Source organism: Dermacentor variabilis, chromosome 6 (genome assembly GCF_050947875.1).
Source record: "Dermacentor variabilis isolate Ectoservices chromosome 6, ASM5094787v1, whole genome shotgun sequence".
NCBI classification, from domain to species: Eukaryota; Metazoa; Arthropoda; class Arachnida; order Ixodida; family Ixodidae; genus Dermacentor; species Dermacentor variabilis.
Genome location: NC_134573.1, coordinates 50,883,229 through 51,027,407, shown reverse-complemented (window position 1 = coordinate 51,027,407; position 144,179 = coordinate 50,883,229).

Genomic DNA, 144,179 nt, shown 5'->3' with positions numbered 1-144,179 from the left:
CTGGGCATGTTTGTCGAATTCAACGGCGGAAACGGAACTGCTGTCCGCAAGATTATCGCAAAGACGGACAACGCTTTCCGCCTAGTTCGCAGAATCGTAAACCGGCATTGAGGCATAAAGGAAAGCAATCTTCTCAGGCTGATCAATGCCTTCGTACTCTGCCACCTCACGTACACGATTTCTATGCACAACAGGCTCAGAGCGGAGCGAGACAAGCTCAACGTTCTTATCCGCAAAATAGTCAAGAGGGCTCTCGGGCTACCCATCGGGACCCATACCGAGGATCTCTTGAAGCTGGGGGAACATAACACCGCCGAGGAGATTGCCGAAGCCCAAGAACGCACGCAACTCAGTCGCCTGACCCCCCCAGCGGCAGGTAAACGCATCCTCGAAGAGCTGGGTTACCACCCTGCGGAATTCTCGATGGTCAGTACCCCGATCCCTAGGTGCATTCGAGACAAGTTCGTAATGGCCCCTGTGCCCCGAAACGTCCATCCTATCCACAACGAGGGCAGACGCAAGGCCAGAGCAGCAGCCATCCTCAAACAGATCAAGCAACACGACATTAGCGCAAGCTTCGTCGACGCTGCGGAGTACAGTGATGGGAAGACCTTTGCCGTCGTTGTGGTCGACTCAAGCGGAAACATTTCCAATAGCGCCTCGATTCGCACTTCAGACGCCGGAGTCGCCGAGCAAGTCGCCATCGCCCTCGCCCACAGTCGTGGGTCCGAAATCTATAGTGATTCCAAAACGGCAGTTAGGGCTTTTCAAAAGGGTTGCATCTCCAAGGAAGCTCTTCGTCTTCTTAGCGGCTGGAGTCCACATGCTCTCACAAACCATTCAATTCACTGGTTTCCCGCTCACGTAGGATCGGTCGAGGGTGCTCCCCCGAACCTCAATGAGTCTGCCCACGAGGCTGCGCGTGACCTCACCGACCGCGCTTCCTCTATAAGGAGCACTTGACTCCCCTCCCCTCTACGGTCACAGGGAAGCTCCCGCTACTCACTCACAACATGTCAAGAAGGGTCTTTCCACCCCCTCACCCCAAGTTGAATATGGCGCAAGCCGTTTCGCTTAGGCTCCTACAGACCAGCACCTATCCGTGTCTGTCCGCTCTCCACGAGGCTTACCCCGACGTGTATCGCGACGACGCCTGCCCGTCCTGCGGCCAGACCTCCACTCTACCTCACATGCTCTGGGGAGTGCGGGTCGACATACCCCAAGTTCATCAAAGAGGAGTGAGACTCGCTTTTGCGCAGCCCCGCTCTAGAAAAGCAAATCCTGGCCGTCCGGCGTGCCCGCGACCGGGCCGCTGGGCTAGACCTGCCGGTCCCGACGTGGGACTAGCCGGGTGCGCGACGAGTTCGCGTCCTCGCCGGACCTACAATAAAGTTTATTCACTCAACGAGTATGTGACACTGGGTATGTGCTGCTTTTAGCATATTTGCCGCCAAAATGAGCGAAAGGGTATGGGGTATTCGGCATGTGCGGCATACCAGTGTACCACTCTGACGTTAACGTGAATCACTGGATGGGCGCCATTCTAATGCAAATCTCTTTGAAAGCAAATTGGGTCACTAGCTGTGCACCACAGGCCACTCTTGAATGACCAGCAATTTTTTCCGATCCCATCTCACGATGATTGTCGACGGTAACTCAATCAATACATAGACACAATGTAATTCAACTGTTAAAACCAGTTATGTATGAAGCTTGTACTGCAGCGGGACTCCTTTTACACGCTTCCCTAAAAACATTTGGCACTATGTAGAGCCGCTACAATGGAACCTGCTCGTGACCTCCGAAATCCATGGTGCACCGGTCATTGCGAATACCGAGAAACGCCTCATGAGACGACCTCTCTCGAGTTTCTTTTTTTTTTTGAAACGCTGCGCGATCTATTGGCACTGCCGATAAGTCAGCAGCCTGCCTCCGCTCGCGCTGGAAGACCGCACTGATCAGCTCGAACCTGGCAGCACAACTCTGGGCCGTCCAGCGAGCCGAGGAAGCCGCTTCGAGACAAGGTATCGCAACCGCGTCCGCGGCGGGTGCCCATACCCACTAAAAGGACGCCGGACTCAAATCTTGTTGATTTGAAAATAAGGTTTACGCTCTCTCTCCTTCTGCTACGAGGTTTATTGACGGTTAACGGGTTAGCGGGTCCCGCGCAGAGAGCAGCCGAGGAGTTTCAGCTAAACAACAGCGCCAGCAAAACCAGTGACACCAACCATTTAGTATTTGTCTTCCTTACTTCAGGAGCCATGCGGCCGCAGTATCGTTTGTGCTATCTTCGTCAATACAATGGCCCCACGAGAGAAGAGTAGCCATCCTGGCGACTCACGGTGGCGGCACGATAACAGGATCACAATAGGGTTTACGCCTGCTGATGTGCCTTGTCTCACGACCAGGACGCCCCGGGTCGTTAGATGGATTCTGAAGTTCGACTACATAGTTTACAGCAGATGTACAGGCGATGGGACGCCATAATGTCCATGGTATTGTGCCAGCACCTTAGACGAAAGACAGGGAACGTGAGGCGGAATCCGTAACCAAACAAGGCAGCCGACACAGAAAGAGGTAGTGCTCAGGTCCTTGTCACGCCGATTCCGCTGTTGAGCTTGACCCTACGAGGTGAAGGTGTGGGCAAGTTGGCGGCATTCTTCGGCATAGTGAGCTACTTCTGATATGGGCCTAAATTCGTAGGCGTCGGGTTGGCATCGCGATACTGTAGCTAGCATACACAAGGGTTCTCGCCCATACAACAAAAAGAACGCCGAAAAAACTGTGGTCTCTTAAGTCGCGGTATCGTAAGCGCATGTCACAAAGGGGAGAACCAATGTTCTAGGTGGAGTAATCCTACGCGACCTATGTAGTGAGCAATGTCGCCAAGAGTGCGACTGAAGCGCTCAGTTAGTCCACTGGTCTGTGGATGGTATGTTGTAGACAGTATGCGGTAGATGTGTGGTGGGTGACGTGGCACGCGGCAAACATTTCGGAAAGAAAGACACGCCCTGTGTCACTGAGGACTTCTCTAGGAGTGCCACGTCAAAGCACGAAATTGCGCAGGATAAAGAAAGCAACCTCGCATGCTGTAGCTGCAGGAAGGGCGGCAGTCTCAGCCCATATAGTTAGATGGTCAACACCAACGATTATGCATCGGTTTCCAAACGTAGTGCGCGGGAGTGGGCCGTAAAGGTCGATGCCAACGCGATTGAAAACCCCCGCAGGGCAAGGTAAGGGCTGAACAGCGCCGGACGAGCATGGCGGAAGAACCTGGCGTTGTTGGTAGGCACGGCAAGTGCGGATATACTTCAGGACAAAGCTGGGCATACCGTGCCAGTAGAAGCGTTGGCGCAGTATTGCGTAAGTTTTCAGCACGCCTGCGTGAGGACTCTGTGAGCCGGCATGAAAAACAGCCCATATATCGGAGCGCATGTGACGTGGTATTACGAGAAGCCACTTGCAACTCTCCGGCATATAGTTGCGGCGATAGAGCAGGCTGTCACGCACTGTAAAGTGAGAGGCATGGCGGCAGAGCGTGCGGGCGGGTACGATTGTGGTATAATCCGTCGCAAGGTCGAATAGAGTAACAATCTGCGGGTCCTTTCGTTGCTCCGAAGGCATGGAATCAACTTTGACCGCTGACATAGCGGTGTACTTTGCCGAGAGAGGCGCTATATCACTGGTTAGAGAACAGCGAGAAAGGGCATCCATGGCGGACAGCTTGCGGCCAGATCTTTACACCACATTGATATCATACTCTTGCAGCCGCAAGGCCCAGCGACCGGGGCAGTCCGAGTGGTCTTTCAAATTTGGAAACCAGCAAAGAGCGTGGTGTCAGTCACGACGTAGAAAGTCCATAGAGGTAGGGTCGGAACTTCCGAAGAGCCCAGAGCTTTCAGTACTTTAGCTTGTATGGCCTCGATTCCTATGGCTTTTTCCCCCATAAGTTTACCTAAGCGCTCGTCACCTCTTCTTCTGTTATGATCTAAAAACTAAACCTGTTTTTATTCATTTTGAAATGAGTGTTGGGCCGTGCGCTGCTAAATCGTTGCGTAACATTTGCATGAATAGTAGCAAAGTAATTGCTAAAATTATTAGTAAGTGTACCTATATTGTCCTGTGGATTTTTTTCTTATAGCCGAGGCCCGTGAATTCTATAAAAATGTGCCGTGTTTATTTTGTGTCGCAACGACTAATAATACCAGTATAATATGCCTTTTTGAATTTACGCACAATCCCAACGGGCTGATTTCTGAAATATTTAAATTGGGCTTTATAATATATATTTGTTTTGTTCAACTTCAGCTTATTCCAGTAGTAATCTTTTTTCTTGAGCAGTGCCAGCATAGCCCGCGCTTTCCAAGGACACATAGCACGGTCATATTTGTGTCCTGCGCACGTACAAGACGACTGCCTAATTGCATTGGTGATGCTACAAATAATGTTTTCAGATTTTACTTGGACATTGTCATTACGCAGTACTTCCAACAACGTGCGCTGCATTAGGGCACGTACTTGGGAATAATTAACGCGTGTGCGATTTCTCGGGCTCAGCTTTTGAGAAGGATGTAAGCACTGTCGTGGCGACGAAAGAAAAGTCGTGCAGGGATCAGCAATGGCGAAATTGTGAACACCAACTTCCAAATTTGTATCGAGACGCAGGCATAGACATCGACATAGGCAAGTGCCCCTCTTGCCTCTCCACTTTCAAAAGTGGGGGGGGAGCAAAGTATGTCATTAGCCTCCCCCCTCCTTATGAAAGCGGGTAACTTCAGCTGCACGCTGGGAAGTCCAACAAAACTAACAGCCGAAGCTAAATTTCCTTTCTTAATAAAGTGACCGCATAAGTAATGCTTTTCTTTACTGTGCATCCCCTGCTTCAACATCCAGGATTGTCCTTTGTGCCTTCTAGGGACTCCCTGTAGTGGACGACGTGTGGGATTGACCATACACACTGTAGTTACGCAGAGCGCCTGACGCTGGGCAGTTATCGCCCTAACAAATGTCAGTTCGCGCAACTTGCGCCATGTCCAGTTTTCTGATACCGCCGTTTCCGTATTGGAAAACACGCGACTCCTCGGTCCAGTGCCACCGCACCGCATAAAAGATTTCTGCCATCGCCACTGCCTGCTGCTCGTGCGTCGACCTACCAGACTTTGAAGATACGGCCTGGCCCACGTGTCGACCGACTGACGTCGGTGTCCTGGTAGGGCAAGCAACTGCGCCTGCGCTGCGACTCCTCGGTCCAGCGCCACCGCACCGCATAAAAGGCACTGCTTCGCTCTGGCCCTCCGGGATATGCGGTCACGCACGACATCGTCTTAACATTTCACTGCTGTGTTCTAGGTATGTAGTAGCACTTAACACCCCTCACCCCTTATTTTTTTCTTCTTTAACAAGTACCGTGGCTGCTTATCCCCTTATTGCTGTTTTTGCCCAACATTCCTGTACCTCTTTGAGTGATGGGAATCGACATAGTTACCTACAGGGTCCGTATGGGTGCCTTCAGTACCTGTCACCGGAATAAGATTGATTTAACTGAGCGCTCACAGGCCGTAGTCAGCTTAGTCTGTGTCGTCTGCCCGAAGCCCTCGCTTGCCCTGTCAATTTGCTTAGCGCTGCTGTTGCTCTGTGCTGGGGACATTGAAGCCAACCCTGGCCCCAAAGTAGATGATGTATATGCGCTACTCAAAGAATTCATGGATACTAACAAAAAGAATTTTGACACCACTGCAACTATTCTGAAAGAAATCCAGCGAGATGCTGCCGATATTAGGTCCCATGTCTGCGCAGTTGAAAAAAATCTACCTATTGTACCCGAAATCGGCACTGGTGTTAAAGCTGTTAATGACTCGCGTGAAGAAGTAAAAATGACTTTGTCACGTACGAATGGCGACTTAGAACATGTTGTAGATGACCTGAATAATCGTTCACGAAGAAACAATCTAATTATCAAAGGTTTAACTGAAGTTGCGAAGGAAGACTATGACGCTAGCGAGAAGTTAGTAAGAGATTTCTGTTCCACTCACCTAAATATAACCTTGCACACTGAAGACATTGAACGCGCGCATCGAATCGGGCAGCCTCGACCTGATGTTACGCGTCCGTTAATTATCAATTTCCTAAACTTCAAGACGAAAGACACACTTCTTCGCAATGCGCATAAACTCAGAGATGTTGAACCTAAGATCTGGCTTGAGGAAGATTTTTCCCCAAAAATACAGTTTGCATGGAAAATGCTGCGTGACTTTGCTAAACAAAATAAAGGGAAGGATGACCGCTACACGATACGGTGCAACAAACTGAAGCTTAAAGGGCACATCTACTGCTATGATGCGGTTTCTGCCCGTGTAATTCAGGCAGACACACCACAACCACGGGCCTCAGAATGACAAACTGTACGAATCGAGCCTGTCAGTAGAAAGGCACATAACTTATCTATTCTTCTGGCTAACTTTCGCAGCATTATAAATAAGGTTGATTCTTTACTTTCAAGAGTTCACACGTGCTCTGCAGATATTATACTATGCACAGAAACTTGGCTCCGGCGTGACATACGCCATAGCGAGTTGTCACTTCCTGACTACTTTTCAATATTTCGTAAAGATAGAACTTTGTCTAGAGGAGGTGGTGTCTTGATAGCAATAAGGACTGCGTATCAACCTTCTCCTGTAGTTATTGATACCCCTCTTGAGATGATCTTTGTAAAAACCCGATTTGAAGGTCGCACATGCATCATCGGCGTATGTTATCGGCCTCCTGATAACAAACCCGATTTCGTTGACCACATGACCAGTGTGCTTGAATTCATTTATAATAAATATCCACAGTGTATTTTGTTGCTTGGCAGCGACTTTAACTACTCTGCTATTAACTGGTCAATGCCATCATCGACATTAACATCCGCCCGGCACAAGGTGTCTCGCTTCCTTCAAACATTACACTTGTTTCATTTAACTCAGTTGGTAAAGGAGCCGACACGAGGCGAACGCACCCTCGATTTAGTCCTAACTAACAATCCGACTAATGCTGTAGTTCACGTCCTTGATGAAATTAGTGACCATAGAGTAGCACATTGGTCGCACCCACTCCCACTTCCTAATAAACCAACAAAGCTAAAACGCATACTTAATTACAGAAAGGCAGATTTTGGAAAAATGAATAGCATGGTAACCGAGTTTGCAAGCTCCTTTTCAAACGAATTCATTAATCGTTCAACTAATGACAATTGGATAGTGTTCCGTGACATCCTTAAGAAAATCGAAAATACATGCATCCCTGAGATTTCATTCACGTCAAGAACAAATGCTCCCTGGTTTACAAAAAAAGTCAAACATTGCCTGAATAAAAAGAAAAGAGCGTATAATAAAGCCTCGCGAACCAAAACTGATTATGCGTGGAAAAAATATAAAGAATTAGCTCGTGAATCACAAAAAACAATTGAAGAAGCTAAGGATCATTATTTCAATTATACCCTGCCCACTTTGTTAACGTCTGATCCAAAAAAGTTTTGGCGTGTAATTAACCCTAAAGATACGGACACTGCAATAACCCTAAAGGATGCAGATGGCTGCATGGTGCCCAATGAAGCATGTGGTGACCTCTTGAACTACACTTTCAGTCAAGGTTTTACCGACGAACCGCCACTAGACCAGTTTTGTACCGTCTCTCTTTCTACGATAACTCATCCAAGCGAGCCCATCACCGTTACTGCAACAGGTGTATCACGGGCTATCGACAGGCTCCCGCTTAGCTCCAGTCCTGGACCGGATGGCATCAGTTCTAAACTACTAAAACTAACTTCCCACGTATCAGCATTTATACTGTGTTTAATTTTCCAACAATCACTGGATACCGGCTGTGTTCAAGATGATTGGAAGTCTGGCCATATCATACCTATATTGAAATCTGGTGATCCCTCATGTCCAAGCAATTACCGCCCGATTTCACTGACATCAGTTTGCTGTAAACTCCTTGAGCATATAATTTACTCCCACATTATGAGTCATCTTAATGCAAATATTCTGTTATTCAAAAATCAGCATGGCTTCAGATACAAACGGTCTTGCCAAACACAGTTGTTCGAACTAGCCACTGACCTACATGATTCTTTGCACAATTTGCTTTATACTGACGCAATATTCATTGACTTCTCGAAAGCCTTCGATCGTATTCCCCATAAACGGCTAATCATGAAAATAAACAGCCTTAAGTTAGATGAGAAAACTACCCAGTGGATTAACGAGTTTTTATCTGGTCGCTCTCAGTCGGTAACTATTAATAACAACCAATCTACTTTCTGCCGCGTTAGGTCAGGGGTACCTCAAGGGTCAGTGTTAGGCCCATTATTATTCCTAATATATATTAATGACATAGCTACGAATATAAATTCAACAATATGGCTGTTTGCGGATGATTGCGTAATTTATAGACAGATAACCACCCCTGATGACGTTGCCATATTACAAAAAGATTTAACCACATTAGCTGAATGGTGTCGCGTATGGAAGATGGAAATTAATGCAGAGAAAACTAAGGTCATGACATTTCCTTCCAAGCTAACCTTTCCATCTAACGTATACACTCTATGCAATTGCATACTCGAACGAACCTCTTCCTTTAAATATCTGGGCGTTATTCTTACATCTGGCTTAAGCTGGGCCATGCATGTTGAGCATATTACTAACAAGGCAATAAAAAAACTTGGCTTTTTAAAACGCCGTCTGTACCTTGCAAACAGTGACACAAGACTTCGTGCATACATCTCCCTTGTCAGAACAACCCTCGATTACGCCTCAATTATTTGGAACCCTCACACAGCTAACCTTTCTGATTGCATCGAATCAATTCAAAATAAGGCCGCCCGCTTTATTTTGTGCTCCTACGCTTCATATCAAAGTGTGTCAGCATTAAAACAGACCCTTAATCTTCCGGATCTTGACACACGACGGAAATATTTCCGTCTGTCTTTTTTTCACTCCCTTTACTATAGTGGTTCATCTTTTGCATCTGCTCCCATCTTACCCGCCCATTATCTGTCCACCCGCAATGACCATGTATGCAAAGTGGCTCCCATATTTGCTAGGACCAAAAAATTCCAAAATTCCCCTTTCGTGTTATCAGTGAACGAATGGAACGCCCTACCTGAAGATATTGTAACAATCACTGACCCGTCTGCCTTCCAATCAGCCCTGCGCACATTTTTAAATGTATAAAATGTTCAGCTGCCACTTCTTGACTGGCCTGTGTTACATATATGTACAATTTCTAAATTTCCATTTACCCGCACCCACCTGCCACTTGTGCCTTGTTGAAAAGTGCCATGTACAGCAAATATGAATTGTACCATGTACTCTCTCCCAAATTACTTTTCGTTTTTTTTCCCTCTTTTTTTTCATCTTTCTTTTACAAAGTGTTTCTTCTACCGAAATCGGTGCTTGTTGCCTTCAGTCATTTTTATTACAATATCATGTGTGAATTGTATCCCCCCCTATGTAATGGCTCTCAGGGCCTTTAGGGTATTGAAAAAAAAAAAATAAATAAATATAGAAAAAGTCTATAAGGTGTTTGTTTCTTTTTGTCTATTTCCCCTCTATGCACTAATTTTAGACGAACGTCGATACAGTGTCTATTTATTTTTGTCCATATACTTTGTATATAGACTATCTGTAGACGAAAGTCGATAAGATTTCTATTTCTTTTTGTCTACTCGCAGTCTATGGACGGTCTATAGAAAAAATTCGATAAGGAGTTTGTTTCTTCTTTGTCTGCTTCCCCTCTATATGCACTACCTGTAGACGAAAGCCGATACAGTTTCTATTTATTTTTGTCCATACTTTGCCTGTTAACTCTCTATATTATGGACAATAGTCGACAAGGTTTCTATTTTTTTCTCTACTCCTGGTGTATTGAATGTCTATAGAAGAAAGTCGATAATATGTAATTCCGAGTTCCCATACCCCCCGCCCTCTGCGAACGCGATGATATGGCACTGGTTCATGCACGACAGCACCGCAACCCCGGCGCGGCGGGCAAACCGTGCAGACTGCTAGTCTGCGTTCGGTGCAGCTGCACCGAACGAGGATCGCGGCGGAGCAGGCACCGTCCGAGTCACCAAGGTCTTCCAGGCACCCGAAGGCCCTAAACCTGGCTGCTTCCCGGACGTACACTTCGCGAAGACCAGGTGGTGAAGGTCAAATGGTGAAGATGTGGCAAAGGGGGTGAATAAGTGGCGAAAGCCCGCAGACCAGGTGGTGAATTCACCACCTCTGAGTTGTCGTGGTCTTGCATGTCTATAGATTAACAATAGACAAACATCGTTAATCTGGGCCCAACCCGTGTACGCTGTAACCAAGCGCAGGTACCGGTGGATAATACATAGCTGCATTTGATATAAGCCACTAAAGTTGTATACTGCTGAGATTGCTGTAGAGCCTATTTGTAGACTTTAGTATACACATAGTGTATACCTCCGCATTTGTTGACCACATATGATCTACGTAGTCGCTCTCGGCAATCCCAAGACAGTCTTCACAGTTGTCGCATCACTTTTGCGGCAGTAGAATAACGGAAGCAAAACGCCGATCCAATTGTTAAAATATATGTTATGAACGCCAGCTTCAGATACAAGTGGATTCGAAACAGGCATCAAGCTAACAGCAAAGACACTCGTAATGTTTGTAGCTGACAACGCGGACTTTGTGAATGTGCCATGAACCGATGTCGCGCATGTGGTGTTCGCGTTGTGTGTCGTCCGATTCTCGGATACTTTTCACATTGTCTTCATATCTCGGCTGCGTCACTAACATCGGGCGACTTTTGTTGCCTAATATCCTGCACTATAAACTCATCAAAGTTTCTCATTCACTTAAAATAGGTGACAAATTCTCTGAGCCCACCCAGTATTTCGCCGGTGGTATGCCTGCGCAGCCACGCATATGAGTACCTCAATGCTTTACTGATTGGTTTGACCTATCATCGGAACAGAAAATTAGCACTAACATACGTGCGCGCATCACATTTGGCGGTACACTGGAAGATATGCTACAAATACGCTGTATTACTCATCGACGCTGGCAATAATGCGTCTAAAACGTCTGAAGGGCCCCGTAACGGCTTTTACAAACAGCGCATTCATGTAAGCGTTCCAGTCTCATACGATAGCCCACAGCGTTTGTCATACAACGTGCCAGCGCATATCCTTCGTCCACGAACAAAATGCATAACGGAAAAGAAAAGCCAACCGTTCCGGCGCGCATGGTGCGCAGAGAGAGGGAAAGAGACAAAGAAAAAATTACCGACGATTACGTTACTTCCTAATGCGAAATTTGAGCGCAGCAAATAAGCTGTTTCACCTTTTCGATAGATTGAGGCAAAGAAATCGAGCAACACATGTATGCGCTATCACAGAATTCTTTTTTTATTTTTCACACGTATTCCTTTAACAAAGACTCCACTAACAGTTCTTGACAGTCAAGAAGGAAGCTTTGTGGTCGGAGAAATAGACTGATATATGTTCGACTTGGTACACCAATGCTTGATTCTCAAAGACGAGATCTATACAAGTGCCTCGCGAGGTTGTCACAGCCGTGGGACGCGTTACGAGCGAGAGGAACGGGATGTTCTCCCGCATAAGTGTTAGGAAATTGCTGTTTGTCTTTATGTCAAGCCGCCACCGATCTGGCTCTCTGATTGCCACCGCACAGGGCGAACGGCAGCGGCAATTTCGGCTCGGGCGGTGCACATATACAGATCCGCCGCCACCGATCTGGCTCTCTGATTGCCACCGCACAGGGGTTGCATTGGAGGAGGAGCGAAGAAAGAAGAAAGGAATTAAGTTCGAGCCGGCGCTTTGACAACCGGAGACTCGCAGGAAGAGGGGGGAGGGGGGCGGCGTGTACACCCAGCGGCAAACGATGGGGGCAGAAGCGCGCGCAGCAAGCGGACAACACGATAAAGGGAGGAGGGAAGAGATAGCAGCGACTGACTGATGCCGCTGACGCCGATAGTGAGTCAACCCCAGCTGCGGAGTTGGTTTCAGGGACAACGCCGCCGATGCCGACACAAACAATATGATACCCTCGCTTCCGCAGCGCTAAGAACCAGGTCTAGCCGTGGGAAGGTGGTCACGTATTCGTCGACGTGCCGGGGCCTACGTGAAATAACCGGCGCGTCGGCAACTGAAGAGCACCCTATCCGCCACACAAGAAAAGGGGGGGGGACCCTTTCCTCCTCTTTCTGCATGGCGGCGACGGTGTTCTATGCAGTCACGTTATCTTGACTCTCTAGCGGCGTCAGCGGCATCCAGCGGTATCAGTCGGTCGCTGCTAGCGCTGGGGGGATGAAAGGGGGGCGGAGCTGGTTACGAGGCCGACGACAACGCCGACGACGACGCGAAACCCAGGAACGGACGCCAAAGAGCTGCGCTCTAAAAAATGAAGGAGGAAAAGGCGCTCACACTCCTCCGAGCGCGCACGCCCTCACGCGCGGAGCTCCTGCGCATGCTCGGAGCTCTTGCGCATGCGCGGCGGTGCGCCGTCTCAACGAGTGCGCCAGGCACGTAAACGGTTGTGCCGGTGTGCGGTGTCTCCCTGAACGTTGGTGTCTGTGTATGCGTGTCTTCTTTGTGGCATCACACGTCAACTACACTGAATGGTAAGCTTTATCAAAGACGTTTTGCGTCAATGCCTCATGATTATGTGAGCGCATTTCCTAGCGCGAACCGGCTGCATGTAGCGCAGGCGACTCGGGTATAGTGTCGGTTTGTCGTTGACATGGTTTGATAACGCGCTCTTGTTCTCGCTTCTACTATACGGAATGTTTTACGGCGAGCAATCGCTCGTGCTTGTTGATTTTATCATTATAGCTTACGTGCGTAAAAAATGCAGTACACCATGTTTTAACCTGATACTGAGCTACCACTAAGCGGATTGTGTGTGTTGGGCAGCCAGTGTGGTAGATTTCATGTAGTGGCGCTTGATCCGGCCGCGATGAATGCTGCACCGTATGTGTAGTGAAATTCTCGTGGCACGCTTTACGTATATATCTCGAAATTGTGTTAGCATCAAGAATTTTCAAACAGACAGGCATAGTTGAATAGCTGCTAGCGTACTCGGATGAAAGGCCGTGTTTGCGGGGCATGCATCAGCAGTGTGTGCGCTGCCGTTTTCGCATAGTTTAAAAGTAGCAGTATTTTTAAGGTTCCTGGCAACCAATCTAAATAATTTTGGGAAGTTACAGCAAGCAAAACACGAGACTTGAAGAAATATCTAGTAGAAATCTCTAGATTCACCCAATCTATTTATATGCAACCACAAACGCTTTTGGAGCATGAAACCTGCGATAAGCTCAGTCACTTGCAGCTTCGCAACGTAGCCGAAAAAACTAGAGAACAATAAATTAGTCGCTCCGGGAACACCTTTACACGTTTCAAACTGAAGGCATTGCGTTTGACCGTAGTTGGAAGATTTGTTTTTTGTCTCTTTTTTAAACAATTTAGCAGCAGAAGTGATCTTTCGAGCCATATGAAAAGCGTTAAGCGGCTTCCGATGCTTCGGCGTTCTGCAGTTTACGTGCTCTTAATCACAAGGCAGCTGCTGGCGCAGATTCGCATAGTGCTAATCGTGCATGGTATGAAGCCATTGTCGTGCGTAATAAGTGTTCCGGTTTTCATTACTGTTGCATGTAGTGCCGTCGTCTTGGACAGACTGCATACAATATGCGCTGTACAAAAGAAAAAAGAGCCAGATTATAAATTTGGTGGTCTTTTCTAAGTAGATAACGCACAGATTATTCAAATAATTCAGTGGGCATTGCATTTGTTCTACCCTTATCAACACACCTAAGAGATCGTAACATGTTTTAGTTGATAAGTAACCTGATCAGTACGCCCCCATTCATGTGCATTCTACTGAAAGTGTGGCAAATTCATTCATCTCGAAGTATGACAAAAGGGACATTGCAGACTGTTCTAAGCGGAAATAAATTGCAAATCTTAACGTGATTGTTCAAAACTGCAGTCAGTATGCTGAGCATGTTCGTTCGGCACGGGCATATTGCATTAACACCTGAAAAATGTGCACAGTCCAGCCGGGTATCTTTGTTTCAACAAGTATTATGATAGGAATCGTTTGCGATTCTCGCATTTCTTTTATTTTTATAAGTACACTGTGTGTCACATGAACCTGTCTTAAAACGAAACGTACCGTTGCTGGCACCGGCGACCATTACGGTTGTCTAACTGCTTATCATACTGTAGTATAACGAAACATCATAATGGTACTGATTAATATTGCCATGTAGTCTTTAGTCAGAGGTAAACAAAGTTAACTAGAGGCATAAGTGATGGGACCAAGTTATATTGAAAACTACTATTGAACCGTAAAAATAACTAATTGTATAACTCATTGTATAGTTTTTCCTCACATTGTTGCATTTGCTTTACGTGAGTCTGTGTGTCTTCCGTGCTGTACTCGTGTGGCCATCAATTACGAACTAGCCGAAGCCCTTGTCAGCTTTATTAATCAAGGGATTCAAGTCAGTTTAATCTAATACTGCATGTCAAGTGACTGACGTGTTATTCGTTTTATCTAAATATTATGGACTGGCAGTACTTGGCAAGCATTAAACCACAATATTTTTTTTTATTACACTTAAGCTGCAGGCATCATAGATTGCCAAAACATTTTCATGAAAACAGCCAGGGAAGGCTTGGAAAAAGATCGGGAAATTTTAAAATGGCCACATAGGTATGCTGTCTTGTTATATGTCATACAACGTTTCCAGAGAATCTCTGAGTTAAATATATTTTTAAAACGTTTCACCTGATAAAAATTGAAGGAAATTGGTTCCATTTATTGAAAAATAAAAGAAAGTCAAGCTTACTGACAAGGCATTTCTTACTCAATATGTGTTTTTTTTTGCGTTAACTAAACGTCCTGAACCTCGATAGCCTAGAAAAAAATTTCATCTTTCAAAGCACCTTACATAATTTACTGTAATAGAATTCATTCGAACTATACTATCAGTTCTGTTTCCTAGGAGGTGCATATCTGTCGTGCCATGACACAAAGTGCTCGTGTGGTATTTCGGGTGCTCATGTGGTATACCTAACTTGGAAACCTGTTAGCACGCCCAAGAGGCCTCATTACCTGCAACAAATTAAGTGACCATATCGATACAATCAGCCCATCTGCCTTCCGTTGAAGTTATGGCCAATCACCCATTCTTTTAAAAGTATGAGAAAGACATTTAAATGTGTATTAAGCAAATTAAATTGCAATCTTCGGCATGATACTGTGAATATTCCAGTCACTTCTTCTGAAAATATCCCTCTGCACGGGCATACTTAACTACCAGCCAAAAAAATGTACAGACAGCCCAACTGGGTAACGTTTCAGCAATAAATATAGAGACCATTTGGGATAAGTACAATAATGCATCATATATGAACTTGTCATAAAAGGGAACATACTGTTGCTGGCACGAGGAGCAGTTGTGACTGTTTAATTGTTCACCATACCATGCAATGAAACATTGTATAAAGGTGCTGATTTGTATTGACTAGCAGCCATTAGTCATAGTTAAACCGCATTAAGTATTGACTTAGATGGTTTGAGCAAATATATTAAGCTGCTTAATGAACACACAAAGAATATACACTTGTTATTTTTGCCTCATATTGCTGCATCTACTTATTTGCAGCATACAGCTGCAGTACCTTTGGGACTAATGACACAAAGGTCAAGGCCTGCCTGGCGACCATGCTTGCCAAGGAGTAGTGTAAATATTTATTCTGTTTCCATAATAGCATAAGACATGAATTTGAGGAATTCATCTGTTATATCGAGCAATAAAAACGGTGAATACATTGCTGGTGCATTTGTTTTATTTTTCGCACTGCATGATTCAGCACTATACAAATTCTTTCTGTTTATGCAACATATAGGAAAGTACAGCTGGTTCAGAAGCATTATTAATCTACTAATGGTAATGCATAAGAGCAGATGAAAAGGAACAGGTGCACATGCATAAATACATTCAAAACTTTTTGCTACCGCATGTAAACAAAAATGTAAACTAACTTGTAGATAGCCGCTATGGAGTTATGGCCTTATACACTCTTTGTAGACTTGTCTATAAGATGTCTGTGTATATAGAGTGCCTATAGATTTAAAAAAAATCATATTTGTTAACAAATGTCTGCAGAATGTCATAGAAAAAAAGTGTACCGGACTATAAAGTTCTGTTTTTGTAGACTGAAGTCTATAGAATGTCTATAGACTATCTATATACATTTGTATATAGACATTCCATAGACTTCAGTCTACAAAAGTAGAACTGTATATATAGTTCTTCTTTATTAGACTGAAGTGTATAAAATGTCTACGGACAAATCTCATCTGTAGACATTCTATAGACTTCAGTCTACAAAAGTAGAACTGTAAGCCTATACCCTTGTCAATAGACAGTCTATAGACTCAGACTTCTTATAGACTAGTCTATAAAACGTGTATGGCCATAAGTCTCTAGACTGTCTATAGGCAGTGTATAGACAGTCTATAGACTCAGACTTTTTATAGACGAGTCTATAAAAATGGTATGGCCATAAGTCTATAGACCGTCTATAGACTCAGACTTCTTATAGACTAGTTTATAAAAAGTCTATTTCCATAAGTCTATAGACTGTCTATAGACTGTGTATAGACAGTCTATAGACTGAGACTTTTTATAGACTAGTCTATAAAAAGTGTATGGCCATAAGTCTATAGACTGTCTATAGACTAGTCTAAAGAAATGTCTATAGACAGTCTATAGACTCAGACTTTTTATAGACTAGTCTATAAAAAGTGTATGGCCATAAGTCTATAGACTGTCTATAGACTAGTCTAAAGAAATGTCTATAGACTGTCTAAAGACTTCATAGACAAATGTCTATAGACTGTCTATGGACTTTCTATAAAAAATTTTGTAAGAGAAGGAGAAAGGGTCCACAACGAGGACCGTGCTCCTGAAACTGAAACCCGGTTTGAAGGTCGATGATCTACCTCACCAGCTACGCGTTGCAGGAGAGTTGGCCCTTGTGGTGGCGCCTAGGCGGCCTATGCAGTGCCTACGCTGCCGCGGTACGGGCCACGTTCGACGTAAATGCAAGGTGCCATGGTGCTCAAAATGCAGACGCTATGGTCACGTCGACAGCGATTGCGTCCGCACATATGCGGCGGCTAGGGAGCCGGCATCGCAAGACAAGTCGACGGAGCTGCTGATGGACGTCGACGAGGCGGAAGAGGCAGCGAAAGGAGCCAAGCAAATGGGCAAGCCAGCAGGAACGATCGACCAGTCGGGGCTTGCCAGTGGTGGCACAAGCACATCAAGCAACAGATAGACGCACCCCGATGGGAAGCAATTGCCTGCCAGAGGTGACACAACTGACACAACCAAGTCAAGCAACGGAGAGACGCACCCCGAGGAGAAGAAATTGCCTGCGCCTCGTGCGAACGCGTCGGAGAATGGGAAGAGCGTTCCGGCACCCAAGGCCGTCGAACCAGCGAACAGCTCGCCGAACGCGGACCTGAGCGGCGGCCGCGCGGTCAGCATTTCCGCGCCAGCCAAGCGCCCTTATGGCCACACCGGCAACGAAGGGGATAAGGTGGCAGCCACCAGCGTCGAGGAGCCGCCTCCTCGACGCTGGTGGTCGAGGAGGCGGGCCAGTCTCCGGCAGCGACCTAACATTTCGTCTGAGAGGCGAACCGGTGATACAGCACCTACAATGCAAGGTTCGGTGCGTGCATAGGGTGGCTCCGGCATCAACGATGGCGTCTAGCCACGCGCCACACGCGGAGGGTAAGCACCATGCTCTCGGCCTTTTCACTTCCTTGCGAAAATGGCTCCTGCATCTCCGTTGAAGGTAGCTACACTTAATGTCAGGGGCTTGGCACGAAAGAAAATGCAAAGTCAGGTGTATCGGCTTTTAATGGAGCACGACATTGATATATTGGCCGTGCAGGAAACAAAAGTTGACGGTGAAGAAGAGACCGGGAGCATGGTGCGACGTTTCACGTCTAGATTCTATGCTATTTTAAGCCATGCCATTGGCACATCTGCTGGTTGTGTCCTTTTTATTAAGAAGTTGCCGGCTCTGATCGTGAATGCCGATTTCTCGTGCTTGTCAGGTCGGTGTGTTGCTGTCGATTTCACACTCAGCGATACAGAGTGGCGTGTTTTATGTTTGTACGCACCAAATATTGTGGATGAAAGGGTCGATTTCTTTATAAGCGTTGAGCAGCGTCTCAGTTTCGATAAACAGCTGATTATCATGGGCGACTTCAACTGTGTCGTGAGTGCTAGCGATAAGACTAGTGATTTGGGTTTCAGGGACGCAAGTACTGAGGTACTCTCGCAAATCATAGACAAATGGAACCTTGAGGATGTGGCGGAGTGTATGCAAGGCGCGGGTGGTGTGAAGTACACATTTCCACCGTGCAAGTCATGCCCGTCTGGACCGCATTTATTTAACGCTGGACGTGATTCCAAAATGCAACAGTTATCAAGTAGTGCCGGTGTCTTTCTCACACCACTGTTTAGTAGAGTGCGGGACTGGGGCACAAAAATGTGGCAGTGCTTTTAGCTCGGAACTGTGGAAGATAAATAACAAGCTGATTAAAGACGATGCTTTCAACCGTGCGCTAATTGAAGAAATCGGCAAAATAGGGCCGAATAAGGAACTGAAAACATGGCCACAGTGGGAGCTTTGTAAGGAACAACTTAAAATAAAAGCAATAGAGCGGTCTAGTTCTATGGCGTACGAGGAGAAACTAAATGAACGTAATCTAAGGTCTATGCTTGCAAAACTGCTCGAGAAAGAATGCGAAGCGCCTGATAAATGGATCGATGACATTAGGAAAATGAAACAAAAAGTTGAAGTGATAGAAGAGGAGCGTTATCGTCGTGCGCTGGTCCGGGCTAGAGCGGAACATGTAGCTGCTGGGGAGACGCCGTCTAAACGAGCGCTCGAAATTCAAAAAGCCCACGGCCGTCGAAATCACATAGACAACACAGAATGGGGAGGCATCTTATCGGATGATAACGAACATATTAAGCGTGCATTTTTTCAGTACTATCAGGCGTTGTTCGCTTTTCATGTTGCCGACACGAACACGTTTAGGGATAATTTACTTGAGGCACTGCCGCGACTCAACGATGAGCAGAAGGATAGGTTAGAGCTGCCAATGACCGAATCAGAGGTAGAAACGGCGATAGACAATTTAAATCTTGGTAAATCGCCAGGACCGGACGGATTAAGCGCAGCTTTTAAGCGTGGAATCGCGCCAATATTGACGGTAGTGTTTAATGAAGCTTACGAAATTAACGAATTGCCTCCGTCTTATGCAACATCACACACTGTCTTAATCTCCAAAACTGACCAAGCAGAGAAGTTACAAGTAACAGCGTACCGGCCAATCGCACTCACAAATGTGGATTACCAAATTTATATGAAAGTTTTAGCGCGAAGATTACAGTCGGTAATCCAGGAAATCGTTGGACCACATCAAACGTGCGGGATTAAGGGACCGTCTATTACGACTAATATTAACACGGCAAGATGCGTGCTGGGGTGCTGCGATATTACAAATAGCCGCGTGGCCATCTTGCAACTAGACCTTGAAAAAGCTTTCGACTGTGTCGCGCATAAAATTTTGCTTTGCATACAGACCATGTTAACGTTGGTTCTGTTATTCGCGAGGGTGTCGCCCTGGCGTATCGGAACTGCACGACGAGATTGATCGTTAACCAGAGTCTAGGGGCCCCCATTAGCGTGCAGCGGTCGGTACGCCAGGGTTGTCCACTCAGCCCTCTTTTGTTTTGCATCTACATAGAGGCGATGCGCTTAAACATCGTGAAAAAACAGACAATCCCCGGCTTTCGGTTGCAAGCAGCGGAAGTCAAGCTATTGGCATATGCGGATGATATGGCGGCTTTTTCAACCAGTAGGCAAGGTGTAGCTGAGGCTATTAAATGTGTAGAGAACTTCTGCCAAGTCACAGGCAGCAGAGTGAACTTAGCAAAATCACTAGGGCTCTGGCACGGAGAATGGCAATCGACGCCCGACCGCTTTGCAAACGTGTCTTGGGTTACGACGCCAACGCAGTACTTGGGAGTACCTCTAGAATGCTACCCTGATAGCGCGACATATTGAACAGCGCAGACACATAATACACGTGGAAAGGCGGAAAGGTGGAAAGGAACGAACTTATCGATTTTTCCTAGAGGCACCGTGTGCAATCTGTTCTTTATTAGTAGGCTGTGGTATGTAATGCAGGTGTTACATTGCGCAAGGCTCAATGTACAGAAGCTGCATCGAATTTTCGCCATTTTCGTGTGGGATGCGCAATGAGAAAGGTGCAGGCGAACAAATTTGTTCAGAGGAGTCAACAATGGTGGATTGGGACCCCTTTTTTTGCGGCAGATTGTCAAAAGGTTTCTTTTCCTTCGCGACGCGCGTTCCTCTTTTGCGCGCCGCATGCCAAGTAAGGCTCGGGTGCGCGTTGCCAGACTTTGTTGTTTCAACCGAAACACTCACGGGAGGCACTTTTGGATATTTTAGAGAAGTTGTCGTAAGTGTACGATTCCTTGCAACGAGGTTTTCAAATGAATATTTATCTACTGTCAAAAAGAAAGAAAATGTACAAGGATTTGTGTGACGTTCTTCTGCCGGAGCCAATGCACAGAGCCTTGTACAGTGGAGGCCCTGGTAGGGACGTGTTAAAGAGAGTAAAAAAAATGCAAGTTGCGCCAGAGGTTAAAACCTTTTTTTTAAGTTACACACTGGAACGTTGCCAGTAAAAGTGTTTTTACAGGAAAAGCGCTCATTTCTTGCATGGGGATCTCACTGCCTTATCTGCAAACAACCAGAAACGATAGATCACGTTCTTCTTCATTGTTGGGCAGGGGTATTTTTGGGACGTCCTACAACGAACGTTAAAGAAAGAATTCCCCCTCGACCCTCATGGAATACGGTATCTACCCATTACTAACGAGAATAGTTTTCCGTTTGATTTAATAATGTCAATTGGCCTCCACAGTATTTGGCGCTCTAGAATGGCAGGATACTACTGCGATCCCGACGCACCACCTACGCGAATTTATTTCCGTGAAACTGTGCATCGGTTTGTTGAGATATTGAAGGCCGGTGGCGATACCCCCGAGTGGCTGTCAAGGGTGGAGCCATTGATGGCTCTAAATGAATTTTAATGTGGCGAAGCCAGCCCCCTACCAGGCTGTTTATGTCAGTACTACGTGTTCATTGTATCTTTTATGTTTTGTTTTGTGTATTGCTATTGCTGTTCTTTTTTTGTCAAAGTCAGGCAATAAAAAAAAGGAAGTCGTGGCCGTGTGGTAGAATCGCGCGTATCTTTAGTCCCGCTTCGCGGTGGCCGCGGTTCGAGTCCCGCTTCGCACTTTCTTAAGCCGCATAGGACCTAGTTTTGTAGTTTTTCACTAGATCGCGGAAACACAAAACCCAACATTTGCTTTCGGTTCTGGTTTTTCTACGACGCAGTTCTTGTTTTAAAGCCGCATAGGGATTACTGTTATAGACTGCCACCAGATGGTAGAAACACAAAGTCATGATTTCCTTACGGTTCTGGTTTTCCAGTGGTTCTCTAGAAATATTATGTTTTCTATTTTTCTTTTCTGAAACATAGCAGTGTCGTGTTCATTTGTTAAGTCATCGCATTTATGAAGATTTTATTCATTGGGCATCATAACTAGATGCTTGCGCATAGCTTTGTGTTATGCAAAAAAAAAAACTTTCGTGCTTTGTAGCGTGGAACCTGGGAGGACAAAATGGCTATTCTTATTGCGTTCTTCTGGAAGGTCCGTTTTTTTCGACATTCGCCTGTCCTTGATGGCACATACCCTGAGCGAATCAGGTCCACCTGGGCCTCAATGCACCCACTGTGAACTACATATGGAGGACATATGGGTGACGGATGTCAAAGTCTAAGGCGGTGGCAGCGGTAGGTTACGAAGTCTGCAAACAGCTGTTTCGCTGAGGCAGCAGCAGCCGCCGCCAAGTTGCGTAAGAAGCGACGGCGGCTAAGGCGGCTGATGGCGCCGCCGCCGATTCCTTGAACGCATTCTCGTGCAAGCTCCCGCTGGCGCTTGGGACGAGCGGATTATATCTTTCGAAAATGTGCGCCCGCCAGAAATACCTGCCCATCGCCGCTGCTCCCAGCGCCCTGCGCGGCCTCTCATCGGTCGCCTCCTCTCCTCGCCTTCTGGCTCATTAACTGGCTCATGTCCAGCAGGTGCACTTGTTGCCTTATGCCCGGACTTTGCAACACCGTAGATCAAACACAAAGTAAGCACGGAAGATTGCCGCATGCTCAAATGCTTTGGGGCTGCTTGTGTTTCATGAAGCAAGGTACGTCCCTCACTGTAAGGCAGTACTGGCCAAGCAGGAAACCGCAACTCCCGGAAGGCACTGTACACCTCATTTGTGCTTCACCAGGTTTTCTTTACCACACACTCTCAGACTAAACAGAAGCTGTGCACATAAGGTTGAACTTGTGCGAGAAGCAGGCCCTCTGTGAACGGAGAAACTCAAAGAATGATGACCCGAGAAAGTGTCGACTGCGGCATGGGGAGTAACTTGCTTTTATTTCGCCGACGAGGGTCATAAATGAGACATGCAGTTAGGCACTTATTATTACAGCGATTTATAGACCTTCCTTTTTGTACAGTAGCCTAGATCACATTCACAGCCAGGTAATCGCAATCATATATACACACGTGCGGCGGGGTTCGTAGCACTTCGACGCTTCTGAAGTCAATCTCGCATGGACGCATTTCGTGCGAGGTTTTCTATATAGGTAATGTATAGCGGTGTACGACGCGCCGTCTACGAGTGATCCTTCACAAGAGCGTCAACGTGCGAATCCCCAGGCTATGCGAAGAAGATTCAAGTTTTCAAGTTTCAAGTTTTCAAAGTTTATTTGTCAATACAGCATACACGTACATAAATTCTGACCTGCCTAAGTATGTGCTTGTCTGCAGCACTTCTCCTCATTCCGCGCGAAACGGGAACGTGCCACAGGGGGTAAAGCGGGAGAATACTATTGCTCACGCACTATAGTCTCACTTGAATCACATTGTTCGCCCTCAATTTCTTTCTAAAGAAGGACCGCGTTGGCCCGATAAGTCTGTCCATGTAATAGTGGCAAAATTTGGGCCTTCTAAATTTCACCCGTGCACAGGTTCCGACTAATAGTGTGTGGGGGGCAGGCTTCGAAGCGAATAGCGGACACACAGTCGATACAAGGGATGTAGCTAGCAATAGCGGACAGTCAGCACAGCCGAGCGATGTGCCTACTGAAGGCTTTGCCGGGCTCCATTTCTCTACTTGAGTTTTACTTTTAGACGTCCAACACGCGGAAAGAGAGAGATATAAAGAGGAATGGCTCAAGGGTTAACCAGATATCAGTCTCCGGTTTGCTACCCTACACTGGGGATGGGAGATAAGGGTTAGAAAGAGGACAGAGAGGAAAACGTTAAAAAAACACGCTTACACGGAGGCACACAGACAAGAGGCGATCCAGTTAAAGACGTTCACAAATGCCGGTAGATCGCAAAAAGCGTAGTAGTGCTTGCACGGCCTTTTTCTGTGACGGTATGTCCTTTCGATGGTGTAAAATTCTTTTTTCTGATAGCGGTTGGTCGTCCAGCCTGTCAAGTTCGTGTCGAAGGCATCCCCTCTGTGGACTTATGCGGCCAGGTGCATAAAATATGGTCAATCGAGTCTTCATGGCCGCAGTGGTCACTAGTTGCGGTGCCGGTCATCCCTATGCGGAATGCATAGGCTGTGGTATAGGCAACGCCCAACCACAGTAAATATAAAAGCGTGGCGTCTCCACAGCGAAGCTGGGATGGAGCTCGAAGACTTAATGTAGTATTAAGTGAGTACAGTTGCGTATTATTTAAATGTGGCTCATTCCATTGCGACGCGGTGCACTGCCGAGCAAGTCGGCGGAGCTTCCGCGCTGCGTAAGTTCTGGAAAGTGGAATTGGGACGTGGTGCTCCTCAGTATGGGCTGAGCGTGCAGCTTGATCCGCCCCTTCATTGCCGATAATCCCGCAGTGAATTGGAAGGAACTGGAAGGTTATTTCATGGCTTGCATTACTTACATGTTGTAACATCTCTGTAATGTGAAATATTAGTTGTTCGTGTGGTCCGCGTCATAAAGGTAACATTGGCGACTACAGTGCCGCCTTCGAATCGCAGAATAGCGTCCACGTGCGTGGCGGTTCATGAGCAAGGTGATGAGGGGCAGTAAAGAGCACTGCGAGCTCTGCTGCCGTCGATGTTGTCATGTGGGTCGTCTTAAATTTGGTTGTTGTAGCTTTCGCTGGTATGACGATTGCCGCCGCGGAGCTGCTTGGAAGGACAGATCCATCAGTGTAAATATACGTAGAGTCACGGTAGTTCTCGTACAAATACAGTAGCGTGAGCTGTCTAAGGGCTCGTGATGATAGATCAGCTTTTTTCGAGATACCAGGTGTTGTGAGGCAGATTTTTGGCTGAGCGAGGCACCATGTAGGGATCGAAGGTCTCGCAGCCGGAGTGAAACAAGCTGGCAACGATTCGTCATAGGCGGTTATCGTTTGCCTGAAAGATGTGTGTGGTCTGTCCGCTGGTAGAGAGTCTAAGTGATCACGAGGAGTCCTGGCTAAATGCCTTATATGGGTGCTGAGCGTGAACGGGGTAAACCGACACGCTCCCGCTCGTGAACAAGGAATAAATTAATTAATTCCAGTGGCCGATTCGAAGCTAGCGTGCACGCATGTGCTCCAGCTCCCGCTAAGTTGGGTGTGACGTATGCGTGTCCGTCGTGTCAGAGAAGTGTAATACAGGTCAACGCCTTTACAACGAAGCCCTTGGAGCCTCCTGAATCGTTCGTTATACAAGTAAATTCACGTCAAAGATCGCGCAAGACACAGCTCACAAAAGAAGAGGAAGAAGGTATTCTTTTTCTATAGAGGCCATTCCGTTCTTCAGGCGTTTGTTGTACAGGTGCTCGACTGCATTTGGCGCTCGCATGAGAGAAGCATGCGTACGGTTTAAGCTCTAGTGTGCCTGCGGCGCAGTTCACGCATGGTTCGGAACCAGTGTACAGCGCTGCTATTGGAGCCGAGACTCAGACTTGCAAGTGTTATCGCCCATAACCAGTGCAGCCACTCTGGGAATCTGTGCAGTTTTCTCCCAAATACTTCGTCATTGTATGATTAACGAGTACATCACGACAGTCTTCGTGAGCCACTTTGGTAGGAGCGAAAGCTTCTTAGCTCAATATATCCCACGCAAAGTCTTTAAAGAACACAAACGCTAAGTTCAAGGTCATTTCTGGAAAGAACGCGCATTTTGACAGTCGCAAAAACCCACATCGTCCGCCGACCCTTATTTTCAAGACAAGTCGCATTACGTGAACGTCACCGGGTACATGCGATGTTGTGATACTTCCAGTGACCTAAGTTGTAAAAAAAAGTCACGCAGGAACTCCTCTGAGAGTTGTCCAAGTATGTGTAAGCATTGTACCTCTTGCTCATCTCCATGCAGCCCGGTGTCATTATCAATACTGCGAAGCTTCATCCTGCCAGTATAAAGCTCATGCCCCCTTATGAGTTGTTATACTCGCGGACAACTTTTCTTGGCTATGAAACGATGGCTACGGAAACTAAGCGCACCCCTGTTTCACCGATGCTCGAAGTAGTCCCTAAGTTATGTTGACGTTTTCTTACGTGGGAAATTGAAAACAATATCCTACTTCTTTTTTACGGCACCGAGTTTGAAACGATACCTAACATTGACCTGTCAGCTATTGGTATTTTATTGTAGTTTAGTTTACTCTTTCGAGTTCTCACACATCCGAAACCGTCGCACGTTTTTCACATTCATCAAACGCAAAATGATGCCCGTGTCTTCTGGTGAGCGTTCGTCGCTTGCTGTCCCGCCAATCAACTCCCCTGAGAGTTTGTTGACCAACTTTAGCAGCAAAATACGGTTGAAGCACACAAAAAAGTGTTTGCTGCATCTGCGCGGAAACCAAGTGAGCCCATCTGGCAATCGCAACCATCCGCATCTACCGAACTGATGATGTAGCTAGCTGATTCCTGCGCCGGTTTTACCGACGCCATCGACGGTTGCGCGTCTAAGTCCCAACACCGTCATAAGGCTGCTTCGGAGCTCCGACGCAAGCTGCGATGCTCGCTTTTCAAAACTTGGTACATGTTAAATGTGCATAAACATTGATTCACACCAAGTTAATTGTATCTGACTTCACTAAAAAGGTACTGCGAGGTTGGCGAAACCGAAACCGATGCCGAGCGCGCCTGGACTACATTGCGTACAAATACAGTCATGTGCAGAGGCAGATTTCGCTTCAAAGCCAAGAAAAGTTGTCCACGCGTATAGGTTTCATCATCACCATCATCAGCCTGGTTGCGCCCACTGCAGGGCAAAGGCCTCTCCCATACTTCTCCAACTACCCCGGTCATGTATTAATTGTGGCCAGGCTGTTCCTGCAAACTTCTTAATCTCATCTGCCCACCTAACTTTCTGCCGCCCCCTGCTACGATTCCCTTCGCTTGCAATCCAGTCCGCAACCCTTAATGACCATCGGCTATCTTCCCTCCTCATTACATGTCCTGCCCATGCCCACTTCTTTTTTCTTGATTTCAACGAAGATGTCATTAACACGCGTTTGTTCCCACACCCACTCTGCCCTTTTCTTATCCCTTAACGTTACACCCGCCATTCTTCTTTCCATAGCTCGTTGCGTTGTCCTCAATTTGAGTAGAACCCTTTTCGCAAGCCTCCAGGTTTCTGCCCTTTACGTGGGTACTGGTAAGACACAGCTGTTATACACTTTTCTCTTGTGGGATAATGGCAACCTGCTGTTCATGATCTGAGAATGTCTGCCAAACGCACCCCAGTCCACTCTTATTCTCCTAATTATTTCAGTCTCATGATGCGGACACGCGGTCACTACCTGTCCTAAGTAGATGTATTCCCTTACCACTTCGAATGCCTCGGTACGTATCGTAAACTGCTGTTCTCTTCAGAGACTGTTAAACATTACTTTAGTTTTCTGCAGATTAATTTTTAGACACACCCTTCTGGTTTGCCTCTCCAGGTCAGTGAGCATCCATTGCAATTTGTCCCCCGAGTTACTAAGCAAAGCAATATCATCAGCGAATCTCAAGTTACTAAGGTATTCCCCATTAACTCTTATCCCCGATTCTTCCCCACCCAGGTCTCTGAATACCTCCTGTAAACATGCTGTGAATAGTATTGGAGAGATTGTATCTCCCTGCCTGACGCCTCTCTTTATTAGGATTTTGTTGCTTTCTTTATGAAGGACTACGGTGGCTGTGGAGCCGCTATAGATATTTTCCGTATTTTTTACATACGGCTCGTCTACACCCTGATTCCGTAATGCCTCCATGACTACTGAGGTCTCGACTGAATCAAACTGTTTCTCGTAATCAATGAAAGCGATATATTAGGGTTGGTTATATTGCGCACATTTTTCTATCACCTGAATAATAGTGTGAAGATGGTCTACTGTTAAGTAGCCTTTACAACATCTTGTATTGTCCTTTGGTTGACAGAAGTCTAAGGTGTTCCGGATTCTATTTGCGATTACTTTAGTCAATACTTTGTAGGCAAAGGACAGTAAGCTGATTGGTCTATAATTCTTCAACTCTTTGGCATCCCCTTTCTTATGGATTAGGATTATGTTAGCGTTCTGTCAAGTTGCTTCGCAGCTGCTGTGGACTGAGGGCCGGGTTTGATTGTTGCATTCATATAGGAGGTTGTGGTCAAGTACTGCACCAAATCCTGCTCTGGTGAGGAAGTGCGTTAGCGGTTCAGGTCACCGGCATCAGACCGCACTCAATGCCTTTTTGTGAAGTTTTATTAACACACGGATTTTTTTTACTAGGTGGAAAATTGCGCGACACCGTGATTTGAACCACGGTCATCTTGCACGCGAGGCAGATGCTCTACCTCTGCGCCACCGCTGCACCAGGTCTAGGTTTAAGGTCTAAAGCCCCTTAAACCTAGGTCTGCTCGTCATATCGGTGGATTGCACACTGATCCCACTGGCGCATGCCACGTCTCTCAACTAGGAGTGCACGTGCACATCAGAGCATAGGTCACCCCTAGGTGCAGCCACGCCTCCACTGCGCGCCTCCTGACCCAAACATCTGCGTCGCGACGCACGCTCTTAGCTGCTGCCTCTCTATGTCTTGCCTAGCCTTTCCTGTCCTCTCAACGTCCTTTGAATAGCTGCGCCGAGTTTTGAGCGGTCGCCTGGAACTCAAGCTCAAACAGCTTTTAATAAGAGCGCGCCAGTGACGCAGATCTCGCCACCGTAATCAGAAACGCCACTTCCCTGTTGCGTGAACGTCTATGCTATGACAATTACGAGTTCTCTACATTCTAATCCATAAAGCCTTTGTTTGGTCGCTGGTATTGGCAAACGTCATTATCCGAGCTACGGTACAGCCCCAAGGTGGGGAAGGAAATATAGTATGCTTCGCGTCTATTCCTGGCGTCTCTACGCAAAGAAAAAAAACACATGACTCACCCTCTCCCTACCGGAAAATGGGGGTAAGCGAAGCCTGTCCTTCGTGCACCTGACATCACGGTTAAGTAAGCCACCGGTAACGGTGCCGGATTGCTACCGCGCCCCGAACCCTCAGCTCGGGTATTTCTTGTCCTTGCTGTCGGATTGCCTGGGCTCGGACAGCTCTAACGGCTGGATCGGCGCGTGGACGGCGAGCGCTTACAAGGGCGAGTTCCCGCCGCAGCTCGTCTAACGCTACCTATTCCACGGGACAACGCAGAACGCGTGGCCGTCCCATCCCTATTCAGAGACTGAACTGAACAGAAACGAAGCCGGCGCATAGAGTAACATAGTAAACGTAAAGAGCGGACACTCCCATAGTCGCCTGCGGCTGACGTTGGCTGTCTGCGCACCCAGCGGAATCGGCGAAACGCACCAGCCTCCAAGATGGTCGCGCCTGCCGTTTAATCTCGGAGGCTCTAATTTCAGTTTTGTTTCTTGCATTCTCTTTTTTTTTTGTGACCCATACCGTTGCTTAAATCGAGTGATTTCTTGCAAACGCTTGTGCCGCTGTTTATATGTTGTGACTACGAGCGCGCGAGGGCGTTTCACTCATGTTAGTTTCATTTAAATTCATATTTGATGTTTCAAGCTGTAACTTAGCGCAACAATCATGCCAACTGTTGAGGAGCTAGAACTTTATCGCTTATTTAAGTTGTCTGCTATTTTCGTGTTCTTGACTTTGCAGCAAGTCCACTTGTATTCAAGGAACACGGCACATTTATTTACAACACACCTTTTGGCGGGAGTAACGGGAGTAACGGGAGTTGGCGGGAGTACGTCTAGTAACTCCCGCCAAAAGGTGTGTTGTAAATAAATGTGCCGTGTTGTTCCTTAAATACAAGTGGACTTGCTGCAAAGTCAACAACACGAAAATAGCAGACAATTTATTGCAGCAAGTGTGTAAGAGGCAGATACATGAAAACGGGAATAAACAGCGAAATGCAAGTAATACGGGTGTCAAATGGCTCACTTTTAAACGCGATCAAGCCCAATCCGATTTAAATTTCTCGGTCGCGATCGGTTCTTTTGCGCGACCTGCGCGATGGAACCAATAGCAGTCGAGAATTTCAATGCGGATCGGCTTTGATCGCGATCGAAAGTGGTCTTGTGACACCGGTATACTGAAGAATAGTCGGAAATTAATGGAGTGATGGAAATAACGTAGGACAAGCAAAACACATAGAAGACGTGTTGCAACTATCCAGATAATGAAAAAGAAAACTGCAAATACAGGACAGCAATTAATTTGCTCAAAATGAGATTGTTTTAGAAGGAAAAACGAAATATGACGTTTCTTTCTTTTACTTCTACGAAGGAGGGGGAATTAGGGCAGCAAATTTATGTGAATAGTAGCGTGCCGAAATAAAACAGCTGCAAAAATAATTTAGCACGCACGAACATCCTCATCTCGAATGTGTAAGCCACTGGGTCCGTCATAAAACAGCTGCAAATAAGAACTTTTGTTGGCGGTCTTCACCTACTGTCCTCGAAGCCTGGCAATCGTCTTCTGATACTTGGAATTTTACCCTTGAGTATGCATGATGTCATTGGGCTCGACAGAATGACAGAATGACGTTACACCTATCATTCTTCTTTCCACAGCTCGTTGCATCGTCCTCAATTTAAGTAGAACCCTTTTTGTAAGCCTCCAGGTTTCTGCCCCGTACGTGAGTACTGGTAAGACACGGCAGTTATAAACGTTTCACTTGAGGGATAATGGCAACCTGCTGTTCCTGACCTGAGAATGCCTGCCAAACACACCCCAGCCCACTCTTATTCTTCTGATTATTTCAGTCTCATGATCCGGATCAGCAGTCACTACCTGTCCTAATTAGATGTATTCCCTTACCACTTCCAGTGTCTCACTACCTATCGTAAACTGCTGTTCTCTTCCGACACTGTTAAACATTACTTTAGTTTTCTGCAGACTAATTTTTAGAGCCACCCTTAGGCTTTGCCTCTCCAGGTGAGTGAGCATGCATTGCAGTTGGTCCCCTGAGTTACTAAGCAAGGCAATATCATCAGTGAATCGCAAGTTACTAAGGTATTCTCCATCAACTATTATCCCCAATTCTCCCCAGTCCAGGTATCCGAATACAACTTGTAAATACGCTGTAAATAGCATTGGAGAGTTCGTATCTCCCTGCCTGACGCCTTTCTTTATTCGGATTTCGTTGCTTTCTTTATGGAGGACTACGGTGGCTGTGCAGCCGCTCTGGATATTTTTCAGTATTTTTTACGTACGGCTCGTCTACACCCTGATTCCTCTATGCCTCCATGACTGCTGAGGTTTCGACCGAATCAAACACTTTCTCGTAATCAATGAAAGCTGCATATAAAGATTGGTTATATTCCGCACATTTTTCTATCACCTGATTGATAGTGGGAATATGGTCTATTCTTGAGTAGCCTTTACGGAATCCTGCCTGGTCCTTTGGTTGACGGAAGTCTAAGGTGCTCCTGTTTCTGTTTGCAATTACCTTAGTAAATACTTTGTAGGCAACGGACAGCAAGCTGATCGGTCTATAATTTTTCAAGTCTTTGGAGTCCCCTTTTTTATGGATTAGGATTATTTTAGCGTTTTTCCAAGATTCCGGTACGCTCAAAGTCTTGAGTCATTGCGTATACAGGGTGGCCAGTTTCTCTAGAACAATCTGCCCACCATCCTTCAACAAATCTGCTGTTACCTGATCCTCGCCAGCCGCCGCTTCGCATAGCGCCCAAGGCATTCCATACTTCTTCCGGCGTTACCTGTGGGATTTCGAATTCCTCTAGACTACTCTCTCTTCCTTTATCATCGTGGGTGCCACTGGTACTGTATAAATCTCTATAGACCTCCTCAGCCACTTCAATTATCTCATTCATATTTGTAATGATATTGCCGGCTTTGTCTCTTAACGCATACATCTGATTCTTACCAATTCCTAGTTTCTTCTTCACTGCTTTTAGGTTTCCTTCGTTCCTGAGAGCATGTTCAAATCTACCCATATTATACTTCCTTATGTCAGTTGTCTTACGCTTGTTGATTAACTTCGAAAGTTCTGTTAGTTCTATTCTAGCTGTAGGTTTAGAGGCTTTCATACATTGGCGTTTCTTGATCAGATCTTTCGTCTCCTGCGATAGCTTACTGGTATCCTGTCTAACGGAGTTGCCACCGACTTCTATTGCACTCTCCTTAATGATGCCCACAAGATTGTCGTTCATTGCTTTAATACTACGGTCCTCTTCCTGAGTGAAAGCCGAATACCTGTTCTGAATTCCTCTATTTTGCATCTTACCGCTAACTCATTGATCGGCTTCTTATGTACCAGTTTCTTCCGTTCCCTCCTCAGGTCTAGGCTAATTCGAGTTCTTACCATCCTATGGTCACTGCAGCGCACCTTGCTGAGCACGTCCACATCTCGTATAATGCGCAGGGTTAGCGCAGAGTATAAAGTCTATTTCATTTCTAGTCTCGCCGTTTGGGCTGCTCAAGGCCACTTTCGTTAATCCCGCTTGCGGAAAAGGTATTCATTATCCACATAATATTCTGTTCCGCAAGCTCGACTAATAACTATCCCCTGCTGTTCCTAGTGCCTATGCCATATTTCCCCACTGCCTCGTCTCCAGCCTGCTTCTTGCCTACCTTGGCATTGAAGTCGCCCATCAGTATAGTGTATTTTGTTTTGACTCTACCCATCGCGATTCCAGGTCTTCATAGAAGCTTTGGACTTCCTGGTCATGATGACTGGATGCAGGGACGTAGACCCGTACAACCTTCATTTTGTACCTCTTATGAAGTCTCACAACAAGACATGCCACCGTCCCGGTAATGCTATAGAATTCCTGTATGTTACCAGCTTTATTCTTATTAATCAGGAATCCGACTCCTAGTTCTCGTGTATCCGCTAAGCCCCGGTAGCACAGACGTGCCCGCTTTTCAGCACTTTATATGCTTCTTTTGGCCTTCTAACTTCAATGAGCCCTATTATATCCCTTTTACTGCCCTCTAATTCCTCCAATAGCACTGCTAGATTCGCCTCACTAGATAACATTCTAGCGTTAAACGCTGGCAGGTTCATATTCCCATGGCGGCCTGTCCAGATTGCATACGGCAACACAATTCTAACCCTTGATCTATTTCACCCGATCAGGCAGCCATTACCTCTACAAGAAATCATACTGTTCAATTTATTAATTTACGTAATTACACTAATTAACCTTTAACGAGTTACTTTACGCCACATATTTGAATTCACGAATTGTAGCCGCTAGGTTCGGAAGGCGTATCCACTTAGAAAGAATTTTGTCGGCAACACCTGTTCCGAGATAACATTCAAAGTGTCCGCCAAAATAAATTGGAGCTCCAGTTACTTTTGTGCTTCAATGTATTAAATAGCGGCTTCATAAAAAACTAATTGAAATGCCAGTGCATTTTGTAGGAATACCTAGGAACTGGTGCTGTCCAAGGAATTTGTTGTTTGTGAATACGCAGTGCGAACTCGGCGGCTATAATTCGTATATTTAAATACGAGAAGAAAGGGGGATAACCGAGGGGCCCGATTTTCATTAACCATATCTTGAGAAGCAAATAAAGGCACCAAGCAAAAAATGAGGGAAATTACTTGTACTTACCAAGTGAATTAAATAAATGATTAATTAATGGAAATGAGAGTGAATGAAAAAAAAAACAACTTGCCGCTGGTGGGGAACGACCCCATGTCTTCGCATTACAGAGCATCGCACACGTAATGCGAACGCGTGCGATCGTTCCACACCTGCGGCAAGTTGTTTCTTCATTCACTTTCGTTGCCATTAATTTATGATTTCTTTCATTCACTTGCTAAGCACAATTTCCCCTATGTTTTCTTTGGTGTCTTTATTGCCTTCTCATGGTATATTGAAATATGTGGCAAAAAGTACCTTGTCAAAAAGATATTTACTGCTATTACATTACTTACTCAATCGAACGTTCTGATTTCTGTGACTGGTGTAACTGGTGGAACGCGCACCGTGGATAGTCCCAAATTAGTGACTTCCTGTCGAACCACGGCTTGAATCAAGGTAACCATAATCTGGTTGCTAATCGAGGCATCAGGCACAACAGGGGCGGGTGACATTGCTTCTATTTTACGGCGAACGATACGTGTCAAAGTGTCAGAAGGAGACGATTGTAAAGCCTGTGGCGATCGTTCGCATGATGACGATGCAGCAGTATTGGGGAGCCTGGTGAATTTCTGGGCTATACGGTGTGATTATGCTTGTTTGAATCGCCGTAAGTCTTTCACAATGGCATCCACGGTAGCACAATTTCTGAATATCAAGACTTTGAATGCGTCGTCAGCGATACGTTTGAGTATGTGCCCGATCTTGTCCGCTTTGGCCATGTTGCCGTCAACGTTGCGGCAAAGCGCTATGATATCTGGAATATACGAAACGCATGATTCAGTAGATGACTGCGAGCGAGAGCCATCTTCTTTTTAGCGGCTAGCTGACGAGCGAATGGCTTGCCGAAAAAAAATCGTTCAGTTTTTCTTTGCATAGGTCCCAGCTGGTGAGATATTCCTCATGCATATCGTTCCAGACGCGTGCGGTTCCCTTAAGATAAGATACCACATTTGCCAGTATAAGGGTATCGTCCCAACTGTTCTGTTTGCTGACACGCCCGTACCATGAAAGTTAATCCTCAATTTCCACGTTATCTGTGCCACAGAAGGTGCCTGGATCTTTTGGAAGCGATAAGATGACAGATGGTGGGGACGGCTTTGGCGCGGTAAGTTCCGGCGTGGGGGGCGCTTCATCGCTCATCGCAAATGGATCAAGGCGGCGACCTCCTCGAACTTCCGTGCTGCGGTGACGGTGATGAAAAGGCTGCTTACCCAGCACTTCCACCAGAAATGTTGCATAAAATATTTTTATTCCCAAATACAAGTAAGGCGAGCACTACAGGAGTCGTTGTTGTTGTCAGAGCCACCAAGATGGCGAGAAGCAACCTCTACTTCTTCATCGATACTGGCCTAATGCGACAAACTTCTTTTATGTCGCGGCAATATGTATCTACCACCCCTCGGCCCCGTAATGACTACTTTAAGTTCGATTACTTGGCTTGTCTTATCGTACAATGGAACTTGTTACCTGACTCACTTGAAGAAAATATAACGCGTTTTTTCTGTACATAAGATTGTGACTACATATAGATTTTATTCTGCATGCCAGTCCCATGATTCCGCCCATGCTTCTCCCTTGCTCTTGTATAAAATGCATTTTGCACTGCACCTTACTTGGGTGCTTTTAGTATACGTGTGCCATTGTTCTTGTATATTTTGAGCTGCTCTTTACAACAACCCCGAGAAGCATCACCAGAACTTTGTAGCAAATTTTTGCCTCATTAATTTTTGTACCTTAGAGCCATAATGGCCCTCTACAGGGCTAACAGAATAAAAAGGATTGAATGAAATGAAGTAAACCGCCGGATATCTTTTCACGCTTCCTCGCTAGAGAATAGCTCTCCATAGTTAACGAAAGTAAGGCCTGGTACATGCCTGAATATGAACGAGACTTCATCAGATCCGTTAGAATTATTGTAAACACGTCATGGCGCGCAAATAAAAATGCTGCACACCCCGTTGGAAATATTGCAGAAACATTGACGAGTTGTCAGGATGGTCGCATAGGATTTTTGAGGCAGACGCAGCGCTAGTTACCTTCCGGTATTTCGGGCCTGTGAAATTGACATATGGCCCCTGGAAAGTGTGTGCCGATTTCGACTTCGTACTCATCTTTGGCTTTTGTTTTGCAGCGAGGCTGTACATGGCTAGCCGATTCATCCGCCCGTTCGTCCTTCTGTCAGTCCCCTGCTTGCCGAAAACTCTTCAGGCGCAGACCCATGAATGTGCGCCAACAAGAAAGACAGAAGCAGAGGCGTGATTAGCAACGCCACCTAGATAGCAAAAGGCCTGTTTACTTCGATCCATGACGTCACGCTATGTGGCCCGAAACTTCAATTGACAAGGCTGGCGTGATGAAAGCAGTGATGTCGAAATCACGGTGCCGATTCGGGCGCATGCCCATTAGATTCTATGGCAGTCGGGCCAGATAACGTGACGTCAAGGATCGCAATGAAAAAGCCTTGAGCAATCTAAGCGGTGTATGATTAGCTGCGCCAGTAGTGGAGTCATTGCGCTGCGTCGCAGCTGAACGCTCCGAAGTGGGTAGATCAGAGATTATACGTACTCCTGAGGAGCAGGAAGCTTTGGATCAGCCAGCCGCGAGCAGAACCAGGAACATGCATGTCTATGCCGTGCCGATGGTGCAGCCCGGGCACAAGAACGGGATCATGCTTCCGAGCGCAAGCAGCAACTGCGTACCGGGGCAGTATACCAAGCCGTCCTTTAATGAACCATCAGGATTAACCTAGTTATCAACACCGGGGCCGCATGTTTCAGCTTCGCATATTAACCATCTGTGCGGAGTGCTTTGTCGGTGATCTTTTTGAATCCCCTTTCAGCGTGTTCAGTGCAGGTTAACAAACCAAATTTTTCTTGTTCTTACTTTGCCTAACGTCATTACTTTCGATTTCACAATCACGTTACACTAGGCAGCAAAAAGATACTGGAAGAACTTAGAAACTCACGAATGCGTTTAGCGACCTTACAGTTTTGTTATGCATTTTATTTGCATTTACCTAATATTTAGGCTTGTGCTTGTTCTATTCTACCCTACGCCTCAACAGGTTGTAAGTCCGGCGAGACTACATCGGCATTCGTGAAAATACTAAGACTGGGCATAAACCTTTTGCAAATAGACCCACTCATACTGCCCAATTTTACGGTAGAAATACCAGAACTCGGAGACATCAAGCTTCGTGACGGCCGCTTATCAGGCCTCGGCATCATACAGAGGACGGGATCGAACTACATCAGCGCTGACGACGCCGGACTAAATGTGCAGCTCGACATTGGATTGGAGCAAGTGGCCTTGAACTGCGCCACCATAATTTCGACGCCAATATTGTCCCAGTACGTGCTCGTTTCCATCAACGCCGAAACAGCATGCATTTCGGCCAAGATTAAAGAGTAAGGCAGGTTTTTCTACCTATAATTTGCTAAATGGTGGTTGTCATCCCAGATAAAAAACACTAGATTTGCAGACGTGCCATGCCAATATCGATGACAGTAAAAATGTCAATAGGCCAGTTTTCGTAGCAACATTTATTGATTTCATTGGCTCAACACATCACAGCACGACATCGAAGTGTGACAGCTGTTGCACCATTGCTTTAGGTAGCGATGGTGATTTCAGTGGGCACTGTAGGTAACGCGAGACAAGTCAAGGCCATAGTTTTTTTTTTTATTTTCCATCATTCGCGACTGCCTGTTTGCATATCCATAAAATAGGCCCGAATTAGAAATGCAATAATTTGAGCAGCTCATTAAAATGGCAATCACGCATGCCATCACGCTCACTTCTTTACATGTGCTGCGCAGCTTAATATAACGTCTGTCATACGCTCAGGTCAACAGGCAAAAAGAAGTTTGCTTTATTTTGTATCGTTGTTTTCCTTTCCTCCGTGCAACCGATGTAGTAACGTTCCAGGCGTGTCTTTATGCTTTTCACTACCACCCTCTGATGCCGTCCAAACGTAACGGCGCGCAAAATATTTTCCGATTTATCTCTGGAATGATACTGTGACATTGTAACAAATACTGCTCAACGATCGTTGCATAATTTCTTCGTGGTATGGCATCTTCTTCAAGCGAAAGTTTACACGTTCCACTTTTGAAACGCGATGATTTGCTCAAATATATTTTGGGGTCTAAGCCAAGAAATTTATACAGTATGTTACCAGGGACATGGTTTTAAAGGGTTCCACAATGATTTCGGCCATCTGGGTTTCCTAAATGCCCCAGCATTTTTTGCAGCATTCCTCGCCAGAAAACGGGTGCCGTGGTAGGGAACCAAACCAGTAACCTTAATGTCAGCAGCAGTACGCCACATGCCCTGAGCCATTGTAGCAGGTTTCAAACGTGTACAAAATAATGGTGATTCCTCTTTGTACAATGACAAAAAGGAGGGCTCGGCGATTATTCCTAGTTTCGATAAGGAAAAAAATATTACACACTAAGTATTGGTAATAAGAAACGAATCTGTTCTGTATTTTCGGACATACAAACTAACCAAAAGTTTCGCAGCAACCCACTCTGAAAGCGGCATTACTGTTTTCGTCTGCTAAACAAATCATCACAGGTTATCAGAAGTGAAAGAGCAATAAAATTTTGAAACAATGCACAATAATGATTTGTTGAAATTCGACATTCAGTTTCGCGGTGAAATCCTTTATGAGAAACTGCGAGTTTTGCTTGGATTTCGTTATTGTTCGGGGCGGTCTAGTCGTTTAACATTTCTATCTTTTAAGCAGCGACGTGTGGTGTATCTTTTTTTTTTGGCAACGGGCGATTTAACGTTTATTTGCGGCCACGCAAGTTATCCAGCAGGTACCTCCTTTTCCGTCAAAGTCAACTTTTTTGGCAAGCATTTATTGAGCGTTTCCGGAACGCCCTATTCTATACTGAAGTTATTCATTTTTGGAAAGCATCATTGGAAACATGTGCTGAAAATGTCGAAAGGCTATTCGTGAGGCTTCAATGAAATTTAGTCGTGTTTATAACTAATAAATTGTCCCGGATGTTTAGCTCTCAATATTGCGCTACTCACTAGTGGCATGGCACTTAATTTTTTCGAAATAAATATTTCTTCCGTAAATGTATGCGTCTGTGCTTGACTGTTCAGTATAGAAGTCCATATTTGATACTCGCTATTCGTATTCAATTCTAATTTGGAAAGTTTGTATTCGCCCAACTGTACTACAAAGATTTCCCACGTAATCTTATTTTTTATGATCAGCATTGTCCCAAAGCTGGCTGTCTGTCTAATTTGTTTTTGCACTACATGTTTCTTTGTGATTTTCTAAAGGATTTACACCCTCTCAAAGACGATGTCAAGCATGTTATTCAAATACTCGTTTGTTTTGGGTTCTGTTACTTTTTTACTTTACTGTTCATTGCCAGCTTTTTTATATATATACCACAGTAGCCTTAACTTTTTCGTATGTTCGTTGACATTTCTCAACTGTCTTTTAGGGAATTCGCTTTGTACCTTGAACACTTTAAATGGCTCCCAGCTTGCCTATTTGTACGGCATCGCTGTATGTAATCACTGAGTGTAGAAGTAGAAAAAAATATGAACGATGGAGCTTAATCTCTCCAATTAATGCACCAACAACGAGGTAAGTAGTAGTATGGGTCCCTGAATAAAATTTGACCGCGTGATATTTACCGTGAGCTTAATTTGAAGGGTGCTGATGTTCTTCTGTGCCGTACCCATCGGAATCTGGCTTCCAGGGAGGCGAATTGTGAGTGTGACCTTTTATTCAGCCGCACAACGTTATATCTACAAAATCGCTAACATCTAAAATTACTGTAATTATTTTCCAGTCCAGGCCACACTTTCGGCTTTAATCACAGCAGCAAATTATGAAACCTAAAGCATGCAGCCTCACATAAGGTATTATCCTTATATACACTAAGTACTAGATACAGTATTAACCAGCGTGTCTGGTGCCCATGGTTTTACACATGAGTGGGTTCTGCAGAAAAGTACGACGCTTCGCAAACGAAGAACCTGACAGGCCATGCCAGGAATACAATATGTGGCGGAAATACCTTCTGCACCTGGAGAACTCAGCACTCGACTTGAGCGGTAGTGGCATTCGCGGAAGAATACCCACTCGTAAATAAAATTGCGTTGAAGTCCCAATCGTGCTGTTAGAGAAAACATCTCATCACATGAGCTGTGCGACAAATACTTCTCCTTTACAAGGATGCCTAGAATGCGTGGGAGCTACGCGACCTTTTTAAAGCGAAGTTTTCTTTGCCTCTGTTCCCGAATTTCCGGGCGCTGCTGCTGTCGTCTGACTCGCACGCGCCGCTGGATTACTTGCAACACCTGAAGATGGCGCTCGCCTCCGCGCATCCCGACCGGCGCCGCCGCGGTAGCGTTTCACAGCTTGTGCGTATGACACGTGCTGTGCTTGCTTTCCTATGCGACAAAAACCCAGGTGCTGGTTGGCGCAAGTCGTGTGCTGGGCGGTGATTGGCCAAACGTTACAATAGTTCGTAGAATGAAGTGAGCGATTGGAGCTGGCGTCTCAACAGCATGTTGGCAGCGTATGTAGAATTTGCACATAAACATGCGCCAGAAAAGTGGCTCCAAAGTGTGCACTCAACGTCGACGACAGCCATTCCCAAAAGAAGCATGGCGCGGAAGAGGAGTGTCTTCGCTAATAAGCGAAATGGAGTGCAAACCACGAATCTATGTATGCAATGCGCACATACAATTATAACTAAGTGACATAAGTACAGCCCCTCAATTCAATTAAAGTTTAACACTTCTTCCACCATGCGATATGCCCTGTGAGGCAATGATAATGATCAAGCCTCTCAGAGATTACGGAAAACGGCCAACCACAAAGCATGAAGCAAGCTCGTCTTCCTTTGGGTTCTTTAGACTATGCAGATAAACAGTAGTGGTGCATGCAAAGCCCCGTTTACCATCGACTTGCCATGCTCGTATCTGACTAAATGCTGAAGAAGCTGCACATTCGCCTCCAGCATAACCGCTAAGTAACATCAATCAAAGCAAAAGACATGCGAATGTTCGCTTACATCGATTCTCACAGTGCGTGGGATCCGCCAATTCTGATTATTGCGAACCACTACTCGGCTATTTCCAATCATTTTGCTGTGACAGGTTTCTACTTTGGCTATTTGTGTCTCTTTATTTTGAACAACGTGCGTCGAATGGTAAGGTTCGAGCCAGGGACTACAACTGCAGTAGTGGCACACCTTAGAGCATCTATGTAACAAGAAAATATCAAACTTCCAAATCTCATTCATTCGTGCAAGATAGCGCTATGAAACGATGGGTACTGGTGTGGCGTGTCGAGTAGGAAAATTTGCTTCTAAAAATAGCTGGTGCAAGTTTTCTTCGCACGCATAATTTGCTTCTACTTCTTCAAAAGGTGTGCAACACTGCAACGCCTTCGGAATTGGGCGAGGTCAGAACGGAACAGGCTGCGAGAATTTTTCGCATCAGTACAATACATCAGCCGAAATGCTGTCGCCATTGTCGTCGTCAAAGGCGAGTTTTAGCCATGATAGAATGCGTAAGTACGACTTAACGAGGACGTAGAAATAAACAGATGCACAGAGGCAGCTCTGCTTTCATCTATAGATTTTATTTTCTCACGCAGCGATAAATATATACCCAACGAACGGAAACGTCGGAGCCAGCGAAAAGGAACATTCAGTGTGCACGTCGATGAACCCTACCCGCGTACAAGGCATCATCAAAACATACACCGCTATAAGCACAATGATAAACCAAGCAATCGTATCGCTTATGCAGATATTGACACTGACGGCTTGCTCAGGCACATTTCGTATAATTTCGCAATTTCACAGGACTTCACAATCTCATTGTGCTATGAGCCGCCCTATACAAATTAGAAGTGTTTTCAAACATGGGTTTACAGGGTCAATCTAGGCAATGAATGCCCGAATGGTCCGAGATTACTCTAGTGAAGTTATATTGATGCTCTTTTAGTCTGTCATTGATGCGCCTGCCAGTTTGACCAACATAAGTTCTTCCGAACGAAAGTCGAATGGTATGGAAAACATTATGAGGGAAGGTTTGTACAATTTCTAACAATGTTTAACAATTTTTAATATAGCAGAAGCACGACTTTTAGCAATGTAGTCAAAGGCCTCGTTCGGTCTGTTTATGATAACTCAGTTCAACAACTTATCTCCATTACCTTCCCTAAGAAGGTATATTACTAGAACCTCCCATATGCACTCCTAAGGGGAACATATCTATTCGTAACAATAAGTTTTCGAAGTAGTGAGCAACATGTTAGCCTTAATAAACATTCTAGCTCTAACTTGGCCCTCTTCCTGTAAGAATTAGGGAATGAAGTGATGAACTGGCGCCTTCCATACAATTCAATGTTCACGGATGTACCTTTATGGTAGACTTTTACTTAAACTGAGACAGTTTTATTTCTCGTGTAGAATGTCTCGTGTACCATAAAGTACATATGGCATGCTGAATTCCGCAGACGCAACAACACTGTTATCTGCAATGCTGGAAGTGTGCTTGTAGATTCACTATTTACTTTTGGTTTTACATCTACATATCGGGAATCTGTTCACATAATTATGCGCCACTTTCATCGTGCTTTCTTTCTTTTTCAGAACAAGCAATACCAAGTTCGCCTTATAGTCATTTCAATTAGACATCATGCAGGAAATTAACGTCCAAATCAAGTCATAATATTCAAGTCATAATGTACCAGATGTTCAATAACGTAATATGCACAACATTGAGCAGGTCCTGCATCGACTGGAAAGGTGAAAGCCAGTGCATGTGGACTCTTCTAAACATTCGTGGCTATTTCCGTCTCTGGCTGCCATACTGACTGCAATAAGGTATCTCTCACAGAAACAATAAAATCACATCTGGCTTACGTAATAAAAACCTACGTTCACAATACAAGTACCCTTGCGTGTGTGTGTAGACGCAACATTATACAGCTGCAATGAAGATGCACTGTCAGAGCACAAACGCAGCCATGCAGAAAGAAACTATTTTTGGGGCATATGAACACGTGCTTGTGCATATATGTTTTCTAATAGCAGGGCTATCGGCTATCGTAGACGAAAGTTCCAGATTTTCTTATTATTATAGCTGTGACAGCAACTGTTTCGCACGAAAGCATTTTAACAACATAGAGGGCAAAGAGTTCATGACGAAAAAAGTTGAGGCATTTACTCTGACAGCATGGATGCATTCCGGTGCACCGAGCAACAATTTTCGCTTCAATCGTTGCAGCAATCCACATGAATGCATTACGCCGGCAAGAAAAAGACGCTCCGTCGATCTCAAATTTATTGACAGAAATTTTCGCAACAAATGCACAGAAATATGGCAATTGCCGCAGTGGAGAACAACAAAACAGTTTCTCTCCTTCAAGCTCGTTCACTTGCACGCAATACTTGTGATATCATTTTACTGCTCGCACCGAATATAAGATGGCAACGGACCAAGTTGTGTTTATTTGTTCCCCACGCTTCCGACAAATCACAGCACTCTGTTGCGCAATGAAACCGTTGACCTAGTTTTGTTTTTCTGAGCCGGAACCGCACTTCCATTGTCTTTTTTTTTTCACCTAAGCGCATTCTATGAGGTCGGTGAGACGATCTTTGCATCCACCAGGGAAACGAGCGCCGGAGAGGAAGGCGCAAGGAAGCGAAGAAGTGAATCGCCGCTGCGGTGCTGGCTGTGCGTTTTCGCGGTGCCCGAACCTCACGTTTGCGAAGTGAAACGTCAGTTTTTATTCTTCCAAGGACGCAACGAATTTTGCGGTTTCGTTAGCGTAGAAACATCATAAAATCAGTGTTCAGGCAAACACAAGTGCGAATTAAAGGTCAAAAGCAATTACCGACGTGGCTGCTGTGGTCGCATAATTCCGCGATATATATATCGCGGAATTATGCGCCCCCGGAAGGGAATTGGAGTGACCGTGGCTGATCTTTGATGGCTAGGGAAGAAAGAATAAACGAAAGACTGGGAGGTCAGCCAGGACTAAGCTCGCTGGACTGCCCTACATTTGATAAAGGGGAGAAACAATTAGAAGAACGACTGAGCACCCACTGCTGATATCGCCAATATAGCGACACTTCTCTGCTCCGTACGATACGTTATTACTCAGTGCGGCATCCTTCTGATAAAGTGACCTCGCTTTTCCATCGCTAAATTGAGAGCACCGTTAAGGTCAACTGGGGCGAGTGCTTATATATTACCTTTGCTATGACTGTGGATCGCCCCACGGCCTCCCTTTGTCTCTCTTTTTTTTTTCGAACTCACACAGTGCAGAACACAACACTACGCCCGAAGTGCACACAACTGTTGGAGACGCGATACGTTTAATGTTGCCAGATATTTGTTGCTGTTCACGTTTTTTCGCTCCGTAGGCGTTAACATACCCGGCCTATAGATTCGGCGATAGCGTATGGTTCTTCAAAAAAATATGTCCAAAATGAGCCACATGTTACGGTGAACGCTTTGAAGGCCACCTCGCGGCTAGTCCTGGCGATAACTGAGCTTCCAACCCAGGACTTTTCCTGAAAGACTAAATATTTTAGTTTGTTCACCGTTGAGAGGACTTGCAATTTTGCTAACAAGTATCATCTATCAAAAATGATAATGTTAACACACAGCGGGACTGCACACGAGAACCTAGAACTTTTGTTGCATTTCCAGTGCCTTCGCAACTTCCCGCCACTCCCTTTGCATAATGTAAAACGTTATTTGCATTATGTTCATGTATACACGATGTAAATCCATACATGACATTGCGAGAACTAATTTTTTAGGAATTTCTGGCTGATTGCCCGGTTGACAAAACTTTTTCATTGCTTCGAAGCGACATCGGTGCTATGAGAAACGTGGCAAGAGAAACCTGCGGATTGCACTACATTGCACCGGTTCATTATTATGGTTATCTAACTGCACCTACTGGGTTAGTTTTGTGTTATAGCCGCAGTAGTGGAGAATTGACCCCGGCATCGTTTTCATCTGAATTCCATATCCAATGAGCCATCATAATTAAACTTAGTCAGGACTTTTACTCAGTATAAATGGGACCTGTATTTCCTATGTAGCAATTGTGGCTGCTTACTGGTTCATTGCACATTAGAAAGCCATAATTAAATCTGTCGCTAGTGCGGCGTGCATTCTAGAGGACGGGCCAGAGGCCACCGTACATCATAACCCCTACATCAATATTTATTCTGTTCTTTTCCACTTAGAACAATATATTGCAAGATTTTTTTGCATATTTTAGGAGGAAGTGCACAATACTAGACTAATATAATCAAATTTGAGATGACTGTGTGTTTGTTATTCGCGTATTAGATAAGCCAAATTTTTCACGTGAAGTTTTTCAAATAGTCCAGTGAAAGATCAAAATAAGAGTGAACAAGAGCGACTAACTGCACTTCGCTGCGATTTCAGCATGCAGCAACAAATGTACAGAAAAACATCGAAAAGATACTTCTGGCAAAAATGTGTAAGAAAATACCAAGAAGGTCTAGGTGCTTTCAACCAGATTGGCAGTTTGGCACGTGAAACCGCCTATACATTCAAAGTTTTCTAATCGGCAAAGGAGCGGTAGCCAGGAGCCACCACACGAACGCGGCGTAAAGAGGCAAAGTAAGCTTTACCTTAATACTGAGTGACCTTGTTCTCCTGTCCGAAAATGTATAAGGGTGAACCAACTGCGTTGCGTGACCGCAGCCGCTCTGTTGTCGTTCCGGCACGATTCCCGCAGCTTGTCTCGCCAAAAAAATAACTAGACGCATGTATGTGGTTAGTGAAAGTGGGAATTTTCTTTCAGTCCACCAGTGGGGTAATTTGGGCCGTTGGTAATCCATAAGAATGTTAAAATGCATGAACTCCCAACCGTGTCCAGTTCGCACTTTATGGCATTTTTACTGACTACAGTGAGCGTTGGTAGTTAAGAATAGTAACTTACCAATTACAAAAATACCGAAAATGTATTTATTTATTTAAACATGCCCTTGGAGAATTATTCGGTCCGCACGAGTGGCATCCTTCTATTTATATCATAAGATGGTAAGAAACACTGACACCAAGGAAAACGGGAGAAATTACGTGTGCATAATAAATGAAATAGAGAAACGATAAATTAATGAAATTGAAAGAGGAGGAAAAAAACAACTTGCGGCAACTTGCTGACCCGACTACAGAAGCACGGACTATTAGAGCAAAAAAAGAACGGGGTACGCTGTAACAGTATTCTCAGGTACAGACAGTATGTCTGAATAAGAACCAGAAATTTTCATTCTTTCTATGGCATATCGTTGAGGCCTGCCACGCCACAGGGCCCCGCACCCTCATACTCGCACCAGCATGTGCAAAAACCCTTCACTACGTACCTTAAGTGAGCGCGGCATTTGAAAATGTTCTGAAAAGCTATGTAGTCAATGCAGCCAGCTTTCGGTCCGCTAGTTGCAGCCAGTAATGGTAAACAGGAAGAATATGCAGGGATGTTTCCAGGCGTTGTATATAGAATAGCGAGCGGGAACTGCCGTTAACTTTACATCGTTGAAAACAGTCATTTTGAGCGCCTGAACTAATAAATATAGGATATCAAAGAGAATAATTTGACAGTGTTGTTGTTGCCCCTCAAAACATGGCTCGTACCAATGAGGCTGATTGGTAAGACTGGATTATTGTAAAGTACACCGAACAAAATACCAAAGGCGGTAAAGGTAAATAGCCAAAGCGAAGCATTAGGCAACTAAATGATACCACAAATTTTGAAAAGGCCCATGCACAAACTTAAGAAAACAAATAAAATAATGTTGCCCGTGCTCGGTACCCTAGCAGCCGTAGTGAATCAGATGTGAATGAAGGAAAAAAATGTGGTTTACAGTTCACTTCCGATGCACAAGGCAGGCTGATTATGCCATTGACCGAGATGATGCTTCCATTGTTACCAATGAAACTAGATTTCAAGACAGAATCTCCAGTCCTTTGCTATCCAGACAACAAAAACGAATAAAAAGACACTCAAACGCAGCGATGGCAATCTTCCGCCCGCATATGCAGAATGCCGGACTATATATTGTCACGTAGAAGCGACTGTGACGAACACAGTAGCAAAACTGCAAATGGCGAAACTAAATCTTTAATGGGCGTTCTTGTGCCCTCAAAAGCAACTTACACTTGAAGCATAACAATAACGGCGAACACAGTACGTGATCGTCGGAAATCTAATCAGCGGATCAAGCGCGTCGGCTTTTATAGATCAGTCATCGAATGTTCCAGAGTAGTCGCTGGGACCCGCGTGTTTTCCACAAAGTTCTACACCATTCGCTTCGCGCGATGAAATCAGATTACACAAGGTTCGGTGCGTGCAGACAGCGGATAGAACCGTCGATAACTTTCGAGAATCTTCCGATACATGTAGGCGCGTCCTGCGCTGTACGATCACATTTGTTAGGCGGTGAAACATTGTCCGCCGATAAACTAGTACTATATATATATATGTATATATATATATATATATATATATATATATATATATATATATATATATATATATATATATATATATATAAAGTACTAAAACGTATTTAAGGTCGCCTTTACGAGGTAGGTCGTGCTCTGAACAAGGGTTCCATACGGAAGGATAAACGCCTAATTAACATTAGCACCTTATGATGGGCTTCCTTTTTTTTGTACCATTAATTTTAGAAGCGAGTAACAGTATAGACAAGATGCAGAATTGAGTTGAAATCTTAATATCCGGTTTAAAATTATGCAAGCTTATGTGCCTAATAATCTGGTGATGGCTGAAATCTAGCTATTATTCATCCTTGTGGTTTAAATTGGTAGTACAGGTAGATTTGTCACAGCCCAAGTGCAGTACAAAATAAATATTGACCTTAACATACAGTTCTCGAATCACCAGGCTCTTTCGGAGCTAACCTTGCAGTTAACGAAGACACAATACACATGCCGCACAGGCAGCCCGCATTAAGAAGCTAATTAATTATAAGCACAAACAACATAAGTACACACAATAATACATTAAACCCGAATGTCGTTATAAAGCCGAATGTCACTCATTATAGAGGCCGAAATGACATATTCACGATCTCCTGTCATCCTCGCCTGAATGGTAAGCTCACCGCATTAAGGCAGGTTCAGCTTACCGTTAACAGCACACTCAACAAAATTGTGACTAAACGTGGAGAAGCGCGATTAGCCGGTCAGACCAGTGCTTCAAACGATTACGTTAACAAGCGGGTTTCGATTTGCAGCAGTGGGAAGGCCCCGGATCATTTTGGAAGTGATCTTCTAGCAGGAAAATTGAGGTATTGTAGTAGATTTTGTAGATGTCAACAGTGATTATTTCGAATGGTTATCGGCCAGACACTATCCCTGCGTGTCGAAAATGGTGCCAGGGTACCAGCGCACATCACTGCTAATATTCTCGAGGTACGTAAGTGACCACTCACGAACGAATTACAACCATCATGCAGCCACACTCAATAAACAAGCATGCGCAAAAAACAAATTACTACGCTTCCCGAGCTCTAGAGTGAGCCACACAATGGTGCAAAAAAACACCGAAATACAGTGACGCGGTATCAAGAAAATGCATTTGTGCAATATTATTTTCGTCCTAGAGTTTGTTAGCTAGTAAAATGACAGGGCTACAAATCCGGTACGTTACCATTACACACAGATAAATACAGCCCAGAAAAGCAAGCAATGACAAGCCAGACAGTAAGTTTCAGCTTGCTGAGTGGACCATGACACAGCTGCCATGCCCAACGGGCGAAATGCGCGTCGTCGGTTGAGGAACGCATCTCCCTCCAAGGCCACGTCGCTGGTACCAAGTACAAATGCGGGACACGCCGATGAGACTCCTAGCACGCACTCTAGGCCCGACAGAACTTCAGCCTGAACTAGGACAACCCGTTAATATGGAACACAGAGTTCTCTAAAGGCGGAATGCCTAAATGCGTGAGTACGCGCTAGATTGCATAGGCCCAGTGACCCTTTAGCACATTTAGCTTGATCAATGGCAGGAGACGTGGCGACACTCTTCGCATTAGGAGGTGGCAACCGCCACTTGGCGTCGTCCACAACTCGTCGTCGCCGTGCCCTGCGTGAATGCGCGGCACGGCTCGTCCTGGAGGAGCTTTGGCTCAGTTTCTCTCATTTGTAGCGCGGATGTAGCAGACTGTAGCAACGGTAGCAACGTTCTCGCCACTGCGCATCCGTTCTCATTCTACAGGGTGTTTTTTTTAAGGACACCAAATCTTTAAAAACATTGATGCAGTGATGCGGCAGATAGCGCAATTATACCCCTTCTTTTAAATCACTCAATGAAGCGGCCATTACTTCAAGAAACAAAACAATATGCCTAATGAAATTATTAACATAAATGTGCCAATTACGTTTTGAATTGTTTACGCTACAGCACATATTTCGGTATAGGTATTGTAGCTAGTGAGTATAACGAATTCTAAAGTTGGCACTGGATTCGAGATCCGAGCTGTCAAACTTGCGCTGAACACGCATTGTTTTCTCAGTTTAGGAAGCGTTGTTTTAAAGACCGCCCTGCATATCGCACACATAAACCGCTATATAACAACAATGTGGGCTCGCGGTAACACTATTGTGTTGCCTCATGAAATGCACACATTATATTTCCCATGCTCAACTGAAATGCACAACTACCTTTCTCATGTATATGACACAAGAGAAATGAGAAACGCCCTTTTCTGCCTTGCCAATACTCAGATTTGTGAAAACAATGGTCTATCTTTATGTAGATGACAGGTAACAGCTCCGTTTCGCATCGCTCTGCTTACCAGCGCTTGAGTTCGCCTGATGAAACGCTACAAGCCTTTGATATCGCTCAAGGCTTGTCGCTAGGAGCATGGAGGCACACATACCGTACACATGCAGAATGTCGCATTGCCGTATTTGACTTCAGGAGCTCCGTTTGTATATTAACATCAGGCAAACTTTGTAATCATCACAATGAAATGATTTGTGATGCCTCACTTCAGGTATGTGTTAATGTCTATTCATCGTCTTCGTAATTACGATATGCCTAACTATAGCATCAATAACGGAATAACATGCAGCTTGCAATAACTGATTCATTAAAATATCTTGGTGGGTATATTTCGCTTGACATGAGTTGGCCTGTCATGTTAACCACATAATAAATTCTACAAATCGTACTCTAGGCCATCCACGCGGTAACCTTTTCCTCGCTTCTCCCTCTATTAAACAACTTGCTTTTCAAACCTTTGTGCGGGCCGAGTATGTCAATGCTACTTTTGACCGTATTAACGCCCTCGAGTCGGCTCACAACCGCGCGACACGATTTATTCGTACAATGCAAGCATCTAAGCACTAAAATCCCAAAGAAACTTAACCTGTCTAGCCTCACCGGTAGAATAGCACGTCTTAACCTTTTGAATAATTTTTACATTCTTTGCCTTTTGACAACCCGTACATAAGAGGCAGTTTGTCGTGTGCGTATCATGGCCGCGCACGCTTATATCGCCTTCCGTTTCTCTGCCGCGGGTGCGCTTTAAAACCACGGAGCTGAAATGTCGCTGCAGAAACTTTCATTTCCTTCCTTCTGCTCCTCCCTTAAACTGGCTCTCTTAACTACTATACGCAGAGACAAAGCAACAACGCTCGCATTCGACCCCATAGATGAGATGAATATATATATATATATATATATATATATATATATATATATATATATATATGCACACACACATAGTGAACATTATCAGCCATAGCACTCGTAGTACAGCCCTCTGGGACGTTCTCTTTTGCGAAAGTAGTCCTATTAGTGTTATTATAATTACACGAAGGTATTTCGCCCTCGTGAACAGCAGTCATTGAGATAGTTACTGGGGCCAGCTCCCCAAGCTAGGAGTGCGGCGCTCGCACCTGTTGAAGCTTTTCCTAGACTCTAAAACTATACTATGTCCGCGAAACCTTGAGCGAACGGAACGCACGTTTTCTGCGCTTGGCCGGCAGAGACGGGAGCTCCATCGCGGACAACATCAGTCCCTTTCCAGGTAAATAGGAGGCTCTGGACAGTAGCTATGGCGCTTCAAAGTAACCTGGAGCCTGACGAACCAACCGACTGAGCTATCTTTACGGGCAACATCCAAGGGTCACAAGTTCAAACCACTTGTTCTCCTTTTTTTTAAGTATCCCCATTTTAAATAAAGGGAAAAAGGGAGAGAAAAATCTAATATGTATGGCCACACATGTGCACGTCATAAATACCAGGTTCTCTAATTGAGCGCCACCCGTGCGGTATAACCGAGCTCAGATTGGTCCACCTTGACATCAAATAAGGCCCCACTGCAGGTTAAATGAGGTGTACAACTCCTGCGCGGGCGGTAGGGTATCAGCCTCGCGTGCAAGAGGACCGTGGTTCGAACCCTGGTGCCGCGCAATTTTCCACCGAAAAAAAACGTGTGTTGAGAAAATTGCACAAACAGGCCTGGAGTGCGGTCTGATCCCGGTGACCAGAACCGGTAACGCACTCTCTCATCAGAGCAGGATTGGCCACACTAGTGCAGTACTTGGCCGCAACTTCCTATATCAATACAACAATCAAACCCCGGCCCTCAGTCCCCAGCAGCCGCGAAGCAACTGACCCCGGCGGCGGCCAGATCTGTGACGCAGCAGAGGGTGCTAAGAATACCTTGCTCCGGACAGGCCGCCATTGGAATCTGAACCTGGAAACGTTTAACGTTAGAACGTTATCTAGTGAGGCGAGTCTAGCAGTGTTATTGGAGGAATTAGAGGGTAGTAAATGGCATATAATAGGACTCAGTGAGGTTAGGAGGACAAAACAAGCATATACAGTGCTAAAAAGCGGGCACGTACTGTGCTACCGGGGCTTAGCGGAGAGACGAGAACTAGGAGTCGGATTCCTGAATAATAAGGATATAGATGGTAACATACAGGAATTCTATAGCATTAACGAGATGGTGGCAGGCCTTGTTGTGAAACTTAATAAGAGGTACAAATTGAAGGTAGTACAGGTCTACGCCCCTACATCCAGTCATGATGGGCTAGGAAGTCGAAAGCTTTTATGAAGACGTGGAATCGGCGATGGGTAAAGTCAAAACAAAATACACTATACTGATGGGTGACTTCAATGCCAAGGTAGGCAAGACGCAGGCTGGAGACAAGTCAGTGGGCGAATATGGCATTGGCTCTACGAATAGCAGGGGAGAGTTATTAGTAGAGTTTGCAGACCAAAATTATATGCGGAAAATGAAGGCCTTTTTCCGCAAGCGGCTTAGCCGAAAGTGGACGTGGAGGAGCCCGAACGGTGAGACCAGAAATGAAATAGACTTCATACTCTGCGCTAACCCTGGCATCATACAGGATGTGGACGTGCTCAGCAAGGTGCGCTGCAGTGACCACAGGATGGTAAGAACTCAAGTTAGCTTAGTCTTGAGGAGGGAACGGAAGAAACTGGTACATCAGAAGCCAATAAATGAGTTAGCGGTAAGAGGGAAACTAGAGGGATTCCGGATCAAGCTACAGAACAGGTATTCGGCTTTAACACAGGAAGAGGACCTCAGTGTTGAAGCAATCAACGACAATTTTATGGTTATCATTAAGGAGTGCGTAATAGAAGTCGGTGGTAACTCCATTAGACAGGAGACCAGCAAGCTATCGCAAGAGACGAAAGATCTGATCAAGAAACGCCAATGTGTGGAAGCCTCTAACCCTACAGCTAGAATAGAACTGGCAGAACTTTCGAAGTTAATCAACATGCGTAAGACAGCTGACATAAGGAACTATAATATGCATAGAATTAAACAGGCTCTCAAGAACGGAGGAAGCCTAAAAGCAGTGAAGAAACTAGGAATAGGCAAGAATCAGATGTATGCGTTAAGAGACAAAGCCGGCAAAATCGTTACTAATATGGATGAGATAGTTCAAGTGGCTGAGGAGTTCTATAGAGATTTATTTAGTACCAGTAACACCCACGACGATAATGTGAGAGGGAATAGTCTAGAGGAACTTGAAATCCCACAAGTAACGCCGGAAGAAGTAAAGAACGCCCTGGGTGCTATGCCAAGGGGGAAGGCAGCTGGGGAGGATCAGGTAACGGCAGATTTGTTGAAGGATGGTGGGAACATTGTTCTAGAAAGACTGGCCGCCCTATATACACAATGCCTTATGACCTCGAACGTACTGGAATCTTGGAAGAACGCTAACATAATTCTAATCCATAAGAAAGGGGACGCCAAAGACTTAAAAATTATAGACCGATCAGCTTACTGTCCGTTACCTACAAAGTATTTACTAAGGTAATCGTAAATAGAATCAGGAACACCTTATACTTCTGTCAACCAAAGGACCAGGCAGGAATCCGTAAAGGCTACTCAACAATAGACCATATTCACACTATCAATCAGGTGGTAGAGAAATGTGCAGAATATAACCAACCCTTCTATATAGACTTCATTGATTACGAAAAACCGCTTGATTCTGTCGAAACCTCAGCAGTCGTGGAGGCATTACGGAATCAGGGTGTGGACGAGCCGTAAGTAAAAATACTGAATGATATCTATAGCGGCTCTACAGCCACCGTACTCCTCCATAAAGAAAGCAACAAAATCCCAATAAAGAAAGGCGTCAGGCAGGGAGATACGATCTCTCCAATGCTATTCACCGCATGTTTACAGGAGGTATTCAGAGACCTGGAGTGGAAAGAATGGGGGATAAAAGTAGATGGAGAATACCTTAGCAACTTGAGATTCGCTGATGGTATTGCCTTGCTTAGTAACTCAGGAGACCGATTGCAATGCATGCTCACTGACCTGGAGAGACAAAGCCGAAAGGTGGGTCTGAAAATTAATTTGCAGAAAACTAAAGTAATGTGTAACAGTCTCGGAAGAGAACAGCAGTTTACGATAGGTAGCGAGGCACTGGAAATGGTAAGGGACTACATCTATTTAGGGCAGGTAGTGACCACGGATCCGGATCATGACACTGAAATAACCAGAAGAATAAGAATGGGCTGGGGGGCGTTTGACAGGCATTCTCAGATCATGAACAGCAGCAGGCTGCCATTATCCCTCAAGAGAAAAGTGTATAACAGCTGTCTTACCAGTACTCACGTATGGGGCAGAAACCTGGAGGCTTACGAAAAGGGTTCTGCTGAAATTGAGGACGACGCAACGAGCTATGGAAAGAAGAATGATGGGTGTAACTTTAAGGGATAAGAAAAGAGCAGATTGGGTGAGGGAACAAACGCGGGTAAATGACATCTAAGTTGAAATCAAGAAAAAGAAATGGGGCATGGGCCGGACATGTAATGAGGAGGGAAGATAACCGATGGTCATTAAGGGTTACGGAATGAATTCCAAGGGAAGGGAAGCGTAACCGGGGGCGGCAGAAAGTTAGGTGGACGGATGAAATTCAGAAGTTTGCAGGGACAACATGGCCACAATTAGTACATGACCGGGGCATTTGGAGAAGTATGGGCGAGGCCTTTGCCATGCAGTGGGCGTAACCAGGCTGCTGCTGCTGCTGATGATGATGATGGTGATGATGATGATGATGACATAAAAAGAGCACATCGCATTCCCCGCACCCGTCACTCTTACACAGTATATTGCCCACAGGGCCATATTGTGAAATTTCTGCAGTCATTTTTTCTTCGCACAACACGAGACTGAAATGGCCTGCCCATCAAAGTTGCCACGACCATCGACCCACTTGAATTCAAGCGGCTCATCGAAAATATCCCTTTGTTATTTGTAGTATCTTTCGGTGTCACTAACCCCCCACTCCGTCATGTAATGTCTCAACAAGACAGCTTTGAGGAAATAAATAAATACATAAATGTGTGTATTGAGATATCTCACAGCTCCTCACCTTAACATTCCTCGAACAAGCATTTACCACATACCGCTTGACCCTTGCTGCGGCCGTCGCTGCTAGCGAGCACCTGGTGTGCGGGCCTTACCTTAGCAGCGCCACGCTTGCAACTGGCGATGCTTATCGAGCATGCGCCAATGAGGCTTGTGCCGGGAACCCTCAGGGCAATGGTATAGAGGGATATATAGAGCAACGGTAAACGTTTGTAAGAAACATAAAATTGAAATTTTGCGTTCTCATCGAGTAAAGACAATTGGAGAAAATTGCTATAGGATAGTGATACTACACCGGCGATACCGTGAAGCGCTGATTAAATAAATGGTAAACGAGAAACCAAAGAGCCATTAACAGCTGCGCAGAAACACGTACGTTTCCAGGCGATATCTCTTTAAGCAGCGAAAGCAACAGGGATACAAAGAACGATCGTGCAAACAGGCGTACTGCACACGCGTGTGCGTGTGCACCTCGGTAAAATTCACAGCATCAAGAAATGTCCTTCCGTAAGATGACTAGGCATGTGGCACAGATTATACCGGCGACGGTTAAATACGGTGAAGCAAATGTTAGCGCTGCATTCTGGCCTCATAGTACAAGTTCTTTTCAATGTTGTCAGATTGGGCAAGATCAAAATTCATTACTTAATCACCCGTTGAAAGCACAACACGATTCCGTATCATGAATTATGTGAATCAGCGACCCTGGAATTGATTATTCACAAAAATAACGCTGTGTCTAGTGAAATAGGCGAAGTTTCTGGCGTTATTCTTTACAATCGCGAGGTCTAGAGAGCATAGTCGCTAATTGCCAGAGTCATTCGCTGATGTGTGAATAGTGTGAATAGTGACTAAGCTTATAGTAAACTGTTTCACAAAAGATATGTGTGTCAGCAGATATTGAATAACCCAAATACTGTATACAGAGCCTCCTCTCAACCACCCCTCCACCCCGCTAAAAAAAATTCTCTCAGACAGAAGCTATCCCAACTGGGAAACACAACAAACCGTTTATCAGCTCGATGCAGCCACATGTTGCGATGGGACGCGTTACGCTTGTCCGTTGTTTTGTTAGTATAAAAGCTCGTCTGATTTACAGCGCAAACGTGTAACCACAACCAGAAATACCAGGTCACTTATGATATCGTTATTAGTATTTCAAAAATTACCTATGGCATATAAAACTTGTGGTCTCAAGCGACCACGTAGAATGATAAAGTCTCGGGCTCTTGCAGAAGAGGAAGAACCGACACTCGATCTCTCAGAGTAGCATTCTCTTTTTAATCTCCTTCGGAACTCTAGCCAGTGCCGCAGCGTGCCAGCCGCTCGCGCCTCGCGTAGACGCGAGCGTCTACGTCATCTCTCGTGCGACGCCGATGCTGCTGCCGCTGCAGAGGGCTACCACCCCCTCCCCCCCCCCCCCCCTTGAGAGGACGAAAGTTCGACGGACTATGGAAAGTCCACGTGACGCGGCTTGTCTTGGCGTTGGTCTGGGTAGAGTCTATGGAAGAAATGTCAGAGTTCCGCAAAGGTCGGGATTTGACTGGCAACACTGAGCGGCCACCGCCATATACCTTCCAGGCCGACTGCGTCGCGGGAAGGCCGCCGTGTTGGAAGAGCTTGATATTCGGTGATACATCGGGCTGAGTGTTTACTGAAGTACAAATACTTTGTGCCCGGAGATAATGGCTGCTAAGAACGAAACGAAAATGTTAGTTTGTGCCAAGTAATGCAGCCGGTGGTAGTTTTGCACGCGGATTGTGTTTACTGCTGGAACTGTGTTACGATTGTGGGCAGCAGCTTAGCGTTGCTATCGGGGGCTTAAGCACGCGTTCTTTCCCCTTTCGCGGAGCGAGCTACGAATGAAACATTTCGTCTCTTCGAGCCGCAATGAGGCAAGCTTGTGCTTTTGGGTATGAGCATCGCGGCCCACCGCCGGCTTCTATTCAATGTTTCCAAGCAGGACGAAACTAACACCTGACAGTGTCACGTGTACGAACGTTCATTGTATAATTTCACAAGCTAAATCGGATACATTTATTTAGTTTGTAATTGGATACCGCGCGTTCTCGACTCTGCCGGGCGACTTCGTCCGCCGTATACGCACGACACACTGCGACTGCCGTGTGCGCACCGGTGTTTGGGCGTGATCGTAAGACGATCTGCGCAAAGCAGCTGTAAAAACCAACTTCGATAAGCAATTTGCGCACTAAATCCTGTGGAATGCCAATATGAGCCATTTGCGTGATTACAACAACGTATATGTACTTTTGTACACTGATAATTAGCGAGAGTTTGCTACATTGCGATTTTTGAACGCGGCTGTCTAGCGCGTTCCTCCCTCCCCGCCCCCATGAGCGGCTACTCTTCTCAACTTATTTATGACTGTTTTCGTAGACTGCCAAGATTTGCTGCCTGTGTAAAAAAAAGGGAGGAACGCCCGCTGGTGACGCAGCACTTCTTTTTCTAAGGTACATGGGCGATGTATAAAATTCTTGTGCTTTTAGAGCGGTTTATGTAACATGCATAGTGATAGAGTGAAACTAAAGCTAATTGGTGCTCTGCTGTTTTGTATTATGCATCAAGCACAACATTAATTGCATATGCACCGTAGCATTCCAACATAAAACATAATATGTATGCTGACTTCAGTTCATTGCATGTGCTCGGATTACAAGCTCAAAGTTTGAAGCATGTGTTGTGAATATCAGCCGGCCGTTGGTTTCAACCTCAAATTTCGTATGTATAAATGAGCAAAGCATAAGTGGAATGCCCACCCATTCTAGGCTTCTCAATGTCTTCAGCACAAAAGTGGTCCGGCAAATGTTTGTTGTATGGTTAGAAGTGTGATGCTGACGCCCTAACGCTGGGTTGCCCAAGGAGGCTTCCAGGGTTTTTTTTTAATGAAGCCCTGTTTCAGACATGTGAAACAAGAAAGACATGAAAGGTAGCTGTAATAATAAGTTGAAAGCCCCAACTAAAGTGACGAAGAATGCGTTATAAAGGTTTAGAAGTTTACGCAGTGAGATAACTTAAGTAGCTCAATTGAGATGTAAACGTGCATGTGGCCGCAAACACGCAGCTTCAAGGATTGCTAACATTTAACCCATTTCTATTTTTCTACCAGTGCCAACACAACTGCACAGAAAGCGGCCGTTATGTGGACGCACGACATGCACTGACCATGTTTTTATTGAATGCGATCGTCACGGTCTGCGAAAAACAAGTGCCATATGGGTCGAGTGACTCGAGGCTACTGCGCGCTCACGATGGCGGAGAAATAATGCGAGTACCAGCTGGTGCACGTAAGGACGCGGAATTCTCGCGCGACAAGTGTACCTTCGCGCGCCATGACCCCGGAACAACCGCGTGTGTTGAGCAACAAACGCGTACACCCGCGTCAAGCGTGCAAGACGCGAACGATCCCTGAAATGAACTCCTATTTTCGTAGCATCGCTAACACGGCGTGCACTTCGCTTAAATGTGTTCTAAAACAGTGCCGAAAAGCACAAGCAAGGTGTACTTATGCCTCGCACGCGCGGCTGTTTTTGTAGGCTTGAAGTTCTCCCGGCCGATTCTGTGCAACCACGTAGAACGACGCTCTCGGTCATTTTTCCCGGTCGGAATCGAATAAAAAGTCTTTCCAGACTCGTTTCAGTTGCTGCATCCAAAGGCACAGCAGCCAGGCATGATTTCCTTCCAGTCAAACGCGAGCGCGACAATCGGAACACAAAAAAACGTAGGGCATCTGCGCTGCCTGCGCTCAAACTCAGCCGGCCCGCGCGGCGCTTGGAAGGTATGTGGCACCCCAAAGTCACGTGGTGCGGTCGGGCCAATGAACGCGTTGGCGGCGGGGGAAAACTAATGCGGTACCGCGGTACTCTGAAATTTTTTCCAGTGATTCTAGGTCTGGGGCGTCACGCGCGCAGGCGGCGGTGAAGGATGCGGCAGGGTGGCGTAGAATATTGGTAGAGCTGATGGCGCGGGTGCTTCAATGCAGGCGGGTTTGGGACGTTCCAGGGCAATCGTGTCTGATCGGCCGTTGACGTTCACAACAAACGTCGTCGGACAACTCTCAAGAACACAATATGGCCCGGAGTAGTGTGGTTGCAAAGGCTTCCGCACGGTGCAGTTACGCACGAAAAAGTGGGTAGCAGAGGTGAGTGCGGGAGAAACGTACGGGGACCTTGCTTCTTGTGAACGTGTAGGCACGGGGCCTATCTGGCTGAAGAAAGCTTGTAGTTCGGCAACGTAGTTGGCAGGTGATAGCATAGGGGTGTTGGTGGTGGCGACAAAGAAATCGCATGGAAGGCGTAGCTGAGTGCCGTAGACTAGCTGAACACAGGAGAAACCTAGGTGAGTGCGGCTCTGATGCCAAGTAAGACGAAGGGCAAATGCACGACCCACTTCTCCGGCGATTCATGTGCCATAAGGGAGGCCTTGAGATGCCGGTGAAAACGTTCAACTAGTCCATTGGACTGCGGATGGTAAGCAGTTGTGCGAAAACGTGTCGTTCCGAGTTGTTTGAGTAGCTCGCTGAAGAGTGCTGAGTCAAACTGCCGACCGCAATCTGTGATTATTGTGGATGGGCAGCCGAACCTTGCAATCCACGTAGACACGAAAGCTGCTGAAACAGTGGGCGCTGAGATGTCAGATATAGGTGTAGCTTCCGGCCACCGTGTATAACGGTCGATGCATGTCAGTATGTAGCAGTACCCTTTCGAATGTGGGAGAGGGCCGACGAGGTCTAGCTGTAAGGGGTCAAAACAAGCATCCGGTGGAAGAAAAGACTTGGCAGGCGGAATGGGTTGACGCTGGGTCTTCGAACGTTGACACGACAAACAGCAGCGAAACAAATCGCGAACTTGCCCGTTTAGCCGAGGCCAAACGAAACGACTGGAAAGAAACTTCTGTCTCGCGTAAGCCAGGGTGCGACAGGTTGTGTACGGTTTCGAATAGATGTCTGCGAAAGGATGCCGGAATGTACGGTTGAGGTGTGTCGTTAGAAGTTTCGCAGACGACGGACGTACCATCTGGGATCACAACGACGTCTTCCAATTTCAGGGACGTTGACGAATTCCGGAGTGTACGAAGTTCAGTGTCGTCAATCTGTTCACTGGCGAGTAAGTCGGCCTCGATGATGAAAGGTTCCGATATCAACGTAGAAACGACATTGACACAATTCAGAACGTCGGCTGGAACGTTGTCGGTGCCCTTGATGTGGCGGAACGTTGTTGTAAACTCGCAGATGTAGGAAAGGTGTCAAATCTCGCGGGGCGAGTAACAGGACGCCGAACGATTCGTTGCGTGCACAAGGGGCTTGTGGTCAGTCAAGAGTGAATGCACGGCCTTCGAAGAAATGGAGAAAATACTTGATAGCCAGGTAAACAGCGAGTAATTCACAGCCGAACACGCTGTAGCGGGACTGCGCAGGCTTCAGTTTCTTAGAGAAAAAAAAACGAGTGGATGCCACGCATTGTCGATTAATTGTTGAATAACGGAACCAACGGCGGTGTTTGAAGCCTCGGTCATGATGGCAGCGGGTGCGTCTGGCTTTGCGTGTCTAAACAGCGTGGCGTCGGCGAGGGTAGACTTAACTCTTGTGAAAGCGTCGGTGGTTTCTTCAGTCCACTGAAGCACTTGTTTGCGTTTGTTTACCAGGAGAGCGTCTAGCGGAGCCATAACTCGTGCGCACTCGGGAATGAATCGGCGGTAGGAATTGACAAATCCGATAAATTGGCAAAGCTTGGTGAGTGTGGTCGGTCGGGGAAAGTTTTCGATGATGCGAATCTTGGACGGCAGTGGTCGAATGCCGTTAGCGTCTACGATATGACCGAGGAACTCGAGTTCGGGCTGACCGAATTCACTCTTGGCGGCGTTGATGACAATTCCTTTACTGGCAAGGTGTAAAAACAACAACCGCAAGTGGTGAAGATGTTCTTCTGCCGAAGAGCTTGCGACGAGAAGGTCGTCAATGTATGCAAATACGAAAGGCAAACCTCGGGTGACGGAATCGATGAAACGCTGAAAGGATTCGCCTGCGTACCGTAAACCGAAAGGCAAGCGGAGAAATTCGAAAAGACCGAAGGGTGTGGCCATGGCGGTCTTGGGAATGTCTTCTTCAGCGACCGGTAGTTGATGGCAGGCGCGAACGAGATCGATGCTAGAAAAGATCGTCGCACCGTGCAAGCCTACCGTGAAGTCCTGAATGTTCGGTAGAGGGCAGTGATCAGGAACTGTGACGTTGTTTAGTGCCCGGTAATCGCCGCATGGGCGCCAGTCGCGCGTCTTCTTAGGCATCATGTGAAGTGGTGATGCTCAGTTACTGGAGGAAGGGCGGATGATGCCAAGTTGCAGCATGTGTTCGAACTCCGCGCGAGTGATCTTGAGTTTCTCCGGGGACAATTGCCGGGGTGGGAAATTGACCGGTGGGCCGGAGGTGACGATGTGATGGCACACGTCCTGTTGCACCGGTTGCGTGCAGTTCGGCAGGCGCGTCGAAGTGGGAAACCCGCGTAGGAGCACGGCGAAAGGTTCGTCCAACCTGGCAGAAATAGGCGCAATGGGCGATGTGCCTGATGATGGGACGACGGGAATGGATAGCTGGGTCACGGAATCGATGAGACGGAGTCGTTGGATGTTCACAAGGAGTCCGTAGTTAAGCAAGAAGTCTTCTCCAATGCCTGCACGACGGTCTTCTGCAACCAGGAAAATCCAGCGGAACGCTCGCCGAAGGCCAAGGTTTAGCATGACGGAGCGTGACGAGAAAACTGAAATCCTGGTGCCGTTCACGGCTTGCAAACATGCACAGGTGTCGCTTTTCGGTCGGAGTGCTGGGCAGGGAGAATGCTGACGTCAGCACCTGTGTCGACTAAGAATCGTAGTGCCGTAACTCTGTCCGTCACGTAGAAAAGGTGATTTGTGTGTTGGGCCGGACCACTCGTCGCCATTAGAGGTCGGCCGGCCTGTTTTCCTGCCAAGCGAAGGGACGCCGACAGGGACGAGCGCCATTTCCAAATCGGCAGTGGTAGTAGGAAACGCCAGGCGTTATAGTTGAGGTTTCATTGCGGGTGCCCGTGCGTCTTTGTCTGCTGGAACTACGGCTGTGTGGGCGACGGGATGTGCGGCAATGTTCTGTTCCACATATGGTGCGTTCCAGGCGCTCACACAAGGCGTCGAGCGGAGATTGCACTGCGGAAGAGCAGGGCAGAGTTTCCAGAGCTATGACGTGGCTGCGATGGTTGGGCTGGCTACTTCCATGACTTTGTCGGCCAAAGGGGCAAGTCCGGCAAGGTCCATGGTAGAGGCTGTCGCCAGGACCATCTGCACGTTAGCCGGGAGTCGTTGCAAAAACAATTCGCGCAACAGCGTGTCGTCGATGGATCTCGCGTTGTTTCCGAGCAGTTGGCTCATTCGGCGAAGAAGTTGACTAGGGCGTCGGTCGCCGAGTTCTTTAGCGGATAGAAGCTGCTGGATGAGAGAACATTGTGAAGCTGCTTTGCGCTGTAGCAGTGCTGCCTTGAGATCGTCAAAGGCGGCAGCAGACAATGGAGAGTTCAACAAATCTGCTACCTCGTCAATGGCGGCGGGTGAGAGCGCAGCGACGGCGTAATGGAACTTCGAGGCTTGAGAACGGATACCAGCGACTTTAAATTGCGCTTCGGCCTGAAGAAACCACGCCGAAGGATGCTGGCCCAAGTACTGTGGGACGGACAGCGATGGCGGAACAGGAGGACTCACCGCGTTCCTCGGAAGGGCTCTGGCCTTGACCTCTCGTAGCGTTGGTCTGGTCCATGGTCGTCTTTACCACAGGATCGTATGGCAGTATCACGTCCGGGGTCACCAAACTGTGGCGACGAGCGACCACGTAGACCGGTAAAGTCTCGGGCTCTCGCAGGAGAGGAAGAACCGACACTCGATCTCTCAGAGTAGCATTCTTTTTTTAATCTCCTTCGGAACACTAGCCCGTGCTGGAGCGTGCCAGCCGCTCGTGCCTCGTGTAGACGCGAGCGTCTACGTCATCTCTCGTGCGACGCCGATGCTGCTGCCGCTTCAAACTAATATGTTTATTCCGCTGTATTAGGTAAAGAACGAAAATCATAATGCCTGATTTACCCATTACCGACAATCCAATAATCAACCTTCGATCTAATCACTATAGCGCACGTACTGCAATACACGAACTCTAGCCAACGATTTCACAAGGCACATACACTTTGAAGCCCGCAGCAGATGAGAGATACGTGCTATGAAACTTACAGTAGAAGTGAATTGTTGTCCCGCTAATATTTTTACTAGAATTAGAACACGAATGCATTCCGTCGCAAACATTGGGAATGCATATCTCTAAGTTGTTGTCTTCCACAGAACTCCTTTAAACAGGATAGGCCTTTCAACGCCGCGAGTACGATTCGTACATTACAATATGTGCCGTCAGTTAAATCGTGTAAAAGGTAATTAACAATTGTGAAACGGTCAAGCGTTTATTTTGATTTATGGTTAATAATCTCAGCTTTAAAGTAGTCAAGTTCGAAAAGTACAATCGTGATACATGTCACAGGTGATTGTTTTGTTTAAATAAAAAAAAGAACATGTCGTATGTTAGGTATGAGCGCTCCCATGCTGGCGCGGCACTATTAACACGCAATTCTAGCGCAACGTGCGACCGTACTACGAGGTCGCCTACATGAGCGTAAAATCGTGGCTGCGGCGGCCGCATTTCAGTGGGGTCGAATGCAAAAAGCGCCGCTGTGTTGCAGATTAAAAAAAAAACCATTTTAATAGAGCAAGGACGTAGGAAGGAAAAAGAAAGAGTAAAAGGCAGAGCGCCAACTTCCAAGCTATATTGAAGTTAGTTATGTTGAAAGTTAACTCTTTGTGTTTAGTTGCTTTCTTCTGGTTTCCTTGCGCTCTTAAAAATGTTTTACCACGGTATAACCAGCAGGACCACATTTCGGCGTTTGTGCATTCTGTGCACGTTTAAGAATCCCGGGTATTCAAAATAAATTAAGTGTCCCGCTAAGTCGTGCCTAATAATCATCTCGTGGTTCTGGCACGTAAAACTTCAAATGGTAATTAATCTTGATTACAAGCTCGCCTAAAGTTCAGTTAATTTCAGCCAGCGTGATCTAACAGATTGAGCATCCTGACTTGCTGTACGAATAGATACGAATTAACGTAGGCCAAGAAAAACCTAATAGGTCATCTGGGTGGCACCAAAGAAAATTATGCGGAAAGCGGATGCACAGCGTGAATGACTATCTCCACAGAATGCGCAGTACAAAGAGTCACCTCAGCGAAACCAAAGGTAAATGAAGATAGTAATACTGGTGTGTCACACGCAACCAGTACAGTACGAGTTAAAAGAAAACACGTTGCGGTAACAGCATGCGTGCGAATTATTTCAACATCGCATTCAAGGTGGGAATATTTTAAACCCTGCAGCCGCGCCGTGCAGGTGTCGAAGAGTAAAGAACATGCCAAACAAATTATTCCAGCTAAGCGAGCTTGCTTGCTTGCCTAGCCATGCAGTTCTATGTCGCCAACGAGCGACACCTGTCGAAACTTTAAAGTATCGGCATGTCTACAGCCCCCGCTTTGATAACCCTGACCTGAGTGATTAACTCTCCGTAATGGTCCCCCTATGCATGCAGTCTCTCCAGAATGGATTCCACTGACCATCGATGAGGGCAATTTATTTAAGTAGTAAAGTTTGTCAGTGTAGCACTATGTCTCACACGCCTGTCAGAATCGCGGACAACAACATGAAAACGCGACAAAAAGTCGCTCACAATGTTAAAAAAGCATTCACGTATCTGTGAAATTACATGTCTAAGTTTTAATATGACACCACGGTGATCTCACAGTACACCTTTCGAGCGTGTCGGGCAGACGTGCCATGCCCATGCGAAGGACATTTCAGGGTAACAATTGTAAGAAGTAGGGCATTTTTCATGCGGTACTCATTTTTCGTCGGCGAAGCGCTGACATTGGCGAGGCAGGACCCTCTTTCCGATTAAAAGAAGTGACGGCGCGTAATCGAAGGGTAAACTTCGGTCCTTAGTTGACCACACTCATACCCTACAATGCACAGTACGCTCCGACTCGACCACAGACGTAATATAACCAACTTCAGAGACAAAACTCCCCGTAGCACCCATGATTTGAAACTGGCAACCGCAACGACGCCGCAATGTTATTGCGACCAGTTTACCGAACGAGACGAACTCTCGTGTCATCCCGTGACGTCGCATATCTTGTAGCATTCAGTAATTTCTCTTGCCACTGGTGAGCCAAAAGCACATCTGATCTTGTAGCAAAGGGATGCATACTAGAGCCACTACAGCCGCATGACTGCACCGGCGGTCGTAAAGCCAACATGCTGCATCATGCCGTTTATTCTTTGCAATCATTGCTTGTAACTCCAACGACAGTGCATTGGTTTTCGTACAGCTTTATGGATAGAGCGTAGAAATAGCGCTGAAAATGAGCAGGACTAGTCCGGAAATGCTAACCTTTCTGTCAATGCGAGTATATGGAAGAGCGACAACGCCAAATCGCGCAAGCCTCAGAAGAGGAAAGCACTTTGGGGCGCTGGGTTGAGACTAGTTTTCTCCGGTCATTAAAAAGCTTTAAATGTGTGCTACATCCTTGCGAACAATAATGGGTGCTTCACTTTTATTATACATGTTTAGTCTTGAATTTCAAGGCGTAGTATGTGTTAATAGTCGGAAAGATTCTAAATCAGCTTTGGCAGGTGTGTTGCCCATCGTTTCCTTACTAGCGGTTCGTCCATGGTACTGAACTATTATTCTTGCTAGGTAGCGCCCCTTAGACGATGTCGGTGTTAATAGATGTCGTGACTGACCGGTTGTACCGGTGTGAGACTATTTCAGTCGTTTCTTCTATCGAAAATGTTTACCTGTCGATTAGACACGCTGGTAGTAGGATTGAGACTGCAATGATTACTACTTTTCGATTAAGATTCGAACGGGTCTATCATTTCCCCCATATACATTATTGTTTGTTACTGCAGCTCCTGGAAGTGATATTCACTCGCCTTGGAATGGTTTCGCTTGCTGCAGTAGCTACAACTTCAGTATTTCTTTGAATTGTTCACTGACAATTTTCGCGTAGCTTCCCAAAGAGAGGCATAACCTGACCTTTGACTCAATTCATATAGCATAGTTCTTGTCCAAGTGCTTGCTCTACATGCCGTCATTCTCGAGGGAGGGTAGCCCGATTCGAATGTTTTAGTTGCAACGTTTTCGTTTAAATGATATACTCTCTTGAGTCAGGCAGCAAAGAGAACTACGAGTTTTTTACATAAAATTATTCTTCAACAATATAAAAGAAAACATACCCGTGAATAGGCATCTGGCGAGCCAGTAAAGCTGCAAAAAGGAAAGACGCGTGGTGCATCGCAGTTCGCCCAGCAGCTCTCCGTGATGTAAATCAGTTTGATGGCGCCTGCTAGGGCCCAGGTAATCCTTTGGCGGTAAACGGTCTGCATTGTTTCCGAAAGGAGTCATACTGAATGTCACAACTTTCACGGACTTTTACGCTGCCAACATGACCCATATAGAGAAAAAAAATGTTCTGCGGTCCGGGACGTCCCACTGAGGCACCGGCGCCCAGGTTTCGGTGCGAAATTGGTGCTAACGGTAATGACTACGGAAATTGGTAATAACACCGGTGCTAACGTAGTTAGCAAGCAGATGATTACAAGTCGATATTGCCGATAAAACCTTACTTCGTAACGCTATGTGATAATTTGCTACCGCAATCGATATTACGCCTTTCAGCAAAATGCGACTTTTGTTGACACATACCTCGTCTAATGCTGCTTAAGTATGGGCCTTTCAGTTAGGAAATAAAGAAATGCATCAATAAGCAAATCAATGCTGCCGTGTCCCATGCCGACCTGAGGGAGCGAGCACTGAGGCTTCTTCTGTGCTGAGAGCGGGAAGTACGCGATTAATTAGGTGGCTCTTTGTTTAGTTATAATCATAGGAAATGAAAGACTGAGTTTATGCAATGCATAAGTGAAATTCCTTATTTAGATAAAAGTAGATAAAAAGACAACTTGATGCATGCGACAGCCAAACGCAAATAAACCGAATTACGTGCTATCTGCTGTACCATCAGGCTACTGAAGCAGCTGTACGGCCGCCAATGTTCTTGGCAGTCTGTGTATGTCGACGATTAGCCCTGAAATCGCTCACCAGTGGTGCTGACGGACATGCAACTGAACATCGTTATCACTGCAAGCGTCATGTAGTAGGACAACTTAGAAGTGGGTATGTGGTCGCGAGATTGTCCCTTGCAATCGCATGGCGTCAGGGCTGGCAAAGTCGAGACTATCGCTATGCGGCTAGCAAGAAAAACGCGGGGAATAGAGGGACTCGCCTTGTCATTTGTGACAGCCTTTAGACGGATACATACTGACAAAAAATACTCTCATTTATTTGATATAAAAAGAATAAAACAAACATATTGTATGCTCCTGCTGATAAAATATTGGTCATAAGTTCTGTCGCGCCTTTGATAAAAAACGAGCATGCACGTATTCTGTTGAGTAAATCACCAGATGTAAACATAGCCGTTTCGCCCAGCAGATGATGATAGAGTCCATACAGAGGCACGCGACAGACGGCTGTGATGAAGGACGTGGCTTCTGTGAGGTGTCTTCAAGAAACGTAGATGTGGCCCGAAGTCATGATGTTGGGTATTAACTGGTAGATTTGCCAGTCACTATAGATTGCAGGTACCAGTCGGGCAGCATTAGAATAGGTGAAGGATTCTGAAGGCGCCTACATTCAACTTTCCGTCTTGACGACTGGCCTTTTTCATTCTCCCCCGCGACGTTGAAAAGGTACGTCCTAATAGAGAAGGGAAGAAACGGGAGGCAGAAAGGGTAAGACATTCCTCAGGCATCACAAAAAATATTTGAGAATGTTGAACAAGTGGGCCTTCCAACGCGAATGCGTCAAATGGCCCATTGAGCGAAAAAGCCAGCGTCCGTCGTCTGGACAAGCGAAAAACGGCACCTTAATTCCCACTGCCTGCAATGCCACGTCATGAGCTGGCCTCGATGGAGGAAAATGGCCGAAAAGAAACACCCGCTGCCGCGCTAGCGCAGCAGGTGTTCCGGTGGTTTATACAGAGGTGTATACCGGTACGCCCTCTCCTCACGCAAGATCTTGGTGTTAAAAATTATGGGGTTTTACGTGCCAAAACCACTTTCTGATTGTGAAGCACGCTGTAGTGGAGGGCTCCGGAAATTTCGACCACCTGGGGTTCTATAACGTGCACCTAAATCTAAGTACACGGGTGCTTTCGCATTTCGCCTCCATCGAAATGCGGCCGCCGTGGCCGTGATTCAATCCCGTGACCTCGTGTCAGCAGCCCGAGCCACTGAGCAGCGACGGCGGATATCTTGCTGTTGCGTGAGAAGGCATCGCTGTGACGCCACGTCACCCTCGCTCTCGCCTGCGCTGTAACTTCGCCTCGGCAAGGTCAAATGTATTTGAAGGACGCTTGAGCGGCCCCCTTGAAGAGTGGAACTCATAGGGCCGCTCAGCTCCATTTCGATTGAACGATATTGCTTTCTCATTTTACAACTGATTAGGAGTGGTTAGATGTCCTCGGAGCTTTTATTTTCGTTGGGCGATATTTCGAAATGAATTGATAACTGCCTAATTCAATAGTTACACATACCAGCGATCGGCGGTCATTGCCCCTTTGCCCTTCTGTAGCACTTCAACGCAATTAACCACTTAACTCTTTGGGCTCTATATCAATAGGTGGCACGAATTTTCACAATTTTTCTTGGCAATGTCGAGAGGGTGCTTCGTTTTAATATACATGTTTACGGAACTTTATTGTAACATTCTTCCTTCGTTATAATAGTGCATTGGTCCAACACGAAAAGATTTATACAATATAACGGCGGTGAATTTCGACAACTAGCCGAAGAGGCAATCTTTTGAAAGCTCTGACGTGTTTTATACCTGAACAAAAATGTTCAAAAACACTTTAGTGCAAGCCAGTCATTGGAATAAGTTGTATAATGCGTCCAAAACACCTAAATTTATATCGCTATATTTATTCCCTCAAATTAGCACTACATGCGTCCTTGCCTATGTAGACGCTTATCGACAGGAACAAGGGACGTTTTAAACTTTCTCCATGAATATGTGGTCTACAAACGAGTAGTCACATGTCTTAACATAAACTATGTCGAACCGTTTTAGAGTTATGCAGCTTAGTCATCTAACCCGCTTATAGAACACATTTATTTTGGGTTTGCGGCAGCGCGGAATAGGCATGAGCTGCAGTCATCCTGAACTCAGATTAGGGACACGGGAAGCAGCTGCCCCATAGGAGCGACGGAAAAAGGACACCACTTTGTTTTCTCTCAACTGTATTCTTCGGCTTTCCCCGTTCACGCCTGAAGTGCGCCGCAGAAATACCGGCGTGCTTGCAACACTTGCTGTTTTGTAATGCGTAAGCATTCTTCGGCGACTACCCAATCAAAATTTTTCTGTCAGGCAAAAAGTGTAATGCCTTGTACTCACACGAAAACGTGTAATTTGCGAATACATCTAATCGTTATAGTAGCGTAACCACAGGTGATTAATGTATTTATAAGCGATAAGGAACAATTGAAACCAAATCAGAAATACGACTGATCGGAGAAAACTTTTTTCGTCAGGCTGCCTTGAAAGCTCATATCTGGAATTGCCGGTATGTGCGCAGGTAATCCCTCTGTGCGTGCCGCATATAAAAATAAGAATAACTGATTTAGATATGTAATAATAATAACAATGACAATGAATAATTGGTGGCGTCATGGAGAAAAATGTGGTCACGTCGCCGTCGCCGCGTCAATGTCATAACAAAAAAGAAAAGTATAATTAAAACAGCAAAATGCAGCTGTGGTGAAACTCATTGTGACAGCGTTCTGGCTCGGTGGATATGATCGCTTCGAAGGGGTCATGCAGTTTCCTGAAACTCATTTCCAAACCGTTCAGTACAAGGATTTCATTTCTTTGGCACTGAAAAAAAGTATAGGTGGACATACATAAGCTAAGAAAAGCAAGTAAGCAAAATAGAAGTAACGGTCAAGTCAAATGATGTTTATGCATTAGTAGACAATTCCCAGAATTCCTGTAGCATTTTTGTGCTGTTCAAGTATACCGAGTGCCACACGTAACTTGAGGCCAACTTGAATTTAGGCAAATGCATGAAGCTGGGCAGAACCAAAGTAATGCTGGCAGCCGCTTGGGCATATTCCGATTAATCTTTGCTTTCCGCCTAATTACATAAGCAGTCTTATTAATTATTCAACCCTTGAAATGTTGTAATTAGACGAACAGGGTCAGTGAGGAAATTGTAGGGCAAGATGAAAAGCTCCCGATACAGCTTTCATTTGATCAATACATGTTTCACAAAAGTGTTTTTACAAGCATGAGAGAAGCCCTCCAATACACGACAAGTTTGTCGGGTGGCAAGTTGCGCGGCAATGTGTCTTTAATTTTAAAGCCATTCACAACGTAATTGCCGCAACAGCACCGGTTCGGTGATGAAGTAGGAATAGGCCTGCACGCCATATCTAAAGGGCGTCTTTCATGAGGGTCAACCACGGTTGCTGAAACTGCCGTAAGCACTGCAGGTCTGCAATACTTTCTTTTCTACTCGTTACTTTAGCTATATATGTAACACTGAAGCTGTTGGCTTACATTCAAAAAATGTAGAAGCTGTAATGGATTGGTTCGTCGTAAAATTCACCAGCTATTACCATACTTCCTAATGCAAAATTTCAGCGCAGCTTTATATATAATTCGTTGGCGGGCACGGAGAATCTATCTCATTCGGCATGTTTTAAACGGAGTGAAGTTTGGCTTGACTACCTCATTATTCGGAAGCTCACGAGAGGCAGCGTGTGGGTGACGCGTGGGCGCAATTCACAGCAGCCGCCGCACGAAGATCTCCGCACATGTAGCGCTTCGTTTCTGTAAGGACAAGGCGTGCTACTCTAGCGCCGTCCCGGAGCCATCGTCGCCACAGGACGCGTCTTGCACGCCACTAGGATGTTCTTCTTCTGCTATCGGCATGTCCTCCTCCGCTTGCCGTCACGTGGTCACGATGCACCCTTCTCCTCCGCTTTCCTTCTCACGCTCTGTTCACTATCATCATCGTTCATCTATCGCTGCGCTTCGGGTTCGCTTTCGACCATCACTACGCTTGTTTGCTCGGTTACGAAGGACGAAGAAGACGCCTACACTCGCCGCAGGAACGGGTGCCTAAGAGCTGCGTTCTAAAAAGTGCTAGTCGGTAATATGTCTTACAACAAAAACGGATTGTTTCCAAACCTGGCCAGGGCAACTCCTAAAATGAGTGATAGCCACCCTTGTGAGTGCACCCTCGTGGAGTGTGCTAAGTAAAATATCAGCATTTTATTTGACGATGAACTTGCGCACATGGTACGTTTGAGGTAAAGTGCTGTTACATTAGACATCTGTGTTTAGAATTTGCGTGGTATAAATTTTGCGTGTTTTTGTTAACAGAATTAAACGTATACCTACTTTGGACAACTGAACCTACGACACAACTGTAGTGAGGGCTTCTCTCTCCGGTTTGATAATGCGAAGCACGGACGTCACCTTATATATCAACATGATTTCTTGACAAATCTTCACGCGATTGTTGTCCTTGTTTCTGCTTACAGCAGAAGTTGTAGAAGCCACCTCACTGGAACTCTACAAAGTCAAGGACGCGCTTCGAGTTGAGAGCAGCATGTAGTGCTCTGATGTGGAGCCTGGCCATCCGTTGGAATTTATTGATTGAGACGGACTTCGACTAGTCGAATAGGGGCAGCGTGCACTGTCAGTGCTCTCAAGCGCTAAAAACAACCCGCCAAATGCACCATAGTAAATTTCATACATTTCACTGACCTTTCATCTTCCCGGACATGTTCCTTGATAAAAGAGAGAACGTTATCGCAGAATCGCATGCACTCCTCTTCCGTCCAGAACTGCTAGAAGAAATAAACAGAGGGCAAAACGCGAGACTGAAACAGAGAACAGTTGCCGTTTGGTACCATTGTACCATCGTCATCCACTGAACGAGGCATACACGAACAAATGTCTGGAACGCGTAGGGCGTACACTTGTTGCTTACTGCGATAAGTGTGCCAGCTTACAGAGAGTGGAGCACATTACTTGAATGCCCTGCGTACCGCAACGAGAGGCAATTTTTGCGATTGACAAATGAACATGACGTTCGAAACAAACTTAAGTCTAAAGCCCGGCCCTCCAAAGCAGCGTCCGGTTTTGGATTTATTGTTAAAATACCTATCACAAATTCGTCTAATCGGAAAGGTTAAACAGTAACCATTTCATATAGAAAAAATTAAAGTTTACCTGCCATCTCACCTATAAATATTAGTATTGCTCACTGGCGTATTTCGAATTTTTTTATTCTCTTTTCTCCCTCCTCTGGAATCTTAATCCCCTTCTCCATCCCTATACAGAGTAGCATGTTGGCGGTTGTACACGTGCCGGCGAAAATCTGTCTAATAAAGAGCCTCTTTCTCTGCCCCTGTACCTGCCGTGTTGTATGAGAACATAGCGCGACTCATGATGCACGTTAGCACAACCTCATCTTTATTTGACTAGATTGTGCGTCGAAGGGAAGTTTATTAGAACTACCTAATAGCATCCAATCACTTGATCCAGTCAGACTTGACTTCTGTAATTGGTTGGAGCACTTGACCGCTTAGTTGATTTCGTTTTGACAGTATTACTAAAAAAACTGACATGATCGTGCGACGTGTGCCACTCTGTGCAATATTTCCTCAAGTTAAAATTAGAGGATGGGAGGGCAATGGCTGAGGTACGTTTGTATGGCTAGGTCAGCATTTCGCTAGCACCATCTTATGCCGCCTCTACCTTGCGTGTATACTCAACAACGTATACCCTTTCGTATCAACTCGCGGTTGTCTCAAAATGCTTCTCGTGCGTTGTCTCCTAATAAAAAGTGAGAGAAAATTTTATAGCGAAATAAACAAAGCTTGAAGTTGTCTACAAGACAAGATTACTACACTCAACCTAATAAATAAGCAAAGTACACGACTATTTGCGTTTGGCAGGGAGTCTGATTGCAGACGTGATTCTTTTGTTACAGAATCGTCAAGAGGATCCGAGAAACTTCAAATACGTGAAGGCTCGTCCTGCGCAGAACAATAACACGATAAAGAAAACGTTCAGCGAAAAACAAAGAATCTATAGGTATGCCAGTATAGCACCGAAGGCAGTCAAAAATTCTACCACCTACGTACATTTGGCAAACGGTCTAAAGCAATAATTCTTGATGTCATGTAGCACTCACCGGACTCTATAAAATGCTATAATGCGTTGAATTTGTACTCCGGACACTAATATTTCAGCGAAAATAGGTTCCCTCAAACGCTGTTTAGTCTGTTCTGCTGATGATGATGCATGGAGATTTTAGACACAAGGGCCAAGAATGGCGAAAGAGCGCCAAAAAAATGGTACGGGGAAGTCGATGATACGGTGAACGACAAGTCCCAGATTTAACGTGGCTGTGTATATGCCTAAAATATTCGCTGTGAGTTACGTAAAATATACAAGTAGGAAAATATTGTCCGGGAAGAGTTAAGTGGGCGATGGAAGCGAAACATATTAGAGAAAGTGAAAACACAATAAAATGCGTCGCTTCCAATAGCACTACCGCCTCATTGAGGCCCTTGCGCGCAAGGGCCTGGAGGAACGTGCCCTACAATACAGTACGCTCGCAGCAATACCCTCTGGACTGAGGAATGGCTACAAATATATCAATCACAAAGTTAAGTACCGCCCTGGTTTCTAGGAAAGGTTCTGGGCCAACAAAATTTGGGTTTACGGGAACTTGTAATTTGTATGCTTGAAAAATTAGTGGCTATCATATGTGGCTACATATAGCGCCTTGTCCTGTCGTCTTCCTTGTGTCTGTTGTTTTGCGCTAAACAAAGTTTTCATGGATTCGCTCCAACTAGCCCGCCAACGCATTGTGCTGAGCTATCATATGTGTTCCTTATTCTGAAGGGGCAAAAAAAGGAGGTCAGATAGTCGCGATTTTGTAAACATGGTGAATTCTCAAGAAGTGGCTAAATTACATGGAGCTTGTTCAGTGATTGCGCATCCATTCCACAAGTGCTAATTTTGCGTAGGAACGGTTTCCAGCATGTGGCCGCGATGGAGTGCGAGGCTTAGTTCATATAGACGTTGCTATAGTAGTCCCTATTTCATTTGCAAGCTCGTTACCCTCTGCACGCCTGTACCCAGGCACCCAACTTATTGTCACCTGGTAGTGACGGTGAAGAAGGCATCAAAACGCTGATTGTCGAAACCGGCCATTTATTGGGCGAACTTGTGCCCTCAAAAGGAGGCTACGCTCAAAGAACAACGATAGCAGCGAACACAGTCGGCGATCGTCGAAAATTTGATCTGCCGATCCAGGGCATCGGCTTTCATACACGAGCCATCGAACACGCCAGAGAAATAGTTGGCGTGATCAGATTAGACAAGGCTCGGTGAAAACCGACCGCGGATATAACTATCGATAACATTCCAGAATCTTACGATTGATGCTGGCGCATGGCGTGGAAAAAAAATATAAACAAGTCCACGCCTCCTTCGCAAAAAGCATCGTCCCGATGCTACAAAAATAGCAGGAGAGAGAAACACAAAAGGACAGTTATCACAGAAACAAAGTTCAATGTCACAGTTTCGAAAAAAAGAAAGTCCAAAGGTCAGCTACACAATGTCCCCAAGTTCATTAGCGCTGGCAGAACGGCTTAAGTCGCACGACGTGGACTATTTCAGGTTGTGAGCGGCACTGCTGTGATAGCGAAATGCCGTCTTGTACGACGTCGTAGTAGAGCGCGCCAATGCATCCGATGATCTTGTAGATTCCGAAATAGCGGCGTAAAAGCTTCTCGCTAAGTCCTGGTCGGCGTATTGCGGTGCAAACCCAAGCACGGTCGCCGGGCTGGTACTAGACGTAGCGTCGTCGCAGGTTGTAGTGTCGGCTGTCGGTCCCCTGCTTGCCTTTGATCCGCAGGCGGGTGAGCTGTCGGGATTTTTCGGCGTGCTGGAGAGAGGTGGCGAAGTCATGATTCTCTTCGGCGCAGACGTGCGGCAGCGTGGCTTCGAATCGTCGTCGGGTTCCTGCTGTAAATCAGCTTGAATGGCGTGACCTGTGTTCTTTCTCGAACAGCTGTGTTGCAAGCGAATGTTACGTACTGCAGGATGGCATCCTAGGTCTTTCATTCGACGTCGACCTACACTGCTAGCATATCGGCGAGGGTCTCATTCAGGCGTCCCGTAAGATTATTCGTCTGCGGGTTATACACACTTGCCCTCCCGTGGATTCTCTGCGTTGCACAATGGTTTTCGTGAGCTCCGCTGTAAAGCCCGTTCCTCTGTCGGTGATGAGGACTTCTGCGGCGCCATGTCGCAGCAGGATGTTCTCGACAAAGAATTTCGCCACTTCGGCTACGCTACCGTTCGGCAGAGCTTTCATTTCTGCGAAGCGGGTGAAGTAGCCCGTCGCCACGACGATCCACTTATTTCCGGATGTTGGCCTCGAAAAGGGTCCCAACAAATCCATCCTGATCTACTGAAATGGTAGGCTAGCCGGCTCGATCAGTTGTAGTAATCCTGCTGCCCTTGTCGGTGGCTCCTACCGTCGCTGACACTCTCGGCATGTCTTGACGTAACGGGCGACGCCGGCGGTCAGGCGCGGACAGTAAAACCTTTCCTGTATCCTCGATGGCGTCCGGTAGAATCCACGATGTCCAGCTGTCGGATCGTCATGAAGCGCGTGCAGTAGTGCTCCACGCAGCGCTGAGGGAACATGAACAAGGTAGTTGGTGGCGACTGGTGAGAAAATTGTTTGGAAGTAATAACGAAGACAATCCTCGATTAAATGCCCTAGTGACAACTCGGTTTAGCCTTCTAAATACTCGACGAGGCTGTTTTGCTCCAGGTTTGCGCACTGCTGTTCAGCGAAGTGTTCCGCGCTTATTAATATATGAGGGCGGCCCTTTCGCGATTTCTCTCCTCAAATCAAATCATATTTTATTATCCAGCAAGTATCTGGATGGTCACCTGGGCTAAAAGCTGTACGAACAGCTTGACGAAGGCGCAGGAAACCATTACATGGCAGCAGCAGGCAGAACGAAATAACAATAGCAATACAGCAGTAGTCATCAATTCAAATATAGTACAGCAATCAAGTAAAGCATCAACTGAAGTAAAGCAATAACACAGAAGTTTTCTTAAACGACATATGAATAATTACGGATTACATGTGTACAAAGTATGTTCTTAGTTGTTTTCGACTAAAACCAGCAGTATGTTTATGTCTATTGAGATAAAATGGCAGATTGTGAGCCAAGGATTGCAGCTTGTAATCGCTTCGAAACTGTGGTAAGGACCAAGTGTCAGTACAACGAGTGTTAACTATTGGTGTACGATATTCAAGGGAAGCAAGTTGTGTCACGAAATTACTCGTACCTGTGGAAGAAAAGTATGTTATTTGTAACAAACGAAATTCATATATATTATCTACACTGATCAAATTGAATGATGCTATTGCGGGATTAACACTCGACGTCGGTTCAATGTTAACGATAAGGCGAATAATTTTCCTCTGCAGTACAAGAAGCTTGTTAATATTTCTTTTAGTTGTTTTTGCCCATACCAGTGTACGACAGTTAATGTGAGAAAGAAATAGGGCGTAATATATTTGTAGTTTAGCGCTTGTGGGAAGAAGTGTGCGGCAGCGTGAGATTACAACTGTAACTGCAGACGGTTTTCTGGAGACGTAAAGAACATGAGCGTCCCATTTTAGATGGGCCGAAAAATACACACCAAGAACCTTGTGCTCGGGGACTATTTCTATATGCTGGTCTTGAAAAATGAATGAATTCACCGGAGGAACTGCTTTATTTTGAGCAGGAAAATAACTGCTTTGGATTTGGTTGGGTTTACCTTGATTCGATTTACTGTAGTCCATGCGGATAGTTTAGTAAGGATATCATTGCATTTTAGCCCTAGTGTGCTAATATTACTCTCAGAAATAAGCAAGGTTCTATCATCAGCATAGATTACAAATTTTACTGTGGTGTCCATATTTACGATGTCATTGATAAATGTATTAAATAAAAGGGGCCCCAATATACTTCCTTGTGGCACGCCACATGCAATTCGTAAGAATGATGATTTTTGGTTGTTAATATACACGCACTGGTACCTATTTTCTAAGTAGGATTTAACTAAGGCCAAAGCTGTACCACGAATTCCATATGATGAAAGCTTACTAATGAGAATACTGTGATCAATGGAGTCAAATGCTTTACTAAAATCGAGGAAAATTCCGCCTGTCAGTAAATTATTATTAATATTTTCCAAACTTATTTCCTTGAGGGCTAACAAGGCGGCTTCAGTTGACCGCCTCTTCCGAAAACCATACTGTGAGTTTGTCAAAATACTGTGCTTATCATAAAAGTTTATAACGCGAAAAAAAATGATTTTTTTCCAATCCCTTCGAAAAAACTGGGAGGATGGAAATGGGACGGTAATTAGACGCAAGGTTGTGATCACCGCCTTTGTACGATGCAGATACGCTTGCACATTTCATGGAAGTTGGAAATATACCTGTCTCAAGGACAAGATTTAAGATATGAGCAAGGGCAGACGTTAAAAATTCTAATACATACTTAACAGGTTTAATTTGAATACCGTTTGTATCCAATGATCTACTGTTTTTTAGGCTCATGAATGTGCTGTATATTTCATTTTCATCTCTAGGAGCAAAATATGTGCTTTCAGCACAGCTATAAGCTAGGGTAACTGTATCCAAGGGAGTACTAATCGGTCTTGCAGCGTTTACAAAATAATGATTGAAGTATTCAGCTATGTCGCGATCTCCAAGTTCACTGCCATTAATAGTTATATTTCTCGGAATTGAACGCGAGTCATCCCGTCCAAGGACGTTGTTTATAACTTTCCATGCAGCACCAGGTCGTTGCCTATTTATATCTGCAAATAGTTTCTGGTAATATGCAGTCTTCGCACGTTTAATCTCCGCATTTACTTGATTCCTTGTTTTTATAAATTCCTTCAGTGCGGCTTCGGAACGTGAACGAAGAAAATCATGATAAAGGCGGTTTTTTGTTCTAATCAACTTGAGGTGTTCCCGGTTTATCCATGGTTTTCTCGTTTTTTTTTTGATGGCCTTAGTGCGATCAATGGGAAGTGCTTTGCGTACTTGTCCATAAAGATTTTAATAAATTCCCCATATGCATAATTCGGAATGGTTTTGTTCAGAACTGTTGCCAAATGACAGGCCAATAAATCTTGTTTGAACATTTCCAAAGTGTCCTGCGTGATGGATTGAATTATAATGGTTTCTTTGGGCTCCCTTCTTTGAGAGCAGTTCGTTTGATAGGTCATAAATACAGGGCAATGGTCGCTTATGTCAGAAGTTAGAGTACCACAGGTATGAACTTTGGTAAGAATATTTGTCAAAATAAAGTCGAGTGCGGATTCAGTAGTGTCTGTAACTCGTGTAGATGTTTTGATTAGGTACAGAAAATCAGAGGAATGCAACACAGTTAAATTGTCCAGCAGTGTTGGTATCGTCAAGTATATTTATGTTAAAATCGCCACCGCAGACAAGGCGGAAGTTGTTGCTGCATACATAGTCCAGCAACGACTCGAAAAAACTATGAAAGATTCCACGTTACCTGCTGGAGGACGATATACAACACAGATGGTTTCATTTTTGCATTGTACGGTGAGTATTTCGAAATCGGAGGTTACTTTGCTCAAGTCAGGCACGATTTCACAGTTCTTGTTGCCATTTACATGAACTGAAACACCACCGCCTCGTCTGCCAGTACGATTTAAAAAGAAATTCTTATAACCTGGTAATCCTAACATATTACATCGATTGTGATACCACATTTCTGACAACATCACGATACTAAATTTAAACCCAAAATCATCCAGAAATAACGTAAGAACATCTTTTCCACTCACAGACCATGCATTAATATGCAGAACAGATTCGCAAGATTTTGCAGGAACTTCAACATCTTTAGGAAGAATGAATTCTTGGTACTTCATAGAAGAATCCATGATGTGCTAGCTAATCTGCGTTATTATCGCAAACAAGTCCTATTCTTTATATCCTTTCAAGATCATTTTCATGTGCTATCAGCACGGCAGAGCTGCCATGCGATTTTTTTGCGTAGATTTTGCCGTTGTATGCCCACACTGACTTCCATTTGTGTTCGCGTTTCTTTTTTACAGTCATCGCAAGTAGTTTTTTGAGCGCTGGACAGAGGTACGCGTTTGGAAAAATAGGTGCTGTATCGTCAAGGCCGAAATCGTCATTTGTCAGCCGTGCTTTCTTGGCTTTCGTCTAGACAGCATCCCGTTTTGTGCGCGTCTTGAACTGTACGACAATGCTTTTGGTGTTATCAGCCTTTCGTGTGGGCACTCGATGGTAGGCTTCAATGTCACTTACTGTTATCGGTTCTTTCACAACACTGCCAATCCTAACAAGCAAATCTGTCACGCTTTCATTTTCTTTCTTAATGACGCCTTGAATTTCGATGTTCTATTTGCCTTCTATTTGCCAGTAGCCAGGCTTGAGCTCCATCGACGAGAAGTATTTAGTGGTCCAGAGCCGCTCCAATGCGTCGTCTAACCACGGCGGGGGCTATAATTCCTTCTTCGTGATCTTGTTCAGTCGGCAATACCCGACGCAGAACCGTAGGGTTCCGTCATTTTTCTTCACCAAGGCTACAAGAGATGCCCACAGGCTTTCCGACGGCTCGATGAGATCGACGGAATACCGCAGGACGACTCCTTGCCTAATAGCTTCATGTTCTAGCGTCGAAACTCGGCAAGGGTTCTGACGGAGTGGTCGACCGCACTCTTAGGGTATTATGCGATGCTTTGCGGCTGGTATTTGTTGAATCCTCGATGACGTCGAAAAGCACTCTTTGTATCTTAGGCGAAGACTTCTGTGCCGTCGCTGCTTGCTCATGAAGAGACTTGGATTTATGTTGTAATCTGTTTCGGGAACTATGGTCGTCGATGTAGATGCTGAAGTATCCGGGGGGACGAACTCAATGCTAGTTTCCAGAATTTCCTCGGTGTACGCGATCGTCGTGCCATTTTTGATGTGCTTGTACTCCTGGCTGAAGTTGGTTAGCACCACTTCTGTTTTCCCTCGGTGCAGTTGGGCGATACTTCTTGCGCTGCAAATTTCACGGTCAAGCAAGAGACGTTGGTCGCCCTCGATGACGCCTTGGTCTGCGGGTGTTTTCTACCGACGGAGATGACAACGCGGGAGCGAGCTTGGATGCTCCCTCGAACTTCGAGCATATTCAAGGTGTGGTGACTACGAGAGCTCTCCGGCGGTGTCATTTGATCTTCCGACAGTGTTATCGACTTCACGTCGATGATTGGGCCGTGTTTGCTCAGGAAGTCCATGCCGAGAATGACGTCACGTGAACAGCGTTGGCGCATAACGAATGTGACAGGGTAATACCGGTCATGAACGGTAATTCTTGCCGTGCAGGTTCCAGTCGGCGTTATGAGGCGCCGTGCAGCGGTCCGAATTTGAGGGCCTTCCCATGCAATCTTAACTTTCTTCAGCTGGGCGGCGATGGGTCCACTCACCATGGAGTAATCGGCTCCTGTGTCTGCTAAGGCGGTGACTGCGTGGCCGTCGAGAAGCAGGTGGAGGTTCTTTGTCTTGGGCTACAGTTGGGTCTTGGCGTCAGATTACGGCTGCGTCGCCTTCACCTGTGGCTGGTACGTGCCGTCGTCAGGTCGTCGTTCGCCGGCGTGTTCTTTGCTTCCAGACTTCGTCGGGACGGTGTCTCGTTGCTATGTCGTTGAGGCAGGATTTTCGCCGTCTTCGTCGGTGGCGGAGGATCTTCATCAGTTCAACAAACTGCAACCGTACCTCCATCGTTTGCTGCTTTTAGTTTTCCGGATATGGACCCCCACAGCGGTACTGAGCAGGGGTCTGTATGGTTGGCATTGCAGCGACAGATAGCGGCCAGGTGAGTGCAACGGGACGGTCATCCAGGACTCTATTGAGTGCCGGCGAGGTAGTTGCCGATGTCACGTGGGCGCTCCTCAAGTTGTGGACGCGGCACGTTTACGGCGAACCCTCTCACTCCGAAGTAGCGGTATGGGCATCGGCGGTACCAATGGCCGACTTCCCCAGAGTGACAGCAGAGCGGGTGTGGTCGGGAGCTCGCCAAATGTCTGTCGTCCTCTCGTACTGCGCTGGGCGACGAGTGGGCGTGCTGGCGTCGGCGGCTGTGGACGACGGAATCGTGGCGTTGCAAGGCCCTGGCGCGGGTGCAGAGGGGGGCCTTGACCCCAGGCGACGGCAGATTAGGTCATCGCTTCCGGCACGGGAAGCAGCGAATGGGGCTGCACTTCGGAAACGCCCAGTGACCATCGTAGTTCGTCCTCGACGATGTCAGTTACAGGAGACATCTGCAGTTGCGACGAAGGGACGTTCTAGCACAGTTCTTTGCGTACAATGGCCCTGATGGTCTCTTGGCAGTCACTATTTGCATTGAGACAGGAAATGCTGCACTGGATTCACGACGGGCATTTGGACCTTGATAAGTTCAAAACTAGAGCACGGGCACTGGTCTTCTGGCCTGCTCTGGCCAGCGATATAGAAACTTTATTCCGGTCATGCAGCGTGTGCAAGACATTCGCATTTCGTCAGGCGTGCGAGCCCCTTTCGCACCGCGAAGCACCAGCATGGCCGTGAGATTGTGTGAGAGTAGATCTCCGCCAATTCAACGCGCCGCGCTATATTGTGGAGTATGACCCACGCTCCAACTTACTAAACTTTGAGCGTCTGCGTAGCACAAATGTCCGGGAAGTTGTTGATCTATTGGGAAACATCTTTAGCAGACATGCCATTCCATTGGAAGGTATTACTGAGAGTGGTCTGCAATTTGCCTGCTACGAATTCAGGCAATTCGCAAACGCTTTTGAATTCCATCAAACAACATCCAGTCCATGATATCCCCGGTCAAATGGTGTGGCAAAGAAGGGTGTCAAAGAACAGTGGTAAAGAACAAAGAACGGAAGTTGGTAGGCGGTTGCTGCAAAACTCGTCGAGTGGAAAAGAATTCGTCTGGTTCGCCCTGTATTACTAGAGCCACTCCTCTTGAAGGTGAAAGGTTCCCGAGTGAGCTTCTGATGGGCCGCCGCCTAAGAGCACAACTACCATACATTGCAGCTGATGGTCCTCAAGACATATGGAAGGGCATCGAACAAAAGCAAGGTCGTCTGCTCCCTGTTTTGAAGAAAGGAGACGTTGTACGAGTTCGCGAACACCGCAGATGGAAAATCAAGGCGCAAGTACAACAGCAGTTCCGCAGGAACAGGCATCATTTCCTGTCAACCGAGGAACAGTACGAACCCGTCTTTACCAACGGCTGTGTTCAAACAATTGACTGCTTTGGAAACCCAGAAAGATATTCATATGACAGTCGCCAGCGATGCACAACTGCTGATGAGATGAACCATCTACAGTTTCACAGCCTCAACAATAGGCTACCGCTACGCAGTCACCATCACCCAATGTGGTAGCAAAACGTAGATCAGCCAGGCGGCCAGGGACGAAAACTTCCAGCAGCTCGCCAGACAATGACGCTTTTGTGCCGAGTGTTGTAGTGAAGTTGGCAGCCGTTGTCTAAAAAAGTTGTCGTTGTGACATCTCTGTGACGCGTGCAAGGTGTGCAAGGTGTGTGACTGACTTGCCCGATCGTGACTTTTTATTGCTGGTGTTAAATGAGGGAAGATATATCGTATGCATATAGTGGGGACATATCTGCAACCACTACTCTCGGCTGGCAAGCCTGGTTGGCTACGAGCCCTGATGTGGCAGTACAAATCATTCGCCATCTAGCGTGCGTCAGTGAACCATGCGGTACTTTGCTCCTTTGTATGTGACTGCGGAATTGAGAGTGCACGAACTAAAACTCTGGCTGCAGTACATCAGAGATGAGCCGCAGGTGCGACGCCTTCGGTTTGCTTGTACGACGATCAGAGATGGACGTGACTTGTTATGGCGCGTTGCTGAATGATACAAAAAGTCATTGCGACGCCCCTCGGCATGTGGATGTAACCTCCACTTGTGCAGGAATGTGCCCACTCAGTTTCCAGAAACTTCACGCTGGACTTAAATGCCACACTGCTTCAGTATGTGGAAGCTGTGCTATGCATGCGTGCCGATATAGAGAAAATGTGCGACAAGTGTTTTACTCAGTAGAGAACTGGGTGGTATAATTCGGAACCATAGATGAAAGAGAATTACTGGCAATAAGGCAGACAGCATCTTAGTAAAAGATGTTTTGGCGACAAACTTCTGCTGGAAAACATTCTTTTGCATTTTTCTGGCACATAGTGCGATATTCACGATGATTTTTTAGCCGCAGCGGCAAATAATAAGTTTTCATTATTATTCGCAACCGCAGCAGGACCTTCAACAACACTAAGTATGGACAGCTGGGATAGTTGGTTATGATTAGCATTATGAAACATCGTTCCAGCGCACAATTGAACAAGGACGAGAACAGAAAGACAACACGAACGCCGGCGTTCGTGTTGTCTTTCTCTTCTCGTCCAATTGTGCGCTGGAACGATGTTTAACAATGCCTCCAACAACAGCTTGATGTGAAACAAATGCTTAGCTTAGAAAGAGTTGAGATGTTCTTCGACAGCAATATCGCGTAATCGGTAAGACACTGCAACAAATTTTGCTACGTTCGAGTGCCTCCGACGTTTTCTTGGCATTGCACCTGCTCATTGACACGCGTTCGTTGCAATAGGCGCATCTACAGCAGCAAAAATTTTCCCAGTGACGATGCTGCCAGTCATTTTGTGTCTGAATGGCTTAACATTTAGGAACATTAATTTTTGTAGATGGTATAATATGTTGGATCATTGGTGGAAAAAGTTTATTGAAATGCAGAGGCACAATGAGGTAACATAAATTTTAAACCCGATAACCCACTTGCTTGTTCCGTAGACCAGACATGTTCTTCTGCCGACTCTCCATGACGGCGGCCCTAGCGGTCACGCTTATATCTAAATCATTGGATGTCAGGAATAAATGCCCAGGCAGTTTCCCACCTGGCTTTCGAAAAACATGCCTTCGGTATATATCTCGTAGAATGATCTATCATAATCGGACATAATAATAGGCGCACAATGTGCTAAAGAAACTACAGAGAAGCAGTATTCATTCTTAGCCTGTTACTGCTAATCCATATTTTTACTCAAATTTACGAGTTAAGCATAAGGCACTAAAGCGTAATGACGCTATCCGTTGTATGAAACATATAGTTCAGACTAACGGTTCTTGCCCATTCGAGCTTCAAAAAACCAATAGAGGATTCATTGTCCAATACAGTGTTTGCAGGGATGACACCAGGTACGGATAGGTTTCAAAGTGTATTTGATTGTGAATGCATGGAGCCTAGTTGCGTTGAAAAGGATGGTCACTGACCTTCGTCATTCCAGGAATGTCAGAGATCTGCAGCTTCTCGATGCGTTTCACCGTGCCGCTTTCGCTGCACGAGCCGCACACTAGGCTGGATGCACAAGCCAGCCGGGCGTGTGCCCACCATTTGAGAGATTTGTACCTGCGGCCGAAACTCATTTCAGTAAAGCTGAAAGAATTACTTCAGTGCGTTTTCACCAGCAGATAATTTTAAAGAATATCGTCGGAGACTGACTAGGGAGAAAGTACCGCGAACAGTACCTTTCCCAAAATTTGACACATTCGTGAACTTTTTGAACAAACTCGAATTCGTAAACTTTACAACTAATTGGCAACACTTGCAAGGTTTGCTAGATATTACACCTCTAAGTGCGAGGAGCCAATCTTGTGTTCGTAGGGTCGCGTATGGCGGCGAACACGCTGTCAATTTAAGGTCACTGTATTCAAAAGGAAATATAGCAGAGCGCGCCAGACCAAGGAATATTCACCGCTGGTCCTGCTCTCGCCCGTACGTCTATCCTACGGGATGATGGTGGAAACCAATGTGCACGCATTGTTGTCTGCATATTACAAGAGGTTTGATTGATAAATACCTTAAATAATTCTTTTCTTTACCACAGCTTCTGTGATTTCATATTTTCCTGACCACAAGGGAAGCACGCCAGCTTTAAAAATGTCGCATTTGATGAGGCTCTTGTGCAGAAAATTTAGTGCATTAAAATTCCGCACGTCGTAACACATCCAAACCTTACAATCAGCATCTTTATCGAGGTGGTACGTGGTACATAGTAAGGGTACACCAGCACAAGCAAAGGATAAATGTCTCACGATTCCTTACCGCTTGTTGGCATGCCCTTACAACGCATCCAAGCAGATACTGGGATGCGGTCATCGGTGCCTACCTGAGGTATTTTTCTCCATTTTTAAAGCCGTCCAAATCGATGCATGTTCTGAATTCCACGTAGGGATTCAGGCCGGACTTGGTAAATTCCTGGGAATTGTCGACTGCCATCACTTCGGCCTCAAATACGATCTTGTGAGCACCCAGCTGGCTCTGGAGGACGGCATGGTACGTCTGCGTCTCGTCGTAAATGTTATCGGGCACAACATTACTGTTTCTTTGGCCTGCGTTGGAAATATTCAAGCCTCAACAGAAGTACGCCATAATAGTTTAGAACTTTGCAATAATTTTCTAACGCCATTCACCAGAGAAAGAAGCAAGCGCCACATGTTTTGAGCAAGATGCTACATATAGTAAGCCGTATCTGCCGAATAATCGACTATTATGTCGGTGAAACAGCAACTGAGCACTGATGCGGAACAACGTAAAATGTATAAATGCAGGAATCCCTGAAGCACAAAGTGATTTTACGTTTACTTTATTAAGTATGTAGTTTAATACATAGACCTGAAATCAATGAAGGGTTATTTATTTACGACAAAGAAATTGTAGGAAGTCGCCGCAAGTAGTGACTACTTGTACACCTTTTACCAGTTACTCTTTTCTTCATTGTTTTTCCTTCATAATTTTTCCTTCGCCTGCAGTTTGCAAGAAAAAATGTAAAGTTATGCTGCCCATGAACATGACAAGATCGTTGCATGCACAATTGTGGTATACACATACATGAGACCATGTGCTGTCGGAACCTGCTGCTCCAGTTTGCCTTTCCTTCTTGGGTACGACGACGTCGATCTTGTTCCGCCTTCGAGAGAACGTCGCACAGGTACACGATGCCCTCGATGCGACGTGCAGCCACTCGCCACTCATCTTTAGCCAAATAAGGAGTGCATAGAAACAGCTTCAAAACGTCACGGCTGCATATGAAATCCGGGCGCACTCTGTGTACAGCAAAGTAGAGAGGTGAAAGTTAATATGAACTTTTCTGGCAATGTGCGCAGGAAACTCGTTAGCCATAGGCAAAACACTGGACAAGACGCTACTACTCATAAGACCACGCCTTACCGCACCGTTGCATGCATACACGGAATCAGACGCTAGCATAAAAGAGCCTCCACAGAAAAGGTGAAGCCTGCTGCCCGTTGGATGGGCGATGGGTCGCGAGTATAGTCGAGCCATTTAGTTCGGATACAGCGCAGGATTTCAAGATTTTATTCACAGAATATGTTACGACGAAAGCAGCTTTCGAATACATGATGACGGCTGCTATAGGTGAGCAGTCACTTTCGGCGAGGGCGTGTTTCCGCCTACTTTCTGTGCAAACGCATTATTACTTGGTTTTTTTGACACACTGGAGAAACGCCATAATAGGCCCGCCATTTAAAGCAGTTTACTCAACTTTCCAACAACGCTACCGAATGCGTTGTTTCTACAACACTCTTTATGTCTCTACTGTTGGCTGCAGAGAATATTATGCGTGCACACTATTTATTTTTCTGACAGTTTCTTGCGAGCTAGGCACTGTTACAAAGCTATCGATAGGTGCAAGACGCTTCTTTTTTATGTTATTTCTAGAATGTTCTCTGCAAATTTATAGCAAAAGAATGTTTTCATTAGATCGCGTGCGCGAACTTACGCGAGCACTATCGGTTACGCTGCAACATACGACGAGTCGTGTGCAAAGAGTCAGGTGTGTTTCGTCGATTCAACTGTGCTCACCGCTACCATTCTGCTCGAGGTTTTACTTGCTCTCCTGGCCTGTAGTTCACCAAATAGAAAAAAATATACGCCACGTGTGTGACAGTGTTATTCGTGAATGTCACGACAATTGACTTTACGAAATACTTTTTTTTAAGCGAAGCATTTCTTTGCATAACATCCGCGTTTCTGCATGTCACACTAGGTTTGTCATTCGTCGGGTTCTTGCACAGTATGCTTGCCCTCATTCTTGTAAAATGTAGTGCGTCTGGTGTTGTGATTTGAACCTAGGCTGACCGGCACAGCATCCCCGAGATCTAACTATTAGGCAACTATCGCTTGATTCTTCCACGATAATAATATATATAATACGGTCACACATAACTTATACACCTGGCAACCCAAGCATCCATGGCTCCGTATAGAAAAACAATGCAATATATTCACTGTATATGTATTGCAGTAAACATTTCCCTAAAGGGAGGGCAGTAGTTTGCACTTGATCAACAATCGCCACCATTCCAGTTGGAAATTTCGATAATAAAAGCTTTAACCTTTGAAGTCACTTCAATAAAATGCGACTGTGAAGATACAATTAATTCTGCATTTCTATCTAGCATAGAAGCTGTTTCTAAAATTTTTATCTCCATAAATAGCAGCATGTCAAAAGGCGCGTCTTCAGAACATGGTATGAAAATATGCCTACAGATATTCTTTAAATGTTTTTGGATAAATGCTCAAAATAGGATTCAGTTCTCTAGTTAATGAATTAGGGCCCTATAACTTCCAGGACATCACAGAGACGACCGGTAACCAAAGACACAGACACCTACCAAGATACCTCCTAGCATGTGGAGACCGGATGCCGAAGAGTGTCCAGACCTTGTTTTATACATGAAGCTAACCTAAAAGAAAATTCTAGAGTGAACGCGGCGTCTAGGTGTCTAGGTGTCTCCGAGGTGTCTAGCGGTCGGATCGTCATGTAGGGCGTGCAATACTCCTGGACGAAGTCCTGACGGGACAACAAGAAGGTAGTTGGCGCGGACTGGTGAAAAGTTCTTCTTCACGAGTAGATTGTTTTGAAGCGTGAAGGAAGATAATCCGCGCTTAAATGCCCTGGGGACAACGTCGGTGTGCCCTTACAAATATTCCACGAGGCCTTTTAGCTCCAGGTCTGCCCGTTGCTGTTCAGCGAAGTGTTCCGCGCTTATCATTCCAAGGAAGGCGTCGTCATCTTCGTCATCTTGCGGCGGCGGGTCAATGGGGGCGCGTGATAGGCAATCGGCATCGGAGTGTTTTCGTCCGGACTTGTAGGTTACAGTGATGTCGTATTCTTGTAGTCTGAGGCTCCACCGCGCCAGTCGTCCTGAAGGATCCTTTATACTCGCTAGCCAACACAACGCGTGATGGTCGCTGACGACTTTGAATGGCCTGCCATAAAGATAAGGGCGAAATTTAGCTGTAGCCCAAACAATGGCAAGGCATTCCTTTTCGGTCGTAGAATAGTTGCTTGCCGCTTTTGACAGCGACCGGCTAGCGTAAGATATCACCTGTTCGACTCCGTTTTTCCTCTGGACTAGAACGGCACCGAGGCCTAGGCTACTGGCGTCCGTATGGATTTCTGTATCGGCGTACTCGTCGAAGTGCGCAAGTACCGGCGGCGACTGCATGCGTCGTTTGAGTTCTTCAAATGCGTCGGCCTGCGGCGTTTCCCACTTGAACTCAACATCACATTTAGTTAGACGTGTCAACGGCTCGGCGATGCGTGAAAAGTCGTTGACAAAGCGCCTGTAGTAGGCACACATGCCAAGGAATCTACGCACTGCCTTCTTGTCGGTGGGCTGCGGGAACTTTGCGATGGCAGCTGTTTTCTAGGGGTCGGGGCGTACTCCGGATTTACTGATGACGTGGCCTAGGAACAGAAGCTCATCGTAAGCGAAGCGGCATTTTTCTGTCTTCAGAGTGAGCCCTGATGACTTGACGGCCTCTAGTACTGTGCAAAGCCTCCTAAGGTGATCGTCAAAATTTCCGGCGAATACAACGACGTCATCCAAGTAAACGAGACAGGTCTGCCATTTCAATCCCGCTAAAACCGTGTTCATCACGCGCTGGAACGTTGCAGGCGCCGAGCACAGTCCAAATGGCATAACCTTGAACTCGTAGAGGCCATCTGGGGTGATGAAGGCGGTCTTTTCGCGATCTCTTTCGTCGACTTCTACTTGCGAATAGCCAGACTTGAGGTCCATCGAGGAGAAGTACTTAGCGTTGCAGAGCCGATCCAATGCGTCGTCTATGCGTGGAAGGGGGTATACGTCCTTCTTCGTGATCTTGTTCAGACGACGATAATCGACGCAGAAACGTAGGGTTCCGTCCTTTTTCTTCACCCGGACAACAGGGGATGCCCACGGGCTTTTCGACGGCTGGATGATGTCGTCGCGCAGCATTTCGTCGACTTCTTCTCTTATAGCTTCGCGTTCTCGCGGTGAAACTCGGTAAGGGCTTTGGCGGAGTGATCGAGCGTACTCCTCGGTGATAATGCGATGCTTGGCGACTGGTGTTTATCGAATGCTCGATGACGTCGAAAAGCAGCCTTTGTATCGTCGGAGCAGACTTCTGAGCTGCTGTTGCTTAATCACTGGGAGACTTGGATTAATGTCGTAGTCTGGTTCGGGAACCATAGTCGTCGGGGTAGATTCGGCGGAATCCGAGAGGACAAACGCATTACTGGTTGCCAGAATTTCCTCGATGTACGTGATCGTCGTGCCCTTGTTGATGTGCTTGAACTCCTGGCTGAAGTTTCAGTTTCAGTTTATTGAGCGTTTGAAATGTTTTACAGAAGCAACTCTAGGAGGTCCCATAGTCAAAGACTGAAGAGGGACCTCTAATTGTCAGCAACACTTCAGTTTTCCCTCCGTGCAGTCGAGCGATCCCTCTTGCGACGCAAATTTCACGGTCTAGCAGTAGACGTTGGTCGCCTTCCGTGACACCTTCTACGTCAGCGGGTATTTCGGTGCCGACCGACATAACAATGCTGGAGCGAGGCGGGAGGCTCACTTGATCTTCGAGCACACTCAAGGCGTGGTGACTACGAGGGCTATCCGGCGGTATTGCTTTATCTTCCGACAGCGTTATTGACTTCGACTTCAGGTCGATGATTGCGCCGTGTTGGTTCAGGAAGTCCATACCGAGAATGACGTCTCGTGAACACTGTTGGAGGATAACGAAGGTGGCAGGGTAAGTCCGGTAATGAATGGTTATTCTTGCCGTGCAGATACCAGTCGGCGTAATCAGGTGTCCTCCAGCGGTGCGAGTTTGAGGGCCTTCCCTTGCAGTCTTAACCTTCTTCAACTGGGCGGCGATGTGTCCACTCATGACGGAGTAATCAGCCCCTGTGTCCACTAAGGCGGTAACAGCGTGGCTGTCGAGAAGCACGTCGAGGTCGGTGGTTCTTTGTCTGGCGTTACAGTTAGGTCTCGGCGTCGGATCACGGCTGCGTCGTGTGGAACTGAAGCTGGAACGTCGCGTCGTCAAGCAGTCTTTCGTCGGTGTAGTCTTGGCTTCCTGACTTCGTCGCAACGGCGGCGTGTCGTGAATAGGTCGTCGAAATGGTTTCTTCGTCGTCTTCGTCGGCGGCGGAGGATCTTCGTCAGTTCGACGAACAGCAACCGCACTTCCATCGATTGCTGCTTTTAGTTTTCCGGATATGGGCTCGCAGAGCGGCCCCGGGCTGGGCCGGTGTATGGTCGGCGCTGCGGCGACAGGTAGCGGCCTGGTGACGGCGAACGGGACGGCCATCGAGGGCTCCACTGAGTAGCGGCGAGGTAATCGGCAATGTCACGTGGGCGCTCGCCAAGCTGTGGACGCGGCGCATTCACGGCGTACCCTCTCAGTTCCAAGTCGCGGTATGGGCATCGGCGGTACACATGGCCGGCTTCTCCGCAGTGATAGCAGAGCGGGCGGTGGTCGGGGGCTCGCCAAATGTCCGTCTTCCTCGCGTAGGTGCGCTGGGCGGCGGGTGGGCGTGCTGGCGGCGGCGGCGGCGGACGACGGAATCGCGGCGTCACCGGGCCCTGACGCGGTCGCGGAGGGGGGCCTTGACGGCGTGCGACGGCGGCGTAGGTCATCGCTTCCGGCTGGGGCTGTGGTGATTCTGGTTGCACCTGAGGAACTCCAAGCGATCGGTGCACCTCTTCTTTCACGATGTCGGCGATTGAGGCCACTTGAGGCTGCGACGAAGGCAAGACCTTGCGCAGTTCTTCGCCCACTATGGCCCTGATGGTCTCACGCAGATCGTCCGTGGCCAGTGATTGAATTCCTGCGTCGTAGGGAGAGCTTGTTCGGCGGTTGAATTGCCGGTTCCGCATTTCGAGTGTCTTCTCGATGCTGGTGGCCTCGCGAAGGAACTCTTCTACGGTCTTCGGTGGGCTTCGTATCATTGCGCCGAAAAGTTCTTCCTTCACACCACGCATGAGAAGGCGGACTTTCCTCTCCACGGGCATATCCGGGTCGGCATGGCGGAACAGACGGTTCATTTCTTCCGTGAAGATGGCAACGTTCTCATTAGGTAGCTGCACTCGGGCTTCCAGCATGGCTTCGGCCCTTTCCTTGCGCTCGACGCTCGTAAAGGTGCGCAGGAAGCCGGTACGGAAGAGCTCCCATGTCGTCAAGGTCGACTCCCGGTTCTCAAACCATGTTCTGGCGGCATCTTCTAAGGCAAAGTATACATGCCGCAGCTTGTCGTCGGAGTCCCAGTTGTTAAAAGTCGCGATTCGTTCGTAGGTCTCCAGCCAGGATTCTCCGTCTTCAGTCGCTGCTCCATGGAAGGTCGGTGGGTCCCGAGGTTGTTGTAGGATAACGGGGGACGCTGGGGCAGCCATTGGGGTTGCTTTGACCACGATCTTCTTTGTCGACTCGGGTAGAAGTCCTTGCTCTGGGGGCAGTCCTTGCAGTCTGCGGCTAGCGCGCTGGTCTTGGGCGATGTTTTTTTTCCTCGGGCTTCGGGCTTGGATCGCGGCTTTGCGGGGGCGTTCGGTACATGAACGCACTAGCACCTCCACCAGATGTCACGTAGTAGTGACGTTAAAAAACACAGTAGCAGTACTGTGAAAGGCAAAACTAGCTTTTATTGGGCGAACCTGTGCCCACAAAACAGGCTACACTTAAGGCGCAACGATAGCGGCGAACACAGTCGGCGATCGTCGAAAATCTGATCTGCGGGTCAAGTGCGTCGGCTTTTATACAGCAGTCGTCGAATGTTTCAGTCTAATCGTTCGGACCCGCGTGCCTTCCACAAAGTTCTACACCATTCGCGTCACGCGATGAAATCAGATAATACAAGGTTCGGCGACAACAGACATCGGATAGAAGCATCGATAACTTTCCAGAAACTTCGGATACATGCAGGCGCGTCCCGCGCTGTGCGATAACATTTGTTCGGCGGCGAAACGTGGTCGCCCGATAGAGATAAGTACACGTGTCAATATTGTGTATCAGAAGGCAGGCAAACAATGCCCCATAGGAAGTATCATATTTGGTCATACCTTCATTTTCAGACGAATAATCCTATCGAATAAGCATCACGCATCAGCCTGTCTTTTTTTTCACTCCTGTATTCATCAACTAATGTGCGAGGAGTCGGTTCGAGTTTTGGGAAGCATTTGTGATGCAAGTGGCAAATGGATGCAACGACTAGTGTGCATTCATGTGCCATATGAACATTGCCCCATTTGCGCTTCGCTGAATTGAAGCCTTCCTATCCAACGAAGCTCAGTACATCGAAGTTAACAATGCTAACTCACCTGCGATGCCTGTGGGATCAGCTGTGCCATAGGGATATATTCAAACGCCTTTATCACTTATTAAAATATATATTCCTAATTTGCCTAATGAAATTTCCTTCTCGGCCTTTTCCGTGAGGACTGTTATGTATTGCAATATTTCTTCCGACTCTGACACAGCTAATCTCCCAACTGCCATTAACCGTTTAACGACAGTTGCCGTGAATTCGCCACATAACTAATAAGTGCAATTTAGGCGCTAGAAGCTTTTTGACTCGATTGCCGATTTTCACTCGTTCGCTACAGCGTTTTCGTGCGCTGACACACTGCGCCATCTGTGAAAATTGGAGTATGCAGTATCGTAATCATTGTTTGCAGCCGCAATCGAGGTTGTGGTCCCACGTGGAACTTTTTGCACAGATTTTGCTTAAAAAGTCAATAGTGCATCAAAAATGTTCTTCCGTTTGTTTTCATCCCAGAGATTACGATGGCTGTGTAGTAGGCGTGAGAATTCAGTCAATTAGAGCGTTATTGGTTTTTCTACGGTAAGTTACGAATTCGCTCCATTCGACACAATGACTTTAGCAACATGCTCGAATACTAGGAACGCGCCTTGTTAAGTGGTAGGGAATGGACATTACGTCTCTTTAGCATTTAGATTCCTGCAACTTTTTATGCAGAAACCTAGAGATGTCCGTCAGAAGCCTTGCGAAGTAAGTGCCCCTAGCCAGTGGCGTAGTGAGGAATGTTTATTCAGGGATTACGGGTACGCAGGTGGCCTGGTTCGGAGTGCCAGGCTGCATGTGTTGTCACGCGTATTTTCTACCAGCAATACTTCGTACACATAACTCAATAAAAGAGGGGGTGACAGCGACGGGACTGCATTTTACTGATTCGATTCGCTCTCCCCGGCTACGCTACCTCCCTGTAGCCGACGGCCTCGTTAGCACTGACAGCAGCAGACAGGAGCCACTGGTTTCTGCAAACCAAACCATGCAGGCGAGAAGGGCCCAAGGCAGGAATAGTTATGTATGTGCACAAAGTACAATGTGCTTTTGCGCCTGTACAAATTGGTTTTCTGTTTTCGGTATTTTCAACAGCCATAGCTTACCGGTGAAAGTTGTGTCTCCCATTCAATAAATATATGGCCATATAATAGTGCAGAATATTCAGTTTTGCAGGAGTTAAAGCAGAAAATGTTTCAGGTTGATGTCATTTTCTTGCACTATATGTGCAACGTTTTTGGCCCAAGTGCCGGAAGTCGCGAATTAGTGACATACAACAAGTGCTTCGATAATGCTCAATTAGCACAAAATAATAGCTACACTTAATTACCAGGGTTAAATGAAATTAAAATCTCGTGCGACAATTTTTGTCGTGCCCTTAATAATTCTGGCGGTAAATGGTTAATACCATTATTACCTGGTCTAAAACGTTACCTGGTGCAACAGTCAGGCATTCGTGCCTTTTTGTCAGCATCTTTCACAGATTTGTTGTATTTGCTGCCAAAACAAACATTAATTCATTCAAGGTTGAATTGAAAATACGCACTTATAAGTCAATGAATGTTTCTTACGGTCGATCTACTTCTCCTACGATGTTCCTTAACAGATACATCACTATATTCCCTAACTGCCTGTTGGGCTGCTGAGCACGAGGTCGCGGGATCGAATCCCGGCCACGGCGGCCGCATTTCGATGGGGGCGAAATGAGAAAACACCCGTGTGCTTAGATTTAGGTGCACGTTAAAGAACCCCAGGTGGTCAAAATTTCCGGAGTCCTCCACTACGGCGTGCCTCATAATCAGAAAGTGGTTTTGGCACGTAAAACCCCAAATATTATTATTATTATCCCTAACTGCCGATAAGCTTGGCTTTCATATTCATGACAATCTGTCGTGAAAACTGCATGTTGACTGAATCAGATCTAAGGCCAACTGTACATTTGCTTTCGTAGATACAAAATTCTATCTTGCGTACACAGCGCATAAAAAACCCTAACTAAAACGCGCCGCCTAATTCTATGACCCCGGTCACGTTACAATAATCAACAAGCTTAAAGGTTAGCAGAATCAGTCAGCTCGTTTTGATATGCCTATCATCGCACTGCTAGCGTATTCTGGACGAAATCCACTTTGTACCCTCATTTGCTCGTACTCGAAGAAAGTTGTGCATCTTTGCTTCTTGCATAAAGGGTACCGCAACAATAAGCTATTCAATTCATATTGGATCAAACGAGCTCTTTTCATGTCGCCGTACCCAGAATAAGCTCTCAACGTTGCCATACGTACTACAACACTGTCCTTCTCTCATTCCTGAACTGGAACCACCTTCCTGAATTGTTATTCAGCATTGGAGAAATTGGTTTTTTCCTCAGCTCAGTCGACAGCATAATCTGGATAAGCCTCAATTTTTTCGTTACCCATACCTGTTCAGTTTATTATATATGTTGTTTTCTCTTGCTTTTTTCGCACGCGTAATAAACGAAGGGTTGAGATAATTAACATCTGATATTTATTTTGTTCATGGGCTCTGCAGCGCAGTGTTCTTTGTCTCTTTTTATTGTCTGCGATTTTAGATCTTCCCCTCTCTTGGGCACTCGGTGCATTGCAACATGATAAAAATAAAAATAAAAGATTAAGTAGCTCTGAAGAGAATTTCTTGCTGGGCAAGTTGGCACTGAATAATTATACCTATTTTTAAAGCACCAAAAAGCAACACACAGCACACAAGAGAGTTTGACGAGAAACAGCACCACCCAACTATATTATCAGAGAAGACATGCCCTCGGTCAGCGCCTGCTCAGCAAGCGCACTCAAGCATCAAGTACATTAAGATAAGACCTTTCAACAAACAGACCAGAAGCAAAAATACAGAAGCTAGTGAATTACTAAATGCCTTTGATAACAGTAAGATAGGTAGCTGGTGTGTTATTCAAACCTCGTTATCATTGTATAATTCAGAAAAAGTTTGTTGAAAGGGCCAAGCATCAAGTACGGTAAGTACTTGATGCTTGAGCATCCTTGCGCAAGCGCTGACTGAGAGTATATGTGAAGGGGGGGGAGTACCCTGGGCAAGTTCATCCAACATCTTTAAAGAGGAAAAGAACTGCGACGTCTGAAGTCGCGGTTCTTTTCCTCTTGAAACATGAGGGCATATATGTACGTGTTTTCTGTGAAAATAAAGTAGTTGCGAGTGCCGCTCTGCCCCGTTGTCCTCTCTTGTGTGGTGTGTGTTATACTTGGTGCCTGAAAAATTAAGTTGTTCATCCGAGTAAAAACCTACTGGGAGACAACAACAAGCGAAGACACTGACAACAATAGCGAACTTTAGCCTACTCACCAATGAAATGAAGTCTTAAGAAACAAGATTAAGATCACATAAAGACTTGTCTGTATTCGTGTTCTTGTCCCTTTGTTTTTAGGCTAAACCTGTCAACTTAGCGTTGCTGAGTAAGGGGTCGCGAGGTCAAACCCCATCTATGGTAGCGGCACTGATTTCGGCGCATCTCCAAAATGGACGTGTACCATGCATTCGACTTAAGGTAAAGGATCCCGAGTGGTCAGAATTATGCCGTATACCTTGTTGAACATAGTAGAAGGCTACAACGTGAGAACCGATGGAAACAAAGGAGGCACACAAAGTACGAACAACCAATGAGCCCTAACTAGTTACTCTGCTCAACTTCATTTCAAGTACATCGGGCTCTTTTGCTCGTACCAGCATGTATCCTGGCCCCCTTATCGCTGTCGCTTCCTTGGCCGAGCGTCGGTCACGCGCCACTTGCTATTGTCTTCGCTTCAACGTCCTTCTGCCTGAAATCTGATTTCTTTTGGGTCATTTTAGCCCTTGCACAGGCCATGGAAAACGTATCCCCTAAATACTGAGAGCTGAATGGAGAAAACAGACCGTATCGTCGAAGACTGCTTGTACACAAGGTTAAAGTGGCACAGACGACGGAAGTAAACTGGTAACGTTTACCGACGCTACTCCGGAGCCTCCGTCGTCCAAAGGATCTCGTAACCAAGAACAGTGTGCACAACTATTCCAACGTGGATCTAGGGAGGATGCGTGTGAATTTTTACAGGACGGGCCACAATTCGCCGTGGAACCTAACAAAGACGGTCCGGGTCTACCGATTCTGGTAGGAAAAGTCGCGAAACGTGCACCACAAAGTGAAAATGACGGCTGTATCTCGCTTGGCGTTGATGCGCTCAACTCTAATGTTGGTCAGCGCTGTGTGTGTACCTTCTGTATCTCTTTTGTCTCAGTCGGTTCTTGTGTTGTAGCCTTCCACAATGTTCAGCCAAGAAGCTGAACTAGTTACTATGCCCAAATATATATGCGTCCGTAGAGCCCCCCCAGCCCAGACAATTCGCCAGCAACAAGAAGATCTTGAGCTGAGGGAGAGGGAGGCCGAAGCAGTGCGGCACAATTACCTCTGGGTCACTCAACCTTGACGAAGGTAAAGTGCACGCAGGACAAGCTTCGCTTACCCCCATTTTCCTGTAAGCGAGGGGTGCGTGAATTTAACACGCTAGCGCCAAGGGCCCGTGTCACAAAATCCGGCCTTGGCGTCCGGATTTCGAACCACGCATCCCCAATCAGGCACCGTTGCGCACGCACCGTCACAGAGCCCTACAGTCGTTAGCCATTTAGACTAACGACTGATTTTAGAAACGTGAACGTTTGGACATTACAAAAATTGTGCATGGCTAAGGTAATATGTGGTAATACTACATCATATTTAGCCTTAGAAATATTGCTCGTGTGTTATAATCTGAACTATAAGTGCATACAAGCCACCTAGTATCATAAAAATAAAAACTTACCTTCTAAAAGCTTCTGTCCAAGGAAAAGAAGTCGGACTGCACTAAGCAAAGAAGGATTCAGCAGCCGATCTTATCACCTATGAATGCCATCCATAAGCGCTTCCACAAGCGAGGGTGCTGAAATTGTTCTGTTTGCAAGAATACTCATTTTTCTTTATCCGTAGAGCGTATTTCACCGGCTAACAAATATTAAAGGCTGTCCGTCAACGCAGGATGCCTTCTCGTATCGGAAGTCGCTGAAATGTCTTGGATGGTTCTATCTGTTTTCTGTGTTGTTGCCAAGCCAAGTCTAATCAAATTCCATGCGTAATGGGAATAATGTTGTACATTCTAGAAATTATGCAAGCGGCCATGATTGCGCTTGAAGGTTCATTGAGTCAAGCATAAATAGACGACACGTCTCATCGACAGATCAGATATCAACGATCGCCGATTGTTGTCACCGCTATCGTTCTGCTTCCGAGTGTCACTTGCTCTTGTGGGATCAGGTTCGCACAATAAAATGTTACCTTCGCGATTCACATTTTTGCTACGCTGCGTTTACACCGTCACTACAACATGACATTTGGTGGAGGTGTATTGTGGAAATGTACCCGATGCCCCCCACAAACCCATGAAAGAAACCCCAGCCGCGAGGTCAGCCCCAACATCCTCCAGAACCATCGAGCTAGCCTCAGGCTTTGAAACCTACTCCCGCAGCATGGACTTCTTCGCGAGCAGACCGGAAAGTGCACGGCCACAACAGCACCCACGATGACAGCTTCAGTGGAACCAAGACCGATCGCATTGCAGCAGCCCAGGAAGCCGTCGACCGCCACAGGATCTTCATTCGAAGTGTCGGAAAGCTAAGTGGAAACGTACAAAACGACCGCTGCGTACTACAACTGAAACTACGACGACAAGCTGTGCCATGTAAACTTTTCTTTAAAAGATGCCGCTGGGGCGCGGTTCGAGAATCGCGAGTCCAAGCCAACAGCCTGAGGAGTCTTCCGCAGCCCCGTCTTGTACTTTCACAATCGTCGTACGCAAGGAAAGAGACAAAGTTCATTTGGAAACCCGAGTACAACAACCGAACCGGAACGTCTCGATCTTCACGGAGAAGATAACATGGCTCTTGCGCCACACCAGCCATGATATGTCTGAAAAATAGAAAGTTCCGATCCGGATGCGAGGTGTTCAAGAACAGCTCTTCGGCGGATTCATGCACAATGCACCCAAGACCGTCGCCGAGTTTGTTTCGGAGGCCACAACAATCGAGAACACGTTTGATATATGTGCCAGCCAATACAACTGCCGTACGCTGACACCTACGCTGAAGCGCTACGCGGCGACGACCCGCATGAGATAATAGCGGTGCTCGTACGAGAAAAGCTGCAAACGCTGTGCCCAAGGTCGCAGCCCCAGGTGGCATCGAACGCTGACAAAGCCAAGGAAGACCTTCAACGGTGACTTGAAGTAACAGACGTGGCCCACATCTCCGCAACCCCAGCCGGAAGTGATGTTCTACGCCGCCGTCACTCGCAGTCAAAGCCCCGTTGCCTCGGCGCGCCTGAACCACGGCCAAGTAACGCCACATTTCCGTCGCCAGCCACCGCACCGCCAACATGCCAGCCTACGAGGCTGTGCAAAGCCGGACCATGAAAGACGTAGGTTTACCGCGCCCGCGACCGTCACCTAAGGTCCTACTTCTGTAGAGAAGCAGGCCACGTCTACCCGCCGGTGCCCATATCACGAAATGGGACTACGACAGCTGTGGGCTCACAGTTTCGCTGTACCGTTTTCTTCACCGTCACTACAACGCGCCAATATGATAAAAGCCTAGAGGTGAGACATCCAACAGAAGTGTGCAAATGTGCAAGCCTGCGATGTTCAGGTGATCCAGGCGTTGCTGCAGGACACTGATTGTGGGAATGAGTTGACCCATGCATAAGCGCCGACTACAGGGGGCCTCCGGGGCCCGAGCTCCCTTCGGAGTTTCCCGGGGGAGAGGCGGAGCTCCCCCCCCTCTGTGATACCAAAACCTACCGCCACCCCACCTAACGTGTCAATACTCAGAGTTTCGCCACCCACATCAATTCAATTTTGTTTTGTCCTGCCTAGGCCAGATCACCCAAATCTTATTGTGGATAATGCCTTACTCATCATTGTTGGCGCGGACGTTCACGGATTTTAATTCCTGGTTTTCTTTATTTCTGCTAATTCCGACAATAGGAGAACAAGCGCATTAGAAGTATCAGCGGTGGCTGCCACACCCGTATTGTATTTTCTCTCTTCAACGTGGTTTTAAATTTCCATTGCAGGCACCATGCACAATATGTTTAGATATACACAGTGGAACCAATACTGAACCAAGAGCGCACCAAGAGCAGTTGCGTTACTCGAAGAAAACTTAGTGCATATATTGCCCGGTACATTACCTGAGTAATTTTTGAATTAGTGAAATTTATTTAGGTAATTGTAATTATTTTACAGCTCAAGACGTAATATCGTAATTATCGAACTGCCAGCGATGCACTTGTAGGCACCGCCAAGGGTCATCTAATTACGGTATATCCAGCGACGTCAAAAGTGCGTACAATTTTTTCCGACAATAAATAAACCCCGCAAACATATAAAGCAGCGCCTTTGGAACATGCTCCCTCTGAGTTGGCCAGGAGGAATTAGATGAAATAAAGAAAAAAAACATCGTGATCGAGCAAGTGCCTTATCTGCCGCGCCCCGACTGAACTAGCACGTCACGTTTGGTCTTGGAAAGAAGGTGTGATAGCTGTTGTCTTAGCCTGGATAAAGTGCACGGCCAGTTCATTATGTTCCCAGAATACCTATCAGCATAAGAGCGAATTGGCAACGTTAGTGCAAATGTTTAAATGTGTGTATTATTTCGTCCCAGTCGCCACGTCTCTCTTATGAGTAGAAGCAAAAAGAATCCTTACCTTGGGAGCTGAAAATGACAGCAAGAGGAAGCCTGCAAATACAAATTAATCATCGAAGCGTGGCGGTGGACCCATCTTGTCGACTATCATCAGAAATGATGAAAGCCCGAGACAAAGAGGCAGCTTGAAGAAACAGCGGCGTAGGACTCCATCTTTGAGTCCTAGTCTACGAATGGATATTCTAGCATATTTGGCCTCAAACCCTCATACTAGCGTGCGGGATGTGGCCGCCCAGGTACCAATTTCCAAATCATCAGATTGGAGGATTGTATACGATGGCATTTTTCCCGTAGACGTTAACCAGCACCAATGATTCAAATACGGGGACCTATAGAATCTCCTAGATTTCTCGAATTGGGTCCTCACAAAAGCCCTTGAGAGACCGGACTTTTTGAGCAACAACATGTGCACAGATGAAGCCAAATTTCACAGACACGTTTAGGTAAATTTGAATATTACACACTATTGGAGTAACTACAATGCACACTTCGTAATGCGCGATCGGCATCAGTACCAGAGGTCATTCAATATGGGGTGCGGAATTTACGCCGACGCTATAATCAGTCCCATCTTCGATCACACACTGACTGGACAGAGTTGCGTGAACAACATCTGAAAAAGTGGTGTATGAGTTTCTCGGCGAAGTCCCGCTTTCACGTTTTCCCCTTCTTTGATATCAGTAAGATTGGGCACCCGCACACAGCAGCCGCAAAGCACGAAATTGGCTGGATGAGACATTTCTTGTGCAATAGATTGGAAAGCGCAGGCCTGTAAATTGGCCGGGTAAGTTACCTGACCTCCCTCCACCCGATTTTTTTCTTTGTGATTATGTGAAAATTGTGTTTACATGATTGAGACGGACGTCAGATTAGCTCAAGGCAAGGGCAACGAATGTCTGCCGTAGAATTCGAGCGTCGGTCGTCAAGAAAACAATTGAATATGTGATAAAGCAAACTGTGTACTGCGTAGCTGCAAAAGGAGACCTATTCGAAGTCGTGCTCTAGGCGGCAGCCTATGTCCAACGGCGCTGACGGAATCACAGATAGTAAGGGCACACTGAAATCTGCAGTTTCTTTTTTTCAGCAGGCGTCTCGATGCCAATTCTGCTCATTTAAAGTGGCTATTGATTTTCTACAAAGCATCAGTTTTCTTTTTTCTTAACACCTGGGTCGCCTCTCTGCCGGTTTATTTTGCTTTTATTTTATGCCATGTACCTGTTTTCTACACCTACAACATGCGGTAAACGTAGCGAAACCACAGATGTTTAGTCATATGATCTGGCGTTGCTCTGCGTTACGCAGCTGCAAGGGCAACACAAAAAAGCGGAGGGACGCAACTGTAAGCAGTCTCACATCCGATGAAAAACTATGGGCAGTCCAACGCGCCTACGAAGCTGCCGAAAGGCTTGGCCATTCAGTCCCAATGTAGAAGCCGCCCACTTCGGTCTGAAACTAGTGTGACGTGAGTGACCAGAATAAAGTTTTCATCCATCCATGAAACTGCTTTTGCAGCAGAAAGAGCCTTTCATGAAAAATAAAACCGTCACTTTAATTTGGGTTTGGTCCGAAACAAGTTTCTGGCTAGAAATATAGCTGCGCGCGCACTCTCGATGCGGTGCGAGCATAGCCGAGATTTTGAAACATTCTATGCCTATTCCATTGCTTTTTTATTTGCGTGCCTGATCAGAGCAGCGCTTCGGCCGCGTCATCAAGGAGCTTGTTTTTGTCAATATGATCAGTCGGCCTTGAGAGACGCATAATGAGTGACGTACAGAGGAAGGAACAGCTGCAAAGCCGCGAAATCAGCTGTTGGTACTCGTTTTGTGCCATTATCCAGGTGATGACCTGTCTCTCTGGGTTTGCGACAGGCAATGCAGTCGCTTTTAATCAGCTTATTTGAGGGCGCAGCTTTATGATGCTCGTGGAAGCGCAGTCACGTGGTATTTTTCATGTTTCGTGAGCTTCATTTGCCAGTCGGAAAAAATAGCATGCAATTAGTACGTCACTGAAAACACAGCAATTAGGTGTCATTTGTGTGCTCGTTAAGCGCCTACAAATATCTCATTCACACTTTGATAATTAGGACAGTACTTCTCGAATCAGATGATTAATTGCAATTGCTGAATTAAATTTCGGGAACGAAAGAAATACTGGCGGCTATAGCAATGTATTGGAATACATCATGTAACTGCACAAAAACAAGGGACAAAGAAGGAACACACAAGACAGGTGCGCCTGTCTTGTGTGTTCCTTCTTTGTCCCTTGTTTTTGTGCGGTTACATGATGCATTCCAATAACGACCACCAACTAGCCCACTTATCCCTGTTAAATATAGCAATGTACTGTAATCAATATGGACTGGGTTTTTTTCTCGAGTAAAGCAACTGCTCTTTTTCTTTTCTTTTGGTGCACGATAGTCGGGGAACCCTGTATAATTCACCCAGTAACCGAAATGAGGCCAAGCCGCATTCACTCGAAATCGTAAACAGCAGTCATGCGTAGTAGCGCTTATACTCGGACTTCCAGAAACAGACAGTGCGAAGCTGCAGTTTCGCCGGAAAAGCGCATCATGATCAGTCGATTATTAGTGATAGCGAAGTATACTACAATTACACCAATTTAGATTACACCACCGAGAATGCCAAATTCTAGGTGGTGGGAGAGGACTCACAGGCTCTGAGGTCTTGTAAATTTTCATGTGAGGCCGTCACTTCCGTAAACAATTGTTCCAGGACACACGAAGTTATGAACCAGACGAACAATTACATGTCCAGAAAATCTGCATAAGACCAGTAAAAAGAGCTGCGTGTAAAACGGCTTCCTATAGTCTCTCTCCCCTTCTTTTTGTACCCTTCCATCGAAAGCATTTAACCAATCTTTCAGAAGATTGGCGAGATTCGATAAACAAGCGTCTTCCACATGACAGGAACTATACGATAAAAACAACCTTGGTGCGCAAAAAATATGTGAGCACCATTATGAATGCATTGAGCGAACTTATGGGATCATGTTAACCTTGTGGTCTACATGAGTGCATAAAGTAGTTTTGGAGACTTCATTGAATACAATAGAAATGGTGCCAAAAACCAATTTTAATCAATTAACCAGTTGTTGAAGAACGGTTTTCAAATCGACTACCAACTAATTTCGGTGATGGGTAGCCATTTTCACAACTGATATAAATCATTGGTAGATTTCATTGCGATTTGAAGCACAGTATAACAAAAAGCATAAATTGAGAATTACCAAGAATAAACAGCTTGTTAGCACATCCAGAACCCTTCAATAGTGCAAAAATTCGATGCAAAGCCGGCCAAGTATGGCTCCCTAATCACCGTTGTCTGGTACACTACACTACAATATGCAGGTTTTGCAGGTTATGCAAAACACGGTAACACAGATGATACAGACTGGCTTCCAATCTCTCAAGAACGAAATAGAGAACCAGATTCAGGCTCTACAGACCAAAATGACACAATCCGGAGAAAGTTTCAGTCAACGCACTCACATGCTAGAAGAAAGAGATAATGCTCGCAAGAAACCTAAGTACCCTGCGACAGAAGCCAAGATAATGCAGACCCTAAATAAACAAGATGGCGAGGCAAACTAAAGAGGAAGATGACTACAAGCAACACCCACGGCTCAAAATTTGGCAATGGAACTGTCATTCTATCCGAAGTAAGAGAAGCAACCTTGTACAATTCTGCAAGCAGTTTGACCCAGATATTATAGCCTTACAAGACACCGAAGCAGAAGACTTAAAGGTCAGTGGTTACCTCACTCACGTCACTGAAGGTAAACTGAGGACAGCAATCCTGACCAAGAAGGCCATCAACGCTCAACGACACGACATCCAACACCGCATCGAACACACCCTCGTCGAAATTGTACCCGAGAAAAAACAGCAGCAAAACCTCTTTGTGTTAAACGTGTACAGCCCACCTAAGGACCACCTAAAGGATCTAGACAAGCTAATGAGAGAGGTGAAGAAGCTGAGCAAGGGTAACGGGCTGATAGTCGCTGGGGATATTAATGCTCCCCATGTGGCCTGGGATTATGCGGCCTGAAAGAAAAAAGGAGAACACGTGCACAACGTAGCTCAACAACACCTCCTCACGCTACTCAACCACCCGCAGACACCCACGCGCATCGGCAACAGTGTATCTAGAAACCCCAGCCCCGACCTCACATTCGTACGCGGACTCAAACAGTATGAGTGGAGCTGCTTGGACGAGAATCTTGGTAGCGACCATTATATAGTGCAAACGATCATTCCGCACCACAAAGCAACGATGAAGATTGGAAAAGCCAAGATCACGGACTGACAGGCCTTTCGCAAAGATGAGAGCGCCATTAATGCGACGATAGACGACATAAAGGTATGGATCAGAGGAGTCGTGGAAAGAGCCGAGAAGCATACGAGGACAATCCAGCTGTCGCAAATCACCCCCATGGTCGAGCCGCACTTACTCCACCTATGAGAGGCGCGGAGGGGTCTCGCCAAACGCTGGCAGTGTAACAAGTGCAACCGGAAACTCAAAATTCGAATCTCTAAGCTGATCAAGGAAACGCAGGAGTACTCTGAACAACTTGAAAGAAAGAACTGGCGCGAAACATGTACCAAGCTTCAAGGTACCTTAAGCAGCAAGCGCACTTGGGCGGTGCTCAAGACTCTCCTATCAAAAAAGGAGAACAAGAACACCGCAAAACAGAAAGTGGAGCGACTCATACACAACCACCCGGGGAAAGAGGACGATATTATCAAAGAAGGGAAGGAGAAGTTCCTCGGTACGAAGCGGAACATAACTGTAGATTCGTACTTCGACGAGTATCGAGGCAAACCAAATATAGAATTGGATCGGCCCTTCACAGAAGCAGAAATCGAGAGGGCCTTGAGCAAGCTCACCCGCAACACGGCGCCGAGGTACGACAGAATAAACAACAAGACACTCCGGAACCTTGACGGACCCTCTGTAGACGCGCTCTTAAAATACATCAACGAGCGCTGGCAACACGGTAAAGTACCACCGGAATGCAAACATGTCGAGGCAACCATCATACCTAAACCCAACAAGCCCATCAGCGTGCAGAACCTTCGACCTATATCCCTAACCTCATGTGCTGCAAAACTCTACGAGCACATGGTGCACAACCACATGATCGACTATCTCGAAGACAACGAACACGTCCCAAACACTATGTTTTGATTTAGAGCTCACCTGTCCGCGCAAGACGTGTTGCTGCAAATCAAGGAAAAAGTCATCGACAAGCTGGACACGCACAGCAAAAGAGCCATCCTCGCACTTGATGTGGAAGGGGCTTTCGACAACGTGTCACACGAAGCCATACTGCAGCACCTCAACGTATATAACTGCGGCTAAAAAGTATATTACGATATCAAAGCTTTTCAGAATGAACAGACAGCCACAGTGGGGATAGGCAACTTACGCTCTGAGAAATTAGACATACTGCGAAAGGGAACGCCACAAGGCTCCGTCATTTCGCCGATGCTATTCAATCTAGCGATGAGCTCACTACCCAAGCAACTGAAGCAAATAGAAGGGATTGGTCACGCAATATGTGCTGACGACCTCACCATCTGGACTGCAAGAGGGTTGACAGGTAAACAGCAAGACGCTCTGCAAGAAGCGGTTGACACTACGGAAAAGTACCTGGAAGCATGTGGACTTACGCGCGCACCTGAAAAATCGGAGCTCTTGGTGCTAAGAAAGCGCACAAGAGGCTGACAATCGCAGCAGATACCAGACCCGGTAGTAAAGGTGGGAGGCATCATGATTCCGGTGGTTACGACGCTCCGCATCCTCGGACTCCTGATTCAAAAGGACGAGGCCGGGGGAGCAGAGTTGGGAAAAATTCAGAGAACAGTGCAACAAATAACCCACGTTATCAAAAGAGTGACGAGCAAAAGCCACGGACTCAAGGAAGAAGACTGCACGAAAATGATACAAGCGCTGCTCACGAGCATCGTCACGTACAGGACCCCATACGTTGACATGAAGAACAGTCAACGAGACAAAGTAAACGCCCCCATCAGAAAATCATACAAAATTGCCTTGGGCCTGTCCCCCTCCACGTCCACAGCGAAATTACTCAACATGGGAGTCCACAACACGTGGGAAGAGCTCGTGGAAGCGCACAACGTCAACCAACTGGAGAGACTAAAGCTGACGAAGACGGGAAGAGCCCTGCTGCATGATCTGGGCTACCAAGTCGAGGATGAAAGGCAACTACCTCAGCCTATCCCACTCGAGATCAGAGACAAGCTACACATAAGTACCATTCCCAGAAACATGCATCCCGAGTACGACAAGGAAAGGAGACAGGCGAGAATACAGGCGCTCAAGCGCATACTCGAACGCACCAACAGCAAAGAAGAAAACGTTAGATATACGGATGCAGCTGCGTACAGTACCAACGACCGATTCGCAATCAGCGTGGTCGACGAGAAGGGCGAACAACTTAGAGCCACATCCATACGTGCCAAGGACGCGAGCACAGCGGAAGAGGTGGGCATTGCCCTGGCTATCGCAACGTTCAAGAAGGCCATGGTTACCATGGTGACGGACTCGCAAGAAGCATGAAGAAGGTATATGAACGGAAGGATAGGAAAGGCAGCATTTCAGGTCTTGAACAACACCAAGATAGACGCAGCACAAATCCTCTGGACGCCGGGACACGAGTCTCTCACGGGGAACTAGGCGGCGTACGCCGCGGCTCGAGATCATGCACGCCGAGCCATCTCCGACGCGCAGAGAACACGTACCAACGACTGTGACGAGGATGAGGAACGGATATCCAAGAAGTACTCTGATATTATGGCGCACTACAGGAAGCAGAGGCGTCACTACCCGCCCGCGCATAAGAGGATGAGTAGGGACCAAGCGGTAACCTGGAGAAGACTACAGGCTGGAGCCTACCCACACGGAACACTGCTGCACGCCATGTGCCCGGGCATCTACGGGCGAGACTGCAGGTTCTGCCCGCCGGACACGCCCAACACCTTGCGCCATACGGTGCTTGGATGCAGGAATAATCGAGAAGCACCACCAGGTGATATCATGCAGAAAGAGGCGGATTCGAAAGGAGAATTGGAAGACCAGTGGGAGGCTCTGCTGGTGACGCAAGACCCTGACAGCCAGCTGCGGTTGGTGAACAGGGCTCGGGCGGCGGCAGCGAGCCATGGCTACTTGGACTGAGGAGGCCACCCACCTTTGGGCTCAAGAAGCCTGGTCTCACAATAAAGTTTATTTCTCTCTCTCTACTGAAAAAAAAAAGATATTCGTGTTTACTAATGGCGTCTATTCCATTCCAAAACCGAACTGAATGGGCCAATATTTCCCTCGTTATTCGGAACATTGGAGTATTCGCACACCCACTCTTCAGGTCACAGGTTAGCTGCAGCATGCCGAAACATGAATTTCTCCAAGCCAAACAGCGTTCTGAAAAGTAAATTATGTGGCATAATGGAAGGCGGCCAGGTGCGCTGTCCAGGAAATTATAATAGCGAAGTTAAAGTAGAAAGGCAGAATCATGTCTAAGGAGAGTGCTGACCATGGAGTAACATATACAGCAGCACCGACACTACTATCGTGCAACGCATTTGGTGCGGTCAGGTAATGTCTAATGGATAACGTTAACCCAGAATGAGGCAATGCTGTACACCTCCGCTCAACTCCTGTCGTTTGTTATTTTCCAAGATAGTCTCTTTCCGTTCTTTCCCTAGCTGTTGCCCCTAAATGTGCAATGCGCGCGGCGGCCATCACCACAATAAACTGTCTCGAGTACTTCATGAGGTACACAAAGATAATATGGCCGGAGGAAGCCATTCTGCCGATAGTTTAAAAGTGATATAATTACGGCGAGTTACTTAATTTTGATTGCAACCAGTTACTTCTAATTGAGATTCTTCTGCAACAATCCGATCTAAAAGCACTTGCACCTTATCAGTGCTGCCAGAACCGATAGAGGCGAAAACAGACCGGGGTTTGTGCAGAACAGCGGCGCGTTAGTTGGCTTGTGAAGGGAGGTAACGTGCAAACGATTTTTCCCACGGATACCTAATGTAAAGCAAATGTTTACGGTTTTCATTCAAGTTTCGTTTTACCCAATGCAATTTCAGTCAAAGCATACTGACGTAAAAAAGTTATTTTTTATCAGATGCTCGCATGACACTGACACCTTTTGCATCCACTTCTCATGTACTTAAGATCATCGAGCTATCAAACCAGATTGAGCAGACGACCAGTGGGACTAGATGGCACACGCACCTAAACTGAGCCACACAGGCGCCAGCAGCAACGCTCGTAAAATTCTACAACATGCAAATTATTCAACAAACAGAAAGCCCAATTTCTCCTCCTTCACGTCTGACAGCGTATTGGCGACTCCGGCCGGCGTGCTCTGCGTGCCAGGAACTTGTAACGAGTGAGGATCTCAGCCATAAAGCATCTCATTCGACCACGTTATAGCTTAAACGCCTTAACCAATTAGTAGGCGCTTGTGTGCTCCTTGTTTACTGTGAGTCACTCACTATGTTTTGACTTATTGAAGTGAAAGAAACACATGCGGATCCCACGCAGTGTGGGAATCCTTATGAGTGAACGTTTCCTCTTGGTTTGTGAAGGACTGCGTAGATTCTTAGCGTCCATTAAGGAAGACGACGGTAGCGATGTAGTGACGAGGGCAGGGTAACAATAGATAAAGAAGCTGAAGCGTCGAGGAAGGTACGACTACCGTCGGTGGAACGACATTAAGATCATCATCATCATCATTATCATCAGCCTGGCTACGCCCACTGCATGGCAAAGGCCTCTCCCGTACTTCTCCAACTACCCCGGTCATGTGCTAACTGCCGCCCCGTGCTACGCTTCCCTTCTCTTGGAATCCAGTCCGTAACCCTTAATGAACACCGGTTATCTTCCCTCTTCATTACGTACCCTGGTTACGCCCATTTCTTTTGCTTGATTTCAACTCAGATGTCATTAACTCACGTTTGTTCCCTCGCCTAATGTGCTCTTTTCTTATCCCTTAACGTTACACCCATCATTGTTTGCATAGCTCGTTGCATCATCCTCAATTTAAGTAGAAAACTTTTCGTAAGCCTCCAGGTTTCTGCCCCGTACGCGAGTACTGGTAAGACACAGCTGTTATACACTTTTCTCTTGAGGGATAATGGCAACCTGCAGTTCTTGATGTGAGAATGCCTGCCTATCATATCCATATTAGTATTGATATTGCCGGCTTTGTCTCTTAGCGCCTACATCTGATTTTTGCCTCTTCCTAGATTCTTCACTGCTTTCAGGCTTCGTCCCTTCCTGAGAGCATGCTGAATTCTATCCTCTATATACTTCCTTATGCCAGCTACCTTACGCTTGTGGATTAACTTGGCAAGACCTGCGAGTTATATTCTAGCTGTAGGGTTAGAGGCTTTCATAGATTAGGATACAATAGGACAATAGGATACTGATACTGCAATGATGCCAAGGGTAGGGCGACGCTTGTAGGACGACGACGGCGTGACGAAGGGAAGGACGGAGCTAGAATGATAACGACAGCACGACGACAAAAGGATGGGGATGCCAAAATTTGATCAATGAAGTCAATACAATGACATGACGAAGGTGGAGTGAGCGAGACGGTCTGACGACAGAAGCGTAACGACAATTGATTAAATCAAATGAGGAGCTACAAAGTATAAAACTGGCACGATGACGTAGAATGCGGTTGGGACTTGTTTCCTCAACCATAATCGATCTGAAAATCTGAGGAGAAAACAGAATTTACTGGAGGACAACGAGAAGGGTCGCCTATAGCTAGTGTCCTCTGACCTCCAAAGCACAGGGCCGAAGGTAAGGGAACAAAGTAGACGCATGAGATGCAATGTTGACGAAGGGAAAAGGGCGTGCACATACGACCTTAGGACACGACAGAAGTAGAGATCTTGGAAGCTTTTCGTAGTGGTCATCAAAAAGATCATGCATCGCCATTGCTTCTTGGTGCCTTCAAATTATGGGATTGTACGTGCCAAACCCACAATCTGGTTATGAGGCAGGACGTTGAGGGGGACGGCGGAATAATTTTCATGGTGTCATGTGTTGAATGAAATAGAGTTGTCTGACCCAATTTACGTTCGGAGTACCAGTGCTAGAGTCGGGTGGCCGTTATCAGCAGTTTCTTATTTTGATATGCAGGTTCTTCTAGGGCGGTTGCTTGGGCTAGTTGGTAAAAATAACGTATAGCGCGAAGGACAAGGTCTGCGAAAGGCGACATTAGACTGCGCTGCCGTATATCGTCTATCGCAGTCCTTGTCCTTCGCACTGTAAGTTGTTTTTAACAGGTTCTTCTCTTTGATCTTTATTGGTTTGAACTTCGTATCTGGTTCATTTTATGGTCATTTACTTGTGAGCTTCCTGGCTGCGTTTAAAACAAAAGTGAAGAAAACCGTTTGTAACTGGCGTGCGTTCTGTCAGTAGAGAAAGTTGTCCCCGTCGTTTCCCAAAAATCTATATCAACATGAACGACTAGCTTCGTGTGTGCGTGTGCGTGCGTGTGTGTGTGAACGAAGTAAGTTTTTATATACACGTGCTAGAGGGAAGACCGTCGGTCAACAATTCAGCACCTATGGCTGCTATGGCATGCTTAGCAGGCAGTACGAGTTCCGACAAAAGTCGACTACAGCTGCAGGGCACGGCTACCGACGGCGCGCCATGGGCGCCAGGCAAATTGGTTTGACGTATCCCGGCCATGCTTGCGTTGTGCTTGCTCTAGTTGCATAGGCGGCGTTCCACAATCTGCCCACCTCAAGTAGCAAATTAGTAAAGTATTTCGGCATCATGGGCAACGAACACGACGATGAAGTTTCTAGGAGGGCTCGCAAAAATGCCATGAAGGAACCCGTCCTGTATTAATAATCAATGCAGCAACAACGCTTCACATACTCGTACGTAATACCAGGCAATTCACGTGGTAGGCGCGACACGTTTCCGACATACCCAACTGCACCGCCTGGACCAATCTATCCGACTACGCACTCCATCTGACCTATCCCTAATCGAGACAACAGTTCTCTGCCGACAGTGTCTTGGGGTATTTTATTGCAATAGAAACAATATGGGCACCCGAAGCGCATTTATGCCGTCGGCGTCGCCATGAAGTTCCGTATATAATCTAAGGCTCATAAAATGAACGCCGAGCGCCGTATGCTGTATGTACGAGTGAAAGCAATGTCTTTTTACTAGTGCGTGTAATTTTTCTTTTGTTCGCCCTGCTAATCATGTAATAATGATGTATCCCCATCCTGCGAAAATCCCGTAACGGCAGTGCAGTATTTGTAAACAAAAAAAAGAAAGCTTGCGAGGGTGAGCCGGCGATCGCGGCTCAATCTCGCGCACCCAACACAGGAACGTGGCGGCGAAGTGCGCCGTCTTCCATTGCGCACAAGGGTGACGCAAACAGTCCCTGGTGACAACGTTGGCACGGCTTTACGACTGTTCGCTTTCTGAGCATACGATCTCAGACTGCCGGCCGATGACGGCTTCACACCAGAAGGCGACAACCTCTTCAAACGACTGTGAAACTCCAGGGAGGGTGTTTTTTTAATTAACAGTCTGCGTTCGTAACGTGTCCTTACTTTTGTGTTTCGACCCGGTTGCGCTCCTCACCCCTAGGAACGTGTATTTTTGCCACCCGCTCACTTTCTTCACGTGGGTATTTTTTCCTTATTTTTCTGTCTCCCCTTGACCCTTCAGGGTAGCAACCTGCATATAGATCTTCCGGCTAACCACCTGGACTTTCGCCTCTCATTTATCTCTGCCTCTTTTTCGCCGCCCACTTGCCTGACTATCCCCTCTGTGGCGGCACACTGCACGATATGCGATACACGCCATCTACACTGTGCGATAAAGGAATCTCAGTAAAAAAAAATTACCGGCGATTACGTTACTTCCTAATGCGAAATTTGAGCGCAGCAAATAAGCTGTTTCACCTTTTGGATAGATTGAGGCAAAGAAATCGAGCAACACATGTATGCGCTATCACATATTTTTTTTTTATTTTTCACACGTATTCCTTTAACAAAGACTGCACTAACAGTTCTTGACAGTCATGAAGGAAGCTTTGTGGTCGGAGAAATAGACTGATATATGTTCGACTTGGTACACCAATGCTTGATTCTCAAAGACGAGATCTATACAAGTGCCTCGCGAGGTTGTCACAGCCGTGGGGGAAGCAGAGGCTAAGCGCCGCTGCCGAGAAGACCCTGCCGTTCGCGCCGCCGAAGCGGAGGCTCATCGCCGCCGTCGAGAGCAACCAGCAGTAAGCGAGGCTGAAGCAGAAGCTCATCGCCGCCGCCGAGAAGACCCTGCAGTTCGCGCCGCCGAAGCGGAGGCTCATCGCCGCCGTCGAGAGCAACCAGCAGTAAGCGGAAGCGGAGGGGGGCGGCGTGTACACCCAGCGGCAAACGATGGGGGCAGAAGCGCGCGCAGCAAGCGGACAACACGATAAAGGGAGGAGGGAAGAGATAGCAGCGACTGACTGATGCCGCTGACGGCGATAGTGAGTCAACCCCAGCTATCCGCCACACAAGAACAGGGGGGGGGGGTCCCTTTCCTCCTCTTTCTGCATGGCGGCGACGATGTTCTATGCAGTCACGTTATCTTGACTCTCTAGCGGCGTCAGCGGCATCCAGCGGTATCAGTCGGTCGCTGCTAGCGCTGGGGGGATGAAAGGGGGGCGGAGCTGGTTACGAGGCCGACGACGACGCCGACGACGACGACGACGCGAAACCCAGGAACGGACGCCAAAGAGCTGCGCTCTAAAAAAGGTTTTGCGTAATTGCGGGAATCAATGTGAGCGGTGCTTTGACGAGACGGGAAGTGCGGCACCCCACTGTGAGAAAGGCCGAGTTACTTTTGGCTACGAAGGAGTCCCGTAACCCGGCCGCGGTCAGGAACCACCATACCGAAGCTGGATAAAAATATTAATCGTTTGGTTTTGCGGGACAAACCACGAACTAATTATGTTGCGCGCTGTAGTGGGGGAGTCCTGATTAATGTTGATCACCTGGGGTTCTTTACCATGCACCCAATGAAGGACACACATGCGGTTTTTCTTCTCCATTTCACCTCTACAGAAAGGGGGCCGTCGTTGCCGGGATTTGATCCTACGACTTTCTGCTTAGCAGCACATCACTAAAGCCTCTACGCAACCAGTGCTAGTGGCGTACAGACATCAAACGCATGTTGTATTCAGGAGCGATCACTTCCGCTGATGCACAAGATTCCGCGCGTCGATACATTGGCCGCGTACACGTGGACGGCGGATAGCCTTTGTGGCGTATCACCAGAATCTGCGTGAGCTATAACAGTCTGCTCCCATTGTCGCGAGCGAAAAGCGCTTGCTAAGTTGGCAAGAGAACCTTAATTTTATTAAAGACCCGTAGGTGCATCTTCTTCCGGCGCTCACTCTTCCCTTGCACACATCTCGTTTCCGTCTCTCTGTATTCCGACGGCCCTAGCCATTGTGAACAATACACGCACGGTGTCCGCTCGTTCCGCGTTTACAAGCGTACTTTTATCTCTGAGCAAAATTATTGTGAGAAGAAGCTAAATTGACAGCAACTGTAACAAAACGCTGTGGCTCGCAACACGTGTGCGCAAAACCAGCGGTTAGGCTTTCAAAAGTGTCAATGAAAGAAAAAAACACAGAACACGTGTCAGTATGTCATGTGGGCGACGCCTGCAGGATATAAATAACGACCGCAATAATTGCAAGTAGCAAAATGTTATGGATATTTTCTATTGGGAATAATTGATACCCGTCGATTTTCATGCAAGGCTAAACATTATAAAGCGACAGACCATAGAGATTCCCTAGTTAGCCTCTATCCCATCTTCAGCGTAACCTAATGCATAGGATCAACTATAATTCACGAAGCGCTGCGATAAATTCTGAAACAGAAAACACACTTACCCTTGTGTTTCGTCAGTGGAACAAGGCGGCATCACCTTGTCTCGGTTGCGATCAACCCAGCGAAGTAGGTTGTCTAACTCAGCGCTCTTCGTCCAGTCTCTTGGCACTCTATACTTTAGTGTGCCCTCTAGGTACATCTCGGGCTTCTCCCACGATATATCAGTACGGAGGTACCTTTTGTTGATGGGACGATCGATGTATGCGCGCGTTTGGCCTCCCACTGAGTAGCAACCGATCTCACGAGGCACGTCAAAAGTTGAACTGTGATTTCTTTGAGACGAAGAATTAAATATCACTGCCATTGACGCGATTTCGTTGCCATATGAAGAAGGGTGATCTTCCTGAGGCGGTGACTCCCGCAGCGAATCTGCAACATGAACGTGCACCATACCCGGACGTAGTGAAGTGGACCTATCACTCCTGGCGCGAGCAAATGTTTATGGCAACTGATTGCTGCCTTTCTGCCTGTTCCATGATATATAACAAAGGTAAATATAGTCAGAGGGCGCTTTAAGCAGCTGCACTCTAAGATCACTGAAGTTTTGATGCGCATGCGATTCTTCTTTTCTTTTTCGATGCGCAAGAGTCACCTATTGCATCATTCCGTTCACGTGCAGTAATTTCACCTGCAGTGTGCTCTTGAAAACACCGGAAGCGTATCTGTACTGCTGAGGGGAAATGAAAGGCGAATAGTAGATAGCACACACCAAGCAAAAGTTGATGCAATCAGCGCCGTTGGCCAGTCATCCTTGTACTCATGCGCGTGCAAATGGTTTTCCCGCTGACTGCCAGTGTGCACGCTCCACTGCCAACCATACTATTATGTGCGACGCTTGCTTCCTCACGACAATGGTAAAAAACCTTCATATGATTATCAGGCACACCATAGTTGGGGACTCGGGAGTAAATTTTACCACCTGTAGTTCTGTAATACATACCCAGAGCCCGGTACACACACACTTTTTTTTCATTTCGCCTCCCTTGAAACGAGGTTGCCGCGGCCGGAATTTCATCACTTGCTCGGGCACGTTAGCGCAGCGCCAAATCCACAACCTCACCAAGATGGGTGCGACGACGGTGCCAGCCACGCTAACGGTACTAACAAGATGGCAATCGCGCTGCAGCGGGTGAAGCGATGAAAAAAAGCATTTAACAATAGAGTATGCTGGCAAGCAATGTCTATCATGGGATAAAAGTGTCATAGAAGTCTACATGCCTTTTAATGACAGCCTGCGAGGTGCATGAGCGTGATCGACATATTGAGGGGCGAACGGTTAAACGAAAATAGGTCAAATTTTGAGAGCACGGGATTTCGCAGGAATATGGAAGGTTATCTGTTGCAGGATCGTTACACCCGCCATTTAATATCGATGTCATGCCAGAATACCCAGCTACGAGACATTATCAAGGCTGGAAAAAATACAACACTCGGACGACTAATGGTACCGAACCGTTATTAAAGGGAAGCTGAAAGCTTTTCCAGAAAAAAATGAGTGAAGAGCAGTACGCCGTGGTTTTCAACCCTCTGAATTCGATATCGCATCGAAATTGAGCGAAAGAAAGCGCAAACATATTTTTTTCGACGAAAAGTGCAGCCGCAGACATGCTCAGCTCGCGCGCCTCGTTTCCGCCTGTGATGGGTCGGGCGCCTCGTGACGTCAACAATGGTGTTCGTCCGCACCGGCCGCTGCCGCTACACACGAAGCACGGTGCAAAGTAGTTTGGTAATGTTTTTCTGAGACGGTCATGGAGATATTCGAGAGCTTGCGTTTCTCTGAGGAGTTCGGTGTTAAGTCCAAACTCTACGAGAGCAATTTTTCGCGCGACGATGACGGGCCACGGCTTCGAGCGACAAAACGGGCCATCGCTTGATCAAATCGCTCGGTGTTGTCGCTAGGTCGCTAGTTTCTAGAAATCTGGAACTCGTCGCTCGTCGCTCGGAAATGCTATGAGCAATTAGCCAATTGTGCGAAGCCGAAACTGGATGTACATAACTCAAATACTACTGTTTGTCGCACGGAACGAGCAAACTATTGAATTTTACACGTGCAAGAATAAGAACCTAGTGCAAGACCTTCGAAATATTTTGTGCTCCTTGTTCAGTAAAATACATCAACTTAAATTGATAAAGCATGCGTCACGCTAGTTTCGGCGCGTACATTGCTGCCCTCATACCGGGAAGTCGTCGCTCAAAGCCGTCGCTCCCGTGGAGTTCGGCTTGCAGACGACGAGTGAACGCGACAGCCATCGCCTCGCTTGTAACGCTGTCGCTGTCGCGTGCAAAATCACTTTTAAGGGGTTTTTACTTGTACATACTACACGTACGTACATACTTGTAGATACTACATGTACGAGCCGATTGCAAAGAGCCGGCCTCTCCAAGAAGCAAAAAATGCTGGTGCAAGCACTGCTTTCCACGCGAACGTAGGCGAAGTGTTAGCATCTCCTTGTGTTGAAAATGTCCTTTTGCGAGTATGTTTTTTGCTAAGCTGCATTCAGCGTTCCAGTGAGTACGTACCAGGCAAACGACTCTAGTGCTATGTTCCTGCATGCCTCCTCGTAGAACGTAAGCAGTGATGCGATCTTCAGCATTTGTGCGCTGCCCCAAAGCTGTCGGCAATCTACACAGACGGTTTAAACGTGGGAAAAGTTTACCGGCTGTTGTAGCACGTGTAGTATAGAACCTTCATCAGCGCGCCATCCGCACGCTACTCGTAACCGGCGAATTACGTCGGCTACATGAGATGGTCGGTTTCATCTGTGTGTGAGAGAAGGGGGAGCGCAGCGTCTTGGCGTGAGCAGGCTTTCCAACACATGCAAACTTTACGCTTGCACTGCGTTATGGTAGCTGCATGCAGGCTGTTTCACAACACACGTGCGAATAGAAAATTCGCGGCGCTTGGCGATGAAACCTGCGTCAAGGGTGGGCGATAAACATGCACCTTCCATTCAGCGTGCTATTTCTTTAGAACCCAAAGCACGCATTATTGATAAACTCCGGTAGTAATCGTAACGGAAGTGGTTAGAGCACACCACTGTTGTTCTTGAGCGATTGAAGTTGTTTCGCTTCACAGCAGCCTCCCGATTAGCTGAAAGCTTCTTGTCTTGCAGGAACTAATGGAACATCGGAACATCGTCGCGGCCGCTGGTGTCCGTGCAAGCGTAGGCTGCACAGAACGCCGGCATGATCGGCCTACAAGTTCAATTGATGCTGCGCACGTCAACTACCACTCCTATATACACACAAATAAGGGAATGTAGGGTCGAGCGAAGCAGTTTAGGACGGCAGGCACGCAGAAATAAGCCCGGTCAGGCATGGTCGCGGAGACTGCGAAGGAGCGGAATACCAGTGTTGACGTCACTAAGCCGCGGTTTCCAGTGTCCGCTCGCATCGGCAGCGTCAGCAGCCGCGCGCGGCGCTCGACGAGGGGCGGAGCTACAGCGCAATTGTAACCGACGATTGCGTCGCTCCTAAGTGAAAAATCCCCCCCCAAAATTTTACCTTCATGGTTTATAAGGTTCCCGCGTCCGTATGTGAGCGTCTTATTGAATTCGACAGACTCTTCAGCTTCACTTTAAGTACTGTATATGTTGAAATTCGTATTCGGCGTTGAAGGCAACAATCATTATTTCACGAAAACAGTTAGGAAAGCTATTGGGTAGAATTAAACAAAGATGGTGGCTGCCGAATCATACAACATCGTCATCCAGGCCTGCAATTCACGCGTAAATGTATTCTACAAAATGCATCGGGTGCGCGTGGAACGCTACAGAATTAAACCCTTCCAGTATAACGGGTGGTCTTTTGTGTCGCTAGCAATCGCGGCACGTCTTCACGTACTTTTGAATCTAGAATAATAGCCGGGCTCAGTAATATATTTGTAGTAATCTTGACAACATCGTAGTGTATTCCCTGGGTCCTGTACATTACCGGGCGATGACAGGATTACAAAACATCTTGGCGCAGCGCCGAGAGTTCGACAAAGTACACTCGCCCAGAAAATATTGTGGCGCATGCGAGCGCTTGGCGTAATGGTCCTCCGCGCTTTGTAGCGGCGCACCCCCCTTTTGAAGACTGACACCTGCGCGCATGCGCGTCCCACCGGGACTGCAAGCGTGCATGTTTGCGCTTTCTTTCGCTCAATTTGGATGCGATATTTGAATTCATAGGGTTGAAAACCACGGCGTACTGCTCTTCACTCATTTTTTTCTGGAAAAGCTTTCAGCTTCCCTTTAAGGCTGTTTCACATGGTGCGATTTTCAGTCAGCGACACTACAAATTCCGTCGCTTAGCGACCGCCGCGACATCGCGGGCTCACCGCGAATGACTTCCAACATGTTGGTCGCGCCGTCGCTGAGTCGCAGCGATAGCTCGATGTGGGAGGGGCAATGTGCGAAGAAACAAAGCGCCTGCAAAATATGCGCTTTCCTGTTTTACCACGCGTTGGTAGCTCTGTGGAGCCAGACGCGCGCAAGTTTAGTTATGTTTTGATAGGGCGCACCCACCAGAACCTGTGGTTTAGGAGCTTCGTAAGAACTTTTTTTCTTCCGCTTGCACAATTTGTTTAAAAGCAGAAGCTGCACGCTATTCAGGTCGGGAAAGCACGCCGCCGTCAACATAAGGCACGTGCCTACTTTATCGCCGCCGTAGTCAACCTCTTCTACGCTGCCAATTCTGCCAGCTGCTTATACATGCACACTCAATAATGGTTTGTTCTTCTGAAAAAGCAAATAGTCAACCAGGAAAAAAATGTGAGGCTTCCATATTAACAACGAAACTTGAGTGTACTTAACGGAACCATGCCACCGACGCCGCACAAGCAGCACGCTTATACTTGCAGTGTTGAACAGCGTCTCACTAGCCGCCTCCGCAAGCTGTCGTAAATTCAACGCTTTCGAAAGTTAAAAATGGTGTACTTATTCCATTCTCAAATAATAACACGAAAATTCAAATATTTGACTAGTTTCCAGGTTCTTTTCATTCAACGATGCAGGCATGGATACTTCGTGAGCAGGGAACAACCTTGCGCACCACTGCGACGTTAATCGCGCTCCCACAAACGCAGGTGAAAGATGTCAGCGAAAATCGCTCTGCGACGTGCGTGCAGAACAATGATGTTCGCCCCAATCGCACCATGTGAAACAGCCTTTATGTGCCGGCAATATCCGAATGTATCCGCGACGTGCCGCTCCTGCGAATGACGGTGTCGAGGTTTCGATGCGCAAAACTAGGTGACGTGCCGCTTCGGACCCTTTTTGTCGAGCCACACGCGTGGACGCATAGGGCCCGGTGGCGAACGCAGGAATCAACATTTTTTTTCTGCGCTGCGCATTCTCGTGGCCAGTCTCCGCTGTTTCTTCCTTTTTACGAACGGGGCGTTCTCCCGCAGAAGATCATAGCAGGAAACGTGCTCTATAGAAGGAGAAAGGCAAAAACTCTATATTTACGTTGCATAAACGAAGTTTTGCCCGTCGAAGCCCCCACAGCGCCAATCGCAAGGGGGCACCTCACGACTTGTTACGAACGGCCTGCAGAGGCTGGTGAACAAGAGGAGAAGTGACCGTCGAAACCGGCCCGGCCTGCTGCGATGACTCACTTTGTGAAAACAACAATGCGTCGAGTCAACAGCCCATTGGCGCCACCATCTCTGCTGCGACGACTCGCTTTGTAAGGACCACAATGCGCCGCGTACCCAACCGAACGGCGCCCGGATGTCTAGACGACGTCAGCGGACCAAGTATTGTTTGTGGAGTCGCCGTCTCCTTAATGCTTTGATTGGAGCAGGGGAACAAGTCGACGAGAACGATGAGAACAAGTCTCTCCCTTCAACGACGTCCTCAGCGTGGATGAGTTGGACGACGGCATGGGCAGCTATCATCTATTTCATGTCCGACCCCAATGCTTAAAGGCTTCACTCGGTTACCGTGGGCGCGCAAGGAGGGGGCGCGGAGACATGCATGCCAGAAGACCCGGAGGTGTACGCATGCGCGCAGGTGTCGGTCTCGACAACAGGGCTGCGCCGCTAAAAGGCGCGGCAGGCCGTTTTGCCACGCGCTCGTGTACCCCGCAATATTTTATGAGCGTGTGTACGTTCGTAGACCGATTCCGCAGTTTTTTATAGTGAAGCTTTAAACGCTAGTTCCCGCAGGGTCTTGAGCGTGTGTAAACAAAATTCTGAAGATTGTGTGATGCCGGGCCGACTCGCGGCGGAAGAGAAGCAGGCATTAAACACTTCACATAATTGAGCCTATCCCGAAGATAGTACAATGCCTGGCCTACCCGAGGTGGAGGTGAAGTAGCCGTTAAGTACTCCCGATATGTGGGCCGATCCTGAAGGTAGCGCAATGCCGGGCCGAATCGTAGCGGAGGTGCAGTTATCCATTACGTGGCCCACATGTAAAGCTTCGCTGGTCACCCTTCTTCGCAGAGTGGGTGGGCTCCGAGTTTTTCCTGTGAAAACAGGAACAGGAAAATTTTCTGTGAACAGGAAATTAAACAAGAATTCAAAGCCTTCAAAGATGCATCAGAGCGTGACCTTAGGAACGAGATCCGGGAGGTGCGCAATGAGCAACGCCAAATGAGTAAGAGTATTGACTTTTTGCATGAGTCAATCAAGGAAATGAGACAAAAGCTTGATTCTGAGGTCTCAAAGAATTCAAGTCAGGTAAAGGAAAATGACGAACTGCGCGCTAAATATGCTGCTCTGGAAAAAAAAGCAGGTGAACTTGAAAGGCGACTCACGCATTCGGAGCAGTACTCACGAAACGCTAATCTGGCAATACAGGGCGTTGTAAAGAAAGAAAATGAGGACCTTGCTACTATTTTATCTGATATAGGCACTGCAATCCATGAGCCAATCAGTTCATCTGACGTTGAGTGTTGTCACCGGGTTCCAACATCCAACCCGGATAAAACAAACATTGTCGTTCAGTTTAAATCTAGAGCTAAACGTGACGCCACCTTGAAAAAAGCAAAGAAGACAAGAATCACAAACAGAGACCTACGACTGGAATCCACGTGCCCCGTTTATGTGAACGAACATTTGTGCCCAGCGCTAAAGAGGCTGCTTGGCATGGCAGTGAAAAGGAAGTATGAGCATAAATGGAAATCTGTGTGGACCAGCAACGGGAAAATCTATGCAAGGAAAAGCGATACATCTGATGCTGTGCAAATATCGGAAGAACGTGATCTTGCTAGGATTACGTTTGCTGTTTCTGACGTGACTGGGAACGCTTACTAAAAATTGCCATGGAATATCACGATTTCATCTTACCGCATCGTTTACAATTGCAATCTAACTCTAGCATTTCCGTTCTACACTTGAATGCTCGATCTGCAGTCAACAAACAAGAAATTATTAGTAATTTTTTAACTCAGTTTTCTTTCATGTTCGATATCATTATGCTAACCGAAACGTGGTATCATGACAGCAGTACTCTGCTGTACATTGATGGCTATGCTGATTGCGTTTTAAATCGAACTGATAGGCGAGGAGGGGGTGTAGCAATATATGTCTCGTCGGGATGGAACTGTGAAGTAGTATTAGAGTTTTGTAAAACAACAAACGACTATGAAATTTTAACGCTTAAACATTACTCCGATATTATTTCGGTCGTATATCGCCCACCAAATGGAAATATTTTTGGCTTTCTAAATTTCTTTGATAATTTACTGGAATATGTATCTGCTAACGAATTTCGACTTGTCTGCGGGGGAGAAACTAACATAAATTTTCTTGAAGATACTGCTGCTACACGGGATTTTACTAATAGGCTTAGCTGTGCGGGATTTGTAAACCCAATTAGCACACCAACTCGTCTTACGTTGTCCTCGTCTACATGTCTCGACATTCTTATCACGAATATTGACACTGTCGTAGAACATACTGGAACAGTAACGTCGGACGTCAGTGATCATTGTCCTGTGTTTATGACATATCGTTTCAATGTGAGAAAAAGTTGTTCAGAGTCAAATGTGTTTACTATACAAGATATAACTGATAGAAATATGGATTTTTTTAAGCGCACAGTTTGCAATTATGACTGGTCTTTCCTATACGAAATAAGTGATGTAAATGTCGCGTATTCCAAGTTTATGTCAGCGTTTATACAAATCTACTGCGCACATTTTCCCTTCAAAAAGATTAAGCAATCCAAAAAATAAGAAAACCCCGGATTACACAGGAACTTTTCAAAATGATAAAACAGAAAGATAAACTGTACCATAGATTTCTTTCAACACGCTCGCCTGAAACGCTGACACTGTTTAAAAAGCAGAGAAACAAACTAAATACGGAACTTAGACGCGCTAAGAATGCTTATCATGAGCATCTGTTTGCAATCGCCACTGGTAAACATCCTGAAACCTTGTGGAGCATTATCAATAAGGTTCCTGGCCGCGAAAAGCATGCTACCTCACCAGACAAGATAATCTATGGTAACAACGAAATTTCAGGTTTAGCACTCGCAAACCATTTCAATGAGTACTTTGCAAGTATAACCGTGCCACAGCAAACACGGCCTGATACGTCATCGTTTCTTTCCGTTTCTAACAGCTTATTTTTCAATCCCAATAGTGAATTTGAGGTATTTAGCACTATCATGAACCTTAAAGATAGTAAAGCTCTTGACATTGATGATATCCAAATAAAACCTATCAAGTATGTTTTAGAATACATCACTCCCGCTTTAACGCATATTTTTAATCTAGCTTTACAGTCTGGGGTGTTTCCAGAAAAGATGAAAATGAGTAGGGTAACTGTACTTTTTAAAGGAGGCAACAGAAATGACGTGTCAAATTACAGACCCATCTCAATCATTCCAGTATTTTCCAAAGGATTAGAAAAGATTATTTTTTCTCGCTTATCAAACTTTTTCGACCGACAAAACATTCTATCTAGTGCTCTGTTCGGCTTTCGTAAAGGTAGGTCAACAGAAACTGCTTTGCTCACACTCAAGGAGCATGTACTACAAAACATAGAAAGAAATCTCTTCACATTGGCACTATTCATTGATTTCAGCAAGGCATTCGATTGTGTAAATCATAAAATTTTGCTAAGGAAATTATCACAGAATGGCATTAGAGGTACTCCTTTAGCATTATTTGAATTTTACCTTACTAATCGAAAACAATCAGTATGTATAAAACACGACAAGTCAAGTTTTCTTCCTTTACTAAATGGCGTGCCACAAGGAAGCGTACTAGGTCCTATGCTTTTTAACCTTTACATTAACGACATTGCTAATATTGACACAACTGTAAAATTTATCGTGTATGCCGATGACACTAATCTTCTCATTTCTGGTCCGAATTCACAAGAATTAATGGAAAAATGTAACTATCTACTCAATAAGCTGTCTGAATGGTCAGTCGCTAATTGCCTAAAAATAAACCATACGAAAACTAATGTTATTTCGCGCAAAAAATAAAGTCATTACTAGTAATCAAACCTTAGTGTGTGCGGGTAAAGAACTGCAAATTGTGGATGAACATAAAATATTAGGCGTCACTTTTTCTTCGCACGTTACTTGGGATAAACAAATTGAAAATGTCTGCACAAAAATGTCTGCTATCACAGGCGTTCTGTCTCGATGTCGGCGTCTTCTTCCAACCAAAGCAAAACTGAACATTTATTATGCCTTATTTTTTTCCCATTTAAATTACTGTAGCTTAGTGTGGGCGACTACACGAAAGACAAACATTATGAAAATCCTGTCCTTGCAAAAAAAAAATGATTAGACACATAGACAATATGGGTTATCTGGAGACAACGCGGCCAGCATTCTTAAAGCATAAAATTATAAAAACAGAATATTTCTACACGTTTCGCCTTCTAAATTCATTTTATTTCTCAAACACGGCATTCAAAAATTTTCTTGTGTCTACTGCATCTTTGGCACCAAAATTCAATTCTTCCAATACAAGAAATAGTGATACATGGTATGTCCCGTGGTTTCGTAATAAATATAGCCTACAGTCATTAAAACATAACCTACCACATATTTTAAATAAATACAAAGGTACATACATATACCTCTTCATCGAAGGAACTGCAAATGCATTTTGTAAACATGTGATCAGTGATTGTTTATCGTTCTTTCTGTGACAACTGTACGTGCTACTGATTTCGTAACCCATACACATGTATTTCTATCTTCTGGTGTATCGAATGTTTTTTTATTAGTCTGTATTATCTATTCTTTATATCAGAGCGACTTGTATTAAATTGTTAGTAACCCTTACACACTTACTTCCATTTTTCTGATGTATCAATTATGTTTTTTCTCTTAGTCTTTATATTATTTTCGGTCTTGTTATTGTGCATTTATGTAAGTGATTTTATTCTGAGTGTCTAACAATGTTACAATTTTGATGCAACCACCATGTATGCCTTGTAATGGACCATCGGCCTAGTCAAGCTGTTTTCCAACAGCTTTTAGCCTTTGGTATCCACCAGAACACTTGTAATTCTGGAAATAAATTGAATTGAAATTGAAAGGACGCTTCTGAGCGGACACTGCCACATTATTTCGCACAAGCACGGTCGAGATTCAACGTCCACTTCTTGACTGAACTCGATCAGCGGCAGTACCTCAGTGTGCACGCTGTAGTGTTTAGCGATCCTGACGGCGCCGACAACGCCGACAAAGGGCAACTGGTGCTCAGAGTCTGATGATGATTTATGAATGGCGGCGTGTCGCAAATAGTCATAATAGAAAATGGATGCGTTAGGTGCTCATAACTTTTGTGCTCATGTGCCCTTTTCAGGTGAGTTTGGAGAAAGCGAAAGCTCATTACAATAGTTAGTGGCGATCAACGCCACTAACTATTGCCACTATTACTATAACTATAACCCCACTAAATATATACGCGAGTGAGAGCATAGCCATCACCAGAATTCACCCTGAAGCGGGAGCCATGGGTGCGCCATGTTCGACAACGCTATTTCGTAGCGTCCGTAAAGATTACGAGCATTAAACTCGCAAAATAACGTACGTTACCACATCGCACATAATACACAGAAAGCCAATAACGTTCGGAGCATGCGCAGTGGGTACGACTCTGCTCCTTTACGTACCCAATGCGTACGTAAACTCTAAGCTAAAACTGTCTAGTGTTCCCGCTCTGCAGGTGGAGCCACGGCTGGTTAGCTAAAAACTGCTGGCATCTATAGCAACTGGGAACCAAACGTCTCAGCAAATCCCGTTTCCTGCTCTGTGACTTCGAAGCAGGAGGTGACGTGTTCGCCACTAATCAAAGGTGCTGGCTGCATGGAGCATTCTCTTGCCATGTCTGGCTGCGCGACGTATTGTTCCCTCCTAACCTTTATTGCGCGGCCAATTATGGGAGAGAGAGAGAGAGATGCAAATGAAAGGCAGGGAGGTTAACCAGACTTAAAACCTCCGGTTTGCTACCCTGCACTAGGGGAAGGGAAAGGGGAAGTAAAGACGGAAAGAAGAGCGTGACAAAAATAAAAGGGTGAGAAAAAAAATATGAAAAGGGATGAAATGGGGTCCTTATAGTCTTTCTAATAGGCCACTGTCACGTAGAAAAGTCAACAAAGCCTTGACCGACTTTTGCTGCGACGACAGTTCACGTCGGCATTCCAAAACTGACTGTTCTGAAAGTGGCCTGTCGTCAAGGCGTGCCAACGTGGTCGCTAGTGACAGCCGGTGCGCGCTGTATTGAGGATAGTGGCAGAGCACGTGTTCGATGGTCTCCTCGCCGCCGCAGTGTCTGCAAGCCGCGCTGTCGTCCATACCGACTCTGAAGGCGAAGGATCTTGTGTAGGCGACACCAAGCCACAGTCGGCAAAGTACTGCTGTTTCTAGTCGAGAGAGTCCAGATGGGGGTCGAAGTCGAAGGGATGGGTCCAGTCGATGTAGACGTGTATGCTGTAAGCTTGGTTTGTTCCATAAAGTTTTGATGGATTCATTTGCAAGCACACGAATTTTCGTTGCAGCGTCTGTTCTTGAGAATGGAATGGAGTCTTGCAAGCCCTCCTCATGTGCAGATCGTGCTGCTGCGTCGGCAAGTTCATTGCCCATTATGCCACAGTGGCTTGGAATCCACTGCAACGTGATGTCGTGTCCTTGCTGGACGAGGTGGTGAAGCAGCAGTCTGATTTCTAGAACTAGTTGCTCGTGGGGTCCTCGGCGTAAGGCAGAAACCAAACAATGAAGTGCAGCCGTGGAGTCAGTGAACACGCTCCATTTCTTGGGTAGTTCTTCAGAAATTACACGAAGTGCACAACGAATAGCAGCAAGCTCCGCGGCAGTCGATGTAGTCTGGTGAGAGAGTCGAATCTTTATGGTGGAAGGTTTGGCAGGAAAGATCACCGATCCTGCAGACCCATTCACCGTGGTTGAAGCGTCAGTATACAGATGATGATGATCGTTGTACGTCTCGTACAGCAAGAGCAGTGAAAGCTGCTTGAGTGCTGGAGACGAGAGTTCGGCTTTTGTTCGTATGCCTGGTACGATAAGTCGAACCTTTGCTTGAGCCAAGCACCATGGTGGAAACGGAACTTTCGCTGGAGCTGTATAACCTGATGGAAGGTATGCACGATAGGGCAGGACAGTTTCACAAAAGGAAGCACGTGGTCGATCCTCTGGCAGTGAGGCTAGATGATGGGCAGGGGCTCGAGCAAGGTGTCTTACGTGTGCTCTGAGTGCTTCCATGACTGTATGGGTCTTGGCTGGGAAATCGTGTGCAATCGCAATGGTTTCAGCCGTTGACGAACACCGCGGAAATCCAAGACACACTCTTAGCGCCTGGGCCTGGACGCTTTAGAGTGTACGGATATTACTTCTGCAGGTGTTGGTCAGCACAGGCAAGCTGTATCGCAAATACCCAAGAAAGAGCGTCCTGTACAGTTGCATCATTGCATGTACTGAAGTACCCCAGACATTTCCTCCAAGAAACTTAAACACATTAGAGATATCCGTCAGGCGCTTCTTTAGGTAGGCCACATGAGGACTCCAGCAGAGGTCGCGATCAATGATTACTCCTAAGAATCGGTGCGTCCTGACATAAGGAATGTTTTGACCGTCGATAGAGACATCGTATGATCTCATTGGCTTCCGGCTAAACGCGACCAATGCGCATTTTTCTGGCGAGATCTTGAGGCCTTGTTCATTTAAGTAGGCCGATGTTGACGTGGCAGCTTTTTGAAGCCTGGCGCGTACTTGCGGCCGTGTCACACCAGATGCCCACACGCAGATGTCATCGGCATACATTGAAATTTTAACTGTGTTCGGAAGTCGTTCCGCGAGACCAATGAGTACAAGGTTGAAAAGCGTTGGACTCAAGACACCACCTTGTGGAACTCCATGGTGCGTATAATATTCCGAGGTTGGGCCAGCTTCAGTGTTAAGAAATAGAGACCGCCTATGTAAATAACTGCGAGTCCAACGATATAATGGACCGCCTAGGCCCACCGATTCCAATGCTTCAAGTATGGCGTCATGAAGAACGTTGTCGTAGGCTCCCTTTATATCTAAGAACATTGCGACAGATAACCTCTTACACGTCTTTTGGTGTTGAAAATAGGTTACCAGATCGATAACGTTGTCGATAGAACATCAGTGACGTCGAAAACCAGCCATGGCGTCCGGGTAGATTTCGTAATGTTCAAGATACCACTCAAGTCTGGCGAGGATCATTTGCTCCATTACCTTCCCAACGCAACTTGCCAGCGCAATCGGTCGGTATGAAGTAATCTCTAAGGGAGACTTGCCAGGCTTAAGAAGCGGTATCAGGCGGCTGAGCTTCCAATCTTGAGGAACTTTGCCCTCTTGCCAGGACTCGTTATAGATATGAAGGAGTGCACTTCGTGCCCGTTCACCAAGGTGACATAGCATGCGGTAAGATATGTCATCCGGACCAGGCGAAGACGACCGATTACAGAGGGCGAGCGCCGCGTCAAGCTCTTGCGTCGTGAAAGGCAGATCCATGCGTGAATCGCGTGAATCTGGAATACGGTTCAATGTAAGCGAACCTGTGCGAGTTGGCTGGCCCGCAATCATAGCACAGAAGTCTTCCGCCACATCAATGTCTTCAAAGTGCTAGGGCCTTAAACGGGAAACGCTGTTCCGGAACAGAATGTAGACCTCGCACAGTTCTCCATATTTCAGATAGAGGTTTGCGGGGATCTAGCGACGCACAAAATTTCGACCAACGCTGAGCCTCTAGTTTATCCATGCGCCGTTGTATCTTCTTTTGCATTCGCCTGGCTGTTCTGAGATCCTGAATTGACTTAGTGCGTCGATATCTCCTTTCGGCACGACGGCGAATCGCACGAAGTCGCTCCAATTCCAGGTCGAATTCAGAATACATTGGAGAACATGTAAGTTTGCGCGTGGCCGTCTGTGCCGTTTTCCTAATAGCTTGTTGAAGTCCACAAGAGAGGCCTTTGTGACAAGCGTCCTCAATCTGGGATTTAAAGACAGACCAATCTATTCTTCGTATCGTGGTGAACGTATACGTGTATCTATATATATATATATATATATATATATATATATATATATATATATATACGTATACGTGTATACGTATACGTGTACCAATTATATAAACCAGGGTGTCTACCAAGTTGACATTTCCGAATTCCCTGAGTTTTCCAGGTTTTCCCTAAGTACTTTTGCAAAGTTCCCTGAATGAACCAGAACTTTGTTTAATGTTAAGACAGGCTGGGACACCATGTTGCCCGAAGCTTTCACTCTCTAGTAAATATGCTGAAACAAAAGGAAATGTCCTAATAGGGTTTGAATAATAGCAAGTAGTACCTATTTTATTTAAAATGATAACAGAGGAAGGTGTTAGTAAAATGCGCAGCTAAAAAAATGTTAGAACCCATTCCAAATTAAGTCGAACATTTTCAAATACGAATGAAAAGGAGGTGCGTAAGTTGCGATTGAGATTCTTTCATGCTATTTGCCATGGTCGCGTCGGGATTGAAAATACAAAATATTTGCTTGCACCTCACTATGTCTCAGACAGAACTGATCACAAGTTCAAGGTACGGGAAATCGCATGCAAAGGTGATTTAATTCGATTGTCTTTCTTTCCTAGAACAATACACGAATGGAACCAGTTGCCCTCAGACATTGCCTCTGCTATGTCTAATGATGTCTTCTTTTCTATATTAGCATAACCGCGTTTAAGTTTGTGCCAATGATAGCTGTATTTTGTGACTGATTGTGATTAGTGGTTATTTTTATTAGTTGTATGACTGACACTCTATGTATTTCTTTATCTTTTTTGTGTGTGTATCCTCCCCCACGTTAATGCCTGTGAAGGCACTGTGGGTATTTGGGTAATAAAGTAAATAGGTAAAAATAAACATACATAGGTAAATATTTTCAATAACAGCAATTTCTATCAACTGATAGCAAGCTCATCGGTATGAGGCCTGAACTTTGTCACAACTAAGATCCTCTCAGCAGCGGAAAAGTCAACCTCATCTGTCCTGACGTACTCTCAGCCCGTACACAACATCTCAGTGTTGGGTTTCAGTGCTTTAAAGAGTTTATTTTGGTTTGGATGAGGGACACCTGCATCTCGGCGTCAACCAACACTTCTTTTTAGCTCGAGATCCTTCAAAGAGGCGGCGGCACGCTTCCCGTTAATTCCTCACTGCGTCGGTTCTTTCTGTTGTCATTCTCTTTCTGTCACGCTTTCACCCCATAGATCATTTGAAGCATCCGCTTGGTCAGTTGTACAGTCAGCGTCCGATTTTTCAGACTCCCTAGGGGCCGCAAAAACATCCGAAAAATCGGGCAGTCCGAAAAAAATGAGGGCATATCTTTAACTGCCCTTTACTGCTCATTACTTACTGCTCATTACTTACACTGCTCATTACTTAAAGCATTTCTCTCGCAAACCATGCTTAGTTCAAGGGAATTTTCCATGTCTCAATAATTTCTCTCGTCGTATTTGAGTGCTGATTGCCATGTTATCGGTGCTTAAGGAAACTTTTTCTCAAGTCTTTAAATTTATAAGGCAGTTGTTCGCGTGCGTAGCATGGCTACACATGTTTATATATCCTTCCGTTTCTCTACCGCAGGTGCGCTTTAAAATCATGGCGCTGCAATAATGCTTCAGTAATTTTCCTTTCTTTTTTCTCCTACCTTAAACTCGTTCTCTTAACCACTACACGCAGAAACAAATCAACAGCGCTCGCATTCGATCCCCCCAGGGGCGTCTGCGGCAGCAGGCGTTTGGTGTGTTGCGACACCACGTACCCAAGCACACGAGGGTTGGACCCTCTCGCGTGTAGCCGTGCGCGGCTTAGCCGTGTCCGGGGAAAGGGGGATCCTAGGGGTTGAGCCGATGCCGGTGTTCGGACCTTTAAGGCCCCCCGGCGGAGGCAACACACCTCTTTGGCCTCTGCTTCATGTAGACGGCGCCCCTGGACTGACCCACCCGGGGGAAATCGGCAGTCGCCTTTTCCTGTCCACCTCTTCAACCTTTTTCTTTCCTATCTTCTTTCTTTTACTGTCCTTTCATCTCTTTTCTTCCGTCACTTCCTAATTTTCCTAGGCGGCTAGGGTTAACCTTGTGTATGTGCCCTCCCTTGGGTGTAATATATTAGGTTATAGTGGCAATGTACGGTTGGCGCCTGCAGCCTTACCGTTAAGTGCTGCAGCATCCCTTAGTTGGGCTCCGTGGTGGGTGGCCGCCATTGCCGTCGAAAAGAAAAGAAAGTACTACGGGAACACCCGCATTTCCTCGCATACTTGATCGTCACCCTCAAAAGAGGGGACGCACCGATGACCAAACCACATGCTTCAACAGAATACGAGAAACATATCCGAAATACAACATTGTGCACAGCGAGAACTCCGAAAAACAGGCCAGATTTATTTCCCCCTTTCATAAATTCAATATCTTTAACCGAAGCCATATGATCAGGTTATAAAGTAACGAAAATGGCTAGCGCGGACCTTCTCCTTGAGATCCCTCAAAAACATCAGTACGAGAAGCTTGGCAGTCTTGTGACATTTGGTAACATACCAATTTCTGTTACACAACACCGAACAATGAATAGCTCACGGGGAGTCGTGTCAGAGGCAGACCTCCTAGACTTGACAGAAACTGAACTCCTGGAAGGTTGGAAAGAACAAAATGTCACTGATGTAAGACGTGTTGTACTTAGTCGAGGCAACAAGGAAATCCCCACTAAACATCTTGTCCTAACATTTGCATCCAACGTACTGCCAGAAACCATCGAAACAGGATACATCAGGTTAAATGTGTGACCATATTTCCCCAACCCTAGACGGTGTTCCAAATGTCAGAGGTTCGGCCATGACTCGCAGAGCTGCCGTGGTCAAATAACTTGTGCAAAGTGTGGAATCCAGGGCCACCCCTCAGACAACTGCAGTGGCACACCTCACTGTGTGAACTGCAGTGGTGACCATCCAGCCTACTCACGCTCCTGTCCAAACTGGAAGAAAGAAAAAGAAATAATCACCCTCAAAGTCAAAGAAAACATTTCGTTTAAGGAAACCCGCAAGAGGTGCTCACCTTTCCACAGCACACCTTATGCTGATGCAGCGCGTCGGGGGGCAGCGTCGCAGCGGCCATTGCCAACTGCCCTGCCCGCGTGCAGCGAGCTTTGGCTCGCTGCACTACTTCCACCCTGCCCCCAGGGTGGAAGTAGGCAAGCCTACTCCATCCAACCAGCAAACAGGCCGGCCCCACAAGAGTTATCTGCGGCAACCTGCGCTACACGCAGCGATCCCGCAGGACCGACAGCAGCCTCGAAGGTGGGCGCAGCCGAGGCTGCGTCAACCTCCCCGGCCCCTTCCAGCGCTGGCAGCAGCCGGCGCAGCCAAATACCACTGGGAGCCCCATCGACCTCCGGGCTGGTGGGCGCAGGGGTCTTGCCTTCCGAGGTGAGACTCTCTCGAAAAACTTCTCGCTCGCAAGAGCGCTTGTCCGGCGCCTCACAAAAGGCAATGGACACAACACCTATCCTCACGGCACACCAAGCGCCTAAGGAGCGGCGAGGCTCCCTCGAATGCTCCACAAAAGGCAAAACCCCTGTTACAGGGCCTCGAAAGAGCCCTGTAATCTAATGCATCACTTCTGTTTCCGCACACACAGCACCTATTTACTTCCAATATGGATACACAAATTATTCAATGGACCGTTATAGGTCTCCTTAGAAACATTGATGATGCACAAGAACTGATCCACGATCACAATCCAAAAGTGCTCTGTTTACAGGAAACACTTAAAACGAAAACGCACAAACTTTCTTCGACAGTACGTTACTTTTCGCAAAGATCGCCATGATGCTATCGCATAATCGGGCGGTGTCGCCATTGTAATTCAAAAAAGCATAGCGTGTCAACGTTTACAGCTACGAACGGCCCTCAAAGCAGTGGCGGTTCGAGTTGTCCTGCTAAACAAACTCATCACTACTTGTTCGCTTTAGATACCCCCACATTACAAATTAAGCAAACCAGAATTTCAGCCGTTCACAGATGAATTGCCAGAACCATATGTTGTTCTTGGCGATCTCAATGCACACAGCAGCTTGTGGGGAGACTCGTATCGATGCGCGAGGTCGTCTCGTTGAACAGTTCCTTTTTTCTTCGGGAGCGTGCCTTCTCAATTAAAAAGAACCCACAAATTAATCACTTGCAAACAGAACATTTTCTTCAATTGACCTCAGCATAGTTTCGCTGTTTATACTGCCTGAACTTGAATTTGAAGTTACCAGCAATTCTTACGGGAGCGACCACTTCCCCATACTGCTAAGAATATCAAACGAAAACGAATAACCACCACAGGCTCCTAGGCACAAGGTTGATATAGCCGACTAGGAGAAATTTCGAAATCTCACTAGTATCTCATGGGATGAAATGTCTTCTTTAGGAATTGATGCTGCTGTGCAGTATTTTACAGCCTGCATTATAGATGCCGCATCTAAATGCATATCTGAAGTAAGTGGCTTGCCATGTAGACGACGTGTCCCGCGGTGGAACGACGAATGTAAGATCGCCCGTAAGAAACAGAACAAAGCGTGGGGGTTGCTATGCGCTTCTCCCACTGCAGAGAATCTTATCAACATTGAAAAAGTAAAGTCCGGAGGCAGGCGAACCTGCAGACAGGCCAGAAGAGAAAGCTGGCAGAAGTTTTTATCGGGCATCAACTCGTACACAGATGAGGCCAAAGTCTGGAACTGGGTTATTAGGATAAGAGGGCGACAAGCACATTCACTCCCTTTGGTAAACACACAAGGCGATACCCTGCAAGATCAGGCAGACTCACTTGGAGAGCACTTTGAGAGCGTGTCTAGCCCAACCCATTATTCTCAGTCCTTTCTCAAATATAAACAAACAGAAGAATGTAAGCCACTAATTAGAAAATCCAGACAGAATAAACCCTATAACCGGCCTTTTAGTATTGCCGAGTTGAGAGCTGCCTTGAACACATGCAAAAGCACTGCACCGAGACCTGACAGAGTCATGTATGACATGATTAGAAACTTATATACTGACACACAAGTTACACTACTTACACTTTTCAACACTCTGTGGGCTGTGGGATAGCTCCCATCTACATGGAAAGAGGCGATTGGGGTTCCTGTCCTGAAGCAGGGAAAAGACCCCTCCTTGGCAGCAAGTTATCGTCCGATAGCTCTTACAAATTGTCTGTGTAAGCTTTTTGATAAAATGATTACTCACAAACTCATACACTTCCATGAACTCAATATACTCGATCCGTATCAGTGTGGCTTCAGACAAGGGCGGTCAACAACCGATCATCCTGTGCGCATTGAAGGATACATTCGCGATGCCTTTGTACACAAACCGTATTTCCTCTCGATAATCCTCGATATGGAGAAGGCATATGATACAACATGGCGTTACGTGATCTTGCGAGACTTGTCGGGAATGGGCATCTGTGGAAATATGTTGAAAATAAGTCAAAGCTATTTGTCCAATCGTACCTTCCGTGTAAAAGTCGGCAATGCACTATCACGTCCTTCCACGCAGGAAACTGGTGTACCCCAGGGAGGCGTGCTCAGCTGCACTCTCTTTATCGTTAAGATGAACACACTACGTGCTTCACTACCACCTGCCATTTTTTTATTCCGTATACGTAGAGGATATACAAATAGGCTTCAAATCCTGCAACCTCACAGTATGCGAAAGACAGGTTCAGCAGTGCTTAAACAAGGTGTCCAAAGGGGCAGACCACAACAGATTTAAAGTCAACCCCCACAAAAGTTATTGTGTTCTCGTAACAAGAAAGAGAGGCCTGGTCCCAGATCCTTGCATAGTACTGGGCGGAGAAGATATTACTGTAAACAAAGATCACAAATTTCTTGGTGTTATACTTGACTTCAGGCTTACTTTCATTCCTCACGTAAAACATCTTAAGGAAAAATGTCTTAGAACAATGAACTTACTTTTGGCCTTCCGTTAGCGTCTCTGTAAATAGAGTGTATATAGCATTGGGCTTCAGCTACACGTAACATTAATTTGGTGGAGGTGGACGTTCCCCGTACCCGTCATTGAGATTCTCAGCCGTCGCAACGGCCACAGTGCAACTTCGGCTCCTGCTGGCGGCAAATCATCTACACAACCGTCTCTGCCTGCAGCCCCGACCTACGTCGCCGTTCCCCCCCCCCCTTCGGGATCCTGGTGTTTTCAACAGAGCCGGCAGTCCTGATGTTGACGACTGGCTCCACTTATACGAACGGGTCATCACCAGTCACAGGTGAGATCGGACTATTATGCTTGCGAACGTTCTTTTTTACCTCGACGGAGCTCCACTTGCATGGTTCCAGACTCACGAAGAGAGATCTCGAGCTGGGATCTCTTCAAAGAGATGCTCCGCGACCTTTTTGGCAATCCATTCGGTCACCAAGTCAATGCCAAGAAAGCCCTTTCCACACGTGTACAGACGTCGACCGAGTCCTACGTGTCATACATTCTCGACGTCTTGGCCCTTTGTGCCAAGGCTGCTCCGACCATGTCTGAGGACGATAAGGTTAATCACGTTCTCAAAGGCATTGCTGACGACGCCTTCAATTTACTGGCGTTTACGAACGTCACCAGCATCGATACGATCCTCAAGGAGTGCTGCCGTCTCGAGCATGCTAAAAGCCGCCGGGTATCCCTGCACATCATGCTACTTCCCAACACAGCTGCTATGTCATCCTGTGAGGACCTCTTCCACCAGCCGTCGCGATGTGACAACTTGACCCGCATCATTCGTCGTGAGGTTGAAGCGGCACGACCGGCGGCCCCTTCATTCCCGTCACCTGATCATTCTCCGGTGACAATCTCCTTGATCCAGGCCGTCGTCCGTCAAGAGTTATCCAACGTCCACCTGCGTTCCGTATGCTCGGAACCTCTCTCTCCACGCAAGGTCCCACCGTGCTCTTCTTACTCTTATGGACAGCGCAACCCCTCCGAATGGCGAACCGTGCACGACAAGCCGATCTGTTTGAACTGCCTACGCATTGGACATGTTGCTCGCCACTGCCGCAGCCGCTGGACTTCCCCGACACGCTATTCTCCTCATTTCCACCCTCGTCCCTCTAGCGCGTCCTTTTCCTTCGCCCATTCTATGCCCACCCCCTCATCTGACCCTGCGACGCCTTTGACACGACCCCGCTACTCCCGCTCGCCTTCTCCCTCCCGTCGTGAATCTCGCTCGACCCGTCTCGCCCTGCTCGTTCTCCGACCTACTCTGCGCACCGCCGACCTGAAAACTAGACAGTGCAGCTTTTGGAGGTGAAGCTGCATTGACGACATTGGCACGAAATCCTCGCTTGACCTTACCCACGAACAAGAATCTTTTGGACGTTCTCGTCGACAATGTTCCTGTGTGCGCGTTGACTGACACCGGGGCGCATGTATCCATTATGAATGCTGCTCTTCGCCATCGGCTAAATAAAGCTCTGACGCCTGTCCCGAAACGAGTTGTACAAGTCGCCGACGGAGGGACTGTCGCTAATGTTGGCATGTGTTCTCCCGACTGACCATTGCAGAGAGACACACCGTCGTTCTCTTCACCGTCATCGAGCATTGCCCTCACGAACTCATTCTCGGTCTGGATTTTCTCGCCCATCATTCTGCCCTCATTGACTGTTCGGCCGGCTCACTTCGCTTTGACTTGCCTCTTCTTGCCGAGCCTTTTGACCCGCCTCCAAGCCATCTGAGCTGCATAGATTTTATTCGCCTACCACCTCACTCTGTGACACACGTAGACTTGTTGTCCTCACCAGCTGTACCTAACGGCAATTACGTGGCCGCACCAATTCCGCCCGTCATGCTTACACATGGTGTTATCATGCCGCACACTGTGCTGAAAATTAGTGGCAACCGCATCTGCCTTCCACTTGTCAATTTCGCGCTAACCGCGCAAGTTCTGCCTTAGGGGTTCTCCTTGGCTATAATTCGCGTTTTACAGGATGATGAGGTCGAGCCATTCACAGTGGAAAATCGTTACAGCTCAGCCCATACCATGACGTCACCGCACGTTACTGACGTCGACGTTAAGCAGATTGTCTCCTCTGACCTTACACCTGCTCAAGCTGAAGCCCTTTGCCGCGTTCTTGAAGGCTATCGTGACATTTTTGACTTTGACAATCGACCCTTAGGTCAAACGTCCGTCGTGACCCATCGCTTAACCACTGGCGATGCGAATGCCATTCACAGACGTCCAAATCATGTTTCTGAGTGAGAACGAGCTGTTGTTCAACAGGAAGTCAAAAAGATGCTTGCAACGGACATTATCGAGCCTTCCTGTAGTCCCTGTGCTTCTCCCATCGTTCTTGTCAAAAAGAAGGATGGAACGTGGCATTTTTGTGTAGATTATCGCCACCTGAACAAAATCACAGAAAAGGACGTGTACCCTTTGCCATGTATTGATGACGCTCTAGACTGCCTGTACGGTGCCACCTATTTTTCTTCTATTGACTTACGGTCCGGATACTGGCAGATATCTGTCGACGACATGGACAGAGAGAAGACTGCATTTGTTACCCCTGACGGCCTTTATCAGTTCAAGGGGATGCCTTTCGGTCTCTGTAACGCGCCCGCCACCTTCGAACGAATGATGGACTCTTTGCTTCAGGGGTTCAAGTGGTCCACCTGTTTGTGCTATCTGAACGACGTCATTGTTTTTTGCCCACATTTGACACGCATCTAGACCGTCTTTCGGCGATTCTTGACGTGTTCCGCCGCACCGGTCTCCAGTTGAACTAGTCAAAATGTCACTTCGCTCGCCTTCAAATCACCGTCCTTGGACACCTCGAGGACGCCAGAGGGGGAGACCTCATCCAGACAAGATTCGCGCCGTCACGAACTTTCCTATTCTGAAGTCTACCAAGGACGTTCGTTGTTTCGTAGGGCTGTGCTCTTATTCCCGACGCTTTGTGAAGGATTTTGCTACCATCGTACGTCCCCTTACAGACCTCTTGAAGAAAGACGCCCCATTTTCTTGGGGACCTGACTATGCCGCATCTTTTTCGCGGCTCACTACTCTCCTTACCAGGCCTCCAATTCTGGACCACTTTGACCCATCTGCCTCAACGGAAGTTCGAACCGATGCCAGTGCTCACGGCATAGGAGCAGTGTTAGCACAACGCCAGCGTGGACATGATCGCGTTATAGACTATGCCAGCCGACTTCTATCACCCACCGACCGCAATTATTTAATCACAGAGCGCGAGTGCCTCACTCTTGTGTGGGCTGTTGCGAAGTTTCGTCCCTTCTGTGTCATCACTGATCACCACGCGCTCTGCTGGCTATCCTCGCTTCAGGGCTCCACGGCAAGACTCGCTCGCTGGGCGTTGCGCCTGCAAGAATATACCTTCTGCGTGGTATATCAGACGGGACGCTTGCAGCAGGATGCCGATTGTTTTCCCCGCTACCCCGTCGACGAACCAACTGAAGCGGACGCCATCGCTTGCCTTTTCTCTGTGTCCCAGTGGTTTGAAATCGGCAACGAGCAACGCCGCGATCCTTCATTACGGGCCCTCATCGACCATCTGGAGTCAACGCCTGGCGACGCCTCTCTCCGGATGTTTCGCCTTAAGGAGGGGACATTATACCACCGCAATCTCGATGTACATGGCCTTGACCTTCTACTCGTAATTCCGTCGCACCTGCGTTCGGCTGTCCTTCAACAACTTCACGATGCTCCCTTGGCTGGACACTTGGACGTCTCGCGCACGTGCGACCGTGTACGACATCGATTCTTTTGGCCGGGTCTCGCCCGCTCCGTGCGGCGCTACATTGCCGCTTGTGAGCCCTATCAGCACCGGAAGAAGACCTCCACACCTCCAGCTGGAGGTCTTCAGCCGATCGACATCCCACCTGAACCCTTTTTCCGTGTTGGCTTAGACCTGCTTGGACCGTTTCCTCTCTCTGGCTGCGGAAATAAATGGGCCACCGTCGCTACTGATTACGCTACGCGGTACGCAATCACGAGAGCCCTCCCGGCAAGTTGTGCTACTGACGTTGCTGACTTTCTGCTCTATGACATAATTTTAGTGCGCGTTGCTCCGCGCCAATTACTCACTGACCGTGGCCGCTGCTTTCTGTCGGCAGTGGTCGAGGACATCCTCCGCTCCTGCTCGACGAAGCACAAGTTTAGCACGTCCTACCATCCACAGACCAATGGCCCCACAGAGCGCCTCAACCGGACCATCACCGACATGCGTTCGAAGTACGTCGCGACCGACCACCACGACTGGGATCTTCACTTACCATAAGTGACGTTCGAGTATGATTCATCGCGTCACGACACCGCCGGCTATTCACCATTCTATCTCCTATATGGCCAAGAACCCGCGTTGCCCTTAGACACTTTGTTGCCCTCGGCCAAGCGTTCAGCCACTGAATACGCCCGCGACGCAATCGCACACGCCGACCACGCGCGCCAGCTCGCCCGCACCCGTCTCGAGGCTTCACAGGAGCATCAGAGACGCCTCTATGATTGCCACCATCGTGACGTGCACTTTACTCCGGGCTCTCTGGTGCTTCTCTGGTCACGCATTCGACGTGTGGGCCTTTCTGAAAAGCTGCTGTCGCGCTACACTGGCCCATACCGTGTGGGGCGACAAGTGACAGATGTCACGTATGAAGTCATCCCCGCCGACCTATCATCGTCATCGTCGGCTGCAAGTGACATCGTTCTCGTGGTGAGACTAAAGCCATGCCCCACACCTTCAACCGCGGATGTGTAGATTAAGCACCGGGACGGTGCTTTTACTGCCGGGGGTGATGCTACAGAACAGCCGCCACAGTGTGGCTGCACAGAGGAGGAGGAAGACGACGTGGGCCCGCTTGATATAGCGTCGCCATTTTGGCCTTCCCTTAGCGCCTCTGTAAATAGAGTGTATATATCATTGGGCTTCAGCTACACGTAACAATATAAATAAATTAAAACTCGACAGAGCAATAGTATTTATAGACTCGTTAAGCCTTGTAAAAGCTCTGAACTCTTTACAAAAGCATACAAATCCTGTTTTCATTGAACTTTACTCGCTCTTATGCAATATTTATCTATCACATAGACACGGAGTAATATGCTGGGTGCCTGGCCACAGGGGCATCGAGGGTAATGTATTAGCTGACAAATAGGCCACATCACTCACATCACTAACCAATTACACAAAGGTATTTCGCTTTCGTGAGCGCCAGTCCTTGGGATAGTTACTCGGGCTAGCTTCCCACGATAAGCGTGCCGCGTTCGCACCTGCTCAACCTTTTCCTAGACTCTAAAGCAGCTCGAGTTCACTCGGTTCAAACTAAACTATGCCCGCGCAACATTGAGCGATCGGAACGCACTTATCTGCGCTTGGCCGGCAGAGAAGGGAGCTTTGTTCCGGCCACTTCGCTCCATGTCTCAGTAAGGTGCCTGGTGTAGTCTCGTGCGGACGCCATCCCCTCCGTAAGCGCGGAGACTATCTTATATCCCCTCATCTTTTGCTCATTACTTACAAGCATTTCCTTCGTAAACCATGCTTAGTTCAAGGGAATTTTCCATGTCTCAATAATTTCTCTCGTCGTATTCGAGTGCTGATTGCCATGTTATCGGTTGTTAAGGAAACTGTTTCTCAAGCCTCTAAATTTATTAAGGTAGTTTTTCGTGTGCGTGCCATGGCCAGGCACGTTTATATATCCTTCCGTTTCTCTACAGCTGGTGCGCTTTAAAACCACTGCGCTGCAGTTATGCTTCAGTAACCATCGCGGACAACATCAGTCTCTTTCCAGGTAAGTACGAGGCTCTGAACAGGAGTTATGGCGCTTCAATGTAACCTGGGGCCTGACGGACTAACCGACTGAGCTATCTTACTGGGCAACGTTCAAGGGTCACGAGTTCAAATCGCATGTTCTCTTCTCTTTTTTAGTTTTCCTTCTTTTTTCCTTCCCCTTTTTTAATATTTCTTTTCTGTTAGTTTATCACTGTACGGGGACCCTCTTAAAAAATCTCCTCTATTATGTATGGCCACACATGTGCTGGTCATAAATACCAGGCTTCTCCAGTTGAGTGCCACCTGTGCGGTTTAACCGACATCACATTGGTCCAACTTGACTGATCAAAGAAGGCACTATTGTAGGTTCTGTAGGTTAAATGAGCCGTACAACTCCTGCGGTGGCGGTAGAGTATCCGCCTTGCGTGCAAGAGGACCGTGGTTCGAATCCCGGTGCCGCGAAATTTTCCACCGGGAAAAGAACCGTGTGTTGAGAAAATTGCATAAACAGGCCTTGTGTGCGGCCTGATCCCAGTGACCAGTACCGGTAACGCACTCTCTCACCGGAGCAGGATGGGCCACCCTGGTGCAGTACTTGGCCACAGCCTCCTATATGAATACAACAATCAAACCCTGGCCCTCAGTCCCCAGCAGCTGCGACGCAACTGACCAAGGCGGCGGTCAGACCTCCGACGCAGCAGAGGGTGCTAAGAATCCGTGGTTCCGGACAGGCCGCCATGGAATCTGAACCTGGCAAAGTTTAACGCTAGAACGTTATCTAGTGAGGCGAGTCTAGTAGTGCTATTGGAGGAATTAGAGGGCAGTAAATGGGATATAATGGGCTCAGTGAAGTTAGCAGAAAAGAAACATCTACAGTGCTAAAAACCGGGCACGTCCTGCGCTACTGGGGTTTAGAGGAGAAAGAAGAACTAGGCGTCGCATTAATGGTTAATAAGGATATAGCTCGCAACATACAGGAATTCTATAGCATTAACGAGAGGGTGGCATGTCTTATTCTGAAACTTAATAAGAGGTACAAATTAAAGGTCGTACAGGTCTACGCCACTACATCCAGTCATGATGACCAGGAAGCCGAAAGCTTTTATGAAGACGTGGAATCGGTGAGGGGTAAAGTCAAAACAAAATACACTATACTGATGGGCGACTTCAATGCCAAGGTAGGCAAGAAGCAGGCTGGAGACAAGTCAGTAGGCGAATATGGCATAGGCTCTAGGAATTCGAGGGGAGAGTTATTAGTAGAGTTTGCAGAACAGAATTATATGCCGATAATGAATACCTAATGAATAACCCGCAAGCGGGTTAGGCGAAAGTGGACGTGGAGGAGCCCGAATGGCGAGAGTAGAAATGAAATCGACTTCATACTCTGCGCGAACCCTGGCATCATACAAGATGTAGACGAGCTCGGCAAGACGAGCTCCCCCCCTCCCCTAGCGAAATTTTTGACTACGGCACTGCTGCCAAGGTCCTCTTGTAGGTTGTCCCACGACCCGTCAGCGTTTCTGAGGAACGTCAGGTCCGGGGTGGTGACCCTCTGAACCGAGTTACCTCTGCGCGACGGAAACCTTGAGTCCCTGACGAGTTGCATGCCTAGGGTGTCTGCACACTCGGCAAGATTAATTCCTTTCCTGTCATTGTTGGCCTAGCCCCAGATGGTGTTGTGCGCGTTGAAGTCCCAGGCAACAATGAGGGGCCTTTCCTTGGCTTGCGACGCGACCGGTGTTAGAAGTCTGTTAAAGTTTCTGAGTCTGTCAGTCGGGGAACTGTAGACGTTTAATATGTAAAGGTTGCTCTTTAGAGCCCGACTGGGGATGATTTCTGTGAGCATGGATTCCAGGCCTTTCTTGTACGTCGGTTTTACCCTTTCCACAAAGCTGACATCTTTGTGGATGAGAGTGGCAACGCCCCTGGATTGTTTGAATTCGCTTTCTAGGGTCGGCCTGGAAACCCTGTACTCCGAGAAGGACATGTTTTGAATGTTCTTTTCCGCCCCGCATTCTTGTAGGATGATGACGTGTGGCTTTTCTTTACATGATCTGACGAATTGCGTTAGGTTAAATTTCTTTTTGTTGAATGAGTTACAGTTCCATTGCCAGATCTTGTAATATCCTGGTGCATTATCCATTGTACTGGTTTGGCATGGCCCCCATTTATGCTAGGTTCACTCATTGAGCCTGGCGGCTTCGAGGGTGCGGGTGGCGCAGGTGTGGGTCCCAGGGCAGACTTGGGCCATGGGTCCGGCGTGGGGATTATTTTTGTGATTTTGGGATGAGTGATTGGTCTTTCTAGGCGGTCAAGTCTGCCGCAGATTTGAGTGAGTACCTCCTTAATTTTAGTAATTGCCGATTGAAATACGATGTAGTTGCTCTTCTTCTTGCTGCGCTTCTTAGCTTTGTTGTCATTGACGGAAGCGTTAGAAGGAGCCTCGCAGACATCAGACATATGCGCGTCCACGTTGGATGTGTCATCGGTTTGGATGACGACGGCCCTGCGTTTGTGTGTGCTACACGATGCGACCATGGTCCCTGAAGATTGAGGGATGGGTGTCGGTGTATTGTTTGTTAAGATATTGCCTTCTAGCCTGGCTAGGGTTGCCCTGAGTTCAGATAGTTCCTGTTTGAGTGCTTTGTTTTCCCTCTCTAGTGTGTGTATTCGCGGGTCTGCCACGCGCTCTGATTGTGCCTTACCTGGCTTTGAAGTTGGCGGTGCAGAACCGTTGTTGCCGACCATGTCGGCCCATGTCATTTTCTTGCCGGGCCGCCTGGAGCTGCATCTCGACCGGGACCGGCCCCTGGAGCGGGAGCGCCCTCTAGATTGGGAACGCCCTCTGGATTGAGAGCACCCCATGGATCGGGAGCGTCCTTTGGATTGAGGGCGCCCTCTGGTGTGGGAGCGCTACTTTGGGATGGAGCCACCTGCCGGATTCTGCTGCATGGCCGCTGGGTCATTGACCTCGTACGGGTTGGCACCTCTGTCGGAGCGGTTTCGTCTTCTTCTCCAGCGTCTTCGCACGACGTATGGGATATGAAATCTTTGTCTGCACGAACGGTTGCCCGTGGGGTGATTGCCCTCGCAGAGCTTGCATTTCGGGGTGCAGTTGTGTAGTTCTGCAGCGCCGTTTGGGAGCGCTTCTCCGCAGTTGTGGCATTTACTTCTCTCTTCTTTGCAGCTGTGGCATACATCGGCCCTGTGCCCGACCCGGCCGCAGGCGTGACAAACGTCGACTGGTCGTTTGTAACGAGAACATGGCAATAGCGCCGTTCTGCACATGACGTTGCTTGGGACTCGAAGTCCATCGAAGAGGATCACAACGACATGCGTGTTTTTGATTCTCTTGACCTCAATGGCTGTTGGGTTCCTTTGATTTACAATCATGCTTCTGAGGGCAGGCTCTTCTATCGAGGGGTCAACGTTCCTGATGACCCCTTTGCAGGTGTTTTCCGGCGCGGCCACAAATGCAGAGACCTCGAAAGTGCCGACTTTTGTGTGAATTTTCTGCATGCCTGCATCAGCGGTAGCGTTGGATGACACTGGAATCGAAATCACAATAATATTTTGTACCTTGTTGGGGCAGATCATATCCTCCGATCCTTGTTGGTCGGTTAGTGCCGCGGCCAAGGTCAGAGCCCTCGCCAGCAGCACCAAGTCGGCCTTCGAAACATCGAGCCCTCCTCGGGACCGGACAATTATCTTAATCTCGTCTCTCGGCAACCGGGGGAGCCGCGAAGCGGCTACGACCCTCTGAACTGTCGAGAGGGAGCGGGCGTTGAAACCGTTCTTCGTCACCGGGCTTGCCTGCGTCGCGGCCTTTGCGGGATCCCGTCGTCGTCTGGCGCCTAGGGCGGTGGTCCACCGAGCTCCATCGAAGTCTTCCGGATGGATGTCCATGCC